At 38.6% G+C, this 115981-nt stretch overlaps 2 protein-coding genes and 1 non-coding gene across 3 annotated transcripts; 1 reads left to right on the plus strand and 2 right to left on the minus strand.

Annotated features, from left to right (window-relative positions):
• Positions 1-481: 481 nt before the first annotated feature.
• LOC101612713 (protein LEG1 homolog) lies at positions 482-32015 on the plus strand. Its single transcript, XM_004651343.2, has 6 exons — positions 482-779; positions 2131-2217; positions 3889-4073; positions 5903-6003; positions 23207-23447; positions 32001-32015. The coding sequence occupies exons 1-6, from the start codon at positions 482-484 to the stop codon at positions 32013-32015; spliced, it is 927 nt and encodes a 308-aa protein (XP_004651400.2).
• Positions 18603-18794, minus strand: LOC123463657. The gene has a single exon (XR_006639060.1). It is a non-coding gene; the product is annotated as a U2 spliceosomal RNA (small nuclear RNA).
• A 12706-nt stretch (positions 32016-44721) lies between the features above and the next one.
• Positions 44722-54617, minus strand: CUNH6orf58 (chromosome unknown C6orf58 homolog). Its single transcript, XM_004651222.2, has 6 exons — positions 54320-54617; positions 53086-53172; positions 51515-51699; positions 50342-50442; positions 46059-46297; positions 44722-44822 (listed from the first exon to the last, which is right to left on the minus strand). Exons 1-6 carry the CDS (start codon positions 54615-54617, stop codon positions 44722-44724), a joined length of 1011 nt encoding a protein of 336 aa, XP_004651279.1.
• Positions 54618-115981: the final 61364 nt, after the last annotated feature.

Genomic DNA, 115981 nt, shown 5'->3' on the forward strand with positions numbered 1-115981 from the left:
ACATAAAGCCAGATGCACAAAGTGATGCATGCATCTGGAGTTTCTTTGCAAGTGGCAAGAGGTTCTGGAGATTGTTATTCTCTCTCCCTCTCTTTCCCTTTATCTCTCTCTCCTTGGTAATAAATAAAAATATTTTGCAGAGATTTTTGTGAGAAGGAAGCAGTAGAATAACACTGGTAATATACTTCTACTCATAATGTAGGCAAGAAAACTTCTAGGAGGCTTTTTTTGTTGATTAGTGCCTTCATGTGGTATAACAAGTCAAACCTTTCATTCAGGTTGTGACACACTATGTTATAGTGAAATTGTAGCAAAATTCAATTATATCACGTGTTAGCTAACATACCAATTTCCTCTACACCTCCACCTTTTCCAAGAAAAAGAGTGCAAAGAGGTGAGAAGGTGTGAAGCAAGAAAGGATCATGACTTCCTCCTCCATTCTCCAATAAAAACGTCCACAGCCCCAGTTCTCATTAGCACCATGGCTCTCCTTCCCTCCTGGGCCTGGGTACTGGCTAGCTGCCTTTCTGCTGCAGCAGGAGCTTCTGATCTCTCTGGCCTGTATCCTCCGCTCTGGGAGGAGAGTCCCGGGCAGTTCAGTGACTACATTGTCGAGAATGGGAAGTACATTATTGACCCCTGGATATTCACTGAGAGAATGGGGGCATATAGAATCCTACTGAACCAGACAGCCCCATATTTTGAAAAGTATGCTCCAGAAAATGAACTAAATATCTTGTGGGGTTTACCTCTACAGCATGGCTGGCAATACAGGTCAGGTAAGATAGCATTTTTTTAAAAATTATTTATTTATTTACTTATTTATTTATTTGAGAACAACAGACACAGAGAGAAAGACAGATAGAGAGAGAGAGAGAGAGAGAGAATTGGCGCACCAGGGCTTCCAGCCTCTGCAAACGAACTCCAGATGCGTGCGCCCCCTTGTGCATCTGGCTAACGTGGGACCTGGGGAACTGAGCCTCGAACCGGGGTCCTTAGGCTTCACAGGCAAGCGCTTAACTGCTAAGCCATCTCTCCAGCCCAAGATAGCATTTTATGTGAACAATCTATCAGTATAATCATGAAGAATGTGGTAAGTAGAAATCTATGTTCCATACATATTTTTGAAAATTGATTTTATTTCTTTCTGTTTTCCTTTATAACTATAACTTAAAATCCATTTTTTCCTCTTCCATAAAAACCTCCCTTTTTCTGTGTCTACTAGAAACTTCAGTGGGGCATAGGCACAGTCACCAACCACAAATAACATCATTTCTAAACTACTGAACATTTTATAGGTATATACTAAACTCCTTCTGAGTGTAGGCATGCATTTTTATGCAATTGAATAGACATAAAAGTCAAGGATATATGCATTAAAAACAGAAGGTGGTGCCACCTTAGGCTAAAGCTCTTGATTGTCCATTTCAAGGCAAGATTATGGCCACGGACTCTGTCTGAAAACACTTGCTTCCTTTTAGAGTGGATACATAAAAGGTATATTTGGGTAAAAAAAATATTTATGTAGCAATCTTTCTTTCTAGTTTGTAGAAGTTCATGGGAAGTAATTGTACTATTGGCCACTCTACACTGATAGCACTGAATAGTAATTTTATTTTTCAAATATGTTTTAATGTTTGTCTAGTCATTAGTAACAACATGTTCTCATAATGCAGTTAATATCATGATTCTCATACTGAGGATGAGGAAGCAAGCCACACATAGTTCCTTAGAGAATGGTGGTTCAAAGATTTGGTTTGACTCTAGACCACATCTTTAATTCTGTGTAAATGCTACTTCTGTCATTTTAGCTAAAATGTAAGCAAATGCCTGAATAGAGTGAATACTTGGAAAAAAAAAACAAAACAAACAAAGAAACAAAAAGTTAAGACTTCCAAAATCTCAAATTGAGTTATGTTTAAAAACAACAACAACAACATATCCAAAAACAAACAAACAAAAAAGTTGGTTGAAATATGTGGTGGGTGAAACAAGTGGTAGAAAATATAAACATATAATTCAGAAATACATGTTTGTACAAGTACGAATGAAATGTGTTAAGCTAAGTGGTGATAATACCAGTTTCAAAACCTGCATAACAAATCAACCTGTGTATTCTTTGTCCTCCAGGAAGATTAGCTGATCCAACCACAGGGACAGGGTGTGGTCATGAAAATGGAGACAACCTATGCATTTCTGTGGACAGTTGGTGGGCTGGTAGGTTCACTTAAACAGGTGACAAAAACTGATACTATCCTTCCCTCAGAGAAAGCACTCAACCTAAATCTTAGGAACAGAGACAAAACTAAAACTGCATTCATCATAATTCATAAAAACAGAATTCATCATAATGTTTCTAATTCATAAAAACAGAATTCATCATAATGTTTCTAAAGGCCTTTATGTTGAATTATAGGATTTAACATTCACAAATGCATAATGGTTTTTAAGACATGTTCAGCTTTGCACAAGGATTGAAAGATAGAACTACAAATGAACATTGGCCCTGAGGGACACTGACAGGTAGATTTCAGGTCCCAAGACATGGAGGACTCTTCTAATGAGAATGAAATGCAAGAGCCCAAGAATATAATGTTTCCAGGCTGGAAAAATGGCTTAGTGATTAAGGTGCATGTCTGCAAAGCTTAAGGACTCCTATATTCGACTCTCCAAACCCCACATAAACCAGATACACAAAGTGACGCAAGTGTGTAAGGTTGCACATGTGCACAAGGGGGTGCAAGCATCTGGAGTTTGGTTGCGGAGGCTGGAGGCCTTGGCATGCCAACTCTCTCTCTCTCTCTCTCTGTCTCTCTTTCATAATAAAGCCTGAGCTTACCTGAAGAACAAAAAAAAGAAAATAATGTTTTCTTTGTGCTCATAAGAAATTTGCTCAATATTAAGACTTGTAAAGAAGTACAAGAATAATATTTCCTACATTTCATTTTATCAATGTGTAATTTAAAGCTTCAAAACAGACACAATACTAAAAGAACCACAAGTCATTTTCAATCCATGCATTTTTGTCATAATGTCAATTTATGCATTTTCTTAGAAAAATCAGCCAATAATTAAAAGCAAGGTCACATTCAATTTCACTTATTTGACTTGAAACAAGTTCTACACATCCCTATATTCCTCTCAGAACCTCACAAACATATTTTCCTACAGAACTAGAAGTTAAACTTTGTTTTTCTTATTGGCTTAGTAGTTTGCAGTATGAGCCTGCTACATTGAACTTTAGGCTGCATTCACAATGTGTGCATGTGGCACAAAATACTTCCGATCACAAATGTCCACAGAGAATCAGTACAAGCCTAATAGCCAACTAAAAGGAAATATCTGTTGACATAGGTTATCTATACATAGAATGTTATGAAGAAACTCTTATTTGATTCAGTCCAAGTAGTTATTGATCTAATGATTGATATAAATCATCAAATATTTTGCTTTAATGATATAGGATAGGACAAAGACATAGTGGTACAAAGTACCACTAAAATGTAGAAAATAGCAAGTATCAATTTTCTAAAGCTGCATGCATTCATATTACAATATTGTAGAGAAACATAATTCACAAATATAGTCTATGAGAGATTTTCCATTCTCATTTGATGCTTTCAAAACTGTATATTATTTAGTCACATTTTATTTAAAGTATTATAATCAATTAATTTAACAAATATCTGTGCTTACAAGGCAATTAAAGAAGCAAATTAAAGATATATATATATATATATATATATATATATATATATATATATATACACACACACACATAAATTTTTAGTTACTAAGTTTTATCATATTTCTGAATCTAGAATTTTTTCTTAATTATCTAATAGTATGTCACTGGTTGTGATGATAATAATCCTGTTATTCTTACAGATATAAATTATTTTCTGAGTGTATTACCTTTCCTTGCTGCAATTGATTCTGGAATAATGGGGATCTCATCAGAGCAAGTCACGCTTTTGCCACCATCCAAGGATGACATGAGGTTTTGTTATAATGTTTCTGGCTGCTTTTCAAAATTTCCTGATATAATGCAGAAATGGACCACCTTCTTTCAGGTTCTTTCTTTATATTTTATAAGGCACACACTTAAAACATAAAAAATTTCTGTTGTATATGTCTTTTTTATTTACTTTTTAAAAAATATTTTGTTCATTTATTTATTTAAGAGCAACAGACAGAGAGAGAGAGAGAGAGGCAGACAGAGAGAGAGAGAATGGGCATGCCAGGGCCTACAGCCACTGCAAATGAACTCCAGATGCGTGTGCCCCCTTGTGCATCTAACAATGGGTCCTGGGGAATCGAGCCTCAAACCGGGGTACTTAGGCTTCACAGGCAAGTGCTTAACAGCTAAGCCATCTCTCCAGCCCCTGTCGTATATTTCTGACCAATATTTTTTGTGCATTGTACAAAATTTTAACACAAAATGTAATTTGCTGTGTATGAATATTAATAGTATTAATGCTAATAGTATTGATATTAATAGTATGTTGCAACAGTACATTACATGCTGCCACCAAAAACCTGTAGTACAAAATTTATCCTCTTATGTTGTGTTTTTGGTTTTTTGAGGCAGGGTCTTTCTCTAGCCAAAGATGTCCTAGAATTCATTATGTAGTCTCAGGCTGGCCTTGAACTCACATTGATCTTCCTACCTCTGCCTTCCAAGGACTAGGATTAAAGACATTTGCCAGCACAAATAGATAAAAAAATTATCCATTTTTATCAACAAAAGTAAAATATACCACAGTGGCAAGTATAAAAAGTATTTTCCTGCCTGTGAACCAGTAAGTAGTATGGTTAAATAGAACTTTTGGTCCTCTGTGATGTCTTAGACCTATGATTACAGAAATCACTTTTTACCGATCAACTTACTTCAACTAAATTAATGAATGATCACACGTGGGTACATATGAATAATTATATATTGTTCTTTTTTAATTTTTATTTTTTATTGACAACTTTTAAACTTACAGACAATAAACCATGATATTTCCCTCTCCTCCCCCATTTTCCCCTTCACAATTCTGCTCTCCATCATATCCCCTCCCTCTCTCCATTAGTCTCTCTTTCAATTTGATGTTATCATCTTTTTCTCCTATCATGAGGGTCTTGTGTAGGTATTGCTAATCACTGTGAGGTCATGGATATCGAGGCCAATTTCTGTCTGGGCTGTTGCATTGTAAGGAGTCGTACCCTTCCTTTCAGCCCGCTATTTCGCCTTGGAGGGTGTATAGAAATGCTTCACTGCTGAACACTCCTCCATCCCTTCTTCTCAGCACTATGTTGCCTTTTGGATTATCCCAGTGGCCATTGCCATCTGAAAAGAGAAGCTTCTCTAACCAGAAGTGAGAGTAGCATTAATATATGAATATGAACATTAAATATAGTGCTTTCAGGGCAGTTTATGAACAATTACATATGTTCTGAACTAAGCAATCAATGGGCAAATCAAACACATTGTTTAAGGACAGACATAGACTAAGGATAATGATGAAAGGATATATTAGCTAGTTCTTTTGGTTGTTGATTACTTTAGACATAATTCAATTCAACATTCAAACAATATTCTTACTCTTGAGATATTATGGGAATGTTAATAATGCTTATAGAAAAATAATGACAAAGACTGAGTAGTTTAAAATATAGACTCATCAAAGATATTTGAATTTCATTTGTCCTGGAGAAATGAGCTTTATTACAAGTAATGCATGCTCACCCTTCACAAAGTACTTGGCATGAAGGTATTGTGCATATTATTAGTTCTTAGAAATTCAAATCTCCTTCCATGTAGAATATTGCTCAGTTATATCTCTGGATAAGGTTGAACTGGAAGCAAAAGAATTGAAAGAGTTGTTTAAACAATGATTTCCCCTCTTTGCTTTAGTACATACAGTTACCATCCAGCACCTTTTATGAATCCCTGGAGTACTTATGGGAGGCACATTCTTCATCCCTGAAAAACTCTTACAAAAATTTTGAAGATAGGTAAGAATGTATTCAGTATCATCCCTAATAAGCTGTTTTATTTTGACATTTATTCTTCTTTGTCTTCATATATTTTTAAATCAATATTTAATAAGTCTAATCATATGGATATTGTAAGGAGGTATAATTCTCTTAATAATTTATGATGAGGGTCAAAATATGAGAAAAATATTGCATTACAAAGAAAACAATATTAAATATTGCTAATTGCAAAAAGAATATAAATATGTGAGTAGTTTTTATGAATTTTTTCACAGATGTATGATATAGTAGCAGTATATTATACTTGAGAAAATATCACCTAATTCAGAGTTTGCATATAAGAGAGCTTAGAAGATTTATTAAGCCAGCACACTTTCTTTGGCATGTGCCAAGTGCAAATGCAAAAACAATTTGGGTTTAGAAGTTTGACACTACTCAATGGGTCAAACCAAACCCTGAGTATGATTTAGGGAGAATTCTGAGTAGAATAAAAACTAGAATCAAAGAAAGGAGGGCTGCTTGGTACTACATAAGTAAGTAGTTTTGGATACCTGTCTGAGTGAAATGTATTCTACTCACTGTTGTTTCTCCTATAGATATCATCAGCCAGGAGTGTCCAACCTGTACCCCACAAGCTAGGAAAGCACATGTACTCTTATGTTGTGGTGACATTGCAACATAACACTGTCGTTACAGCGAATGACACAATGAAGTTACGAACAAAAATCACAAAAAATTTCTAATGTTTCAATAAGGTCTACATTTACATTGTTAGGCCCCAGTGGCTGGTAGGCTGTGGGACTGGATACCCTGGAAGAGGTGGGCAGTGTCTTGTTAGCTGACTCAGGCCATTTTTCTTGCCTGTTGTGGCCTCAACAAAGGGGTACCAAATTGGGAAGTTACAGACTTTCCTCCCTTGTTAGTGTCTATAATGACTGTCAAAGCTGCAACGATCACAACAGGTACCCCTTAATTCCTCTTCCTATGCTGGAGCAGGGAAATGTGGATAAGATGGTTCAACAAAGGTTTGAGTAATAGTAAATTATTGTTACAAATTAACTTTTTTTTCCTTTTAGAGATTTTCCAACTTGTATCAAAAAAAAAAAAAAAAAGTAATTCAATGAGCTGGGTGTTGTGGCACATGCCTTTAATCCCAGCAGCTGGGAGGCAGAGGTAAGAGGATTGCCATGAGGTTGAGGCCACCCTGAGACACAGTGAATTCCAGGTCAGCCTGTGCTAGAGTGGGACCCTACCTCAAAAAAGAAAAAAAAAGAAATGAAATCTGTAGATGTGGCTTAATGACAGAACACTAGTTTAGGCATGTGTGTGAGTGGTCTTCAGTTTCATCACCAACACCCCAAAATAAATAACTTTTGGGACTTTACGTATTATACCAACACCCAAAAATAAACAATTTTCACGGCTTTATGGACTTGTGCCTTCCATATAGTGGGAGATCTCTGTATTTTCTTCTCTTTCCTTCTCTTAATCCAATAAATTATCTCAAAAACTTTAAAAAGTAATAATTTTAGACATTACTGTTATTTTAAGGTATATGTCCTATCTTTTATGGGTCTAGATATTATTTTTCAAGAGTGTTTGCTTCATTTTGCTTTGCGTTGTTTGAGACAGGATCTTGTTATATAGACCAGGCTGGCTTTGAACTTCCTGTCCTCCTGTTTGGCACCTCTGCTCTCAAATACACACAATGTGGTTTCAACGTATCAGATTATTGAAAAATTATTCCAAAATCCCATAACCTAAACTTTTTACTGTTTTCCACCCTTTGATTCCCTCCCCGCCCTCCCATCCATCTTATTGTCTAGTCCATGAGGTGCTTGCTGGGTATGTAAGGCATCTTGGGCAGATTCAGGTTAGGTGTTGCAGATGAGTGAGACTATGTGTCTATTTTTTTTCTGTGATTGGGTAAGTTTGCTGAGAATGATCTGTTCCAGGTTCAACCATTTTTCCTCAAATTTCTTTATGTCGTTTTTTCTTACTGCTGTATAGAATTCCATTGTGTAGATATACTAAGCTTTTTCAAAATACTTTTATTTATTTATGAGGAGAGAGAGAGAGAGAGAGAGAGAGAGAGAGAGAGAGAGAGAGAGGGAGAGAAGGGGCATGTCTGGGCCTCTTGCTGCTGCAAACACTCCTGATGCATGCATCAGTGTGCATCTGGCTTTACATGGGCACTGGGAATTGAACCCAAGTAACAGATCTTGCAAGAAAGTGCTTGTAACCCCTTTCTGATTTACAGAAATCTTTGTTTCTGTTTATTTGTTGTTATTGGGTATTTTTAGTGCTGGGGATTCAACCCCAAATCATGTAGCTAGGGAGAAGCTCTACTGTTGAGCTAAGTCCCCAGTCCTTTTTATGTGTCCTTTGTTTATTTTTTGTTGAGCTTTTTAAAAAAAAAAAAAACAAAATGATTCTTTAGTTTTACATTTTATATCTTTTTACATGCTAATGATTTTTTTAAAAAAATCAAATAATTTTGTTATCTTCTCTCCCTTCAAAAGACAAAAACAAACTATATACAAACAGGACACTGCTATAATCACTTGTTATTTGTATATGTGCTATGGTATTTCTTTTTAAAAGTATTTTTATTAATTTGAAAGAGAGAGAATGAGGAAAAGAGTGAGAGAGAGAAAGAGGAGTGTGAGCACACCAGGGCCTCTAGCTGCTGCAAAGAACTCCAGATGCAGGGGCCTGTTGGGCATCTGGCTTTACATGGGTACTGGGACAAGCAAGTACATTTAACCCTGTTACAGTATTTCTATATCATGTACATACTGTTCACTTAATTTTTGTTGTCTGAGTTTTGGGTTTTGGTCCTTTGTTGAGACAGGTTCTCATTCTAGTCTAGGCTGACATTGAGCGTACTTTCTAGCCCAGCCTAGCCTAGAATGCACAAGGATCTTCCTATATCAGCCCCCACATGCTAGGAGATTGAAGGTATGAGCCACTATGTCTGGTTCATTGAAGTTTTATTTTAGGTATTGACCTGTTAATGGAAAATCAGGGATTAGATTATTTTATCCTTGCTTTGTGTGAGTCTCTTCAAAACAGCATTCCCTGCAGAGTGGTTCAATAATGCTGGTTACACTGATATTCAGAGAATTCTGTGTAAAGTGATTTATAATTTGTCTGAACTCACTATCACATCACAGGACTGGATTACTTTCCCATATTCCCCTTAGAGTTGAATATTTTCTTGGGTGTTTGGGTTCTTAGAAGCCAATGACTGCTTTCAGAATTGGAAAGTCAAGGAACCATCTTCTCCAAGTCACCCAATGCTTCAAGAATTCCATCTATAACCTCATGCTTTGTTGTTGTTGTCATTGTTGTTAATTTATTTGATGTGAGATATAGTCCTGATATGCATCCCAGACTGTCCTTGAAATCATGATCTTACTACTTCAGCCTCCCAGATGCTGGGGTTTCGGGTGTATGCTAGGCTTATAACCTCTAAAGAGGTCTGTTCTGAGGCATTCAGCTTCTCTGATATGCCCAAATGCCAAATATGACCCTATGATCGAGCATCACTCTTGTCCTGGGAATTCTCTCTGCCCCTTTTTCTTGTGATATTCCCCATTTCCATATTCTTTATCATTGTATTTCTTTCCTTAATATTTTATTTATTTATTAAAGGGGGGAGTGTATATATGGGCATGCCAGAGCCTCTAGCCACTGCAAACAAACTCCAGACACATGTGTCACCATGTGCATCTGGTTTATGTTGGTTCTGGGGAATTGAACCTGGGCATCTGGTTTATGTGGATTCTGGGGAACAGAACCTGGGTCCTTAGGCTACACATGCAAGCACCTCAACCACTAAGCCATCTCACCAACTCCATCTTTGTATTTCTTGATGTGTACCATGTATTTGAATATCCAACTATCCAACTAGTTTTTCATATACTAGGGCACAACCTCTAGTAGATTCTAAACAAGTATTTGATTGGGACAGGTACTATGAATTAAGTAGTTACAAAACTATTTTAAACTTGCAACTGTAATGATTTGACTCCTGTGGTGATTTGAATCAGGTATTCCCCATAAACTCATTTGTTCTGAATGCTTGGTCCCCAGTTGATGGCAATTTTGGATGTGGAGCCTTGCTGGAGGGTGTATGTTGTTGGGAGCAGGCTTAGGGATGTCATAGCCAGCTCCTCCTTGCCAGAGTTCAGTTCACTCTCCTGCTCTTGTTTTCCACCTGCTGTGACAGAAGTGATGTGAAGCCTTTGCTCATGTCATACTTTCCCCTGCTATCACGAAGCTCCTTGAGACTGTCAGCTAAAAGAGAAACTTTCCTCCCATTGACTGCCTTTGATTGGGTGCTTTGAGTTCTTTGAACATCCTTGATATTAATCCTCTATCAGACATATAGGTGCCAAAGATATTTACCCAATTTCTAGGCTGCTTCTTTGCTCTATTCACAGTGTCCTTTGCTGTACAAAACCTTATTTTATTTTATTTTATTTTATTTTATTTTATTTTATTTTATTTTATTTTATTGAGGCAAGACCAACAGACTGGCCTTTTTTTTTGACATGTGCAAAGGGGGGGGGGGGAGAATTGGTGTGCCAGGGCCTCAAGCCACTGTAATCAAACTTCAGATGGATGTGTACCACTTTGTGTGCATGTGTGACCTTATACACTTGCATCATCTTGAGCATCTGGCTTACATGGACTCTGAAGAGTCAAACATGGATCTTTAGGCTTCATAGGCAAGCACCTTAACTGCTAAGCCATCTCTCCAGTCCTACAAAACCATTTTAATTTCATAAAGTCCCATTGGCTGATGAGTGGTCTTATTTCCTGAGTGACTGTTCTTCTATTCAGAAAGTCCTCAAAAGCAGGGTATGGTGGCACATACCTTTAATCCTAGCACTTGGGAGGCAGTGGTAGGAGGATTTCTGAGAGTTCAAAGTCACCCTGAGACTACATAGTGAAATTACAGGTCAGCCTGGCCCAGAATAAGACCCTATCTCATAAAAGAAACAGCAACAAAAAGGCACAGAAAGACCTCAACTGTAGAAATATGTCCCCTACATTTTCCTCTAGAAGATTAGAAATTTCAGATCAGAAGTTAAGGTCCTTGATCCAATTTATTCTTGTACATGAAGAGAGATAAGGATTCATTCTTCTACATGTAGATATATAGTTTCTCCTTTTAAAAGGATAGCCTTTTAAAAAGAGGCTATTCTTTTTCCATTGAATATTTTTGGAATTATTTTAAGTACCAACATTTTAATCTGTATCTTCTATTCTGTTTCATTGATCTACATCTCTGGATTAGTGTCAGTACCACGCTGTTTTTGTTACCATGGCTCCATAATATACCAGGTACAGTGATATCACCAGCATTACTTTTGTTCCTCAGGATTACTTTGGCTATCTGAGGTGTTTTGTGTTTCCAAATGAATTTTAGGGTTGTTTTTTCTATTTAACTGAAGAGTGGCATCAGAATTTTGATGGAGATTGCAGTAACCTATAAATTACTTTTGGTAAGTTGACCATTTTCACAATACTGATTCTTCCAATTCACGAACATGGGGTGTCTTCCCATTTCCTAGTGTCTCCTTCATGTCCTCTCTTGAGTGTTTTAAACTATTCAGTGAAGATGTATTTTGCTTCCTTTGTTAGGGTTATTCTAAGAGATCAATAGATAGATAGGTAGATAGATAGATAGATAGATAGATAGATACACACACACACATGTATGTATGTATATATGTGTGTGTGTGTGTGTGTGTGTGTGTGTGTGTGTGTGTGTGTGTGTATGTATATATTGGTTTTTCAAGGTAGGGTTTCATTCTAGTCCAGGCTGACCTGGAATTCACTATGGAGTCTCAGGGTAGACTCGAACTCACAGTAATCCTTATGCCTCTGCCTCCTGAGTACTGGGATTAAAGGCATGTGCCACCATGCCCCACTATTCCAAGATATTTTTGAGGCAATTATAAATGCAAGTGTTTCCCTGATATCATTCTCAGCAGGTTTGCTATTGGTATATAAGAATGCTACTGAATTTTGCGTGTTAATTTTATATTTTGATATTTTGCTGAAAGTGTTGGTCAGCTCTAACAGTTTGCTGGTAGAGTTTTTAGGATCACTTATGTATAATATCATATTGTTTACAAATAAAGATAATCTCAGAAGGAACAAGAAAAGGATAATTTCTTGTTCTTGATTTTAGTGAAAATGTTTTTTTTTCCCCATTTAGTATAATGTTGACTCCATATTTGTCATATATAGCCTTTTTTATGTTGCAATATGTTCTTTCTATTCTCAGTTTCTTCAGGATTTTTATCATGAAGGTGTGTTGGAGTTTGTGAAATGCCTTTTCTTCAGCAATTGATATAATCATGTATTTTTCCCTTAGCTCATTTATATGGTGTATTACATATCCTGATTTGCATATGTTAAACCATTCCTCCATCTCTGGAATAAAATCCACTTGATCAAAGTGAATAGTATTTTTATGTGTTCCTGTATTCTCTTTGTAAATATTTTGTTGGGAATTTTTGCATCTCCGTTCTTTCAGTAGATAGGTTGGTAATTTTCTTTCTTTTTAATTTTTTTGTTATTTTTATTTATTTATTTGAATGTGACAGACAGACAGAGAAAGAGGCAGAGAGAAAGATTGGGAGAGAGAGATAGAGAGAATGGATGCTCCAGGGCCTCCAGCCACTGCAAAGGAACTCCAGACGCATGTGTCCCCTTGTGCATCTGGCTAACATGGGTCCTAGGGAATAAAACCTTTAACCAGGGTCCTTAGGCTTCACAGGCAAGCATTTAACTGCTAAGCCATCTCTCCAGCCTATAATTTTCTTTTTGTTGTTGTTGTTGTTATGTCTTTACTTGGTTTTAGAATCGGAGCAATACTTCTGCATAAAGCTTTTTGGAAGCATTTTTTTCTCTTCCTATTTTATGAATAGTTTTAGAAGCATTAGTGATAGTTCGTCTGAAAGGGCCTGGTAAGATGCACAAACATATCCATCTGGACTAAGACTCTTTTTAGTTGGGAGCTTTTATTATGAATTTGATCTCATTACTTTTCATGGGCCTGTTTAAATGATTTATCTCATGTTGGTTTAATTTTGATAGGTCACATATATCTAGAAATTTATCCCTTTCTTTCAGATTTTCCAATCTGGTGTAGAATATGTATTTATCGTAAGTCCTTAGATTTTATTGAGTTTCATTGGTATCTGTTGTAATATTTCCCTTTTAATCCAATTTTATTATTTTATGTGTTCTTTTAATTAGTTTACTTAAGGTTTAATCAATCTTGTTTATCCTTTTAAAGAACCAATTCTTTGTTTCATTGATTCTTTGTATTGTTTTCTTGGTCTCCATTTCATTAATTTCTGGTCTGATCATTATTTCCACTACTCATTTTTAGTTTGATTTGTTCTTCTTTTTTCAAGGTTATAAGGTATGCCATTATATATTATGACCTCTTCAATTCCTTTATATATGCATTTAAAGTTATAAACTTTCTTCTAAGAACTGCCTTCATTCAGGTTTTGCTATGTAATATTTTCAATGTCATTTGATTCCAGAATTATCTTCATTTCTTTCTTGATTTTTTTCAATGATGCATTCATTATTCAGTAGTGTATTATTTAATGTCCATGAGTTTGTTTATGTTCTATAGTCTTTCTTGCTGCTGATTAATAGTTCTATCCCATTTAAATCAGATAGAGTACATTGAATTATTTCAAGTTTCATGTATTTATTAAGATTTTCTTTGTGCCCTAATATGTAATTTATTTTAAAAAGAGTTCCATGTGCTTCTGTAAAGAATGTGAATTCTGCAGAATTTGGATACAATGTTCTGTAGGTGTCTGTTAGGACCATTTGTTCTGTGATATCATTTAATACTGATGCTTCTTTGTTTATTTTTTGTCAGGATGATGTAGCAGTTGGTGAGTGTGTGAGTGTGGTATTGAAGTCAGCCGAGACTACCATGCTTTGGTTAATCTATGACTTCATATGTAACACTATTTTTAAATAAAATTGGGTGCACCTGTGTTCACTGCATAAACTTAGAATTACAATGTCTTCTTGTTATATTATTCCATGAATCAGTATAAAATTACCTTATTTATCTCTTCTGAATGAAGTTATTTTGAATTCTATCCTGTTGCCCCAATCAGTGGGGAGTTGAACAAGGACATGAGGGGAAATTAACCTTAATGAGAAAAGGCATGGTCTCCTTCTTGTGAAGGAGACCATGCTAGATGTTTGTCAAGGCCTCAGAGTCTTTATTTTTTAAACAGTGGTTATATAGGAGAAGAAAAGTGGTTGGAATAAGCTGGCTGACGTGATTTAGGGCTTTGGAATTGTCAGGAAACCTAGAGGGGATGTAATAGGTGTTCATCTAATCTTGCCTCAATGGCTTCACATCCTGACCATAAACTGGCCTTTTGCAAAAGATAAGATTCTCTAAGCAGTCTTCTGACCGATGTTCCAGAAGTACCTAACAGAAAGCTGGATGGACCAGCTTTCTGAGTAATGAGTCAGCTTATGAGCAGGCCCAGGCAAAATGGAGAGGCTTTTGCTCTATGGCTCCTGACATCTCCTCACTTCTTTTATACAAAAGAGGGGGAGACCCGCTATTCAGCGGTGGGCTGCAATGCCTTTGTTTCTTCATCAGCTACTGACAGCATGGGGGAGTATTCAGCCAAGCGTATGATCCCCTGGTAGTTGAATATTAGGTGAAGAAGTAGAAACTTAACTTGCTATATGGCGGTTTCTGTGAACATGGCCAAGGTTTGATTCATAGCTCCCAACATCTCCTCCCTTCTTTTATACAAAAAGAGGGGGAGGCCCGCTTTTCAGCGGTGAGCATTAACCAACTGGGGGAGTAGGGACCCGACTCCTCCCGTGGGATGTCTTTTTCCCACAATCTTTGGCCCTTGGTACCTTTTGGGGAGGGGAGGCAGGGCCTATGTGGCCGGAGAGCAAGCCACGGCCTTAGTGATAACAGTTATGGTACCAGTCTCCATGCAAGCCAGGTATACCTCTCAGGGAATTCAGAAGTGGTCAGATAAGGACCTTCCCCTGCAGTGCTTTGCCTCACACCCATGTTGGTGCCCATATCAAACTCACTTCATTGTGAGCTGACATGCATAGGTCTGGATCCTCATGCAGCTCCTGTAGGAGGGGTAGCTATTGGCCATGACAAGTAGACTGCAGTGATAGCAGAGGTGTATTGGACAGCAGTATAGTAAATGAGTACATAATGTATGCAGTATAGTAAACGAGTACAGAATGTGAGATCAAGGGAGAGTGACAACTGCAGGTGGTAGGTCTTCAGTTTCAACGCCTTGATCCGCGCCAGCTCCAGTCTGTGATTTTGGACCTATAAAGGCTGTATCTTAATGGCTTCAATCTGTTGACATACAAAAGACATGATTTTATTTATAATAACGGGACCGATTGTGAGTAAGAGGATTAAGATAAGTAGAGGTCCTTCCAGCTTTGTCCTGTTAGGAAAAAAGGGAGATTTTTCTCAGGGAAGTGTTTCTTCCCTGGATATGTGAGATGTCATTGGAGGATCATCAGCCTGTTTTACAAATCTCTCTGGCAGCCATCTCACATTTTCTTTGGTGTCAAACAAGCATACTGCTCCTCAGCCCCAAATGAGTACTGGGTCTGGGCCATTCCATTTTGAGGTTAAAGGATCTTTCCACATGGCTTTGGCGAAGGTATTTTTTGTATTTGTGTGCCAAAAGTGATCAGCAGCTGAATTTCTCTGAGTACCAAGGGTTAAAAAGTTTAGGACAAACAAGGCATGATGAAGGATATTTCTTGGAGAGCCTTTTATGGGATATAAATCCCCTGTTTTTAACTTTTGGAGGGTAAATGGACCCAGAAGAGGGGCCCCTCCTGCCAGAACACCCAGTGGGTGTAAAGTCAGTGGCACAAATGACTAGAAGAGGCTTCTCATAAGAGATAAAAGTAACCCTTTGGCTCAGAATTGCAGCCTCCACTATCTTCAGGGCTTTTAGGGCGGGGGCTGTTAATGAGCAGCCTGAGGCAGGATTTGGGTCTCCTTTTAGGATGTCAGACAAGGGTTTAAGCTCTCCTGCAGTTAGCTTAAGATAAGGCCTGAGCCAATTGATATCTCCTATTAGTTTTTGAAAATCATTTAAAGTTTTTAGGTGATTAGTTCTAAGTTGAATCTTTTGTGAAAGAATTTTTTTTTTAATTTATTTGAGAGTGACAGACACAGAGAGAAGGACAGATAGAGGGGGAGAGAGAGAATGGGCGCGCCAGGGCTTCCAGCCTCTGCAAACGAACTCCAGACGCGTGCGCCCCCTTGTGCATCTGGCTAACGTGGGACCTGGGGAACCGAGCCTTGAACCGGGGTCCTTAGGCTTCACAGGCAAGCGCTTAACCGCTAAGCCATCTCTCCAGCCCTTGTGAAAGAATTTTGTTATGAAAAAGTTCAAAGCCTAAGAATAAGTAAGGGAGTTTTAATTGAATTTTATTAGGATCTATCTGAAGACCAGCTCCAGCAAGGGCCCTAGAAAGCTCTTGAGAGCAAATAAGGAGTTCAGTGGGATCAGGTCCGGCCAGGAGAATGTCATCCATGTAATGAATGATATACAAGGAAGGCCATCTATGTCTAAATGGATCTATAACTTGGTCCACAAATTTTTGACACAGTGTAGGGCTGTTGGCCATCCCTTGGGGCAAGACTTTCCATTGGAATCTTGGCATAGGGCCTCTAAAATTTACCACAGGTAAACTGAATGCAAAATGCTGAAGATCCTCAGGGTGTAAGGGAATTGTGAAAATGCAATCCTTTAGGTCAATAATGATTTTACATTATCCTGCGGGAATTGCCACTGGAGTGGGGAGGTCTGGTTGTAGGGCTTCCATAAGTACCATGGCCTTATTAATGTTTTTAGGGTCCTGGAGCAATCTCCATTTTCCAGACTTTTTCTTTATAACAAAGATAGGAGTATTTCAAGGAGAGATGGTAGGTTTAATATGACCTTCAGCAAGCTGTTCCTGCACTAACATTGTGGCTGCAGCTAATTTTTCAGAAGTTAAGGGCCATTTATACATTTAAGGTATTTTTATTATCTTTGGTTACACATTTCTCTCTGAGTGTTTAAGACCATGCAGATAGCCAAAAGTTAATTAAGGATTAATTTTAGAGGTCAGTAATGGCTCTCCAAAGAGACTTTAGGAACACAGGAGTAGCCCCATAGTTTATTGATGTCTTGCCTGTTAGGATGTGTCAGGATCATACTGGCCAAGTAATTTTCCCTTCTTTGGGAAGTTAGGAGGGCTGATTCTTCCTCAATTGTGACTCTCCTGTTTCAGACTGTACACCACTTTTGTTTGGGTCTCCATATCCTCCCTGCTCAAGAATACAGGTGACTTACCAGGAGGGCAGTGTAGAAGCATCCCATGATCTCCACTGGCCTCATGACATGGGAGCACAGGCCAAAATATTGACACTTTTTACTCTAATGACTTCAGTTGGTTTTGGCTTCTACTTAGGTGATTAACACACTCAGAAAGGAAGTTACACCAGCCTGGATGTATGTACATATAGAGCACATTTAATTACTAAATAGACTTAGTTAAAGAATGGCACAATTGCTTCTAAAATCATTTTGTCCTATCTTTAAAATTTTGTTGTACTGTGGCAGCATAAGCCATATATCTGAGGCATAGGAAGTAGGCACATCTCACATTTTAAATATCTGACATTTATAAATATAGGCAGAACCTGTTACAGTCTTGAAAACAGTACCCAAACTAATTTAACCTAGAAATTATCAGAAAAGAACAAGTAAGACAGTATAAGGTCCTAGCATCTGTGTGAAAACATCTTTGATTAGTTCAGATAAGTGTGTGGGTACAAATTACCCAGAGAACATTGGAAACAGAAACATGGAGCTTGAATTATATATATATATATATATATTTATTTATTTTCCTTCAGATGAGGACCATTGTTTGAGCATTAGGCTGTACCCTAAAGTAGGGAATATGTCTTAAGAGTTAATTTTGTTATAAGCACTGGACTTAACATGTAAAAATGAGACAGTTACTTTACATATAATAGAGTAGAATCTGGTCTTTTCTGAGCCAAATAGTTAACTAAATATTAATATATCCCTTGAAAAAAATTTTGAAAGAAAAAATATTATTTGACAACCAATGATTTTGGCTTAAACTTGATAGCTATTGATTTTATGTACCACAGAAATGTTCATAAACATAAAACAATTTTATGTTTTACTCATGACTGAAATTTGATAAAACTTATGCAAGCTATCCCAACATATTTTAGCCTGAAAATTAGGTTTTTTTTATTGTTGTTTCTTAAAGTTTGTAAACAGTTTAAAAACCTTTAAGTTTAGGCATGGTGTTTAGGTTTAGCCTGAAAATTTCTTTTTTATTTTTTACATCCGCACACCTTTATTTACATACTTTAACATTCTGATCTAAGTACCACTCAAAAGGTATTTTTAACAAGTAATCATTGAAAAATTCCTTCCCAGCTCCTTCAATCAATTCATCTCACTCCATCATTAATTATCTTTCTTTCTTTTTCTTTTTTTATTCCTCCAAGGGGGGGCACCATTCCTAGAGGTACTGCAATACCAGGTCAATGTGTGGAGTGGATGGAGCAAGCTCCTATTCCAACTCTGAGCTCCAAAAATCTATTTAATATATTGTCCTCAGATAGAGGATGTGTCATTATATTAAACTGATAAGAACAGATACTACGCTTGATCTTAGCCAAAAGGCCAATAAGCGATTAATTATCTTTCTTATAAGGCTATTAAAAATTACACCAAATTGATTAATCCTATTACTAACAAGAAAGTATACTTCATATAATTTTATATCATTAATACCAATAGTACACTTGGAAATTATTTTATTAGAAATAACTAAGGCAAATTGTGTTGTTATCTTGAGGCAGGCTGGCTTAGAATTCAGATCAGTTGCCTCCTCCTTTTAAGTAACAGGACATTACAATCTTTTTTTTTTATATCTGATAAATTATAAGTTACCTCTTTAGAGGAAGTTTTGTTGTTTTTAATAATCCTCTATGTAAGGTGAAGTTGAACAAATATCTGGCAAATTCACTCCTGCAAAAGACATTTAACTTTTCCTTTTTAATTTCTATGGTTAGGTCTTTGATTTCCTTGAAATTGTTCTCTAGAAGAGAAAGGGATGTCACCTGCATCATCTCATCTCTTTAGTTACAAACAGTCATAAACACAACACAACTAGCAAGCACAATGAGCACACATAAACACACACACACACACACACACACACACACACACACACATAAAAAGAACATATTCTCCTGATAAAATTAAAAGTTTGCTTAAAGAACTTGAAGCAATCTCAATTTCTTGTGTGTTTAAAATATCTTTTACTATGACAATTAGCTCCTTTTTACTCTTTGATAAATCTTTTTTTAACCAGTGTTCCTTTTGCCTTGAGAGAAATTTTAAGCCCTTCAACAATTTATGCTTACTTAGGGTTTGTCCCATGATAGAAAAGGCAAGAGGAGAAACGACAAGACCAGAGGGCAATGTTCCCAGTTGGAGAACTGGCACGGGGGATTCCCCAATGGGCTTGATGTGAGCCTATCCACAATTTTAAGAACTGGCAGCTGCTCTAAGAGCATTTACTGGCTGTTGTGTAACCAGGTTGGTTGGTAGGAAGAGAGGCTAGATAGAAGGTCTTTGCCAATGCCTGAATGGGCTGCTGGGATTTTCACAGGGTGCTAGGGTCCTTAAGCCAATGCCAGAGGGTAGCCCTGGCCAAGAGGCTTCAGTTGCCCTGTCGCTATGTTTCAATTCCACACGATGGCGCCAACCGAAAGTAAAAGGAGGAAAAGAAGTGAAAAAAGAAATCCCGCAGTTCTTGTGTCCTGCAAATCTGACTAAATAGTCTTTACTTAAATAATTTGCCTAAAATTCGTTGCTTACCTTAACAGATCAGTATCACAGGCGGATTTTCTGCATCGATCACGGTGCAGGTCTGTATTCCAGGCACAGACTGCCTGCAGTAACCTCTATGCGGGCCTCCACTCACCCACCGGTGGGTGTCCAATGGCTGGGACGGCCATCCACTTGAACGAAGTTCAGGTCTTTCTTTGTACCTCGTGCCCCGTGTTCAGATGCCACTTGCCTCGGCCAGTGGGGAGTTGAACAAGGACACGAGGAGAATTTAACCTGAATGAGAAAAGGTAAACAGACACAAAAAGGAGACCATGCTAGATGTTTGTCAAGGCCTCAAAGTCTTTATATTTTACACAGTGGTTATATAGGGGAAGAAAAAGTGGGGGAATAAGGTGGCTGACATGATTTAGGTCTTTGGAATTGTCAGGAAACCTAGAGGGGATATAATTAGGTATTCATCTAATCTTGCCTCAATGGCTTAACACTCTGACTGTACCAGGCTTCACATCCTGACCATAAACTGGCCTTTTGCAAAAGATAAGATTCTGTAAGCAGTCTGCTGACCAATGTTCCAGAAGTACCTAACAGAAAGCTGGATGGACCAGCTTTCTGAGTAATGAGTCAGCTTATGAGCAGGCCCAGGCAAAATGGAGAGGTTTTTGCTCTATGGCTCCCAACACCTGTGAGATATTAGAACAGCAACACCAACTTATTTTTTGGTCCCATTTGCTTGAAATACCATTTGCCACCATTCCCATATGGTAGTGTTAGATGTCCCCTATAAACTCCTGTGTTCTGAATGCTTAATCTCCACCTGATGGCAAGTTTGGTAGGTATAGCCTTGCCTGAGGAGGTGGGTTTTTGGGGACAGCAAGCTTTTAGGTGTTACAACCAGCTCCCCCTTGCCAGAACTTGCCCTACTCTCCTGCTGCAATATTACATCTACTATGGCAGAGGTGATGACCAGCCTCTGCTCATGCCATGTTTCCCCTGCCATCATGGAACTTCCCCTAAAGACTTTAAGCCAAAGCAAAGTTACTCTCATCAGCTGCTTTTGGTTGGGTGCTTTATGCCAGCAATGAGAAGGTAACTGCAACAGGTAGCATCTATCTTTTATGAAAGATGAATTTCTTGGAAGCAACAACTGAAAGGATCCTAGCTTTTAATCCATTCTGTTAGTCTTTGTCTCTTAATTTGGCATGAGGCCATTAATTTTCAGAGTTATTATTGAGAGTTGTTTATTAATTTCCTTAATTTTGTAATGCATGATTTTTTTGCATTAATTTTTATCCCACATGATAGCATGGTATAGTCTTTGCTATGGCCCCAGATATATGTTCTTCTTTCTCTTCAATCTAAAGTACTTGTTCAAGTATTTTCTGTAGTGTTGCCTTAGTGGTCATGTATTACTTTAGCATGTTTTTATCATGGAAAGTTCTTTCTCCTTCAATTAGATGATTGATTTGAAAGATATAACCATCTGGGTTTACATTGTTGTATTTTTAAGAACTTGAAATATTCAGCCCAAGTTCATTTGGATTTTAACCTTCCTGTTGAGAAATCTGTTGTTATTCTGATGTTTTTGCCTTTATAGGTGATTAGGTGTTTCTCTTCTTACTTTCATTATATTTTCTTTGGTTTGTAGCTTATTATTTGCTTAATCATAGCATGATAAAGAGAGCTTCTTTTCTGGTCTTATCTGTTTCATGACCTAAAAGCCTTCTATCTATATTGGCATTTCCCTGACTTTGGGAGATGTTCTTTTATGATTTGTTGAAAATACTATGCTTTAAATTAAAATTCTTTTTTTTCTATTCTAGAATTCTCAAATTTCATTTTTTCATAGTGTCCCAAATGTCTTAAACTTCCTGTTCATATATTCTTGTAGCTTATCTTTCTCCTTCTTGGAATGTTCCAAATCCTCCACCTGTCTTTAAGCTCTGATCTGTTTTATGAAGTTTTCAATTTGACTTAGCATGTTTTTATTTTATGTAATTCAGATTGGTTTTTCTTCAGGGTTTCTATTTCCTTATTCATGTGTCGCATCTACTTCCTTATTTTGTTTAGCTGCTTTCAAATGTTCTCTTGGGATTCTTTTGGGAATTTGTTTTCCTCTTTGACTCCTCAGATTTCTTCCTTGATTTCTTTGAACATTCTCAGAATTTTTGAATTCTTCATCTGAAATTTCATATAATTTGTCTCCTGGAGGTGATTGCTGTGGGATTGATTTGTGTGTGTGTGTGTGTGTGTGTGTGTGTGTGTGTGTGTGTGTATGTGTGTGTGTTTCTCATATTACTGTGCTGAAATTTTTGCATCTCAGATGATCTCACTGTTTGGATTTTTTGTTTTATTAGCTGCAAAGCTGCTTCCTTTTTTGGCTTGTCTCAGCAGGATAGATCAGTCAGAAATTTGAATCAGCTAGTCTAGATTCTGGGTTGGAGAGTGGCAAAGAGATCCCTTGGCTTCCCACAAGCTTGAGTGGTATTCCAGGTGATGAAGCATAAGGGAAGGGAGGCAGTGGAACCTTGTCTGGAGCTATCCTGGAGCTTCTTGGCTAGACTGATGTTCTCTCCCTCAACTTCTCTTAGGCTCGCAGGGCTGGAGTGTAAATTAGGAGAGCCTTTTCCCAGCAGTATCCATAGCTACTACTGGCAGGGTGAGAAGTGTTTGCAGGCTGGATCCACATCCTAGATCCTTGTTGATTGCCAGTAGTTTACTTCAGCCTCTCTGAGTCATCTAACCTGCACTAATCATTTCATATAGATCTTGACTTTTGCAGAAAACAGGCAAAGGGAGTGTATTCTGTGTTACTTTGCTTCCCCCTTCCTGGTGAATTTCCTATTCTGCTTTATAAGCAACTTTCTCAAATAAAAGAAAAATCCAATTACTTTAAAAATTAGACAATAAAATCACATATTTATTGCACTAAGCTACTCAATGTTTTGGAAATTGACATTTGGTATTTATGTCTCCATTATCAAGAGCATTATCTAAACAAGAGCTTACCTCCAGTTATTCTATGGTCTTCATATATAATGTGCCAATTCAAAAACAAATGAAAAATAGACTGTAACAGAAGAGATGATAATTTCCACTTTTAAAATTTACATTAGCTATCTTCATAAATAAATAAGAATGAATCCATCCCATCAGAAAACTTATTTTCTAAATAGTAAAATTATGAGTAATTTTCTTAGTAAGAGATGATAATTTCATCATCACTGAATATTTTTGCATCTATCTTTTAGATATGCCTATTATTCGAAACAAGAAGCGGATTTTGAGAGACATTTGATTGTTGCTGTGGAGGGTATAGCTGCAGTCCGCCTGCCCCCAACCTTGATTATCATACATAACGCACAGAAGCACCTTCCACCGCGAGTCCTTGTGGCTACTGACATACCTCCTCTCATCGCTGATTTTACTTTGCCTCAGAACTTAGTTCTGGTGATTCTCAATTTTATTATTGGTTGGGTGGAAACTCTTCAGGTAAGAATTTTCTCCATGTGGTGCTCAGGAGCACACCAGGACTTGGTTATTCAAGCCTTGTCCTTTATCTAATAACTGCTCTCATATTCAAATAGAAATTTTTAATGAATAAAAATAAATAAATACTATGTGGAACAGACAACAGAGGGACAAAATAAATCAGCAGTAATATATCATCATACCATATACTTCAAAATAACACTTATGATTTCATATGTATATCCTTTGCATTTCTTTAACAACAACACTCTCGACATATGGAAGGACAAGTAAGCAACAATGAGTATGTCACAATCATTGCTTTCATCTACATCCATATGGTATTTGGACTGCACATATTTATTAAAACATGCTTTTATTCATACACTCCCATTTACCCCTTACTTTGCTAATCAGAACCTTTCTCTTCTTCACTTAAAAGAAAACAAAGGAATTTCAAAAGAATCCTTGTCACAACTAATGAACTTACTAGCAGTCATATTTAACCAAGTTGTTTATGAAAAGAGAGAGAATATGGTTTTCCAGGGCTTTTTTACTGCTGTTAATGAATTCTAGATGCATGTACCATTTTCTATATTTGGCTTTACTGGAGAACTGAACCAGGCCAGCATGCTTTGCAAACAACCTTTAATCACTGAGCCATCTCCCCAGCTCCTTATCCAAATTCTTTGATTCAAGACATTTTTTTGCATACTCATTTAAAATGCTATTTCCTAGGAAGATGCAGAAAAGATTCTATAAATACAAGTTGTAAAATTTTCATCACAACCCCATTGTCCATATATGAACTAAATTGCTGATCTGAACTGAAAACATTATTATACTACTGGTGTTTCTCAAAGGAAAAATGTTTTATAATTAAAGGTATAACTGAGGCAAGCCAAGCATGAATGAATTTCATGCATATTAAAAACAACAGCAACAGAGCTGGAGAGATGGCTTAGTGGTTAAGGTATTTGCCTATAAAGCAAAAGGACCCAGATTTCATTCCCCAGGACCACATAAGACAAATGCACATGGTGGTACATGTGTATGGAGTACTCAGGTACTCATGCTGAAGGCCCTGGCATGCCCATTCCCTCTATCTACCTACTTCTATCTCTCTCTCAGTAAATAAAATAAGTACAAAAAAAAAAATCAACAAAAACTGTCACGTTATTTGCTGTAACAAAAGAATTCAAACATGTTAGGAACTCAGTACAACTGATTCCTCTACTTGCTGAGGCCATGGTGGGAGTGTAACACCATCAGTCCACACACAGCTTTGTTTCACATAACATATCACAGACCATATCTCCTTTTGGGTATGGATAGATAAACTTAGAGGTTTAATATGTTTCAGAAATTTTCCAGAAAATTATTTGATTCAACTCAGTTAGTTTAATAGACATGCAATGTTCATTTTGAATTTATCATAATTAATGCTATTATCTTAGCAATTGTATTAGCAATAATAAAATAATTTCATTCCATGTAAGCTTATCTTGCATACTTCATGATTTCTCTGCTCTATTCATAAAAAAAAAGAATTAAATAAGGGCTGGGAAATGGCTCAACAATTAAAGTGCTCATTGGCAAAGCCTGATGGTCTGGGTTCATTTCCCCAGTATCCATTTAGAGTCAGATGCACAAAGTGGCACATGAATGTGGAGTTTGTGTACAGAAGCAAGACTTTCTGGTGCGCCCATGTGCACTCTTGCACTCCCTCTCTCTCTCTTTCTCTGTCTCTCCCTCCCTCCCTCCATGCAAATAAACACATAAGATATTTTCAATATATACATATTTTTTAGATGGTTAGATAAGTTTATTCTCAGTGTGGCATTCTCTGATCCCAATTAATACCATGTCTGCAATGTTCAAATAATAGTTCTTACAAATTGAACACAACAGAGAAGGATGTAGCATACCCACATCCAAACATACTGATTTCTACTGTTTGCTTAAAATCATTTCATCCACCCATACTTAACAATGCCCCTTTAAATAATATGACTATTTGTCATAATGCAAGGATTATAATTAACCAACTCATAGTCATGCTTTTCAATTGTCTCCATAATTCTTTTTGTAACTGATTTTTTAAACTAGTAGTTAAATAATATTTACCTGTTGGCAGGTGTTTCTCTCTCTTTCTCTTTCTGTATATATGTATTTATGCATATGTGTGTGTGTGTGTGTGTGTGTGTGCGTGTGAGCATGTGTGTGCTACAGTACACACCTCATTTGGAGCAGGGTCTCTCATCATTCACTGCTGTCTGTATTCACTGTTCCACAAGCTTCAAAGAGATTCTCCTGTCTCTGCCTTCCTTCTCACAGCAAGTATGCTGGGATTACAGACAGTAAGGCTACAGCATCTGGCTGTACAAGGGTTCTAGGGATCTGAACTCAGGTACTCACTCTGTGTGGCAAGTGCTTTATCTACTTAACTATCTCCCTAGCCACCAGTAAGTATTCCCTTAGGTCCCTTTTTGTAAACTGAATTTCTTCTCTGCCACTGGTTTGAAGACTGTTTCAGGTGATGTCTAATATTTTGTGCCAATTTGGACCACAATACTCAGATATTTGGTAAAACTTTATATATCGTGTTCATTTTTTATTTTTACACAATATTTTATTCATTTTTCGGATGAAACGTTTAAGCTTGTGAACTTTGAATAAAGCAGATTGACTTCTCTAATATGAGTTGACTTCTAATCATCTAATCTGTTGAAGGTCTGGGAAACATTCTCTGCCATGATCATAAGGGAGTTCCATCAGCAAGTGGCCTTCAGACTTCCTTAGCAGCATAAGTTCCTCCTTTGTTTCCTGTCCATTGTCCAACCTAATTGTTTAGACTTGCTTGCCTCCAAGTGTGTGAGCCAATTTCTACTATAAATCAATATGTGTACATATCCCTTGGCTTTTCTTTCTCTATAGGACTGTAATGTACCTTACAATCTGGATTTGTCCATTTGCTTCTTTGTGTGTTTTTCCCTGAGCATCCCTCCACCTTATTTCCAGCAGATGGAAGCAAGCTCTATAGCTATACTGCCCAAGATAGTAGGGGTACAGCACATGTTGCTGTTTAAATTCAAATGGACTAAAATTCATTAAAGCTAAGAGTTTAGTTCTTCAGTAGCATTTTCCATACTGTATGTGTTGAGTAGGTGCACCTATGCCATTGCTATGCTATTGGTGAATGTGGATACGTGGTTTCCATCACCACAGAGCTGCTGGATATTGCTTTCTCAGGGGTGTATTCAGACCCAACATTTCAGTGAGATTGACTGATAGTATAGTGCATGATTGACATTTACAATTTGTTTCTTCCTCTCCTGTCTTTCTTTTTTTAATATATATTTTTATTAACAACTTCTATTCTTATATATTACAAACCATGGTATTTCCCTCCCCTCCCCTGCTTTGCCCTTCATAACTCTGCTCTCTGTCATATACCCTCTCTCTCCATTAGGCTCTTTTTAAATTTGATATCATCATCTTTTTCTCCTATTATGAGGGTCTTGTGTAGACATTGCTATTCACTGCGAGGTCTTGGATATCGAGGCCAATTTCTGTCCCGACAGTTGTATGTAAGGAGTGGTACCCTTCCTTTGGCTCTTACATTCTTTCTGCTACCTCTTCTACAATGGACCCTGAGCCTTGTACAGTGTGAGATCTTTCTCAGCACTATGTTGCCTTTTGGGTCATCCCAGTGGTCATTGCCATCTGAAAAGAGAAGCTTCTCTAACCAGAAGTGAGAGAAATATTAATATATGAACATGAACATTAAGTATAGTGCTTTCAGGGCAATTTGGTGAGAGTAATATATGCATTTATCCAGACAAGAGCAGGCTTTATACCCCTAAGGCTCATGACCTCCCATGCCATAGGGTTCTGATTAGGTTTCCAGTATCAGGCATGTATTCCCTCCCATAGAGCAGGCCTTCAGTCCAATTAGAGAGCAGTTGGTTTCCCCCAAAGCACACATGCTACTATTGCACTCATTCAGTCATTTGGCCTGTCTGGACAAACTTGAGGCTTCCAGTGTCCACTGTTTTCACTGTTGATGACTTCTGTCTCCCAAAAGGCTGCATACAGTGCAGCTTTTTCCAGCTTTTTGTTGGCTGGGCTACAGGGAAAAGATTTTCTGTTCAGCACCAGTTTGATTTCTCAGGGACTTTGCTGCTCAGGCATGTGAAGTCTTCAGCAATAGGTCTTATCATCTCTTTCTCATGGGTAACCAAGGGCCTTGGCAATAGACTATAATGTTTTGAAGGCAACAGGGACCTCCCTGGCCAACAACTCACTGGAAGGTAACTCATCCCTGTCATTGAAAATTTTCTAGTAAGCATCTATGGTTTCTGGATGAGCCATTGTTCAAGAAAGTAGATGTTCATATGTCAGAATATCTTGAATTTAGATTGACCCTCCCCTTCCACCCTTCTTTTATACAATATCTTTCCCTGACCTCACTTAGGCCATTCTTCTCCCTGTAATCTGTTCTTCTACTTACATATATACAATACCATCCCCTTAAGATCTTCCTTCTCTTCCCTTCCTTATAGCATTTTCCTAGCTTATGGGCCACTGCTACCAATTTTTGGTTACAGCTCATACACAAGTCTATACATTTGTAGCTAGGATCCACATATAAGAGAGAACATGTGACGTTTGGCTTTCTGGGCCTGGGTTACCTCACTCAGTAATATCCTTTTCAGGTTCATCCATTTCCCAGCAAAATTAATAATTTCGTTTGTCTTTACTGATAAATAGAGCTTCATTGTGTAAATATATTTTAAAGGATGAAATAAAATTTGATGTATCAAATGTTGCAAAATGATAATAATGATAGTAACTTTTTTGATGTATGTGATGTTTTTAATATTAATTAGTAGAGAAAATTAAGCTTTGCAGAAGTAATTAGATATACTAATTTTGTATTTTTTCTAATCTTATATCTTTTCAGCATTTTTGACTGCTTGGGAGAATGCAATAAGCTCAAGTAGTATAAGAAACCTATTTGAGATTATACTTTCTACAATTTTCAAATACCTGGATGTCTACTTCAAGTGATTACTGAATCAAAACGAACAATTCTAACCTATTGACAAACAGTAATTTCCAAAATGTAGTGTGACAATAACCATGTAGTTTTATGGTTTCTAGTATTTTTGATGGTTCATCATTTAGTTGATATTTTCTCATGTACTCAACACTGAACTCAAATTAGTACTATGATGACTTTTGATTCTTTTGAATCCATCAATGCTTACATCTTAATATCTAAAAGTATTGCACTATGCTATGAAAAATCACAAGAAATCAATAAAATGATGTTAAACTATATGGCTTTTTGATGTTATTGCACCTAACTTCATTTCATGAAATTTAGAGTAATATATCCAACTGATATATAATGAAAACCTGGGACATTTTGAAATAAAATGTTGACATTAATTTACATATTTAGAATTCACAAAACCAAACTGGCAAATCTAAACCCTTCTGTACCCTGAAGACACACCTGAGATCCTTTCATTTGTTCTTCTCCCCAGTATAGCCACATTGCATAAATCTCCTTTCTCTGCTTTTAGCAATAACTTGTCTTTTCAATTGGCATATTGGAGATGGCTGAGCCTAGTTAGGTGAGATGCTGCATTCCTGATGTTGATGTGAAAATCTTTGGCATAAATTTTAGCAAGCTAGCTAGAAAAAGAAAAGACATTTTCTGGGTGTTGGCACCAGCTAAAGTTGACCCTATATGGAGAAGAAAGAGTAAATGGTCTCATGCAGCTACTACACTTGTTTACATTTACCTTTCCTTTAGAGTGGACACTGGCTGCTTTCTACTCCTATTCAGTGCAGCAGGGGAATACATGGATTTTATAGGCCCTGCAGTCTGCCTTTGGAAAGTTCTTTTTGACTCATGCACTTTAGGTTCTGCTGTTCCTTTTCTCAGCAGAAAGGCTTTTTTGGACTATTTGAGTTCTCTTATTTTATGTTATTTTTATTGTTAATTTGATAGAGATAGAATGAGAGAGAGTGAGTGAATGGGCATGCCAGGGCCTGGCCACAGTAAATGAACTCCAGATGCATGGGCCACCTTGTGCATCTGGCTTATGTGGGTACTGGGGAATTGAACCTCTATCCTTGAGCTTCACAGGCAAGAGTCTTAACGACTAAGCCATCTCTTCAGCCCTTGAGTTCGTTATTTTATTTTTTTATTTATTTTTATTTTCACAATTTTTATTAACATTTTCCATAATTACAAAAAATATCCCATGGTAATACCTCCCACGCCCCGCACTATCCCCTTTGAAGTTCCATTCTTCATCATATTACCCCCCCATCTCAATCATTGTATTTACATATATATAATACCAACCTATTAAGTACCCTCCTCCCTTCCTTTCTCTTCCCTTTATGTCTCCTTTTTAACTTACTGGCCTCTGCTACCAAGAATTTCCCTCTCACTCAGAAGCCCAGTCATCTGTAGCTAGGATCCACAATGAGAGAGAATATGTGGCACTTGGCTTTCTGGGCCTGGGTTACCTCACATAGTATAATCCTTTCCAAGTCCATCCATTTTTCAGAAAATTTCATAACTTCATTTTTCTTTACCGTCGAGTAGAACTCCATTGTATAAATGTGCCACATCTTCATTATCCACTCATGAGTTGAGGGACATCTAGGCTGCTTCTATTTCCCAGCTATTATAAATTGAGCAGCAATAAACATGGTTAAGCAAATACTTCTAAGGAAATGAGATGAGTCCTTTGGATATATGCCTAGGAGTGCTATATCTGGATAATATGGAAGATCAATCTTTAGCTGTTTTAGGAACCTCCACACTGATTTCCACAATGGCTGGACCAGATTGCATTCCCACCAGCAGTGTAGAAGGGTTCCTCTTTTTCCACATCCCCACCAGCATTTATGATCATTTGTTTTCATGATGGTTACCAATCTGACAGGAGTGAGATGGACTCTCAATGTAGTTTTAATGTGCATTTCCCTGATGACTAGTGATGTAGAACATCTTTTTAGATGCTTATATGCCATTCGTATTTCTTCCTTTGAGAATGCTCTATTTAGCTCCATAGCCCATTTTTGGATTGACTTGTTTGATTCCTTATTATTTAACTTTTTGAGTTCTTTGTATATCCTAGATATTAATCCTCTGTCAGATGTATACCTGGTGAAGATTTTTTTCCCATTCTGTAGGTTGCCTCTTTGCTTTTCTCACTGTGTCCTTTGCAGTGCAAAATCTTTGTAATTTCATGAGGTCCCAGTGATTAATCTGTGGTTTTATTGCCTGAGTAATTGGGGTTGTATTCAGAAAGTCATTGCCAAGACCAATATGTTGAATGGTTTCCCCTACTTTTTTCTCTAGCAGTTTTAGAGTTTCAGGTCTGATGTTAAGGTCTTTAATTCATTTATACTTAATTCTTGTGCATGGAGAGAGAGAAGACTCTATTTTCATCCTTCTACAAATATATATCCAGTTTTCCCAACACCATTTGCTGAAGAGGCTGTCTTTTCTCCTATGAGTATTTTTGGCACTTTTATCGAATATCAGGTGGCTATTGCTACCTGGACTTACACCTGGATCCTCTATTTTGTTCCACTGATCTACATGTCTGTTTTTGTGCCAGTACCGTGCTGTTTTTGTGACTATGGCTCTGTAGTACAGGTTAACATCAGGTATGGTGATACCACCAGCCTTACTTTTGTTGCTCAATATTATTTTAGATATTCTAGGTTTGTTGTGATTCCAAATGAATTTTTGGATTGTTTTTTCTATTTCCGTGAAGAATGCCTTTGTACTTTTGATTGGGATTGCATTAAATGTGTAGATTGCTTCTGTTAAGATTGTCATTTTCACAATACTGATTCTTCCAATCCAGGAGCAAAGGATGTTATCTTTTGGGATGATTTTGTTCTCAGTTATGCTGCTCTCCTGCTTGGGTATCTCTTTAGTGTGCTGTGGGTTCAAGTAGTCATGGCTAGGTTGCTGGACCACTGCTCTGTTTGCTGGAGCTGTGCACTAGTGGTAGTGGAGGGGAGGCTGCCGATGCTGCTCTAGTTCTCTGGCTGGTCCAAGTATTCTTCTACCTTGGGATCTGCTCCTCTGTTGTTCACTGCCATTCTCCCTTCATGTTTCTTGAGTTTGTGGAGAGCTCTGATGTGATTGGAAAATCCCCTCACCTGGCTTTTCCTTCAGGTCAAGCTGAGCCTGGCAGCTGGCTAGCATGCTGCCGCTGTGGTTTTGTGGACCTGCCGGAGGCTCTTCTAACTGCCTGTGTGGGCTTTGTTTGCTCTGGATCTCTCCTTCTTCCCTATTGCCATTTCAATTTCCTATAGACCTCACTTTTTAGTAAAAGGGTGTATTTTGCTAGTTTTTTTGTTTTGTTTTGTTTTGTTTTGCTTCTATACTCCCCCCCACCCCAGACTGCTTTGGTGTGGTACTTATGCCACCATCTTAACCAGAAGTCCTCATTTTTATTTTGAAATAAGAGCCAGAAAATATGACTCAGTAGGTTAGAACTAATTATGTTGTTCTCTTTTTAACAGGTCTACACAGGTTAACAGAACTAATAAAAATCAAAGCCTACTTTTAGATCTCTTACATTTAGGAGATAATGATGTTGACCATAAATATATGTTTATATAATGTGATATAAAATTATAAATCACATATAACATAACGAACTACTCAAGGAACTACATTTAGACAAAATTAAATGTCAGGTCTGATCAAATGTCAATTTTGTTATTTTCTTCAATATAAATGGTACCAAAATTATATAATAAGGATGCCATAAATTTTACTATCATAATTGTTTATGGTCTACATATAATACATATGATATAAAATAAAGTACTTACAGGATAGTTGCATGCAGTTTAAAGAACAATCTTGAGCTTATAAAATAATTTTAAAGTATGTATGCCAAGGTACCCAAAATTATAATTGGGGGTTGTGAAGATGGTTCAGTGGTTAAAGGTATATGCCTGCCAGCTTGAGTTCAATTCCCTGTTCACCCATGTAAAGTGAGCAGATATTCATTTGCAGAAGCAACAGACCCTAGTGTGCTCATACAGACACATAACACAAACACTACACACACACACAAATGGAATTTAAATGTATTTAAATTCATTCTGAGTTGCTAATGTTCTCATTTTATAAACATCAATTAACATTTTATTATAATATGAGTTTATATTACATACAAATTTTAGTGTATTTCATCTTGGCATTTCTGTATCACTCTTAGCCGATATCCACACTTCTAATTATCCTTTCTTACTCTTGCATCCCCTCAACTACTGGTTCCCTTGTGATTCCTAAGTAGATCCTATACTACTTTAAAGTCACTGTTTTCTTTAATTCTAGCTCCCATTTAAAAGATAAAATTCCAGAGTGTGAAGGATCACATCTTTTATTTTTAATGTTTTTTATTAATTAGTTTGGTATTAAGCAAATACAGTCAGTTTAGTACCATTATTAGGCTCATCCATGACCTACCTCCTCCCCTTTGGCCCCTCCTTGTTATGGTAGATGGGTCATGTATTGTGGAGTTAGCCCACAGTTATTGGTACGCTAACTGTTTCTGATATCATGACCCAACATGTGGCTCTGACATTCTTTCTGCCCCCTCTTCCACAAAATTTCCCTGAGCCATGCTGGGTTCATTTTTGGTCTGCTTCAGTGATGAGGTGTTGGGGGCCTTTGAGGCTCTGCCTCTCTGATTTGGTAGGGGTTGATTTTTCACTGTGTTGGTCTCCTTCCACCTTGTGTTGGTATCTGATTCATGAGGAAAATAGCACCCTTGCTTGTTTTGCCAATTGTGCTTAGTTTCAGCCAGGGCCCTTTTCAGGTATGATGGGGTGGCTCTCTCCTTAGGATCTACATCTATCTGAAAAAGAGAAGCAGATTCTCCAATGGAGAGTAAGTTAGCACCAGGACAAATGAGATAACCCTTACTTTTTTTAATAGAGATTTTAATAGGTGTAGGCCCTCTTGTAGCCCATGATTGATAGTAGCTTGATATTGGATAGTGGGATAATGTTTGGATATGGTTCTGACTTGTTTCCCAGCTCCAGCTATGGGTCCCATACCACTGAGGGGCTCAGTTTGCCATATCAAGAGCAGTTGGTTCCCCACCATGGCTGTGTGCCACTATTGCACTTGTGTGGGCATCACAACAGGTTATTTGCTGCTAAGTAGGTTAGACCATAAGTTGCTTAGACAGATATTGGTCATTTTCCCCCATTCACCCATGTAGCACCTTCAAGCACTAGACACGCTGACTGTCTAGGGACTGACTCTCTTCTAGCTTCCAGCCATGCCATTCCATTTTTACATGTCAACTGCATATGCTGTCTTCAGCAGTAGGTTCTTACCACTAACCTTTGGTGGGTCATCAAGTATTCTGACAGAAATCTGTCATTCTTTTAGGAAACCTTGTAGGTCTCTCTGATCAAAAGCTCATTGTGAATGATAGCCCCATGCTGGTACTGGGAGTTACAGGTCAGTGCGTACTAAGAAAATGAAGAAGAAGATAACTAATATACAAGAATTAGAGAGAAGAGAGAGAAAGAGAGAGGGAGAGGGAGGGAGGGAGGGAAGATGTAGAAGATTAAGGTTAGCCTTGATCCTACCCTCTCCAGCGTCTTGTGGTTTAGATATTCCCTGTAAGGGCCTGGTGAAGGTTTGGCCATTTGGTCTGCCTTTTAGGAAGTAGAATTTTATGATACCATTACCATTTGGGTCTAGACTTGTGTTTCCCACCCCTGTGATGCCCTCCCCTCACTCCACATCCATCCTAGTTTCTAGTCCACGAGACACTTGCTGGATATGTAAGGTATCTTGTGTATATTCAGGTTAGATGTTGTAGATGAGTGAGACTATGTGGCGATTTTTTTTTATGACTGGGTAAATTCACTGAGAATGATCTGTTCCATGTTCAACCATTTTTCCTCAAATTTCATTGTGTCATTTTTTTCTTACTGCTGTATAGAATTCCATTGTGCAGATATACCACATCTTAGTTATCCATTCTTCTAGTGATGGACATCTGGGTTGATTCCAGCTCTTGGCTATTACAAATTGAGCTGCTACAAACATGGTTAAGCAAATCTCTCTGGACTGTGGTTTGAAGGTTATAGGGTAAATGCCCAGTAAGGGAATACCTGGGTCTGTTGGTATCTGTATAGTCAGCTTTTTCAGGAGTCTCCATATTGCTTTCCAAAGTGGTTGTACCATCTTACATTCCCACCCACAGTGGATGAATGTTCCTACTTCTCCACATCCTCACCAGGATTTATTTTCATTTGATTTTTTGATGTTTGCTATCCTTATTGAGGTAGGGTGGAATCTCATAGTTGTTTTAATTTGCATTTCTCTGATGAGTAGGGATGATGAACATTTTCTTATGTGCGTGTTTGCCATTTGTGTTTCTTCCTCTGTGAACTGCCTGTTAAGTTCTCTGCCCCATTTTGTGAGTGGGGTGTTTGACTCTTTACTGTTTAGATTTTTGAGTTCTTTGTAGATTCTAGAGATTAGGCCTCTGTCAGTTGGATAACCCGCAAATATTTTCTCCCATTCTGTGGGTAATCTATTGGCTTTGCTTCTTGTGTGCTTGTCTGTAAAGAAACTCTTCAGCTTCATGTGATCCCATTGGTTGAGTGACTGTTTCAGATTGTGAGCTACTGGGGTTTTGTTCAGGAAGTCTTTTTCCATTCCTATATCATGGAAAGTACTTCCTAAATTTTCTTCCATTAGTATTTGAGTTTCTAGTCTTATGTTGAGGTCTTTGATCCATTTGGATTTGAGTGTAGTGTATGGGGAAATGTGTGGACCAAGTTTCAGTTTCCTGCATGTGGTTATCCAGTTTGTCCAGTGCCATTTGTTGAAGATGCTGTCTTTTTTCCAGCCTATATTTTTCGGGCCTTTGTTGAATATCAAGTAGCTATAGTTGCTTGACCCAAAGTCCGGGTCCTCAAGTCTATTCCATTGGTCTATACTCCTGTTTTTATGCCAGTACCGTGCTGTTTTTATTACTATGACTTTGTAATATAGCTTTAGATCAGGTATGGTGGCAGCTTTAAAGCAGAGAATAAACCTGGAGAAATAAAAAAAAAAGAAAGTTAAAAGATGAGTTAGATAGTATTACTAAGAAGCCTTCTGAAATTGTCCACATATCTTCATTTTGTCCTACTCAGCCTGTTTTTAATTGCTCCCCCTTAGAAAAGGTGATACAAATAGCCATCAAAGAAGGTGATTAGGAAGTGTGAGCTTTCCCATTAGCTTATCCAGTAACTGAATTTCAACAGGGTGATCAAATAATGAGGCAATATACTTCCTCTAATTTTAAAGACATAAAAGAATTAAAAACAGCTTGTGCACAATATGGACCTATGTCACCATATACTATGTCAATTATACAGCAGGGCAGGGAAAATTCTAACAGCAGATGATTGGAAATCTCTAGGCAAAGCTTGTTTATCAGGAGGATTTGTTCTTTTTGTTTGTGTGGTGTGTGTGTGTGTGTGTGTGTGTGTTTGTGTGTGTTCGTTATGCTTGCTAGCTATGTCATGTTTATGACTATTTGTAACTAAAGAGATGAGAGGGACACAGGTTTTAATAGCCTTATAAGAAAGATGGTTAATGATGGAGTGAGATGTATTGATTGAAGGAACTGGGAAGAAATTTTTCAATGTTGGGATATAGAGTGCTTATTAAAAATGCCTTTTGAGTGGTACTTAGATCAGAATGTTAAAGTATGTAAATAAAGGTGTGTGGATGTAAAAAAAAAGAAGAAGAAGAAGACATTTTCAGGCTAAACCTAAACACCATGCCTAAAGTTAGAGGTTTTTAAACTGTTTACAAACTCTTAAAAAAACAAACAAATGAATTTTCATACTAAAATATGTTGGGATAGCTTGCTTAAGCTTTATCAAATTTAAGTCATGGTTAAAACATAAAATTGTTTTATGTTAATAAAAATTTCTGTGGTACATGAAATCAATAGCTATCAAGTTAAAGCCAAAATCATTGGTTGTCAAATAATGTTTTTTCTTTCAAAAAGACTTATCAAGGGTTATATTAATATTTAGCTAGCTGTTTTGGCTCAGAAAAGACCAGATTCTACTTTATTGTATGTAAAGTAACTGTCTCAATTTTGGTATCTTAAGTCCAGTGCTTATAACAAAATTAACTCCTAAGATATATTCCCTACTTTAGGGTACAGCCTAATGCTCAAACAATGGTCCTCATCTGAAAAAAAAAAAAAATTCAAGCTCCATGGTTCTGTTTCCAATGTTCTCTGGGTTATTTGTGCCCCCATAGGTATCTCAATTAATCAAAGATGTTTCACACAGGCGCTAAGACCTTACACTGTCTTACTTGTCTTTTTCTGATAATTTCTAGGTTAAATTAGATAAGTTTGTAAATCAACTGGTACTGTTTTCAAGACTGGTAACAGGTTCTGCCTATATTTATAAATATTATATATTTAAAATATGAGATGTGCTTATTTTCTATACCTCATATATAAGGCTTATGCTGCCATAGTACAACTAAAATTTTGAAGATGTGACAAAATGATTTTAGAAGCCCTTGTGCCATTCTTTAACTAAGTCTATTTCAGTAATTAAATGTGCTCTATATGTACATACATCCAAGCTGGTGTAACTTCCTTTCTAAGTGTGTTAATAACCTATGTAGAAGCCAAAGCCAATTGGAATCATTGGAGTAAAAATGTCAATATTTTGGCCTATTCTCCCATGCCATGAGGCCACTGGAGATGATGGGACACTTCTACACTGGCCCCCTGGTAAGTCACCAGTCTTCCTGAGCAGGGAGGATATGGAGACCCAAACAAAACTGGTGAACAATATGAAACAGAAGAGTCACAATTGAGGAGCAATCAGTCTCCTGACTTCCCAAAGAAGGGAAAACTACTTGCCCAGTATGGCCCTGACTCATCCTAACAGGCAAAAGACACCAGTAAGCTATGGGGCTACTCCTGTGTCCCTAAAGTCTCTTTGGAGAGCCATTAATGACCTCCAAAATTAATCCTTAATTGACTTTTGGCTATCTGCATGGTCTTAAACACTCAGAGAGAAATGTATAACCAAAGATTAAAACATACCTTAAATATATGAATGGCCTATTAAGTAACACAAGAGCTTTTCAAGAGGGGAAACAAATAAGCATTAAGACATTTTTTGCCCATAGTTCTAATTCTATAATAAATAAAAACAAGTATAGATGTTCAAAGGGTTATTTTCAAATCTAAAATATGTAAATAAGTTCTGAGACAAAAAAATATTTGTACAGCCTTTAATGGCACCCAATAGCTTTTTATTATCAAGATTAAATGTTGTGTATATGTTTCTGATAACTCTGCTAACATCTCATCTGTTTTACAAGCTATGTTGAATACTACTGTGCCATTTAATGAACAGTTCTGAAAGAAAATCTCAGGCAGCTCATCGTCAGATGGTCCTGAGACAATCCAAGCCTGTCTACCTAGATTCTCTTGACCTCCAAAAAAACCAATTTGCTGTGTGCTTACTTCTCATTAACCCCTTATTTTTATTCTTTCTCCCCAATGTTTTCTTTCAAGACTATCTTCCTACACTCTGGGGTCCATTAAAATAGTTTCCCTCTCTGGAAGAGACTCTAACTGCAACAAGTTCCCACTTTGTGTCCCATTTAGCAGGAAATAGTAAATGATCTGATGTCTTTGAGCCAGTCCCCTAAAGCAGTTAGAGTGTCTTCTCATGACAGGGAGAAATAAGAGGGGATTAGATCTACTCTTCCTACAACAAGAAGGACTATGCCAAGCCCTGGGAGAGCAATGTTTCTTTTATATCAACAATTTGGGTATCATTAGAAATAGCTTAGCTGTGGTCCAGGATATACACATGCAGGATTTAAGTACTTTTGTTCTTCTTTTAATATTAAGCATGTTACTGGAATTCCTTATAACCCCCAAAGGCAAGGTATCATTTAAAGAGCAAATGGAACATTAAAAATCTGGTTACAAAAAACTAAAAAGGGGAAATGACATAGGGACCCATAACAAAATGGTTAAATCATACTTTATTTATTTAAAATTTTTTACTTTTGGATGCAAAAGGGTTTTCTGCTGCTGACCATTTTTGGCATGCACAAACCAAGACTAATTATGCTAAAGTAATGTGGAAATATCCATTGACTAACAAATGCAGTGGACCCTACCCTGTATTAATATGGGGACGAGGATCTGTTTGTATTTTTTCATAGAAAGAAAATGGAGCCAGATGGTGCCAGAACATTTGGTCTGGTATGCAGGTCACCAGGCCACAAAATCAAACAAGAGGACAGTGCTGATCCTGATGATATAGTGTCATCTATATTTTGCTTACAGTAAAGTTTACTGGACTGTCCTCAGGACTGTGGTGGTCAGACAATGGACATCAGCAAACTTACATATGGAAGATGGCTGCTGCTATGGGAGGTATCAGGTTTACATCTGACAGCAATAATTCAAATAGTCTTCCAAAGGAAACTGTTATGGCCTGTGTTACACCACCTTATACCCTGATGTTAAGAAATATAAATATTACTTGGTATCATGGGTCTGAAGGAATGTTTAATGTTATCTGTGATAATTGTAGTCTGTCCAGTTGTATTTCTCATGATTCTGAAACTGTAATGATTGTCAAACAACCTGAATTTGTTATGATTCCTGTTAATCTTTCAAAGCCTTGGTATTCTGACAAGGGTATTCAAATTCTAGAGGATGTTAAAAATAGTTTAAGTAGACAAAAGAGAATTGTCAGTTTAATTATTGCTGAGATTTTTGCATTATTACATTATAAGCTTCTATTACTACTGCTGCTGTTGCTCTTACACAAGAAGTTCATACTGCACACTTTGTCAATAATCTAGCTAAGAACATTTCTGTTGCTTTGGGAACTCAAGTAGCCATAGACAAGAAGTTAGAAGAAAAAATAGATGCTTTGTTTTATGTAGTAACGTAGTTAGGAGAGCAAATTCAAGGAATGAAGATTAGAGCTCGATTGGAATGCCATGCAGATTACCAGTGGATCTGCATCACCTCTAAAATTTAAAATGCTAGTTATGAAGATTGGGTAAAGGCCAAAATTCCCTTGGAAGGAATTTGGCACCATGATAACGTTTCATTAGATTTGGTTAGTTTACATTCAGAAATTCTAGCCATACAGAAGAGTCATCTTTATTTTGACACCCCTAAGGCTGCTAATGATTTACTTACTGCAATTAAGTCTGTGTTGCCTGGTTGGGATTCTCTAAGTTCCTGGATAGGCAGCTTTGCAGCTGTGGGAGTTTGCCTTCTGCTTCTCTTGTGCCTACTGCCTATTTTCTTCAAGTGTCTGATGAAGTCTAGTAGATGTTCACGCAGAGGTCTGAGCTATGGACTATAGAACACATCCTTGGCTCCTTTAGACTTTATCCTAACTCTCCCTGAATTTTGTCTGGCTGGTAGCCAGAGACAGGTAAGATCGGGGGAGGAGGCATCCAACCTAAGACAGGGCATGTACTGAAGGATAATACATTTGTCCAATGATGGGTAAGGATGTTCTTCTGCTTCTGAAAACCTAAGACAGGCACAGTTGCTTCTTTTAATAAATAAAGAAGGGGAGATGTTGGGAACTGCAGCTGCTCTTTGACCTCTTGACACAGAGGCAATTAACGTGAGGTAGGCACCAGGCACAGAGGCCTTATAGTACGACTTAAATGAAGCAGGCACCAGACACAGAGACATTACTTATTGTATGGCCCTGGTGAAGCTGACTTTAGGCATGTAAGCATTGTCAAGAAACTTTTTTATTCTGTATATAAGCTTGTGTCTGCCTGAATAAACCTGAGCCTTGATCAGAACTTGTCTTGGCTCCATTCCTTGTGTTATTGTCTCAGATACATTCCCACTCCCTCCTTCAGGGTCTGTTTTGACTCTTGTGCTGCAGGCTGGCACAATCCCAAGGTCATTGCCATCTGAAAAGAGAAGATTCTGTAACCAAAAGTGAGAGTAGCATTAATATATGGGTATGAAAATTAAGAGAAATGCTTAATGGGCAGTTTAGTGAACATAGAATATACATTTAGCCAGACACCAGCAGATGTTACACTGCTAGGGCTCATGACTACTTCTGTTGTAGGTTTTCACTATCAGAGATGTATTCCCTTCCATGGAGTGGGCCTCCAGTCCAATTAGAGAGTGGTTGGTTTTCCCCATAACAGACATGCCACTAGTGCACCTGTTGGCTCATTTGGCCTGGCTGGCCAAATTTAAGTCTTGCAGGCTTGCAGTGTCCACTATTGACTATCTCTACTGGTGATTTCTGTTTGTCCCATTGAACTGAATGCAGCATAGCTTTTTCCAGCTTTCTGTCAGCTGGTCTACATGCAGGAGGTTTTAATCTTAGCTACAGCAGGATTTTTCAGTAACCTTGCAGCCCAAGTATGTGCAATCTTCAGCAATATGGTCTAACCATCTATTCCTGGTGAGAAGCCAAGAGACTAAGCAATGGCTGGTAATGTTTTGAGGGCTGTTACATATATGGCCAACAACTCACTGGAAGATATCCCATCCCTGGCAATGAAAATTTTCTAATAATAATCTATAGCTCCTGGGAGTTCCATTGTCCAAAACAGTAGGTTTCCATATGACTTATTTATATCCTCTTAGATTTTGATTAGCCCTCCCTCCACCTTTCCTTTACTCAGTCTCTTACTCTGACATCACTTAGGCCTTTTCACCCATTAATCTATTCTTCTACTTACATATATATAATACCATGCTATAAAACCTCCCTCCCTCCCTATCTATTCCCATTATATTCTCTTTCTAGCTTACTAGCCCCTGCTACTCAGTTTTATTCCTACTCACATAGAAGTCCAATCATTTGTAGCTAGGATCCACATATGAGAGAGAACATGTGATGTTTGGCTTTCTGGGCCTGGGTTACCTCTCTAAATATAATCCTTTCCAGATCCACCCATTTTCCTCCAATTTTAATAAATTAATTTTTCCCTACCACTGAACAGAACTCCATTGTATAAATATGGCACATATTCATTATCCACTCATCAGTTGAGGGACATCTAGGCTGGTTCATTTCCCAGCTATTGTAAATAGAGTGGCAATAAACATGATTGAGCAAGTATCTCTAAGGTAGTGAGAAGAGTCCTTAGGATATATGCCTAGGAGTGGTATAGCTGGCTCATTTGGTAAACCTATTTTCAGGTATGTCAGGAACCTTCACACTGATTTGTACAATGGCTGGACCAGACTGCATTCCTGCCAACAGTGTAGAAGGATTCCTCTTTTTCTGTGCCCTAGCCAGAATTTATTGTTATTTGTTTTCATGATAATAGCCATTCTGACATGAGTGAGATGGAATCTCAATGTAGTTTTAATTTGTATTTCCCTGATGGCTGGGAATGTAGAACATTTTGTATATGTTTATGTGCCATCTGCATTTCTTCTTTTGAGAACTCTTTATTGTGTTCCACTGCCCATTTTTAATTGGGTTGTTTGATTTCTTATTATTTAGTTTTATGAGTTCTTTGTATATCCTAGATATTAGTTCTCTGTCAGATGTAAAGCTGGCAAATACTATCTCCCATTCTGTAGATTGCCTCTTTGCACTCCCCCCACAAAGGCTCCAAAAGGCAACAATAGTCAACACCAAAATACAGCTTATTTGAGAAGGGTAAAGCCAACAAAGAATATTTAGTTCAAATTTAATACATAACTTTTCCCAACATGGAAAGAGAGATAAGCACTTCCAGTGCAGGCTTATGTATCTGCCTTTACATAATTAGGCCCTGCTACCTTTGGGGATGGCTTCCAATCTCACCAATGCTGAGTGCCCACCTTGATCCTTCTTGGTACTGGGGGTGAATGAGTTTTCTGGATGTTCATGGCCCTGATGGTTGGGAGATGAGAGACTTTGCAGAGTACCTGGAGTCGGACTAGAGCTGATCAGCTTGTCCTGTTTGGATTCTCCTTCAGCAGCTGCTCAGCTTGTCTCTGCTGTCTTCCCTTTCAGGTTTCTTGACTTTGCAAAGAGTCTGATGTGAGTGGAAAATCACCTCACTTTGTTTCTGTTCCTGCTTCTCTGTACCATTGGGTGGGCGGGCCCATGGATCAGGGCTGCTGGAGCCTTGGTGAGATTCTGGCTAGTTAATTCCTTTCTGGATGACCTTAGGCTCTCCTGCTTTTCTGCTGTGGTTGATAATAACTTATATACCTTCACTTTTCAGTAGAAGAATGTATTTTGCTGTGCTTCTGTTTATTTCCCTACCTAGGCTGCTTTGGTGTGGCTAGTATGCTGCCATCTTACCTGCAAGTCTGGATTACATCAAAAATTAATTTTTTAAACCTGTCCTATAAAAGGAAGGGTGGAATTTTTGTCTGAAGCTTCTATCTTTTTGATATTTTTATTTATTTTCAAGGAGAGAGAATGGGCATTGTAGGACTTCTTGCTGATGCAAGTGAACTACACATGCATGCACTACTTGGTTCATCTGGCTTTATGTTACCATTGGGGAATCAAACCCAGGCCATCAGGATTTTCAATCAAGCACCTTAACTTCTAAGCTATCTCTTCAGTCCTGAAGTTCTGTATTGAAGGGGTTAAGGAGTAGGCTCAGTCTCAAAGAAACAGTGCAGATGAGCCATAGATAGTATGCTGTATTCTTCTGCCTCCATATGTATGCACAAAGTGTAGAGACATCTTCACACACACATACACACGTACACACACACACACACACACACACACACACACACACCACTATACACAACACTAAATAAGTAATAAATAAATGAATTATGAAACTCCTTCACAGGTTCATGAATGTGTGTACTAGTCTCTAGCTGGTGGTACCATATTGAGAGGTCTTGGGGATTGGCTACCTGAGCTGGCTCAATAGAGGCAGGCCTTTGTGGGTTCTAGCCTTACCCTGCTTCTGATCACATACTCTCTGCTTCCTGGTCAGTCCTCAGTCACTTACTTTCTGCTACATAGCTGCTCTTCAAATGGGTTTGTATACAGATTGTAGAGCATCACAAAGCTGTAAGATAAAGAAAGAATCCATGTAAACCAGCTGACAGAAAGCTGTAAGAAGCCATGCTGCATGCCATTCAATGGGAGAAAGAGAAATAACCAGTAAAGGTACTCAACAGTGGACACTGCAAGCAAATGAACCAATGGGTGCAATAGTGGCATGTCTGTCATGGTGGAAACCAGCTGCCCTTTAATTGGACTGAAGGCCCACTCCATGGGAGGGAATACATCCCTGATACTGAAAACTTAAAACAGAGGTAGTCATGAGCCCTAGGGGGTAACATCTGCTGATGTCTGGCTAAATGTATATACTATGCTTATAAAACTGCCCAGTAAGCACTTCTCTTAATGTTTATACCCTTTTATTAATGCTACTCTCACTTTTGGCAGAGAATCTTCTCTTTTCAGATGGCAGTGACCTTGGGATGACTCAGAAGGTATTAAGGTTACTGGAAAGAAGTGACTGGAATACTCAGTACTGCAATATCTCTATTACACCTTCCAAGGCTCAGGGTCTATTGCAGAAGAGGTGGTGGAAAGACTGTAAGAGCCAAAGGAAGGGTAGGACTCCTTACAACATGCTACCCCCAGAAACAAAATGGCCTGGATATTCATGATGTCACCATGCCTGACACTACCTACACAAGACCATCATAATAGGAGGAAAATAGAATGACATCAAAATAAAAGAGAGATTGATTGAGATGCTGAGGGGATATGATGGAGAATGGAGTTTCAAAGGGGAAAGTGGGGGAGGAAGGGTATTACCATGGAATATATTTTATGGTCATGGAAGTTGTTAATAAAAATTTGAAACTAAAATAAAAAGATAAAGCAAGAAGCCCTTTGAAATCACAGCTTTGGCTAGTGCATTCTCTCTTAAGATCAACACAGAAAAAAAAGAGGGGCAGCCGTGACAAACTTGACTGTAAAATATTCTTTATGAACTTCAATCAACAATGGGAACTCTAAAACAACTTCAGCAAAAATTCAGAGAAAAAGTGACAAATTAGGTCATTCTATGTAAGCCAAAAGAAATTTTTCCCACAAGCTGATCTTGGTTGGGTGATTTCTGCCAGCAATGCGAGCCTGACTAAAACACTCTATAATTGTAATCATATAAAACTATTTGTCACAAACAGGTGTTCACTTTCAATGTACTAGTCAGTCAGATAAGTTTCTAAGTAGACAGTGCCACATAGTTTTCTAGTAGCTGTAGAAAAAATTTCCTTGCAGCTTCTGTCTTCATGGAAATTTTCCATGCAGCCAACGATAATGATCCTAAAAGAATGCAAAAATTTTAGATGGAATCTCCTGCAAACACATTTTAGTTCCAGTTTGCAATCATTATTGACCAAATTAATTTTATTTCCTTTCTACAAATTAGTGGTAAAGTCATCAGATTGCAAATAAAGGTAAAGCAAGGCATGTTGTGGATGCATTTTTGGTAATATCATTTCACAATATAACCTACCAATGTTGTCAAATTACTTATGAATTTAGTGGTAGATTATACATTATGAAAGAAATATATGCATGGAATGTTTCTGTTGTATTGTTGGTAATAGGTTATAACAACCAATTTCCATGATGATAAATTCATGAAATAAAATAATATGCATATATTAAGCAAAAATGATGAATGCATCTATATTTTGGAATCAAACTCCAAAATACTGTACACAGACAGGAGTCTTGGTCTACTGGTCTACTGCTCATTGTGTGAAGCTAAGCTGCCTGCTGACTGACAGATGCACTCCAGCTGTGGTGCTTTGAGAAGAGCATTCTTTTGCACTAGGACTCTTAACCTGTGGGTGGATCTGATACCTTAAACAATACAAAGGTATCCTATACATTTCAACACAATTTATTCATGCTATTCATTTCTTTCACATACATCTTTGATTATCAGAAAATTTCTCTTTACAAAAGACAAGTAGTATAACTGTGGTTTTAGTTTAATTGAAAAGTTCACAACAGGAGTGTAAAATGGGAATGACAGAGTAATCTTCAAACTTTTAATGAATCTCATGGGTCACTCTGCTGGGAAATTAGCATTTGACATGACAGAGCAAAGGTCTTCTTCATAGACTAGTGGTATTGAGTGAAAAGAATTTAGATGTATCTAATTGACAGTAATTTCACGATTCATGGTAGGTTTTATTTTGAAACTCATTATTTTCTGTAAACTTATGAGTGAAGTAAAAAAGTTAAAATGACACAAGAGCAAAACAAGTCATATACTTGGGGGTTTTGACTTGATATTTTGTACTGTATTTGACATTTCACTTGCCAAGTTTTAGTATGGAATCCAGATGAAGGGAAAGACTGTAAGTGTGAAAACCATGATTGCTCAAGGATCCTGGCCATCTATTAACAAGAGTGATCATTGTTAGCCCAATAGAAAAAGACTCATAGACTTTTGACCATATGTTGTGATAACTATATCTCTAATTAGCTTATCTTCTATTTAACCATGTCTTAACTTTTTAAAAACTATTCTCTTAAAGTTCTTACCTGTAAGTCGATCTGTGTCACCAAGGGAAGAGAGTGCCACCAGGACGCTGTTCTGGAGTGGGGTGAAGTCAGCGATGAAAGGGGCTTTGTCAGTGCTCAGCAGCATTCGTGATGCCAGGCCTTTCTGCAAACTGTGCGATCGAGTCAGGGTTGTAGGAAGTTGGGCTGCAGCTAAGTAATTGACAGCAACAGCCCAATTCTTCTCAAAATCTGCTTCTGGGTTAACATAATAGGCATATCTAAAAGACAAGTTGACAAAATATAAAATTCTGATTAACTAACTCAGAACTTCAAGATCACTCTCTGAAGAAAGCATCTGGTATCAAGTAAAATGGATACTTTATTTAAATAATAACTTTAATAATGCTATGAATTTCATTCATCTTTCAGGAGTTAATGTAGACTAACTACTAGAAGGATCATCCCATCTGCATCTGTTTTTAATACTTTATTTTCCACTTTATGTCTTTTACCTAGGCAAGTTTTACTTAAAACTGTATGGAAAATGGATATAAGAACATGTTTAATACCCTCTGGCTATATAATGATAAGTACCAGCAGGGTGTGGTTAAACATGGCTGTATGTAATCCCAGTTTAAGATGTGGAGGCAGGAGAATCAACAGTTCTAGGTAATCCTCAGTTACATAGAAATTTGAGACCATCCTGTACTATATGAGAAACTGAGAGAGAGAGAAAGAAAAAAACAAAAGAAAGGAAAGAAGTACAAAAGAAGGAAGGAGAGAAGAGGAAGATAAAGAAAATAGCATGGGAATGCACAAATCATCAGCAACACATGATGATAGCTATGGTCAGTGTGGAGATCAGGTCTTGCCCTGCCTTGCCCATATATGCCACAGTATATAAAATATATATATAATTCAGGCTGTTCTGACACTATGTTTCATATCAGTAAGTCATTCCATTTTGAGTGCAAATGCTGAGATAAAATGATTCTGCTTCTTATTAGTGCAAGTAAACAATTACCACCAGTCTAGCACAAACCACAAGGCACAGACTATAAGTCACTTATTTATAAAAATTAATATTGCCACCTATGAGCTGATTAAATTAAGAACACATGGGCAAGTTAAAATAATACCAGAAATGTCAGTCCCCTTAGCTTACTAAACACACCAGACCAAATACTGATATAAACCTCATACTTGGAACATATAAAGGAGGGGTATCTCATATGGAAACACAGTGATCCACATTGGCCCATTATCATTCACATTCATTATGGAATTAACAAGTAACAAAGTCTTGACTGCCACTGAGGCTTTGGCTTAACAGATTCCCTGCTTGAGTGGTCCATTTAAGTACCAGAGTGTATCTGCCCCCCACCTGGACTCAACTTGAATCCCCTTTTGCAGTCTTCCAGCAGCTCAGTTGGGTTCCTTATCTAACCACATACAAGCAATGACTCTACCTCTCTATGGGCATATAACTAAATATATATGTGATCTGAGAATTAACATTTATAATTGAGAGAATGGGATTGTCCATAATCATAATGTTTAAGCAAAATTAACATACTTGACTTATAGCCAACAAAATTTACATAATGCATGGAGTCCTGGAGAGAGTGAGATGAAACACAACCTCAAATTTCTCCTGTTTCTCTTCTCTGGCTTCTTCTTTTTTCTTTTCCCTTGGTGCTGGCCTGTAATTCCCTGTACCAAGATGTGGCCTACTTCTACAATGAGCTGTTGATCAGAGAGACCTACTAGATCTCCCAAAACAAACAAGAGAGTCTTCTATCATAACACTTGATTACCCACCAGAGGTTACTGCAAAAGACATCAAATGCTGTTGGCACGGACCATGGAGAGACCTAGTTGGAATCTAGAGATGAGCCAGTCCCCAGAAAATTAGAACATCTCATGCTGGAAGGCACTACATGAGCTACGTGGGGAAAATGGCCAACATCTGTCCAAGCAACTCAAAGTCTAAGTGAATCAGAAGCAAACAACTTGACATGATGTTCACATAAGTGCAATAGTGGCACACAGCCGTGGTGGGTAGCCAACTGCTCTTGGATTGGCTAACATATCTGTTCAGTGGAAAGGAAACCATATCTGGAACTCGGAAACAAATCAGAATCATATCCAGATAATGACTCTACTTTCCATTGTCAAGCTCCAACTAACCTTAGAGTATAAGAGTATCTAAACCCTTTTAATTCTCTCTAAATTAATTATCCCATTTAACTGGCACTGATTTCACTCTCCATTAAAGAATCTGCTTCTCTTTTTCAGATGGGAAGTGGACCTAAGTAGATAAATGACCCAGCACACTCCACCTGGCCCCAGGTGAAACCACAGAGGAATTGCAGAAATGAGCAAGAGTGCTGCTTTCTTAGTGAATCTGATATAAGCACGAGGGTGATGGAGAAAGATACTGAAGACACTCAACACCCACCAAACCAGAGATCCAGATGCTCCTAAGTGCCCATCACTGTAGTAACCTTAAAATGCTCCGAGCATGGCTCAGGGAAATTTGCAGAAGAGGGGGCAGAAAGGTTGGGCAATTTGCACAGAGACATTGCCTCTCCCCACTCCCCACAATGCAGATCCACAATCCGCATGGGGTTGACCTGCATCCCCAATGAGGAAGGCCTCTTCAGAATAGGGGCAGGGAGAAGGTAAAGGATGGTACCAACATGTGATGTTTACATACAAAATATGTCCATATCTAATAAAAAAATAATAAAATAAATTCTGACATGTGGAAAGACAAAAATGAATCCATCTGTGTTTCTGACATAGCATATTCACAACAGTCTGAATAGCGCTGTCTTCTTTATTCTCTTGGGGGGAGGAGGCCAACTCCATTTGACTTTTTAATTAGCATGGAAAATTATATGAAATATATTTAAAATTTAAAAATAAAAAATCACAACATAATTCTATTTAAAGTAAAACAATACAGAGAAATAAAGATCTCTATGAAGTTCTAGAAGTTAAAATAGCAGAACCTGCTAGCCAAACCTAAGTACTACCTACCCTGCAACCACAGGAGTTCTTGCACTCAACAGAGCAGAAGAGAGGCCCTGCTTGACTCACTGGCCAGGTGACATGTGGACATGTGGGTGTGGAGAAGAAATTAAGGCTTTTTTTATTTCCTTTCAGTAATTGCATCTGTGACTTATCTCTACTCAAAACTGAAAGATTCCTCTTTAAAGAAAATGAGCCCATAGTTCATTTCTGACACATTTTTTTTGTTTCATTATACATTGCAAACGTCAAGTATATTTATATGCTCAATACAACCTCTAAGATGTCTTTTGCAAGCCTCATGAGTTAGAGGGAGTACTACCTACCAAGAGGACAGGCTCACCTGTGTTTTCTTATGTTGTCACAGACAGCAATTGAGCTTCCACTGTTGTATATGGCTGCACATACACAGTACATCACAAGAAACTGGTCAGGGATAAATCCCCTTCAGTGCCCTGTTTCATAACCCATTGTTGAGGCCTCATCAATAGAGAGGAGGATTCATTTGCCCTGAGGGACAATCCAGTGGGTGAGAAAAACAAGACAGGGTGGGAGCACTGAAACACCCATGCCAGATTCTGCATAGGCACTTCCACAATGGCAACGAACACTCTTTTCTTTGTTTTTGTTTTGAGCTCTACCCGCGCTTTTGGCTGCCTTGGGGGCTGCCTCCCTCTGGGTGGTTGACTTCACCTCCACTTCTGAATCCAAATCCTCCTTACATCTGCACTTCTAGATGCTGCATGCAGTACGTGGAGTGACAGTACCACCTTTGGAACTGCCTTGCTTGCTATTGCTGATATCTTTTTCACATGTGCCACTGAATTATCTATGATTAAAGTAATAAAAATCAATCCCTATTTGTGTTCCATTTTTGTCTTCTACAAGAAAGCGAATGCATTCCATGACATTTGTTTTTTAATGTAATTCTTTGTTAATACTTTTAGCCCTTCATAACATATACTCTAAGCTTTGTCATAGTAAAATATTTACCCCAATGATAATTTATTTATTAAGATTAAAAATTGCTGTTACTTAGAGCCGGGTGTGGTGGCACACACCTTTAATCCCAGCACTTGGGAGGCAGAGGTAGGTGGGTCGCCATGAGTTTGAGGCCACCCTGGGACTACACAGTGAATTTCAGTTCTGCCTGACTAGAGCGAGATCCTACCTTGAGAAACCAAATAAAGAAAAATTTCTAGAAGTTGAGAAGAAAATAAAAACCAGTATTAGTATGACAACATTATTTAGCATGTTAGAGGGAGAAGTGCTTGGACCATTCTTACCTATCTTCAAAGATGGTGACAGGGTATTTCAAAGATGAAGTATGTGCAACCCATAGGTGATTCAGGAGACCATCAAAGTCACTAGAAGGTGACTGCATGTACTAAAGCAAGAAAAGAAACCTTCATGTGAACCACTGTGATGATTCTTCAAATCCAACCTGGTGCAGAAACACAGTTGAGCATGTTCTGCATGAAGTGATAATTTTATTTCTCAGAATATAAGTAAGACCTTGGTATCTACTACTTATTGGAGGGCAAAAAATATAAACTTTTCAAAAAATGTATTTATTTGCAAGCAGAGACATGCAGACAGAGAGAAAAGAGAGAAAGTATGGCTATGCCAAGGCCTCAAACCACTGCAAACTGATTACAGAGGCATGTACCACATTGTGCATCTGGCTTTACATGGGTACTGGAGAATCAAACATGGATAGTTAGACTTTGCAGGCAAGTGCCTTAATAGCTGGACAATCTCTCCAGCCCAAGAACTTTTAATATAGTGTATTCAATTAGAAGAAATGAACTTCAAGTACTTTCAAAGATCCATATAGTATACTAGTAAAGAGTGTTGCTATTTTTCCAACAACAATATTCAAATTCCTACAAAGTCTTAAGAAAAAAGTTTTTAATGTTATATTTAAGTATACCTAAAATAATGAATTAACAAGCTAATAAACTAGCAAATATATCTTTAAATCTCTTAGTTTTAATCTATATCAGAGCTTGACCAATTTATTTTATTTTGATCATTACTTAGGTGAGAACAACATATAACTGTATCTTTCTACCAATATATAATCACATATTAATTCAGTTACAAAAATGTATCTTGTATAAAATCAATTCTATAATTAAATCTCCTTTAGGACTTCACAATTCTATCTAAGATTCAATTAATCATACTTGCTCTATAACAAATATCATTTAAACTCATTTGTGGTATAATTTACTTATAGTGAGAATAGATGGATTTTGTGTTTATAACATAGTGGGGGTTTCCATGGCATGCAATGTACTTCTGTAACACATCTTATTAAAATATCTGCTATATATTTTCATGTTAAGGAAAATTTCACAATGCACAAAAATAATTGCTTGAAAAGTATATTAATTAATAAAAGAATTCTCTAGCCATATTTTAAAAGTGTGAACTGCAAATCTTAAAGAAAGAACCTGAAAGAAGGCAGTCCATTTCTCCATTATGTCAGGGAAGGTTGACCAGCAGCCAGCAACATCATAACAAAACTTCGTCTGGTCTTTAGGTGGGGGCAAAAGTGTGATTTGCTCTGACGAGATCCCCATTATGCCAGAATCAACCGCAGCAAGGAAAGGCAGCATACTCAGAAAATAATTTATATCTGTAAAAGCAAAAAAGATAATTATCATAACCTGTGACAGATGTAGGGATACATCTTAAAGGACACTTTAGTAATTAAGGAAATTTCTCAGATTCAGAAATATAAATTTTCAATTGAAAATACTGAACAGAATCTACCTATGGGTCATATATAACTTTAGTATGTTTCTTTTAATGGCTATCTAATCTTGAATATATTTTTAAACTACTTGATTATATTTTTGAATAAAATCTTATTGTTATAAATTAGATAGTTATCCTATTTCAAAACACTAAAAAAATGAGGAAAGGTGTTACCTTATCCACAGAATGATACAAAACCTCTCACTGAAGCTGCATTGTGAATTGTATTATTTTTTTAAAAAATGGAAATGAGTATTTTGATTTCATCTATATTAGTTTAATGTTTATACATATTCACTAAATCCCTGTCCTAACCTATGTCTCTAAAGTAAATATTTCAATGACTTCTGTCAGCAGATAATTAGAGGAATAAATAATTTGACTCATGATCAAATCATACTTTGTATATACAGATAGCCTACTCCAGCAGGTTGAGAAATTTCAATGGCTATTAAGCTTATTTTGATTCCTAGCGGAAATTGGTGATGGAAAAATATTTTGGACCATAGACATGCATTTGTGAATACACCTCTCAGCTCTAGCCCAGAAGGTTGACCCTTCAATTTCTAATCAGACAATTATATTTCTGAATGGTTTGCAGGTCTTGTTTTTGAGAGAAATGACTCAGGATGGTCTGAGGAAAACACACAAGGGTCCATACTATTTATGAGTCAGTCTGAGAAAGTGAAGTTTCATGTGACTTTGTTTGTAATTATTGGTAAATTACTCTAAGAAATTCATTAATGAACCCACAAAACTAAAGAACTAGAAAATACTCTTTAGTTATTTGAGCATTGCCTGACTGGAGCCTTAGTTTACAGATGGTAACATGAGGTGCAGTATTACTCTGACATATTGTGGAGGTTCCATATCTAATGCACTTCATCCAAGCAAAACACAGGACATTGTTTTTTTAGTCTCATTTCCGTGCAAAGGTTACATGTCTCTTTCAGAACCTGTCATTTAACTGTCACTGCTAGTCCCTCAGAGGCCATATCCGCTGCGGTTCCTAGAATCAGTACTGTGAAAAACAGTAAGTCATAAAAGAACCCTTAGAGACATTGTGACTGTTATATCATAGAATTTGACATAAAGGCCACTGGTGCATGGTGTAGTAGATTCATTTTGAAAATGGAACAGTGCTGCCTGTTTTGTCCCTGCCTCTAAGATTTAGTTCAAATGCTTTCTGAGTGGTAAGGATTGTACCTGTTTTGCTCCTTAAGAGAATTTACCAGCCACTCTTTTGCTCCTTAAGAGAACTTACCAGCCCACCAACTGTCCACAGAGATGCACAGGTGGTCTCTAGATTCATAGCCACAGTCTGTCCTTCCAGTGGGATCAACTAATCTTCCTGAAAGATAAACAATGCGCTGATTAGATCTATTTATTATTATGGACATTTAATCTACTTAGAAGTCACTAAACTACATATTTTTATTCATAGGTGAACTAATTATATCAATAGCTTGTATTTCCAATTCCTATCATTCTTTACTGTTCATTTCTTATAACAACCAACTCCTTTTCATTTCATCACATCATTTTTTTTCCTTTGTGATATAGGTTGTATATAGCTTTTATATAATTATTCACATTTTTATTGTGCTTTTTACCTTCTGATGCAAATTGTGGAAGCAACACACAGAAAATGACATGGTCCACATTCAAACCAAGTCTTTGTTCTATTTTTCAGTAGCTTGGAAGTTCTAGATAACCACTTGTGCCTCAGTTTTGTTTTGTGTAATGTGAGTTAATAATATTCAATACATCATAAGATTACTGTTTAAGGTGAGAAAAAAATTATCAAATGTTTTATGTAATGACTATATATTATATAATCATCAACAATAATCCTTCCCTTCAAAACTGAATTTCTTTCATATTTTCCTTGCTTTCTGGGTACCAAGTGTATGTTGGGAAACAGGCACCAATTTTTCTCATGAGCTTCTTTGGTCAGTCAAAAGAAATAATGTCTGTTAATTTAAGAATATTATACTCTAAAACATATCTGTTCTATATATTTTTGAAAGTTCTTTATTTCCAAGATAAAGGAATAGCTTGCAGAGAAAATCTTTAGCAAAGTGATTCTCACTTATAATTTCATGTCTATAATCAGGCAATTGCAGTTAAGATGCCCAAGAAGGTCTAATTTCTCCTCACTTCTGCTTATAGTATGCATCCTGTATGTTCACCTCAGTGCTTAAAAGGAGAATGTAGTTAATACTGGTTTAGAAATCATTGTTTAAATACTCAATATGCTAGACACAAGAGGACATTTGAGGTCAATACCTATGTCTACACCTCACTGAAGTTTTTAGAAAAAACAACTAATCCATATGAGAAAAAAGTTTGCAGGCAAGAAAAACAATTATTATGAGAAAAAAGTGAAGAAAAAAGAAAGTTGTTTCAAATATATGGGGAACACAAAGAATTTCATTTTCAAAAATAACTCAGGGTAATATTGCTAGAGCATAAGAATGAACTAAGAGCTTTCTTACCAGAACTGTATTGCCAGCCATGCTGTAGAGGTAAACCCCACAAGATATTTTGTTCATTTTCTGGAGCATATTTTTCAAAATATGGGGCTGTCTGGTTCAGTAGGATTCTATATGCCCCCATTCTCTCAGTGAATATCCAGGGGTCAATAATGTACTTCCCATTCTCCACCCTGTAGTCACTGAACTGCCCGGGACTCTCCTCCCAGAGCGGAGGATACAGGCCAGAGAGATCAGAAGCTCCTGCTGCAGCAGAAAGGCAGCCAGCCAGTACCCAGGCCCAGGAGGGAAGGAGAGCCATGGTGCTAATGTTGCGAACTGGGGCTGTGGACGTTTTATTGGAGAATGGAGGAGGAAGTCATGATCCTTTTCTTGCCTCACACCTTCTCACATCTTTGCACTTTTTTTTGGAAAAGGTGGAGGTGTAGAGGAAATTGGCATATTGCTTAACATTCAAGATAAATGAGATTTGCCAGCTTTTGATTGTCAACCCATGGTGTTAGAACCTGAACATGAATAGAAGCTGGTTATCATATAGTGGATGAAGCTGCTTATTAGCAAAAACATCTTCCAGAACTTTTCCAGGTTACATTCTGATCATAAAATATATTACCAATGGCATTAGAATATTTCCCTTTCATAAAGACACTTTAATATCACGGAATATACTGATAAACTTAGAAATGGAAATACCCAAAGTTATAATGATTTGTAAAAATATACTATAAGATAACTGATCCAGTTATGATACAAGTTTCTGCTTCATGTAAAAATCTTAAACTATATCCAATTAACCCAGTCAAGTAGACAAAGTCACTTCATTAAAAAAATTCAAAATTCTGAAAATTATTTTTTTAAGTTTTTTATCATTTATTTATTAGTTATTAGATACAGAGGGAGAGAGAAAGAGAGAGAGAGAGAGAGAGAGAAAGAGAGAGAGAGAATGGGCACACCAGGGCCTCTAGCCACTGCAAATGGACTCCAAACATATGTGCCATGATGTGCATCTCACTAACATGGGACCTGGAGAATTTAACCTGGGTCTTTAGGCTTCTCAGGCAAGCACCTTAACTGCTAAGCCATCTCTCCAGCCTGGAAATTACCTTTTAATATCTACTCTCAGTTAATGTCAGTAAAAGAATTTTGAATTGGGCTGGAGAGAGAGTTTAGCAGTTAAAGTGCTTACCCGTGAAACCTAAGAACTCATGTTTGAATCTCCAGATCCCACTTAAGCCAGACAAACAGGAACACAAGCATACTAGAGTTCATCTATAACAGCTGAAAGGCTCTGGTGCTCCCATTCTGTTCCTGCCCCCCTTCTTTCTCTCTTAAAATAATAAAAATAATCTTGAATTGTGTTTGAGAACATCAGTTTCTGGCATCCCTTCCACACAGAGATAGGTAACTGATTACTGAGCACTAAGACATAAACAGAAATGATGTCCCCAGTCTCCTGGAGTTTGTTCTTATGGGTAACAACCACTTTCTCTTCCATATAGTGATCTGTATTATGTACTCAATGGCTTAAATTCAATCTTGACCTCTCAGCATATTGCACTTTTTTTGGGGATTACAGAATGAAAAACTGGGAATTGCCTAAGCCCCAGATGTTTAAGCCTTGAACTATCTCTAAATTCCTATATCAGGAATAAATGTCATTGCATTACATCCATATAAAAAAATTAAGGACACCAATAATACTGTAGCTAGGGCTGTTGCCTCATGGTATACCCACTTTCCTAATGTGTGAGGCCTATTATATGATTCCCAATATTTCAAAAACAAACAAATGAGAAAACTAAGGGCAGTAAGATAGTTAAGTGGTTAAGTGGTATTTGCCTGCAATGCCTGCCAGTCCAGAGTTCAATTCTGTAGTACCTACAAAAGGCAGATGTGCAAACTAGAATATGCACCTGGAGTTCACTTGCAGTGGTAAGAGAGCCTGGAGACTTCATAAACTCTCTCTCTCTCTAAAAAAATAAATAATTTTTAAGAGAATACTAAGGAAATTGAATAAAGTCACCTCATGTCCTTAAACTATGAACATTCTCAATTCATTAAATTGTAATATAAGTAATGAAAAGAAAAAAATGATAACAAGACTTTAAGTTTTCTCATATTTTGTTCTTCAATTATAGCAAAGAAATATGAAAGCAACAAATATTTAGAATATATAAAGAACTAAATAAACTGACCAAGAAATCAGAAAACCCAATAAATAAAGGGACTAATGACATGAATAGGTAGTTCACAAAAAAAAAAAATACAAATAGTCAATAAACAGGGAAAAAAAATGTTCATTCTCGCTAGCTGCATTAGTAACTTTACTTGTTTACAAAATAGCTGACAAAAGCAACTTGAAGGAAGGAGGAAAGAGTCCATCATAGCAAGCCATGCATAGAGACAGGAGACTGGAGTAGCTTGCCACAGTCAATTTGGAGCAGGAAAGAGCAATGAATGCTCATGCTCAGCTCACTTTCTCCTTTTTATTCACATGGGACCTTAACCCAAGATTGGTGCCCCTACAGTTTGGGTGGTCTTCTACCTCAATTAACCTAATCTAGAAACTTTGTCTTAGACATAGCCAGAGATTTGTCTGCTAGGTGATTCTAGTTCCTGTTAAGTTGATAGTCAATATTAACCATCACACTAGCCATCAAGGAATTCAATTAAAATGACATTGAGATTCTATCTTCTCTAGATAGAGTAAGTCTTTAAGAAAACAGAAAATTCTGGCATGGATGTGCTAGTGGGAATATAAACCAATCCAGTCTCTATGGAAATCAATATGGAGTTTTCTCAGAAAACTAGAAACAGTTCTATCATATGACTTGACTATACTGATTCTGTGTCAATATATCACAGAATACCCTCATAGCAATATTTATTGCAGCACTAGTCATAATAGCTAAGTTATTAAACCAACCTAGGTGTCTAACAGCAAAAGAGTGAAAGATGTGCCTGGAGATAGCATATTAAGCAAATTAAGTCAGTTATATAATGACAAATATTGTAAATTTTCTCTTAGTTGTGTTTCCTATATTTTACAGCTACATAAAATTATATATTCATATATTAAATGAAAGTAGGATTGAAATTGTCTGAGGAAATAAATTACTAAGGGGGGAGGCAAGAAAGAGGAAGGTAGGCTGGGGAGATGGCTTAGCGGTTAAGCGCTTGCCTGTGAAGCCTAAGGACCCCGGTTTGAGGCTCGGTTCCCCAGGTCCCACGTTAGCCAGATGCACAAGGGGGCGCACGCGTCTGGAGTTCGTTTGCAGTGGCTGGAAGCCCTGGTGCGCCCATTCTCTCTCTCTCCCTCTATCTGTCTTTCTGTGTCTGTCGCTCTCAAATAAATAAATAAAAAAAAAATTAAAAAAAAAAAAAAGAAAGAGGAAGGTGAGGGAATGGGGTAAGAAGAAATATTGTTCAATATATAGTACTTACTTGTTTGAAAATATATAAAAAATATAAAATCTAAATTCTTAAAGGTATACATAATAATGGAGTATCATTTTATCTTTATGATGTATAATGTTTAAATTATATATAAAACATATCTGTCTCTTTGCTTATCTAATTTTTCATGTATGGAAACAAGGTGGCAAATACAAAATATTCCAACAAACAGAAGGACAAACTAATAGGAAGGTATGACTGGGAATTTCAAGACACTCAAGATACTATGAAGAGATCAAACATAAGGATTCAGGGTATAGAAGAAGGAGAAGAATTTCAATCTTACGGCATAGTAAGTATTTTCAGTAAAATCTAGATGAAAATTTCCCCCAAATAGGGAAAGAAAGACCAATAAAGGTACAGAAGGCATTTGTTTAGAACACCAAACAGACATGACCAGAAAATAACATCTCCTCACCATATTATAATTAAAGTACTAATCACTCAGACTAAAGAAAAAATATTTAAGCAGTAAGAGCAAAGCATCTAGTCACCTATAAAGGCAAGCCCATCAGGATAGCAGCACTCAATACAAACTTTAAATGCTAATTTCTTAAAGACAACTGCCAACCCAGACTACTATATCCAGAAAAGCTATCTGTCATACATGAAGGAGAAACAAGAATTTTCCATGATAGAAACGCGCTATAGGAATGCACAACCACTAATACATTTCTATAAAAATAGTTTAAGGGGGCTGGAGAGATAGCTTAATAGGTAAGGTGTTTGCCCACAAAGACAAAGAACCTTGGTTCAATTCCCCAGGACCCACATAAGCCAGATGTACAAGGTAGTACCTTCGTCTGGAGCTTGTTTGCAGTGGCTGGAGGCCCTGGCATGCCCATTCTCTCTCTCTCTCTCTCTCTCTCTCTCAATCTCTCTCTCCCTCCCTCTTTCTCTCTAGCTTTATGAAATATAATTTTTTTAATTTTAAAAATTAAAAAAAAAAATAGTTGAAGGGATACTTCAGTCTGAAGAGAAGGGAAAGCACAGACATGAGACCACAGAGAATAAACCATGCTGGGATCCACATATGAGAGAAAATAGAATGTTTGTCTTTCTATACCTGGGTTATCTCTCTTAATATAATATTAACCCAGCTATAGTAAGGTGCCTTTTCTTATTGGTCATATTGTATTGTATTTTTAGTGTCATTCATGATTCTATTATTTTTTCTTCTTTATGTTTTTCTAACAAACATGTGAAATAAATTATTGTTTACCTATAGGTAATTTGATTGTTAGAATTTCTCTGTAAGTTGATATTTTTATATATAATTTTATTTGACTTCTAATTTAGTCATAATTTAAGATTATCATCTGTATATTTTTAATTTGTTGAGGATTTCTTTATGCCTAGGAAATCTTCAAGTTTTGCAGGCTTTATGTATGTGTACTTAAGAAATGAGCATTACCTACTTACAAGGTACATATTTTGTGTATTTCTATTAGACAACATATGTTAATTATATTTCTTGTAAGTTTTGTATTCTTTCTTTTTGTTGTTTGCTTGCACTGTCAATAATCAAGCCAGTTTTACTAACATATGCCATCATGATAATTATATGGAGTTAGTTTGATAGGACTGCAAACATCAAGAGTTGTAACTGCTGTCATTAGCCCTGGGTAATCCTGGTTTTTATTGTCCCAGTTCCTAGCAACTATAATTAGAATAGTCCATCTGAGTAGTATCTGTAGCCTGGAGCTAGGGATATCCCTGCTTCTTTTATATTACCTTAAGATAAACCAAGTACATTTGAGTTTGGAATAGATCCTAAACAGAATATACCTCACTCCTTGTGATCCAAATTTACTTTCCTACTTAATCTTACTGTTTCTCTTTGCCATGCTTCTGATAGGAAGTCCCAAATAAATTGCCCCTTGTGATATTCTTTTTTTTTAATTTTTTGTTCATTTTTATTTATTTATTTGTGACAGAGAGAGAGAAAGAGAGAGAGAGAGAGAGAGAGAGAGAGAGAGAGAGAGAGAGAGAGGTGGGGGATGGGAGGGAGAATGGGCTTGCCACGGCTTCCAGCCACTGCAAACAAACTCCAGATGCATGCACCCCCTTGTGCATCTGGCTAACGTGGGTCCTGGGGAGTTGAGCCTCAAACTGGGGTCCTTAGGCTTCACAGGCAAGCACTTAGCCACTAAGCCATTTCTCTAGCCCCCCTTGTGATATTCTAAATCTAATTTCTTCTTCTCCTCCTCCTTCTTTATTAATCTCAAGGTATTTTCGGGTTATATACTGGTACCATGTTATTCTAGAACAATAGTGGTTTAAAGTTTTGCTTCATATGTCTTTTGGCTATTTGATGAGATATACATATAATTCATGATACAAGATAAATAGACAGTGTTACTAGTGTTTATCATGTAAATGTGTTGAAACATAATGAATCCTATAAATATATAGTAGCTGACATATGGCAGACATAATTTTTGTTAAAGAGAATATTTTATATAATATTACTATATATTTATAAGTATTTTTATTAATCTTACAAGGTTCATAAGCTAATAGCCCAGCCCTAAAGAGATCCTCCCAAACCTGTCACACATGGCTAGTCTCCACAGCTCTCTGAAATGATGGTGAAATATTCCTGTTTGCATCTCTCAAACCTCTAAAGCCATTACTATGGTTCTGCCACCTGCTTGGGATGAAGCCTGGCCCTTTTGGACCTTAGCTATCATCTCTGTACACCTTCTATGTTGGCCTTGGGGAAGCATTTCACTACGTGGTTGTGGCTGAGCAGTGAACCCCCTCACTGTAGGCTTTCTGCCTTCAAGTGAATTTGCATTTTTCACAATAAGGAGCTTCCAGTGTATGGGGCCTTGATCTCAGGATACCTTCCCTAATGTCCCCATATAGCACAGGAGGTTTTTCTTCAATGATGCTGATCTCTTTAACAATTACATCTATTTTCTCAGGACCAGCCTGAATGTTATCCTGCATTGAGATTTCCTCTGATAGACAAATTAGCCTATCACCTTTAAGTACATCATCATTCAATTTCTCAGGAATCAGAAGAATGTGGCCAGTTTCTCTAACAGCATATAACATGCTACCTGGTTCCTGATAGAGCCCTTGTTCTCATTTGAAACCTCACCTGCCAGGCCTCCACTGTCTGCATCTATCAGCATTTGTGTCTTCCAAGTCCTCACTAGAATGGCTCATTAAACTCTGTTTTCAGTATTCAAGGGATACTACACCCTGTGTCCCAAACTTTTCCATACCAGTTTCAAAGACCTACAGATAATATGGTCATGTTTATCACAGAATGGTCCTGCTGCTTGGCACCAATTTTCTGTATTAATTACCTTTCTTATTGGAAAATAATGGAACAAAAATAAGGTTAAGAAAGGAAGGATTTGTTTTGGCTCATACTTTAACATTACAGAGGGAAGACAGAAGGATCATGCAGCAGCTGGTCACACTTCAACCAGATTCAGGAAGTAGAGAGATGAGTGCTGGTGCTCAGCCAGTATCGCCTTTTACGAGTCTGCAATCCCAGGCCCTGCAATGTTAAGGCGGACCTTCCCATCTCAGGAAACATAACCAAGATAATCTTACATTAGCAGAACCTGAGGCTAGCCTAATGCAGATAAACCCTCACAGGTGATTCTAGGTTAAGCTGGCAATAGAATTCCTCTCAATAAGGAAGAATTTTACATGGTAGTTTTGTCTTAAAGTAAAATACATTCCACAATGGAAATAGAAAGAAAACCCAAACTAGAAATCTTAAGCAGAAGGTTCAAATAAGTAAAAAAGAGAGAAAGAAAGAAGTTTGTGAAATATGAAACAAAGATGATATGCATGTGGTTAATTTTATTATAATTAAAGGTTATTAAACATTTTCCTAATGTCAGATTTTTTTCAGGAACTTACTTCATCAGTAAATCTGCTCTAGGCAAAAGGGCAATGGGACCTCAGATACACCAAGTTAATTCTAATTAACTTTTAAATGTGATTCCTGCTATTCTTGACCACAGAAATAAAGGAGAAATAAATAAAATAAATAAATAAATAAAAGAGATTTCCAAAAGGCCTAGGGGAAACAAATAGACACAAAAACAAGCCCATCTGATAGTCTCAACTCCAAGAATCTTTCCCTAGGTAGAAAATAACCTGCTTCCTCACAGAAACCCAAGGTGGATTCTCAAGGGGCAAAGGCTGCCACAGGGTGCCAGAACTGCCCTCAGTGGGGTTCTAAGAAACCCAGCTGTGCCAGCTCTGCAAAGAAGGAAACCACTGTGAAGGGCAGTGCCCCACTCTCTGAAGGGCAGTTGGGCCTCTGGTTCCAGTGATGGCCGTCCTTGACACTGATGTTACCTGTGACTCCCTGTGAAACCTCCGCTCGAGGGACTACAGATAGCTATCACATAACTCCTAATGTCACAGGTAAAAACGTTAATATTCTTTCCAATATCTGGGCTTTGTTCCCTGCTTTAATCAGTAACCCAGGACCCCTTACCAGATAAACATGTGTGCTAACAAATTTTGATGAAAAGCTCTAAAGAGAAAAAGGTTATAGTCAGCTCCAACCTTAGGAATTGTCCTATATGTGGCCTAAGGATAAGATATAGCGTCAAGAGTCCTCACCTCAAAGCAGGGTTGCACGCCTAGATACATATACTTTACCAGGTACTCTATAACAGGTGTAAATCAAGAATGTTTGTAAGCTCCAGCCATGTAGGTAAATAATTTCAAGCCCCTGTCTTTCCTTACCATAATATGAAGCTTAGTGGACACATTCTGGGGGAAGATTAACGATTACATTTTACTCAAACGCTTCCCTGTTAAAGGACATAAACACATTTTGCTGCTTGCTGATACTTTTTCAGGGCTGAAAGAGGACTGCCCCATCTAGATTTTAAAATCTTGAGAAATTTTTCTCTGGACTAAAGCTTTTTCCTTCTAAGTCTCCATAGCCCCCAAAACATCTTACAGCTGAAAACTGTTAAGGTTTAAACATTTGCCTCAAAACGGAAAAGACATCTAACTTCTTCAAGGCAAGGATATTTGCAAATCTATCAGTAGTTCAGACTTTGCATCATGTCTCTGTTTTCTTCATTATTTTTCTTTTGGCAGTATTAGTATACCGCATAAGCTGTAGAGGTGCCGCCCAGCGTCAGCACCGTGGTGGTTCTGTAGAGTACACCACCCCTTCCCCCGCCCTGCAAGCGCACCGGAGGTCGCGCGTCCTCCGAGGCCCAGTCACCTCCCTGGCCTCAAGTGGCACTATTTTTTTTTTTTTCCTCTTACCAAGACAGACTTGGAATGCAAAGCAGCTTCTCCTTGAAGTTTAGTTCATCTATGCTGGTAACTTAGAAGAGAAAGAGCCAGAACTTGGCTTCTTCAAATTAACTAGCCCCTTCCATTTTCCGCAGCTCTTCCTACCCAGGGGCCTTTCACACTTCCCCGCTGCTGGTTCTGAGCAGGAAGGGAGGCGGCTGCGCTGCTCGGCTGCTGACTGCCCCGCGTCCCCAGTGAGACCGCTACACACTTGGCACTGTCCGCTAAAGATTTCCCAGAACCTTTGCCTGTACACTAGTTCATCTCACTCCCCTGGGTGTACTATCGATTTCATTCTCTTTTTGTTTGGTTTTGCTGTGTTTCTGTTCTTAGATATATATCTATATAAGCCAGTATGGCCTGGAACATCCAATCTACCTGCCTCTCCATAGCCACAGTTGGCTTTGCTTAATTATCTCCTTAATAAACTCGATGATTGGAGTTTCTGGAACCAAAGATGTGAACATTTTTAAGGATTTTTGGCATGGTCGTTAAATTACTGTATAAAAATTTATAATTTTATCACATTGTTAATATGTACATTTTTCCATTTTAGTCCAAAACTGAAGTGATTGTTTCTAATATTTTCTCTACTTAATAAGGAAATACATACATATTTACATATTTTTATGTGTAATGTATGTATTTCTGTAAATTATGTGTCACAATTATATATTAAAATTATAAATTACACATTACAATTTATATACCCACATATATTTGTACATAATATATCATAGCTCCATTTTGTCTAGTTTCTTTTTTAATTTTTTTATTTTTACTTATTTATTTGAGAGCGACAGACGGACAGAGAGAAAGAGGCAGAGAGAGAGAGAGAGGGAGAGAGAGAGAGAGAATGGGTGCGCCAGGGCTTCCAGCCACTGCAAACGAACTCCAGATGCATGTGCCCCCTTGTGCATCTGGCTAACGTGGGTCCTGGGGAATTGAACCTCGAATGGGGGTCCTGAGGCTTCACAGGCAAGTGCTTAACCACTAAGCCATCTCTCTAGCTCTTGTCTAGTTTTTATGGGAATGTTTATATCTTGTTATGGCAGTGTACAAAATAGAAACTAGTAAAATATTCTTAATAATGTTTTTAGCATATCTCTGCTTCTTTGGATTGGTTTCTATAAACTATCAAGTAAACACTCATCATAAAATTCAGCAAGCCTAAGACAATAATCTTTGCCTTAGCTTCACAAAAACTAATTAAAAAAAAACCCCTCTCTTCATCCTTTCAGACATCTGTTCATGCTCTGAAAACAGTATATAAATTCATAATTTTAACAATTATATTAAGGTGCTTGATTAAAAAAACATGTATAAATGAGCACATTTGGAAATATTTTCTTCTTGAGTACAGAATTTAGCATAGGTTTTTTAATCTCTTGCTTAAATTTAATGCAATTTTACCCTACACCATCACATTATATGACCTCCTACACCTGAGGGGAAAACATAATACCTTTTCTTCACCTATTTCAAGGGTCACAGATGACACCTCTGTAATGCAAAGCAGGGTAACAAGAGAAGCACTTCATATAATGGCTTGAGCATGAAATGTTTCCTATAGACACATGTTACACATGGTCCCTATCTAATGATGCTCCTTTGTAGATTGTCAAAACTTCAAGAGGTGGGTGGGGCCTAGTTGGAAGAAGTAGATCACTGAGGGCTTAAGCCTGACCCCTTCTCTCTCTCTCTCACCTTCCTATGCACCATTAGTCGAGTGGAATTCTATTCCACGTGCTTCCACTGCCATGTTATTCTGTGTCATCATAGAACCAGATTCAGTGGAGCCAAGAACTGTACACTGAAATCTCTGACCATGTTAACCCAATAAATCTTTCACTTTACAATATGCTATTAGATATATGACACAGCTATATTAAAGAAACTCATGAGCCAGACATGGTGGCACACACCTTTAATCCCAGCACTTGGGAGGCAGAGGTAGGAGGATCACCATGAGTTCGAGGCCACCCTGAGACTACATGGTGAATCCAGGTCAGCCTGGGCTAGAGTGAAACCCTACCTAGAAAAACCAAAAAGAAAAAAGAAAGAAAAAGAAACTCATGCAGCTCACGTATTTAAACAAACTTTATGTGACATAAGAACTTTCCGAAATAACAGAAGCAAAGATTCAAGGTCAATAAACAATGGATAGTCAAGTTGAAATGTGACTGGACAAAAAGACATATGAACTGGGGAGAAATTTACCAAAGCCTGTTGGTTCAGGTTTTTCTTGATCACTCTGTGTGGCATTCTTTTCTTCAGGAGTAGTGCAAGACCCCGTATGAGTGAGTAAGGGCCTCTTGATACTTTCAAGTGAAGTCCACAAGCCCCCGTGAAGAAAGACAGAGCAGTTTCAGCATGTTGTAAGCCAGACAACAGGACTTCATTGTATTTTGCCTTGGCTTGTCATTGTCTTACAGGAAATTCCTGCACGGTCTATGGTAGTGTTCTGGTTCTCATAGCTGGATCTGCCTAAAATATCATGTCACAATTGAACTCTATTACATAAAGAACAGCAAATGTTTTCTTTGCTAATGCCACAAGGATAGGATGATGAGTTCCCAGGATATTTAAAGGCCAAGATACAATTTTCTTATCTTTCACTTACTATCACAACACTATATTCTTTGTGTGTGTGTGTGTCTACAGTGCCCTGATTTTCAGTAGCTCTTATTAGCTCTACTTTCTTTATTACTTTTAGCATTTGGGGCACTTCTCTAGGCTGGACCTACATTTGAAACTCTTATTTTGAAATCTATGTTTCATACTCCATATTATTTTGACATATTTAATTTAAAGAGTGGATGATATGAAAAAGTAGCTATGCTGATCATGTTGGAGAGAAAATTATTTGCAAGGTGTAAAACCACAATACAAATATAGCATACTACTATGCAACATACATAAAAATGAAATCTACTTTTCATGCTTCTCTATTGTGATAGTGAGTTTAGGTAGTCTCCAACTGCTTCCCAAGCTCAGTAAAGCCAGAATACTGTATGAGTATCTGCAGGAAAGTTTCATATTTGCTTGTGGTCATGTAACTTCTACAAAACTTATTTTTATAATTGCCATTACTACTCAAAGTGAAAGGATCATATCATTCCTTAAACATGAATAACATTGATACCTAAGTGTGACAGAGGTTTGGATATGCACACAGTATCAATTTAGGAGTGATTATTTTTAACTGTATATAAAAGTAATAAAATATTCCACTCATTCTGATTACACAAGATCTCCAAATATTCTCTAAAATATTCTCACTGTATCTGCATGTTGAGCTGACTTCAGCAGCAGTTAGGTATATACTTCCCACATTGGTTATTTTATGCTTAAAGCCTACGAATATAAAAAAAAAAAAGTCTATGGTATAAGACCTACACAGGCTAAGATGATCAGCTCCAAAATTATTTTAATTTTGCCAAATTTGCATATGTAATTCACTAAAAGTTTATTTCATAGAGAAATAAGGTGCTAGCATTGTTTGGAATTAGCCTCTTCCTGCTCAAAGGAAATCGGATGGCCAGCATTTCTCACTTTTTTGATCTCTGGATAGTCAGTGATTCTGTCAGAGTAGCAGGCAGACCTTCTCCTCTGAGCCAACCACTATTTGACCTTTAGTAATTATACAGTTTCAGAATATGGCTGATTTACCATGAAGTACTCTGTGTTGCACACAATTTTTGGTTCAAATGTATTCAGCAGGAAGCAAGGGCATTCTCTCAGACTTACCCTTTAACCTCTCCCCCGCATGTCATGTTGTTTAGAAGGGCATCTAATGAGATGTCCCTAGAACTTGCTGTCACTTTTCTTAATGCCCTTGAGAGGGCTACCTCCTGTTCCTCTATGTTCACATTAGTTATTTCAAAGTTTCAAGACTTGTATTAACGACCTTGATCTATTTTGAGTTGATCTGGTATAAGGTGAACACAGGCATTTAGTTTTAGTCTTTTACATGCACACGTGTAGTTTTCCCAGCACCATATTCTGAAGAGGCTGTCCTTTCTCTAGCATCAACTCTGGCACTTTTGTTCTATTGTAATCTGTGTGTCTTTTTTATGCCTACACAATGCTACCTTTGTTACCATTTCTCTGTAATATATTTTGAAATCAAGCATTTTGTTGCTCCAGCATTGTTCATTTTCCAAAAGGTTGCTTGGCTATTTGGGTCTTCCATACGAATTTTAACAAGTATTTTATTTATTTATTCAAGAGACAAATAAAAAGGCAGACAGAGAGAGAGAGAGAGGGAGGGAGGGAGGGAGGGAGGGAGGGAGAGAGAGAAAGCGTACACTAGGGCCTCCAGCCACTGCAAATGAATTCCAGATGTATGTGTCAGCCTGGGCATGTGGCCTTCATGGGTACTGGGGAATTGAACCTAAGTCCTTAAGCTTTGCAGGCAAGTGCCTTAACCACTAAGCTATCTCCCCAGCCTCTCCATATGAATCTTAATATTGATTTTTCATGTTCTGTGAAGAACTCATTGATATTTTGATAGGAATTGCACTGAATCTGTAGATTTCTGTTAATACTATAATCATTTTAACAATACTTATTCTTGCTGTCCATAAAATTGGAGGACTTCTCCACTTTCTAATGTTTTGATTTCTTTCTTGAGTACTTTATAATTTTCACTGTGGATGTCTTAAATCTCTCTTTTGTTTGGTTGGTTTTTGTTCATTTCTTTTTCCTTTTGAAGCTGTTATAAATCAAACACTGATATTTTTCTCAGCAAGTTCACTACTGTATATAGAAAAGCTACTGCTGGTACTATGGGGATAGCGAAGTTGGGTTCAGATCCCCAGAATCCATGCTTCTGAAAAGAAAATCCAGAAGCTATACCAGGCATATATATTTCCAGTATGCTGAGAGAGTAGAGACAGACAGAAAAATTATGCAGAAGTTCAGAGCAAATAGAACAAAGTGGTGATCAATGAGAGACCCTGCCTCAAACAAGATGAAAGGGCAGGACTGACACCCAAAATTAGTTTTCTGACATCCATTAGCAAGGCTCATGCACATGCACACACACACACACGCACACACCAAAAGGAAAAAAAAAAAAGAATGAGACAGAAGAAAGGAGTTAAGGGAGAAGAGGGAAATGCTATTGCAACTTTGCTAAAGATGCTGTTGTTGGATTGGGTAGCAGGATAACAATGACTTCTTAGAAAGGATTTATAAAGTTTTCTTCCCTTCCTACTTTATGGATTAGTCTCAAGAGCATAAGTGTTAGTTCTTTAAATTTCACTAGAGGTCAATACTGAATCAATACAATCCTGTACCGTCTGTTGTTGGGAGATGTTTTTATTACTACTTCAGTCTTATTTCTTATACTTGAATTAGATTTGTTTTATCCTCTTAGTACAATTTTGGTAGGTAATATGGTCTAGAAATTTGTCCACTTTATCTAAATGCTCCAATTTATTGGCATATAGTTTTTCAAAATATTTCATAATGTTCCTGTGGATTTCATTTGTATCTGTTGTAGTATAAGTAGCTTTCTCTAACAGTATTCTTTGGGTTTTGCATCTCTCCTTTGGGGTGGCATTGCTGGAGTTTCTTGATTTCGCCTGTCACTTCAAAGTGCCTCCTCTTTGTTTCACTGGTCCTTCCAGCTTCAACTGCCTCTCCTTCTACTCTGATATTTATTATTTCTTTCCTTCTGTTCATTATATGTTTGTTTTCCTTTTGCTTTTATATGATTTTAAAATATGCTATTGGGTTTTTGTTTGATGCCTTTGTATAACTATTCAAATCCATAAATCTTCCTCTTAAAACTATATGCTGAATGTGCAGTTTTCATAAATGGCAATCAAACATGTATGTTTCTTCTTATTATCTTAAGAAGGTTCTAGATGGTGGTGTTGGGCCTCTAGCCACTGCAAACAAACTCTAGACACATGTACCACCTTGTTCACCTGGCTTTATGTAAGTACTGGATAATAGAACCCAGGTCCTTAGGCTTTGCAGACAAGAACTTTAACCACTGAGCAATCTATCCAGTCCTGGCATGGAATTCTTCTAATCACATGGCACCCAACCTGGTTATACAAAGCAGGGCACATTCCCAGGAGGAAATGCTATATTCAGATGTTGCCCCCATGTGGTGAAGCAGAGCAGACAAGGTAAAAGGCAAAGTGGAAAACCAAAGAGGCTAACTAGGGAGTTGCAGGTTTCTAGGAAGATTTTCATTTTAGGCTTACTACATTTTATCATCAAAACAATTCATGATGGGCTGGAGAGATGGCTTGGTGACTAAAGCACTTGCCTGCAAAGCCAAAGGGCCCAGGTTTATTCTCCAGACCCAAGTAAGTAAGATACACAAAGTGGCACTTGTATCTGAAGTTTGCAGTGGCTGGAGGCCCTGGTGCGCCCATTCTCTCTCTGCCTTTTTATTTCTTGCTTGCTTGCTTTCTTTCTCTCTGTCTCAACTAAGTAAATCAAAATATTTTATACAAGCACTTCATGATGATTTACAAATGCTAAAACCTACCTATGGAAAAAGTGCTCAACATAGTTCTAGGCTCATGCTGTTGGTGTGGGGTGGTGGCAGTTGGGGGCAGAAAGGAATCCAATGATTTCAAAACAGGATACTGAAATGTGATGATCTCACTCTGATTTGTTTCCTCGTTGATGCAACTAATACTCATTTAGGCCAATGGCCCCAAAGATAAAAAAAACAAAACCAAAAATGTTTGATAAAATGTTGGTAGATAGTGTGTAGGGTATGGTGACACACGCCTTTAATCCCAGCACTCAGGAGGCAGAGGTAGGAGAATCACTGTGAGTTTGAGGCCACCCTGAGACTACATAGTGAATTCCAGATCAGCCTGGGCCAGAGTGAGACCCTATCTCAAAAAACAAACAATAAAAAAAGTGTTGGTCGATATTCTTCTCAGTTTTCATATGCATACTTAAATTTCTTTTATCAAAATGGAATTTTAACATGGGTTGCAACTTACATTGTTTCATATATAATTTAATTATATATATTATTTAGAGATAGTAACAAATTTCTTGAACTGTTTCTTCAAAACCATGTGTTTGCACAGCTTCTGTCCTCCCTCCCTCCCTCCCTCCCTCCCACCCTCCCTCCCTCCCTCTTTCCTTCCTTCTTTCTTTCTTTCTTTCTTTCTTTCTTTCTTTCTTTCTTTCTTTCTTTCTTTCTTTCTGTCTTTGCTTATAATTTCCAGCTCCATTCTATCTGAACTTGTTTCACTATTTTTGAATAATTTTTGGAATTACTAAGATTTGCTTTATGGTTTAAAATATATATATTGGGGAATTTCCGTGTAGTGATGAAAAGAATGTGGGTTTTGCTACTGCTAAGTGGAATATTCTGCAGATGTTAAGTCTATTTCCTTTACACTGTAGTTTAACTCTGATGTTTCTTGGTGAAGTATTTGTCTGGATGATTTAATGGATCATCTATTGTGTTACCGGAGTATGAAAGTCACCTATTGTTATTGTATTCGGGCTGATGTGTGCTTTTATGTCATGAAGTGTGTGATGTGTGTTCTGATTTTCAGCCTCTGCCTAGTTACAATAACTACATCTTCTTGGTGGACTTTTCTTTTATTGGCATGCTGTGATTGCCCTTTTCTCTTCTAATATTTGCCAACAATTCTGTTTTATTGGACAGGAATAAAGCTGCATCTGAATGCATTCAGATTCCATTTGACTGATATAGCATTTTCCATTCAAGACCTAACAAATGACTTTGTGTTTACAACTGACTAGGTATATATATCTCTTACTGCCCCATGGCGGGGGCGGGGGGTATTCAAAACAGAGTCTCAAGTAGCCAGTCTGGTCTCAGAGTCACTAGAGGATAAAGATAGCCTTGAATTCCTAATCCTCCTGCCTCCGCATTCTTGCAGCAGGGATTGCAGGTATGTGCTGTCCAGCAGTTTTAAGTCTTTTTTGTTTATTCTCACTGTATTGGAGAGGGTCTTTTGTGGTCATGTGTGTTCAGGGTTGTAACTGTGTCCTGTACTAAGATGTCTATACCTTCCCTATGATTGGGGACATTTTCTGCTATTTTGCTGAATAGGCTTTCTACACTTTTGTTTATATTCCTTTGTCTATTTTGATTATTCATGCATTTGATTTCCTAGTAGTGCCCTATAGATTCCACATGCCCTATTCATTCTTGTATATTTATGAATGTGATAATTTATCTACCTTGTCTTCAAGTTGACATACAAGAGTCATCTGGATAAGGGTAAAATTTTCAACTCAGTGTTAGACTTCTTGAAGATTTCATTTCCAAAATTCTTTTGCGGTTCTTTACAAGAATCTCTACAATTATTGAACTGATCTTTCATATCCTGCATCTTCCACTGTAATTCAAGCAGCTCTCAATTTGTCTCCATTTGAATTCCTTGACTATTGCTACAGTCAGCTTCTCATTGTTGTAACAAAACACGTGACCAGTTTCTGAGAGGAAAGGGTTTATTTCAAGCTTATAGTTTCAAGGGGGAAGTTTCATCACAGCAGAAAGGGAACAGCAAACATGAGCTGGTTCTGAACTCACAGTAGGCCTAGACTCCTCTGCACCAAGGCTTGTCCCCAGTAATACACCTCCTCCAGCATCACTTCCCAAAGACTCCACCAGCTGGGACCAAGTAGGAAGCTTTATCAAAAATACCTGAGGCTATGGGGAACATTACATTCAGTACCACACTGTTTTTACATTCTTTCTCCAGTATTCTATCCAGTTCAATATTTCAATAATTCTGAAATTGCATAGGCATCTTCTTGCTTTTCTTTCCTTTTTTTTTGGGGGGGGGGGGTGTTCGAAGTAGGGTCTCACTCTGGCCCAGGCTGACCTGGAATTCACTATGTAGTCTCAGGGTGGCTTTGAACTCATGGTGATCCTCCTACCTCTGCCTCCCGAGTACTGGGATTAAAGACGTGCACCACCATGCTCGGCCTTGTTGCTTTTCTTGATATTTCTTTCATTTCTATGTTGGTACTTGCGCATTTGTGAGCATGTGTTTATGTGAGGGTCTACTTTGGCTACCTGCTCTTAAAGCATGAATATTGTTGAGCTTAATTTCAAATGGACTTAATTGTATCTACTCCTAGTGGCTTCTTTGGGCTGATTAGTGAGTTTTAGCACTATAGCCTGTGATAAAATGTAGTAAGCCTAAAATGAAAAACACAGGCCTGGGGGGACCATTTTCTCTGTATGTCTTGCAGAAGTAAGTTCCCCTTTATAGATTGATGAGATATACTGTACAGTGTATACAAGCTGCATCCTCTGTGGTTACTCTTCTTGCCTTCTCAGGATGTGCATTTTGAAGGGGGTAGGAATAACCTATGCTCAAGTTCTCACAGATGCTATAATTTGTCTCCACTGTTGCTAAGAGATAGTGCAAGAACTTGCTACAATCTGTGTCTATCTAACTCATGCAATGTTAAGGGCTGCGGAATGTAACTTATTGCTATAGTACTTGACTATCATGTACAAGGCTCTGGGTTCTATCCCAACAATACTAAAATAAGTAAATATATAAAACTCCTATTTTTGGTGATATCAACTTTTGAAAATTCTTTATGGAAAAATCTTAAGCCGGGTGTGGTATAGCATGCCTTTAATCCCAGAACTCGGGACACAAAGGTAGGAGGATCTCTATAGGTTCAAGGCCACCCTGAGACTACATAGTGAATTCCAGGTTAACCTGAGCTAGAGTGATAGCCTACCTCGAAGAAAAGAAAATTCCTGTAATAATTGATAATAAGTTCACCTGCATTTTGTGTTTTTCTACTTAATCACCTTTTCCCTGCATAATAGAAAGTCAATTTACATAGCATGGTCTGCATATTCAATTTTTCTTTGTATTATGGCACAGTATTTCTTATCTAGCTTTACTTTTCTACAAATATTACTAAACTTTTGATGATTTGTATCTTAATGAGTCAATATGAATTGAATATGTAAATAGTTTCTTGCAGAGTTAAGGTGGTCAAAAATAAAGAATATTATTTTTAAGATACAAAGCAAATTAAAATAATTTCTTTTATAAGGATACTGGTGATTATAGTTCAGTTTCCTAAAGTAATGTTATCCTGTTTATCTTAGCATTCTACAGGGTAATAAATCATGTGCAACTTAAGCTATAGTATTATTTTAGTCTATTATAAAATGTATATAGACTTTATTTTTCAATTTGGATACCACTTACCAAAACTTCTTAAAGCCTTTTAGTTCTGTTTGTAAATCTTTCTTGATATGGCTTGAATTCCTTCATTTTTATATTATAAATATATCCCCTAACTTGATTCATTACTTTTTTAATTTATAGAATAAACATTAGCTGAAACGATTTCCTCAATGAATTAACATACTTTAAAAAAAAAAAAAACAGAATAAACTGGGTGTGGTAGCATGTCTTTAATCCCAGCACTCTGGAGGCAGAGGTGGGAGAATCATTGTCAATTCAAGGCCACCCTGAGACTACATAGTGAGTTCCAGGTCAGTTTGGGCTAGAGCAAGACAGTACCTCAAATAATAATAATAATAATGAGAATAATGTTTTCTCTAAAAATCATTCGGTTTCTCTTTTTGTACAAAAAAAAGTGAGTCATTATAAACCAATCAGAACAGAAGTTAAAGTTAGAATAAGTGTACTTGCTAGAAATGTGCATTCCTCTCCCAATCGTTCACTCTTTTGGATCAGGATAGCCTTGTTTAATGTAGAAACAAGAGGAAAATGGAGAAAATATGGTAAAGGTGATACATAAAAAACTAACAGAGCAACTATTTAATTTATGTTTAGCCAATATTTTGGCAATGACCATCACTGAATAAAGCTAGGAATAAGATAGAGTCAAATAAATGACATAGACGACCACACTATTAATTGTATAACACATGGACATACTGTCAATATGATATCAAGCCAGTGCTAATTATAGTGACTTCTCTGAGAGAGTTTGCATCAGGTTTCTGTAAAAGGATTATTTTCCATCCCTTCCATTGCTGATTTTACAGAGTCAGTATGTATAATCCATACTGGTTGGATGGGAAGTCATGTATTCAGTTATTCATCTCTATTCATAAGGAGTCACCAATATCATCAATTACCTTTGATGATTAATGCAATGTGATGGTACTCACTTGGTGTGGTTCAGCCACAGAGAGCTGCCAGTTGACTTCTGTGCTTCTTTGCCATGCTCTTCTCATTGTGCTGAATGTTCTACATGGGGTTTTTGTTTATTGTTTGTTGTTTCATTTTGAGAGAGAGTGTGTAAGAGAGAGAAAGAGAGGGGAGAACTAGGCACTTGTCTTGCTTCCTAGCTCATTTCCCATGTTCTTCTTATAGTCATGGAATCAGCCATTTCTGTGAAGGGCACTTTTTCTTTCTTCAGAGAATGAGATTATTAACCATGATCTCAGCAGTAGATGAGCCCTGTCTTTACTAGATTTATTATTAGTGTCATTTCTTCTAGGATCTCTCAGCTGAAAGAACATGGAAATATATGTGCATATATTCACCCATGTTTCTACAGATATTTCCTTCACTATCCATCTGTACCTATTTTAAGCTAAATACAAGCTTATAGTGACGTTGTTAATTCCAATTTATCCTAACACAGACCATTCTAGCCTCCACCTTTGTTTGTAACCTCCCACTTCAAAGAAGAAGAAGAAGAAGGAGGAGGAGGAGGAGGAAGAAAGAAAACCCCCATGATTCACAATTCATTTACTGACTTATTCAATTCTTGTGCATCATGATTTCTCTGAACAGTGCTGTCAACTACAGTACAGTGGTTGCACACCATTCTTCGTCACCATTTTGACAAACATTTTAATGTTGTTTATGTTTTGTTTGATTCACATTTTATTCACTTATATGGTTTTGAAAATAATGTCAGCATCAAGAAATAATTTAGAAGTATTTCCCCTGTCACTTTTAGAAGATATGAAGGACAACTGTTATCTCATTGTGGATTTTTGGATAGAATTCACCTGTGAAACTTAAGCCTCTCACTTTCTTTTAGAAAGGATTTAATTACTGATGTTATTTCTCTCTTACATATGGGGTGATAGTGTTATTTTTTCTTTGAGTTTCATTAGTCCATGTCTCTCAAAAATAGCTTATTTTGTCTAATTATCAAGCTTAGGGATTAAATTTTCATGCTAAAGTAGGAAACACCATGAATAACTCTTCCTTCTTTATCCTGTGAGTGTTAACGAAACCAAAGGCCACCTTTTCACTTGTGATATGGTAATTCATGTCTTCTTTCTGGAGATTTATCCACTTTACTCATGTTTTTATCAAATAATCAGCTTTTGGTTTTGTTCATTTACTATCTTCATCTTTGAGTCAATATGCTTTTTTATGTTTTGCTATAAAGCAAATTTACAATGAATTTGTGACAAAAAAAAGTGTGTTTTCAGAGTACAATGCAGATTACACTAGAAATATTTTTTAAATTATTTATTTATTTATTTGAGAGCGACAGACACAGAGAGAAAGACAGATAGAGGGAGAGGGAGAGAATGGGCACGCCAGGGCTTCCAGCCTCTGCAAACGAACTCCAGACGCGTGTGCCCCCTTGTGCATCTGGCTAACGTGGGACCTGGGGAACTGAGCCTCGAACCGGGGTCCTTAGGCTTCACAGGCAAGCGCTTAACCGCTAAGCCATCTCTCCAGCCCTACACTAGAAATATTAACAGAGGGTTAACTTGGAAAATTCTCAGATATTTAGAGAGTAAAAAGCACATTTAGGAATAAGACCAGGGTCAGGAAGTCTCTAGATGAAATTTCGAATGATACAAAAATGAAAATACAGCTCAGAAGCATTCATGATTTAGGATAAAAATGGTGCTTCAAGGGAGAATCATAACTTCCAATGCTCATATTAGGGAAGTGGTTAGGAAGTACTGGAGAGACCAGGCCATCCCCAGTGATCATCATCAGAGGCACAGTGAGTTTCACAGCAGCTTCCATAAACATGAACCTTTGCTATTTCTCACTTTCTGCCCTTTCTGGCTTCCAGATCACCCAGCTCTTGTCATCATCATGCAGAATAGATGGAGGAAGATGGTTCTGTGACCCACTGCCACCATCCTCTGAATCCAGAAATTCAGAAACATGGCCTACACTGTGATTCTTACCCCCACACATTTGAGTGTTATAAATAAAATCCCTTCCCTTTAAATATGAGTTGCTATTTTTGCTTTAAGCCACTAGGTGGAGATAAATTACATGGAGAGAAAGAAACAAAGGCCATCTAGGTATGTTGGAAGTACTTAATTTTCTAGTAATCTGAAGTTAATCAGCTTGCCTCACCATCTCTCCCAACCAACATTGGGCCAAGACAGTTATAAACACACAGGGAGGCAATGACAAGATGGGTGAGGGTTCCAAACTTTAGAATAGGAAGTGTTATTAAATATAATGTGATGTACAATGCCCCTTGTACTTTCTTGAAAACAGGTTCAACTCAGAGACAATAATTTACTCAAAATCACATATTGGGTTAGAACAGAGGCAGGCCTAGGACATATTGCTTTTTTTTTTTTTCCATCTGACACTTAATTTGTAGGCGTAGTGCCCTATGTAAATGGGCAGTCAGAGCAATTTGGAGATCATTGTGGTCATCTAGAAGATGAAATACTTTCAATACACAGGCAAATCTTTCCCCTACAGTGGCTGCACCCATAAACATATCCACCATCAGGAGGCAACCAGCTTCATTTGTAAAAAAAAAAATCAGTCAGTCTAGGAAGTTACCTCTAAGGAACATTGAAGATTATGTGCTTTCTAATGTTGCAGAATCATGATAATGCTGTAACTGCAGCTTGATAGCCACATAGCTACTGAGGAAGGAGATTATATAGACTTTTAAAAATTGTAATACCAAGGAAAAATACTCAGTAGCAGAAGCCAGTAAGGTAAAAAAGAGATACAAAGGGAAGAGAACGGAAGGGAGGAGGGTACTGAATAGGGTGGTATTGTATATATGTAAGTAGAAGAATAGATTAACAGGGGTGAAAAGGCCCCAAAGTGAGGTCTGGGGAAGAGATTGAGTAAAGGAAAGGTGGAGGGAGGGCAAATCAAAATCTAAGAGGATATTAATAAATCATATGGAATCCTCTGGTTTTGGACAATGTAACACTCAGGAGCTGTAGATCATTGCTAGAAAATTTTCAGTGCCAGGGATGGGATACCTTCCAGTGAGTTGTTGGCCAGGGAGGTCCCTGATGCCTGCAAAACCTTATAGGCCATTGCAGAGGCCCTTGGTTTCCCACCAGGAATAGATGGTAAGACCCTATTGCTGAAGACTTGGGCTGCAAGGCCACTGAGAAATCCTGCTGGAACTGAGCTGATAACCTCCTCCATGTAGACCAGCTGACAGAAAGCTGGAAGAAGCCATTCTACATGCAGTTCAATGGGAGAAAGAGATACAGCCAGTAAAGATACTCAACAGTGGACACTGCAAGCCTTATAATTGGCCTGCCAGCCCAAATGAGCCAATGGGTGCAATAGTGGCACATCTGTTATGGGCGAAACCAACTGCTCTCTAATTGGATTGGAGGCCTGCTCCATGGGAGGGAATACATCCCTGATACTGAAAACATAAAACAGGGGTAGTCATGAGCCCTAGGGGTGTAACATTTGCTGATGTCTGGATAAATGTATATACTATGCTTATCAAACTGCCCAGTAAGCACTTCTCTTTTTTTTTTTTAATTTTTTTTTGGTTACTTTTATTTATTTGAGAGTGACAGACAGAGTGAGAAAGAGGCAGATAGAGAGAGAGAGAGAGAGAGAGAATGGGCACGCCAGGGCTTCAGCCCTGCAAACGAATTCCAGATGGGTGCACCCCCTTGTGCATCTGGCTAACGTGGGTTCTGGGGAATTGAGCCTAGAACCGTGGTCCTTTGGCGTCACAGGCAAGTGCTTAACTGCTAAGCCATCTCTCCAGCCCAGCACTTCTCTTAATATTCATACCTTTATATTAATGCCACTCTCACTTTGGGTGGAGAATCTTCTCTTTTCAGATGGCAGCCACCTTGGGACGAATCAGAAGGTATCATGGTGCTAGAAAGAAGTGACTAGAGTACTGAGTAACATCTCAATCACACCTTCCAAGGCTCAGGGTCTAATGCGGAAGAGGTGGTGGAAAGAATATAAGAGCCAAAGGAAGGATAGGACTCCTTAGAACATGCCCCCCACCAGACATAAAATGGCCTGGATATCCATAACCTCATAGTGGCTGGCACTACCTACACAAGACCATCATAAGAGGAGGAAAAGTTCATGACATCAAAACAAAAAACAGACTGATTGAGATGGGGGGAATATGATGGAGAATGGAATTTCAAAGGGGAAAATGGGGGGAAGAAGGGTATTGCCATGGGATACTTTTTATAATCATGGAAAATGTTAATAAAAATTGAGAAAAGTAAAAAATAAATAAAAAATAAAAATTGTAATACCAGCCAGGAGTGGTGGAGCACACCTTTAATCCCAGCACTCAGGAAGCAGAGGTAGGAGGATTGCCATGAGCTCAAGGCCACCCTGAGATACAGAGTAAATTCCAGGTCAGCCTGGACTACAGTGAGATCCTACCTCGAACTCCCCCCCCCCCGCAAAAAAAATTAATACCTTAGTAATACAATGATTTCACTATGGGGAATCAATAGAAATGCTCAAGATGTTCAGAACAGAGACATATCAAACCAGGTGGTCATTTCCTGAAAATACTGATAGTATCACATCCTTAATACAGTTTCAATAATGACTTAGTATGAACCAGCATGGAGAAAACAAAAATGAATGATTTAGAAGTGGCTTGAGAGATTAGCGAACTTTGTCCTTGAAAATCTGGGAACTGTGTTATAGAAACCAAGAACTATTTAAGTGTGTGTGTGTGTGTGTGTGTGTGTGTGTGTGTGTATTCAGAGACATAGGGGGATGGAAGGCATGCCAGGATCTTTAAGCACTGCAAATGAACTCCAGATGCATGAGCCACCTTGTGCATCTGGCTTACATGGGTCCTAGGGAATAAAACCTAGGTCCTTTGGCTTTGTAGGCAAGCACCTTAACTGCTAAGCCATATGTCCAGACCCTAAGAACTACTTAAGTGACAAAACTTGTCCAAGTGATCGTTGATTACTCAGTATCACCCCATTCAGCACTCGGGGCACATTACTGAAGTGGTGGTGGATGGGAAGAATTTAAGAGCCAGAGGATGGAGAGGAGTGCTGTAGAATGTTATCTTCCAGATGAGACATGGCTGTTACATTCATTCATGAGTTCACAGTGGTTGTGGTTAGCCACATAAGACCTGCACAATATTGGGCTCATCAATATTCTATCATTGATGGTGGAGGCAGGCATGAGGCATCCATCCCTTCTTGAAGAGTTATTGACAACTAAAGGTTTCTGGGGGTGAGGTAAACATTTTCTCCAGTGGTGAAACCATTGATGAGTTGCTTATGCTCTGGTAAAAATAACCCTTCCTCACCTATGCCCATGCAGACAACCCTAAATTAAAATCAGAGCATGCACACACACACACACACATACACACACACACACACACACACACACACACAAGATATCAAATTAGAACAGGGACTAGCTGAGAAAAGAGGTTCAGTCAAAAGGGCAGGGGGAAAAGAGAAGGTAATAGGAGGGAATTATTATCAGAATACACTGTACACATGCATAGAATGTTAAAAAGTAAGTGCACAAACTGGGCATGGTGGCACATGCCTTAAAGCTGAGGTAGGAGAGTTTCCATGATTTTGAGGCCAGATTACGTCTACATAGTGAATTCGAGGTTAGCATGGGATAGTGTGAGACACTACCTGGCACAAAAAGTACATAAAATCCCAATATTTGAGAAAAAGAATTATTTGAGTGAGATAGAAAAATATTAGAAGTATTCTTAGCAAAAGGTGATGACAGACTAAGTTAAGGTCAGGGACAAAATCTTTAACTGAAAATTTATGGAAGGATTAAAGTCTACATATAAAGTATTTGAAAAAATAAGATATAGGTAAAATTGGGGTGCACTTGTATAGATTGAAAGAATCATTCAAATTTAAGTTTTGAACCAAGGCTAAAATCAAATAAAAAGCAAATTTGAAAAAACAGAAAAGTTTACAGACAAAACATTCCTTTGATATGAGAAACTAATTTAGCTAGAGCAAGGATTCAAAATTGCTCTACTGTCCTTATCGTGCACAGGAGTAAATCTCCTCCTATGCAAAATAAAACTCCAGGCATAAGCTGTGTGGGAGAGAAATTGTATCCCTCCTCTCTTAGCCTCCTGAGATTCCCATGGAACAGAACACAAGCCTGCCCAAACTGTAAGTCAAATGATGATAGTATTTCACTATGAAAGACAGGAAACGTAGTGCCACAAAACATAGACTATAGTAGTAAATCACTGGAGAAACAAGGCATTAATATGCATAAGTCTATGGTCATTCCACTGGAAAAAGACTCCATTCAGAGAAAATAAGAGGATTTTTTTTCCTACTTAGTAGCCTGTAATCTAAAATTCAATACTTTTTTTGTTTGTTTGTTTGTTTTTCGAGGTAGGGTCTCACTCTAGCTCAGGCTGACCTGGAATTCACTCTGCATTTTCAGGGTGGCCTCAAACTCACGGAGATCCTCCCAAGTGCTGGGATTAAAGGCATGCGCCACCATGCCCAACTAAAATTCAACACTTTTTCCTAGGATTGTTCTTTTGCAACATAAAAAAAAAAAATAGGACTAAAAGAAAAAAAATTACAGGATAATTTGAAAAATAACAAGTATGATTTCAGAACATGTGCTTAGTTTCTTTTGGAGGGGTAATGAATTCATATTCATATTTTCAACATGAGGAGGAGGAGGAAAAAGAAGAACATTTTAAAGAGGTGTTGAAAATATGTAATTGAAGAAAAAGTCAACAATTCACAAATAACTTGAGGTTGAGAGAAATTTATCAAATTGTGTCACCAAAAACAAAATCCAATTATGAATTGAAATATCTTTATCAAAACCAAACAAAAAACCTCACTGTCAATAGGAAGAAAACCTTTTGAAAATAAGGCATGTAAACTCAGTGATCCAGAATTAGATCAATGTCCTTAATGTTGGGACCTTCCCAATTGGAGTGCATGCAAAATTTGGTCATCTCCATACATAAGCAGACCTGTTTGAGGAAGCTGCACTATATGAGTATTTAGATACATGCTTTCCAGCTTCAGGACAAATATGCTACTTCTATGGTTTCCGTAAAAGCACTTGGGCCAGGGGCCATCAAAGCAGAAGAGTACAGATTTGTTATTTAAATAAAACAGTGTTGGTGTTTTACGAAGTCACACAGATCAAAGTATACCAGCTGTCAGAACAAATCTACTTCTAAAGGACATCAGTGGGAATTGTGATTCAGGAATGTCTAGATATATGCTTTTACACTTATTCTCAGATCTTTCTCTTCCCCAGTGGAATAGATTCATGAAATTTAGGGCTAGCAGCAGACTGGTACAAGCCAGTAGTAGTCCTGTGTGGCAGTGCATTATAGCTCAAGAAAGCATATTGGAAATATACTTTTCTAATTTTCTTTTCTATGACATGCATTGGATAAAACAGAGGAGATGAGTGGGGCACGGTCAACAGGGCTACAAGCAGAGATACATACCCTAGTATTGTGCACTAACTAGAGAGAGAAAAAATCCTGTAGTCCTATAACAGTCTTTCTGCATCATACTCGCTAGGGGCCCACAAGAATATATAGTACAATAATTTGACTTAGGTTCAAATTGTCTCCTCCAAACCACATCTATCTTACAAGTGCTAGCATAACAGGATAATTTTGCTGCCAGATATAACTCATACCCAAACAGTCAAGGTGGTTTCAGACTTCCACCTATGTTCTTATTCCTACCCATCCTGGCCACTGCCCTGTTGGTTGACAGACAGCAAGAAAATGTTTTTCTCAGGCATCTATTTTAAGGCCAGCCTGGACTACAGAGTGAGCTCCAGGTCAAACCAGGCTAGAGCTAGACTCTGCCTCAAAAAATGTGCTCTCTTGTATGCAAGATACATGCTACAATACTGCCGTGGTAAATCACACCTTTATTAAGGGCATGGCTGCATTGCATTAAAATGTTCTGTAGGAGGCTGGGGAGATGGTTCAGTGGCTAAAGCACTCGCTGAGCAACTATGAGTGCATGAGCTCAGATCCCCAAACTATCTTCACATTAAAAAAACAACAACAACAAACAAACAAACAAAACAGACCTAGAGTGTAGGTGCGGATTCCAGTGTATGTAGTTGGCTCCAGGGGCTTGCCACGCTGACCTCTGCAAGGAGCAAGTTCATTGCCAGGCGTCTGAGCGGGTCCTCCTACAGCCCTTTCCTCCAGATTGAAACGCTTCCTCGTGGAGGGAGGAGAAAGGCCCATGAGACTCATACAGTTACTCAGGAGTTTCTGAAAGCGTGTGAAACTTATAAGATTCACAAGGCCCTCCCCAAAATAAGTAAATAGTTGCTGGGGCGCGGGGGGGGGGGCACACTCCAACCTGACAAGCTGCCTGCAAGTGATGCAGTGAGCTCCAAGATGCAGCTTCCCTGAGTCACTTGGGCCATGGTGAGCATCTCCGTGACGCAGCTGTCTCTGAGTCACCGTGCCCTCACCCCCCCCCCAAACCTATTGGTTCCCCAAGCTGGATTTTGGTGTAATCATGTCTGTGGTCTGCCATTTGTGCTCTATCTAGGGTGTCTGTATCGCCCCAGATAAAGTTTCACAACATCTTGTCACTTGACTAAGCTGTAGTTCATTCTGAAGATCACCTATTGATTTCTCAGAGCAAAGGGTTGCATGCCACATGATTTATTGAAAACCTTCACACCAGTTAATCTTATACTGTCTAAGAGTAGATACCTATTTCTGCAAGTAAAGTTCTACAAAAAATTTTAAAACTAAATCCCATTATAATGCCAGCAGAAATATGCTGACTTTTAAAATAGTATTAAGTGGAATGATCTTTGTTGGGCCTATAAAACATATAAATAATGTTTTTGCAAATACATTTTAATTCTATGCTGCCTGTTAAGAGATTTCACCTGAAGATTTCTCATTCACTAAAGTGCTTCCCTCACAAGCATGAAAGTTCAGTGCCAAGAACCCACAGAAAAATGTCCAATGTGGTAGCATGCTCTTATAATCCCAGCAGTATGAAAGTGGAGACCGGAGGATCCTGTGGCTCATTGGCCAGCCAGCCTAGCCTAACTGCTTCATTCTAGGCTAAGTAGAGCCCCTATCTCAATAAATGAATGAATGAATGAATAAAGTGGACATTTGCTGGGGAATGACAATGACACCTTTGGCTGTCTTTACGTGTGCACATGCAATCCAGCACACCCATGAACATGAGCACATAAGCATGAAAGTAAATAAACACAACAGCGTCTAGAGAATTAAAATGTCTTCATATCTGTAGAATGAATATATGTGCACATAAAGCTGAAACCCTCTAAATGATCACTAGATGGGGCTGTATGACTGATCCAGCATGATAGGCTCCCGTTTGGTTTGCTGTTCTCTGCTTCACGTTTTTGCAAATGGTTTCTTAATCACAATCACAAATCACATGTTTCCCAGCACAACCGATATTTATGAACTCTTACTGACATTAATCAGGTAACATTGCACTAAGCGCATGACATGGTGCACGTTCCGTAGCCTCCCCATCTGTTTGCTCATGTGTGCATCAAACAGGACACTTTGTTCTAGTGCAACACTCATACAGTAAGAGCTTGTTCTTGTTGGAATACGCCAAGGATAAGTTTCTGACTTATAATAGGACATGATTCAAAATGCTCCCTTGGTTTTACAAACCGAACTTGGGAAAACATAGATAGTGCCTCGCTAGATGTGTAAGCAAGGTCTGAAATGTGGTTCGGGGAGAAGCAAAGCTGTGAGTTGTTTTGAGAACAGGAAGTTGTAAAGCAGAGAACAGCAGAGACAAGAAGCTGATATGCAGTGTCCTGGCTGTGTTCAGGTCCCTGGGTCTAGATATTTATGAAGTTCATAACAGCCCTGCCCTTCCGGGAGTCCACTATCATTACTTCTTTAATCACATTGGACACACAGCGCCCTTCCAATTGACACCTGTTTTGCCCCTACCAGTCTGATCTAGATTTAAGTGACTGTAGGTAAATTGATTTTCATTAATACTAGTGGCTTAGGAGTAATTTAAGTACCTACCCAGTGATTTGTTAATGCCCAACATATTTAATAATACCAATGGAGGGGAAGGCAAAAGAAGACTAAGTTCAAAGTTTGTGGCTCCTTAGGATTATCGAGGGCTTACTTCTCAGAATGGCAAGCACATAACAGATGTGTATTTTCTCTTTAAACCATCAGACCAATCCTCAAGTCATTAAGATTCAAGATGACTCAGTCCTCTGAGGTAGTCTAATACAGAAGACTTCTATAATTTGGGATGGTAGGGGAGTAATATAACTTTATTCTATTAATTTATTAAATGCCTAATTTAATACCTATGGTCTAATGTGGTAAAAATATTTTATGAAGCGGGGAATGTCTCAGGAATGCAAGACTTCTTAAAGTTAATGGCAAAATACATTATGTGCTATAGTCTAGTACAGAACCTTAATATAGTAAGCCAGCTTATACCTCCTCTCTCCCTCTCTCTCCCTCTTTCTCTTTCTCACTCCTCTCTTTCACTTATTTCCATCTATTTTTACTTGCTATTCCCTTTTCTAGATAAAAAATAACTGTGTCTTTGAAGCTAGAAGAGAGTAAGCTCCTAAGACAGTGCCTCAGCTGGAGAGGTTGGGCCGGTGATAACCTGGGGACTCATTTATTCATTTGATGAGTCGTTTGGACTCAGCAGGAATATATCCTGAACAAATTTGGAGCTGGACTGAAACTCTCTTCTGTAGAGTAGCATGCAGATCAAATTACAGCAGCTTGTGAAAGAGCAAAATTAAAAACAGAAGTATAAAGAGGGTTTTAAAAAGATAAATCTTTTATGGTTGTGAACATGCTTTTGTACCTATCCTCTTTTATGCCATTGCATCAAGGAATATGTGGCTTCAGTGATTTTCAAATGTTCCTCTCTTCAATGGACTATAGTGACAGTGGTGAGAATTATGACAAAGTGATTTTTCATTTTTACTTATAAGAGAAGAGTGGCTTCTTACCAAGGCCTCTTACCACTGCAAAAAAAAAAAAAAAAAAAAAAAAAAAAAAAAAAAAAAAAAACAAAAAAACAGGCACATGTGTCACATTGTGCATCTGGCTGTGCATGAGCACTTGGGAATCACACCAAGGTCAGCAGGCTTTGTAAGCAAGCACCTTTAACTGCTGAGCCATCACTTCAGCCTAAGAAAGGGATTTTCTATTAGGGATTTATTTTACATATTGAACTGACAAGATTTCTTGACTGACAGAGATGGTATATAAGGGGAAAAAGAAGAGCCAAAAAAGGGGAGATGGATTTTTCTCTTACTGAAATAGGAGAACCACAGAAGATACCTAGCCACTCATTCACAGGAAGACACTATAAATTTCAGCTTAGCCTCCTTCTTGTACTCATGATATGTCTTTAGACTTCTTTGCTTAAATTTGTCTTCCTACCATAATGTTCTCTCTTACTTAAAAATACTTAAAAACCACTGACAATTTGCAAAGGTGTGCACTAGAAACTAAGAAATATATCAGAATTTATAATGTGGCTTTATAGACCTTAATTACCTATCTGGGGGAAAATAATGAGACATCTTTGCTATATAGCAACATAATTCAAATATGTAAAGCTTTATGGAAAGATAACTTCTTATGCACAAAGAACAGTCGGTAGGTATGAAGGTACTATATGGATGTACCTATGAACAAAACACAGCCGCCCTTGAGAAACCTCTAACAAATGCTGAGTTCAATGAGTGAAGCCCACAGCCCATGGTTGGAATATACAAGCTTCTCAAGAAAACATTCAGAGGAAAGAACAATGAAACATCAGATCTGAAGTGGAAAGAGATCATTGTCAGCTGGCTAGAAATAAATAAATGAGTCAAGCATGCTGTTATCTTGAGGCCTGCTTGAGCTCTATGATTCCATAGTGTTCTTCCTAGCTAAAAAATTCTCCAGAGTGTTTCCTTATCAATTACACACAATCAGCATCATCACTTGGGAGTGTGTTTGCTACTAAGTGTACATCAGTTAGAATGTGAATTTGAAAACGTCTCAGGTAATATTATAAAATCATTACAAAATATTCTTTAATATCACAAGGTGTCTTACATTACTAGTAAGAAATGGCAAATGAGAGACTAGGGAGATGTCTGAGTTGTAAAGACCTAATTTTGAATCCCCTGCACCCACAGAAAAGCCAGGTGTGGGGTCAAGTGCCTGGAATTCCAGCACTGGAGAGGCAGAGACAAGATAGATGCCGAGCTCCAGCTTTAGTGAGAGTCCTTGTCTCAAAAACTAAGCTGGAGGGCTGGAGAGATGGCTTAGCAGTTAAGTGCTTGCCTGTGAAGCCTAAGGACCCCGGTTCAAGGCTTGATTCCCCAGGACCCACATTAACCAGATGCACAAGGTGTCTGGAGTTCGTTTGTAGTGGCTAGAAGCCCTGGCACGCCCACTCTCCTCTCTCTGTCTCTCTCTCTCTCTCTGTCTCTCTGCCTCTTTCTCCCTCTGTCTGTCGCTCTCAAATAAATAAATAAAAATTAAAAAAATTTTAAAAAGTAAGCTGGAGTGCTGGAAAGATTGCTTAGTGGTTAAGGCACTTGCCTGCAAAGCCACAGGACCCAGGTTTAATTCCCAGGACTCAAGTAAGCTAGATGCATAGGGTAGCACATGCATCTGGAGTTCATTTGCAGTGCCTAGAGGCCCATTTTTTTTCTCTCTCTCTCTCTGCTCTGCTCTTTCTCACTCCCTTAGATAAATAAATAAATAAAAATATTTTTGTTTTATTTTCAAGTAAAATAAGGCATTTAAATATTTGCATCTCTAATGCTCACTTTGTATTTTCCAAATAATGGGGAGCTTCCCCCAGTTATCAATATATCTTTACTATCCAGAGAAAGATGAATCAGATTGTCAGGTCTATGGAAAACAAACCTTAGATTCTCCTTTCATCTTTACACATCTGTCCATTCACTCATTCATCCCAGCACCTGGGAGACTGAGGTAGGAGAATGAATGTGCCCAATTAGTTGGCCTTGGAACTTCTGGGGAATTCTCCTGCCTCAGCCTCCTATCTCACTTTAAAAATGCTGTAATTGCAGACATGAACCACCATGTCCTGTTTTACATGGATTCTGAGGATCCAACTCAGGTCCTCATGCTTGCACGACAAGCACTTTATCAACTGATCCATCTTCCCAGAACTAGAATGTGTGTGTGTGTGTGTGTGTGTGTGTGTGTACGTGTGTGGCATACAAAGATAGGAACCAACTAAGCATTCAGTTGAGGGCTTTGAGCCAGGCAATGGAGCTACTTCATGTATAGTGCATAGTTTAAATGGATCATAAATTGAAAGATGTAAAGATTCTATCAGGTGTTGCATAATAACTCACTTTCTTCTAGATTTTTGATTGAAAGCAATACCAAAGATTCACTTCCTATGCTTCTTCGGGGGAAGTGAGCATTATACTTGAGATGCAAACCAGAAAACCTGTTTGTTCCATTCTACAGCTTACAAGTCATGTTCCTGTGTAACTCAAACTTCAGCAATTTGCTCAGTCATACAGAAAACAGATAACTAAACTGTGCCTATAAGTTATCGCTTGAATGCTATAGGATGCACCACCCCAGAAAGTTGCATGCTAGTTTTTTCTTCATATTTCAGAGGGTGTTTATGTGCATGCATGCATGTATTTTTTTAATATTTTATTTTTATTTACTTATTTATTACAGAGAGAGAGAGAATGGTTATGCCAGGGCCTCTAGCCACTATAAAAAAAACTCCAGATGCATGTGCCACCCAGTACATCTGGCTTACTTGGGTTCTGGGGAATTGAACCTGGATCCTTAGGCTTTGCAGCGAAGCACCTTAAACACTAAGCCAATGCCCCAGCCCACATGTGTATATTTTTCACAGTATATTCTTACTGTTATTATGTCTCAGGCCATCAGTGATATTTGCAAACTAAAGGTTTTCTGTTAAAAATGCAGAAGTTGGCAAAATGCTGACATTTCACTTTGAGGCAAGAGCTATCTAGCTATCTAGTGATATTTGAACTCACCATAATACAATAATTTATGTATCATTTTTATAATTCTTTATAATGATAAAAGAAAGAAAAAAGCCTAAAATAGATAGGAAAGGAAAAACATCATCCAACGAAAGGAAATGTAAAATACAAAAAAGATGCAGTTTCAATTGAAACATTTTGAAATGTAGATTTGCACACAAAACCAAAATAAGAGTGAAACAGGGGCTGCTGGGGAGATGCCTTAACAGTTAAAAGAGCTTGAAGCCTGCCTTGGGTTAAATACCCCACCCAACAACACAAAGCTGGACAGACATTGATTTGCAGTAGCAAGAGACCCTAACAAGTGTACAAGGTATGTGCACATGCATATACATAAATAAATACATTATTTTAAAAAAGAGTACAACATGGTCAAAAAATCCCCAAAGTTTAAAAAATCCTAAAACATTAGTAAGAACTATTTTTAAAAAACAAAATCAATGGATAATGTTCTACAAAAATACTCTAATATAAAGATAATTTTCCTAAATAAATGAACAAATGCAAATGATCAGAACAGAATTTCCACAAAACTTGACCAATTATTTCAAAGATTCACTGAAACAACAAGAAATTTTTTAAAAAATTTTATTTATTTATTTGAGAGCGACAGACACAGAGAGAAAGACAGATAGAGGGAGAGAGAGAGAGAGAATGGGCGTGCCAGGGCTTCCAGCCTCTGCAAACGAACTCCAGACGTGTGCGCCCCCTTGTGCATCTGGCTAATGTGGGACCTGGGGAACCGAGCCTCAAACCAGGGTCCTTAGGCTTCACAGGCAAGCGGTTAACGGCTAAGCCATCTCTCCAGCCCAAGAAAATTTTTAATAAATCAGAACAGGTATGGACTAACATGTTGTAAAATTTATGTAATTATTTATTGTAATTAAGTTGTTATAACTAGTGACCCAGGAAGCCTAAGTGCACAGGGACAGATTGATGAACAGAGCACATAATGCAGAAGACTGCATGCATATCCATACCAGAATTTGTAGTATTAAAAAATTCACATCACATTTCAGAGTCTTTCTTTTGGAGCCAGAGACCTGGTACAAATCTAATTCTGACACTGACTGGATGAATTAGTTTGGCAGAATAACTTCGTCTCACTTAAACTAAATGCCTACATGTGTCATATGGGGATAATAAAGCAACAATTAAAATATTAATTTTCATTGTGATATTCTTTGCAAAGGCAAAGCCTAACAGCTGTAAGTATAATAATGAAAAATATGTCTGCATATGAATCTAAATTTTTTTCTGCAATCCATAAAGCTAGATAGCAGAAAACAGTATGAAAAAATATTGATGACTGGAATACAGTAAAACATATTATCTAGAATAGAATAAATTTCTAAGACTCAATAAGAAAAATTGAATGTGGCAGAAAAATGAAAGAGATAAAGCAGCATTTCTGGGCCCTCCATGGTGGAGCACACCTGCAACCCCAGCACATGAAAAGTGGCATTCAAAATTATTCTCAGCTACAGGGAGAGTTTGAGGCCAGCTTGTGCTACATGAAAGTCTGTCTCAAACAAGCAGGAAGAAATAGATATTTCCTAAGCTAACAAGAGCTTGGTGTACTGGTATATTATTGCCAGCATCCAAGATATGGAAACAAGAGGATCATGAGTGTGAGATCAGCTTGGGATGCATAGCAAGATCCTGTCTCCAAATAAGTGAGAATAGGCTGGGCTCAGTGACATACACCTTTACTCCCAGCACTCAGGATGCTGAGGCAGGAGGATCACTGTGAGTTCAACACCCCCCCCCCCCCGAGATTACAGAGTGAATTTCAGGTTAGCCTGAGCTAGAGCAAGACCCTACCTCGAAAAACAAAACAAATTTTTTTTTAAAATTTAATTTATTAGTTTTCTTTTCAGTAAATACAGGCAGTTTGGTACCATTATTTAGGCTCATCTGTGATCTACCCCCTCCCATTAGACCCTCCTTATTATTGAAAATGGGTCGTGCATTGTGGAGTTAGCCCCCAGTTATTAGTATGATAAATGTCTCTGAAAATCATGACCCAACATGTAACTCTGACATTCTTTCCGCCCCCTCTTCCGCAAGATTTCCCTGAGCCATGTTGGGTTCATTTTTGGTCTGCTTCAGTGCTGAGGTGTTGGGGGCCTCTGAGGCTCTGGCTCTCTGATTTGGTAGGAGTTGATTTTTCTCTGAATTGATCTCCTTCCCCTTTGTGCTGGTATCCAGTTCACAGGAAAACATCACCCTTGCTTATTTCGCCAGTTGTCCTTAGTTTCAGTTGGGCCCCTTCTGAGGTATGTTGGGGCAGCTCTCTTCTTAGGATCTGCATCTATCTGGAAAAGAGAAGCAGATTCTCCAACGGAGAGTGAGTTAGCACCCAGAAAATTGAGATAACACTTACTTTTTTGATAGACAGTTTGATAGGTGTAGGCCCTCTTATACCCCGTGATTGATGGTAGCTTGATATTGTAGAGTGGGCTTGTGTTTGGGTATGGTTCTGACTTGTTTCCCAGCTCCAGCTAAGGGTCTAGTACCACTGAGTGGATCAGTTAGCCAAATCAAGAGCAATTGATTCCTCACCATGGCTGTGTACCACTATTGCACTTGTATGGGTATCACATCCGGTTAATTGTTGCTACTTAGGTTAAACAATGTGTTGCTTGGACAGATCTTGGTCACTTCCCCCAGTCGCCTATGTAGCGCCTTCTGGCACTAGACACGCTGACTGTCTGGGGACTGACTCTCTCCTGGCTTCCAGCCATGTCATTCCATTTTACGTGTCAGCTGTGTATGGAGTCTTCAGCAATAGGGTCTTACCACTGGCCTTTGGTGGGTCATCAATTACTCTGACAGAAGTCTGTCATTGTTTTGGGAAACCTTGTAGGTTTCTTTGATCAAAAGCTCATTGTGGATTGTAGGCCCAAGCTGGAAGTGGGGGTTACAGGTCAGTGTGCACTAAGAAATTGAGGAAAAAGATAACTAATATACAAGAGTTAGAGAGAAGAGAGATAGAGGGGAGAGGGGGAGAGGGAGGGAGGGAAGATGTAGGAGATTTAGGTCAGTCTTGATCCTACCCTCTCCAGTGTCTTGTGGTTCAGGTGTTTCCTGTAAGGGACTAGTGAAGGTTCAGTCATTTGGTCTGTCTTTTAGGAAGTAGAATTTTCCCAAAACAAATTTTAAAAAGTGAAAATAAACAAAAATAACTAAGAGTTTGAGATGTACCTTAGCATAAGGCAGTTGCTTAACATTTCCAAAGCCTAGTATCAGTAATAATTAGGGAAATATATATCAAAAAAATTGTATGTAGTTTTGGCCATAGACTGTACTGTTTGGAGAAGCCTCCTCCCTTTGTGTAACTCTCATAGTGCTGAAATGAGCTACATAGGCTTCTGGAAAAGTCTTCAACAGTCTTAACCAGTGCCAGCATCACTCTGCATGATACACAACCAATGAGCTAAACAGGATGTGCTCTTATCCTCTGGCGCAGTAGTGGCAGGACTGCTCTTAGAGTAGCCAACTGCTCCCTGATGGGATTTGAGGTCCACTCAATTCATGCCTGGTGCTGAAAACCCAGTCTAAAGCCTATGGCTGAGAATGTCATAAACTCCAGAAGGGAAGCTACTACTGTTGTTTGGTTAAGTGGTATATTGTGCCCACCAAATAAACACCCATTTTATGTCCATAGACTAGTGCTGCTGTCACCTTTAGAGAACCTTCTTTATGCAGTTGATGGTGGCTAGTGGGAAGAATCAATATTCAATAAAGGGGTTAGAGAGATTGTTCAGTGTACTTCCTACAAGCATGAGGGCCTTAAGGGATCTGAGACAACTGGACTTTAAATCTCCATAACTCATGTGAACAGCTAGGCACGGTCATGCACATTTGTAAGCCCAGTCCCAGAGACTAGAGACTCATTTGGGCTTGTGAAAAGCAAGGTTCAGAATCAAAAAGAGACTCCATTGAAAGCAAAAATTAGGCAGGTGAGTGATGATGAAAGACCCTGACATTCTTATTTAGAAGCCACAGGCCAGCCCATAATAACTACAAGTGAACACATGTGCATAAACCACACACCATACCATATGTGCATCAACACATACTTGCGCATGAATCACAGACACCATACCATATATACTACATAGACATACACACTAATAAAACAAAAAAGTTCCAAGACTTATCAAAGTGCAGAAAGTGAGTGACTATTGAGTGCTCAGTGCTAAATGAAACTATATCACCCCCTCAAAAACTCTAGGAACATTGTAGAAGAGGTGAAAAAAGGATGCAAGAGCCAGAGGATGGGAGAAGTGCTTTGAAATGCTATGTTATAGACATGAAGTGGCCATGACATCCATAATCTCACAGTAGCCATTCTTATGTTGTTACTTGTACAAAAGCTGCACAATATTGGGCCCATTGATATGTCATTATGGATAATGGAGCAGGGTAAAGATAAAGGACACCAAAAGAGAAGAGATGGAAGAGGGACCAGTTGAAAGAAGGGCTTCAAAGGGAGATGGGGGAGAGAAGGCAAAGTATGGTAACAGGACAGGATTATGATCAAAACACATTGTGTACATGTATGAAAATTATTGGCAAACAAGTTTAAAATTTTACATATATATTTTAAACTTGCTTTATTGACAATTATAATATCTACTTTTGACAAAAAGGAAAAATAGATCCTTGCATATACTACTAATAGCAAAGTGAATTACTAATGATATCTTAGAAAGTCAAGGGGGAAAATGATTGCCTGCTGTAGTGAATATGCATAACCCAGCATTCAGAATATGAGGCAAAATAGCAAGTTCAGGCCAAGACTGTGCTACAAAAAAAATCCTCTCTCTGCTTCTCTCTCTCTATTTCTATTTCTCCATCTCCCTCCAAAAATGGAAGTAGAAAGTAAAAGAAAATTTTTTTTATAAATTTCAAAAATCATATGCTTCCATGAAGGATTCCTTTCTGAATATATATTCCACAAGGAAAAAAAATGAGGATGACAAAAGTATGTGCACAAACTTTTCATGAGTTATAATGTGTAATAAAAGCTTATAAATAATAAAAACCTGTTAAATACATTGGGTTATTTATTATATGATATATTAATACACAATTAATGAATGGGACTACATAATTCATAGGAAAAGATAATCATATTTTTAAGTTAATACCAATCAGGTTGTACTCATATGCTCTGTCCTCTACCCCATCCCCATTCCGCTAAGGAACCTCCTTAGTGGGATTATTGGTATTCACTGTGTGGTAATGAATGCACCAGTCAGTTTAGGGGAAGCAGGACAATGCCTAGGAATACATCTTTCCACCCTGTAATTTCAATTTTTTCCACAACCTCTTATGAAATGTCCCCTGAGCCTTGAAGGGCATGTTATAAGCCTTCTTTAGTGTTGAACTCACAGCAGCCCCTGATTTTCTGCTTTGGTGAGTGTTTGGTCAGTGTCTACTATCATCTCCCTGGAAGAGATGCTCAAGCTGGTGGGCACAGCAGCACTCATATTTAATCTGCCATGCCCTCTGTAATGTGTCCTGGACCCTGGAAGGTGTGATAGAAATGACCCTTCTCATAGTAGGCAGTTGGCTTCCTTTTCTTATACTTATGGGTCCATGGGTCTTCTCAGTATTTGTTGCCATCTGTAAAAAGCAGATTCTCTGGCCAAAAGTGAGAGCATCATGTATTAAAGGGGATAAATGTACACATTTAGAAGACTTTTGATGGGCATAATCTATTTAGCAAAAGACCAGTGGAAGTTTCCATCTAGGGTCTATGACCTTCCAAGCCAAAGGCTGCTGACTTGGTTCTCAGTACCAGATATGAATTCCCTCCCATGGAGTGGACCTCTTATCCACCAAAGAGTAGTTGACTACCTCCACAGCCTGTGTGCCACTACTACACCTTGACTGGCTGATTCTGGGCTTGCAGAAATCACTGATTTTTTCATACTGTTGTGAACATTATCCCCCAGCAGCTCACATAGCACTTTTTGGCACTAAGAAAACTAGCCAGCAGGGAGTTGGTTTCATTCTCAGTTCCAACATGATTTTTCGTCATCCTGGGAAAACAGCCTGTGGTGTCTTCAGCAATATGGTCTTGCCATTTAGATCTGGTGGGTAAATGAGTGATTTTCCAGTGCTCTGCATTGTTCTGAAAGACCCTATGGGCCTCCCTGACCCAACAGTTCACTGTGGGAGGTAACCCAATCCTGGTAGTAGGATTTACCAACAACAGCCTATGGTTTCAGGGTTTTCTCCATCTCTGTATGGTGTTTCTGTCTAAGTTACCCCCCCCCCACACACACACATTAAGAGAGTTGTATCTTTTAATTAGATAATCAAGAGGAAGGTTTCTATGGTACTGATTAGTGTTATCATTAGTTTTGTGTATCTCTTCTCTCCCTGCCCTCCCTTGCCCCAGTCTACCTACCTCTACCTGGACCATTCCACCTGCTGTATCTGTTCATCCACTTGCCTGTCAAGTATCCATCCTCTCATCCCTCCCCACTTCTCTCTCCAAACATCATTCTAGCTTCCTTACCAGTACTACTGATGCTTGCTACAACTTATAATCAAATCAAACTGAAGGAGAATAAGAAAAAGCTAGTTTTTTAACAGAGATTTCAATTAGGGGTTGAGGTTAACAGAGACCCAGGAGGTACCACCTTACCTGCCATCTTGTCGGGGCACAAGAACCAAGCTCTTGGCAGAAGTGGAACTCTGGGTCTGATGGAGACTGATCTACAGTGACGCCTGCTGCCCAGTCTTAGTGCCCTACCTGGGTTTGCTGACCCAAATGGGCTGACCATCAGGTCCAACCTCCAAATTAATTTACTTGCCAATTAGGTCTGCCCCTATCATGTCTAAATTTGATGCTATAAATGCTGTGACCTTTCAACCCCTCCCCCTCATTCCTCTCTCTCTCTCTCTCTCTCTCTCTCTCTCTCTCTCTCTTTGGTTTTTCAAGGTAGGGTCTCACTCTAGCCAAGGCTGACCTGGAATTCACTATGTAGGCTCAGAGTGGCCTCAAGCTTACGATGATCCACCTACCTCTGCCTCCCTAGTGCTGGGATTAGAGCCCCTCATCTCTTGACACAACACTCAGTGTGTGTGTGTGTGTGTGTGAGAGAGAGAGAGAGAGAGAGAGAGAGAGAGAGAGAGAGAGAGAGAGAGAGACAGGGATAGAGAATGTCTCCAGCTCCTACCCTATGATGCTAGGACATAGATGAGCCTGGCCTCTACCTCCACACTGGGTGGGAAAGCATAGCATTGGTTCTTAATCTAAACTTTTCTGCTTGCCTCTGCTTTATAGGTTGGGGTAACTTCTCACTTTGATCACTACATGATTTTCCTCTGGTTTCTGAATCTACCACATGGGTGATCTCACCAACTTTAGACTTGTTACTCTACACCCAGGGTAACTATGAGTGGAACCCTCTTCATTATTCATTTCTCTGAATTTCTTGCTCTCTGCTTTGGTATTTTCCCTCTTCAGGAAAGCACATGTCAGATGCTATGTGTATTCTTTCTAAGTCTCTCTACATATAGATCTAAGTTCTATCCTCCACTTGCTTATGGCACCCCAGTCTTTTTCTAAAGATCCCAGTTTCTCTTAAAGGAACCTTATAAATGATACAGTGTTTCCACACGAGAGTGTTTCCTAATTCCACATGTTTAGCCTCCCTTCCTAGACCCCATTCTCCCTTAACTACCCCCCAATTTGTGATTTTGCCCTAAATAATCATAACAATTCATAATTTATCCTTCTTGACTCCATCTTTATTAATTTTTATAAAGGTAGGACACAATCCAAAACTTGGGGTTTCTTTATTCTGGAGGACTCCTCCTGAACCCCAAAAGCCTGAATAAAACTGTGCCATGTTAGTATCCACACATGAAAGAGAAATTATAGTAACATTATAGTATAATGACATTTTATTTTTAAATCTGTGTATTTAAACACAAATTCATTAGAAATGCACTCAAGCACACATACTAAATTCAATAAACTCTTACCAATCATCACTTATTTGGAAAATGAAAGACAAGGGGACGTGAAAATGGACCTTAATTTTTAAGTACAAATATTTATGTACTTAAAATATTTTATAATCATATACATAGATATTATTTATATAGTTAAAATAAATAAACGATTCAGAGTAAACATTCTAATAATTCTGGGTTGTCAGGCTGCTGTTCTGATTTCTGGAGCTGGGCACCGGCTTTTTCTGTGGGGCAAACTGAGCCTGGCAACTGTGGCCCTGCAGATCAGCACCCCCGCTGCTGGAACTGCTGCTGCTAAAGCTACTGCTACTGGGTTCACCACTGCTGCTGCCTCTGCTGCTGCTGCTGTAGCTGCCACTGCTGGAGCCACTGCTGCTGCTGAAGCTGCTGCTGCCACTGAAGATGCTGCTGCTGGATCTGCCGCTGCTGCCGCTACTGGATCTGCTGTAGCTGGGGCCGCTGTTACCAGTGCCGGAGCCGCTGTGTTGCTGCCGACTTTGCTCTTGCTTGGGTCCCACTGTCGGCTCAAGCTGGTGTGGCCAGGTCCAGGGACCGGTGCTCTGTTCACTGGAGCTGGGCACAGGCAGTGGGGGAGGGGAGGGAGCCGTAGCTGCTCTAGTTCTCTCGCTGTTCCACATGTTCTTCTACCTTGTGATCTGCTCCTTCGTTATTCACTGCCACTCTCCCTTCACGTTTCTTGAGTTGCGGAGAGCACCGGTGTGACTGGAAGCTCCCCTCACCTGGCTTTTCCTATGGCTTGAGCCGAGCCTGGTGGCTTTCTGGTGCACCACGGTTAGCAGACCTGCCGGGGCCGCTTTTGCCGGCCTGTGCAGGCTCTGGATGCTCTGGATCTCTTCTACATCTCTGCTGCTGCTTTAATTCCTATACACATCACTTTTTAGTAAAAGTGTGTATTTTGCTGAGTTTTTTTGGTCTTTTTTCCCCCTAGGCTGCTTTGGTGTGGTACCTATGCCACCATCTTAACCAGAAGTCCCGACATTCTAATAATTCTATAAGGCTCTTTAGCAGTGCATTATACACTATTTTGCTACTCTAAGACTGTCCAGCTTCAGTGATATCTCTAGATCCCCCCGAAATAAATTCAGTTTCCCCCTACTGATCGCCTTGATGCAGAAAAAATGTCACTCCATTTTGCACTTTAAGTCCCATATGATTATGTAGTTTAATCCTTTTCTTGAATGCATGTAGTTAAGATGCTTTACAACTGCTCTGAAATAGTCTTGCTACTTTTAAGATTATGACATATTTATAAAAGACTATTATAACCTCCTATGAACCTTCAACCCACCTCCTTTTCCACTGGACTTTGATTTATGAGAATGTGGTCCTTAAAGCCAGAACAACAATCATGTTGAAACAAATTAGGGAACCCACTTCCTCCTGAGGTGCTGGGTAACTACCAAGATTTATTAAAACACTGTTAAACATTGTTTTGTATTTTTTTTTTTTTTATTGCAGGATCACATTCTAACCTGGGCTGACCTGAAACTTACTCTGTAGCCTGCCCTATAAGGTTTGAGGGGGGACACAGCCATGAATTTAGGGAAGACTAACCTCTGGACCTTTCCCATCCAGAAATGGGCAAACTGCTTCTAGGAATGGAGCCTGAGAAACAGAACTAACTCCTATCCAGGAGTGGACTAGCTGCCTCTGGCAGCAGCTTCAGGAAAAAAGGTGAAGGGAAGTTTAGTTTAAGCCATTAGTAAATCTGCTGTATCCGCTGTCAACATTGCCCTGATCTTACTGAGGGAGTGGCTTTCCCTGCATACAAGTAATTGTTCACATTTTTTTTATTAGCAGCTTCCATGATGGTAAACAATATCCCATAGTAATGGCTTCCCTCCCCCCACTTTCCCCTGTGAAACTCCATTCTCCACATATACCCTCCCCATCTCAATCAGTCTCTCTTTTATTTTGATGTCATGATCTTTTCCTCCTACTATGATGGTCTTGTGTAGGTAGTGTCAGGCATTGTGAGGTTATGGATATCCATGCCATTTTGTGTCTGGAGGAGCACATTGTAAGGAATCCTACCCTTCTTTGGCTCTTACATTCTTTTCACCACCCCTTCCACAATGGACCCTGAGCCTTGGAAGGTGTGACAGAGATATTGCAGTGCTGAGCACTCCTCTGTCACTTCTTCTTCACATCATGATGCCTTCTGAGTCATCCCAAGGTCTCCGCCATCTGAAAAGAGAAGATTCTCTACCAAAAGTGAAAGTACCATTAATATATGGGTATGAACATTAAGAGAAGTGCTTACTGGGCAGTTTGATGACAATAGTATATACATTTAGCCAGACAGCAATAGGCATTACACCCTAGGGCTCATGACTACCCCTGTTTTAGATTTTCAGTATCAGGGATGTATTCCCTACCATGGAGCAGGCCTAAGTATAATTAGAGGGCAGTTGGTTTCCACTATGATAGACTTGCCACTATGGCACCCATTTGCTCAGTAGGCCTGGTTGGCAAAATATAAGGCTTGCAGTGTCCACTGTTGAATATCTTCACTGGTGATTTCTCTCTTCTCATGGAACTGCATACAAAATGGCTTCTTCCAGCTTTCTGTCAGCTGGTCTACATGGAGAAGGTTATCAGCTCAGTTCCAACAGGATTTCTCATTGGCCTTGCAGCCCAAACATGTGGAGTCTTCAGTAATAGAGTCTTACCATCTATTCCTGGTGGGAAACCAAGGGCCTTGGCAATGGCCTGTAATGTTTTGGGGGAATCAGTGATCTCCCTGGCCAACAACTCACTGGAAGTATCCCATCTCTGGCACTGAAAATGTTCTAGTAACAATCTATGGCTCCTGAGTGTTCCATTGTCCAAAAAAGTAGGTTTCTAAGATTTACTTATATCCTTTTAGACTTTTTTCTTTTTTTGGTTTTTCGAGGTAGGGTCTCACTCTAGCCCAGGCTGACCTGGAATTCACTATGGAGTCTCAGGGTGGCTTCAAACTCACAGCAATCCTCCTACCTCTGCATCCCGAGTGCTGGGATTAAAGGCGTGCTCCACCACGCCCAGCTCCTCTTAGATTTTGATTAGCCCTCTCTCTACCTTTTCTTTACTCAATCTCTTCCCCTGACCTCACTTAGGCCTTTCACCCCCTATAATCCATTCTTCTACTTACATATATACAATACCATCCTATTAAGTACCCCCTCCCTTCCTTTGTATTTCCTTAATATCTCTTTTCTAGCTTACTGGCCTTTGATACTGAGATTTCTTCCTACTCACACAGAAGTCCAGTCATCTGTACCTAGGATCCACATATGAGAGAGAACATGTGACATTTGACTTTCTGGGCTTGAGTTACCTCACTTAGTATAATCCTTTCCAGATCCATCCGTTTTCCTGAAAAATTCATAACTTCATTTTTCTTTACCACTGAGTAGAACTCCAGTGTATAAAGGTGCCATATCTTCATTAACTACTCATTAGTTGAGGGACATCTAGGCTGGTTCCATTTCCCAGCTATTGTGAATTGAGCAGCAATAAACATGGTTGAGCAAGTATCTTTAAGGTAATGAGATGAGTCCTTAGGATATATGCCTCGGAGTGCTATAACTGAGTCAACTGGTAGATCTATTTTTAGATATCTTAGGAACCTCCACACTGATTTCCACAATGGCTGGACCAGATTGCATTCCCACCAACAATGTAGAAGGGTTTCTCTTTTTCCACACCCTTGCCAGCATTTATGGTCATTTGTTTTGATGATGGTAGCCAATCTGAAAGGAGTGAGATGGAATCTATATGTAGTTTTAATCTGCATGTCCTTGATGACTAGGGATGTTGAACATTTTTTTAGATGCTTATATGCCATCCATATTTCCTCTTTTGAGAACTCTGTTTAGTTCCATAGCCCATTTTTAATTGGCTTGTTTGATTTCTTATTATTTAATTTTTTGAGTTCTTTGTAAATCTTAGATATTAAGCCTTTATCAGATATATAGCTGGCAAACATATTTCCCATTCTGTAGGTTGCCTCCTTGCTTTATTCACAGTAATTCTTTGTAATTATTTGTAGTACAAAATCTTTGTAATTTCTTGAGATCCTAGCAGTTAATCTGTAGTTTTATTGCCTGAGCAATTGAGGTTATATTCATAAAGTCGTTGCCAAGACCAATATGTTGAAGTGTTTCCTCTACATTTTCCTCTAGTAGTTTCAGAGTTTCAGGTCTGATGTGAAGGTCTTTAATCCATCTGGACTTAAGTCTTGTGCATGGAGAGAGAGAAGAATCTATTTTCATCCTTCTATGGATACATATCCAGTTTTCCCAGCACCATTTACTGAAGAGGCTATCTTTTCTCCAATGAGTATTTTTGGCATTTTTTTTTTTTTTTGTCAAATACTGGCTATAGCTACCCAGACTTATACCTGGTCCTCTATTCTGTTCCATTGATCTACATGTCTGCTTTTGTGCCAGTACCATGCTATTTTTGTTACTATGGCTCTGTAGTATAGGTTAAAATCAGGCATGGTAATACCACCAGCCTTACGTTGTTGCTCATTATTGTTACAGATATTCAAGATTTTCTGTGCTTCCAAATTAATTTTTGGATTTTTTTCCTATTTCCGTACTGAATGCCATTGGAAATGTGATGGGTATTGCATTAAATGTGTAGATTGCTTTTGGTAAGACTGCCATTTTCACGATATTGAGTCTGCCAATATAGGAGCAAGGGATATCTTTCTATTTCCTTATTTTTCTATATTCTGGAAAAGTTTAAGAGGCAATGGTGTTAGTTCTTCCCTGAAGTCTGATAAAATTTACCAGTGAATCCATCTGGGCCGGACTCTTTTTAGTTGGGAGATTTTTGATAAGTGCTTGGATCTCCACTCTTGTTATAGGTCTATTTAAGCAATTAATCTCATCTTGATTTAATTTATGTAGGTCATATAAATCAAGGAAACCATATATTTCTTTCAGAATGGGTGTGCCAGGGGCTCCAGCCACTGCAAATGAACTCCAGATGTGTGTGCCTCTTTGTGCATCTGGCTAACATGAGTCCTGGGGAATCAAGCCTCGAATTGGGGTCGTTAGGCTTCACAGGCAAGTACTTAACTGCTAAGCCATCTCCCAGCCCCTAGTCTTCTAGTTTAGATATTCTGTCCTCTCCTTTATCCATTCTACTGGTGAGATTTTCTACAGTTTTTTTTATTTCATTGACTGTGTTCTTCATTGCTAGTAATTCTGACTGGGTTTTCTTCATTATTTCTATTCCTTATTTATGTCTTGTATTGACCTCTTTATTTCATTAAATTAGTTTCCTGTGTCTTCCTTGATTCCTTTGATTTCATCTTTCATTCCTTTGATTTCCTCTTTGACTTCTTTGAACATATTTATAATAATTCTTTTGAAATATTTCTCAGCCATTTCCTCTAACTCATTTTCACTGGAGGTCATTTCTGGTGCATTAATACTTTTTGGTGGATTTATATTGTCTTGACTTTTGGCGTTTCATGTGTTATAATGTACATATTTTTGTATCTTGGATTAATTTAATACTTGGGTTTTCTAGTAAACTGCAGTATTATTAGATGTATCAATCAATCTAATGTTATATGTCTTCAGGGTAGGAGCTTAAGGTGCTAGGTGTGGCTCTTATGACTCTCAGATTATCTACAAAAGTGGCCCTTGATTTTGGGTTTGACTGCTATGAGACTATTCAAGTAGGCTGAATGGAACAAAATACAGGCAGATTTTAAAATACAACTAAACAATGTACACATTCCATGTAAAACAGCACAGAGTATTTATGCAGGAGTAGGTATTATGACAACCAGATCCTCTAACAAAGTCATAGTCCCTTAGGATGTGTGTTGCCCCACACTCATAATCCTGTCAACTGGGAGGCTAAGATTTCTGGTCTTTTGAGGGCTCCAAGTCAGCTTGTGACCAAGTGAGACCCTTTCCCAACAAACGACAAAAGAGGAAACAAAGCCAGTATAAATCAGGAAGCAAAAAATAACAAGCCCAAAATATAGCTCATTTAAGAATGGCAAATCTGACCATCCATCAGATTTAACATATAATTTGTCCTGATATGGAAGGTGCAATTAGCACTCCCAACGCAAGCCTATATACCAGGCTTATTTGGCAGGTACTGACCTGGTGTAATCCCAGTTACCTTTTGGGATGATTTTGGTCTCAGTTATGCTGCACTCTTGCTTGGGTCCCTCTTTGGTATGCTGTGGGTTCAAGTAGGCTGGCTGGGTCACTGCTCTGGTCAGTAGTGCTTGGTGATGTGAGCTCCTTTCCTCAGGTCTCTGGTGCTTGCTGACACTTGCACTGGCAGTGGGTAGGTGAGGCTGTGGATGGTGGCTCTAGTTCTCCCACCGGTCCATGTGATCCTTTACCTCATGATCTGTTCCTCTGTTGTTCGATGCAGTCCTCCCTTTATGTTTCTTGAGTTTGTGAGGAGCTCCCGTGTGTGAGTGTGTGTGTGTGTGTGTGTGTGTGTGTGTGTGTGTAAAACCCCCCTCACCTGGCTTTTCCTGTGGCTCAGGTCAAGCCTTGCTGCTGTGGCCCCATGGACCTGGTGCCACCACACTGGAGCCATTTCTGCCTACCTATGTGGGCTCTAGATTCTCTGGATCTCTCCTATTTCTCTGCTGCCATTGGTAATTTCTTATGCACCTCACTTTTTAGTAAAAGAGTGTATTTTGCTGTTTTTTTTTAAAATTGTTGTTATTTTATTTATTTTAGAGCGACAGACAGAGAGAAAGAGACAGAGATAGAGAGAATGGGCGCACCAGGACCTCCAGCCTCTGCAAATGAACTCCAGACATGTGTGCCCTCTTGTGCATCTGGCTAACGTGGGTCCTGGGGAATCGAGCCTCGAACCGGGGTTCTTAGGCTTCACAGGCAATCATTTAACCGCTAAGCCATCTCTCCAGCCCATATTTTGCTATTTTTTTATTTTTGTTTTTGTCTGTGTGTGTGTTTGTTTTGGCTTTTTGTCCCCTAGGCTGCTTTGGCTTGGTTCCTATGCTGCTGTCTTAATCAGAAGAAGCCTTGTTCACATTTTTATTGACCACCCCCAAACTAGTGATATGTGAAGAGTATTATGTCGTATTTTGACTTTGGATCATCCTTGAACATTTGTTAAAGGAAGGATTTAGGGGTCTAGCCTGCTGGACTTTAATGATTCAGAACACACATGCACTCTGACCACAAATGCAGTAAGTCACATTAAGCCCACTTGTTGTCTTCAATGGATCTGTGGGCCGTTAGTTACTGACCTCATTGTCTTCAATGCTATAGTCAACTCTTTTTATGCATGTATGCTTGCTATGAGTTGAGTCCAACCAGGCCACTGAGGAAATTGGGCAAAAAGCATAGCTTAGATTAGTCAGCATCTATAAACATTATTTGTTCACACCAAAGTACACCAAGACAGAGGAAACATGGTCATATTGCTATAAGCAAGTGGATTACATAGCTGTAAAACTAACTTTAAGGCAAGTTACAAGTAACGAATTCCTTATCCACAGCAATAATCTCATAAAAGTTACTTGTCAAGTCCATAAGAAGTATTCCCACAGTTCCTTTCCACATTTCATCTCCATCTTTTATTCTCATAGTTCATACCCAAAGTAGCCCAAACTGATCTCAAGCTGTCTGTGATCCTCCTACCTTAGCCTCCTGAGTGCTAGGAAGTAAAGTGCTAGCTTTAAGTATTGTTAAAGCATGGTTAGTGGTAAATATGACCTTCTTGTAAGCACTTCCTCTAATGTGTCTTTTTCCTATAAATAAGCACAGATTGGGAAAATGGGGAGATTTGACACATTGGCAACTGAGAGTTTCTTCTCTGGTCCAGTGGCTATTTCAAGTAAGACTGTCAGTCAAGCAGAAAGCCACTACAAGGCTATTTGCCACACTTCTTGGAACAGAAAATCACCTTGCTTGCTAGCAGAAAAGGAGCTGTTAGGATTAGTGCAAAGGGACAATGCCATGATTGGTATGAAGACAATCCTTAACTTGCATGAAGGTCTGCTGTGAATGCTATGAACACCCCTTTTACTGGCCATACAGGCAGGCTATTCAGCTCACTTTGTGAGCCAGCATGGAGATGCCCCCATGTGATGCCCTGGGAGCCCCACCCCTTGCAATATAGGTCCAACTAAAGGCTTCTCTCTGGTGGGTTTTTGTTGCCTATTTTGTTTTTGTTCTTGATAATTAGTAGAGTGAGCTGTGGTGGTAACATGAAGAATGGAGTCCCCTGGCGGCAGAACAGTAAAGTGACATTGGTGGTGGGCATGGCAGTGGAGCAGCTGGAGCCATGGAGGAGAAATAGAGGAAGTGTAGGAGCAGCAGTGGCACCATACATCAGAGGCAGTGACAGCAGCAATAGTGTGACAAGTGTGAGTGGCCAGGACAGAAACAACATGAAATAGCAAAAAGAGAAGGAAAACTAGAGAGTTTAGAGCCAAGGACAGAAGGCTGTAAAAAGCCAGCTAAGAGAAAATGTGAGCCCTTCTCACTGAGAGAGTTCCAGAGAGCAATTATGAAATTTGCAGAGAAATGGATGGAACTGGAAAGGATTGTACTTAGTGAGGTAACCCAGATGCAGAAAGCCAAGGGTTGCATCTTTTCTCTCATATGTGGATCCTAGCTACAGATGTTTGGACTTGTATGTTAGTTGGAATAAAACTCAGTAGCAGAGGTCAGTAAAATACAAAGGGACTATAAGGGAGGGAAGAGAGGAGAGGACGTAAGGGGATTGTATTGAATCTTTGTAAGTAGAAGAACCGATTACTGGGAGTGGAAAGGCCTACATGAGGTCAAGGGAAGATTGAGTAAAGAAAAGGTGGAGGGAGGGTTAATCATAATCTAAGAAGGGGACTGGAGAGATTGCTTAGTGCTTAAGGCACTTGCCTTCAAAGCCTAAAGCCCCATTTTCGATTCTCCAGTACCCATGTAAGCCATATGCATATGGTGGCATGTGCATCTGGAGTTCATTTGCAGTGGCTGGGGGCCCTGGAGCATATCTTCTCTCTTTCTTTCTCTCTGGCTCTAATAAGTAAATAAAGAAAACAACTTTTTAAAAATCTAAGAGGGTATGAATAAGTTATATGGAAACCAACTTTTTTGAACAATGGCATACCCAAAAGCCTTAGGTTGTTACTAGAAAACTTTCAGTGCCAGGGATGGGAGACCTTTCATTGGTTTTTTTGGCCAGAGAGATCCCTGATGCCATCAAAACATTACAGTCCATTATCAAGACCCTTGGTTTCCCACCAGGGATAGATGGTAATACTCTATTGCTGAAGACTCCACATTCTTGGACTAAAAAGTCACTGATAAATCAAGCTGGAGCTGAGCTGAAAATTTCCTCCATGTAGACCAGGTGACAGTATGCTGGAGAAAGCTATGCTACATGCAGCTCCACAAGAGAGAGAGAGAGAGAAGCCATCAGTAGTAAACAACAATAGACACAGCAAGCCTTAAATTTGGCCAGCCAGGCCAAATGAGCCAATGGGTGCAATAGTGGTATGTCTGTTATGGGGAAAACCAACCTCTCTCTAATTGGACTGAAGGCCTGTTCCACAGAAGAGAATATGCCTTATACTGAAAACTTATGACAGGGCAAGTAATGAGCCCTAAGGGTGTAATGACTGCTAGCGTCTGGCTAGATGCATATATTATGCTCAACAAACTGCCCAGTAAGCACTTTACTTAATGTTCATACCCATATATTAATACAACTCTCACTTTTGGTTAGAGAAGCTTCTCTTTTCAGATAGCAGTGACCTCTGGGATGACTCAAAAGGCACCATAGTATTAGAAAGAAGTGACAGAGGCATGCTTAATACTGAAATATCTCTATCACACCTTCCAAGGCTCAGGGTCCATTGCAAAAAAGGTAACAGGAAGAATGTAAGAGTTAAAGGAAGGGTAGGACTCCTTACGATGAGCTCTTCCAGACACAAAATGGCCTAGATACCTATTACCTTGCCATGCCTGGAACTACCTACACACAAGACCATCATAATAGGAGGAAAAGATGACATCAAAATAAAAGCAAAACTGATTGAGAGGGAGAGAGGATAGGATGGAGTGCTGAGTTATGAAAGGCACAGTGAAGCCGGGAGGGAATTATGGTTTATTGTCTATAACTATGGAAGATGTCAACAAAATAAATGAAAAATAAGCCAGCTAAGAGAAACTTCAAGCCCTGATTACTGAGAAAGTTCCAGAGAGCATCCACCCTTACAAACCAAGAGTCTAAGGCATCACTAGTCTGGAAGCTGTATTTAACACTAGCTGCTGAAATCCTGGGCTATGGAATCCTCACCTTGTAGGACAAACAAGAGCTTTACACTAGAGGGCGCCAACGGAAGCTGCTCAGGGCTCTCTGCTGCTGCCACCACTGGTGACTACCAGAAGCCAAAGTGTCAGACTGGCCTGATGACACAGCATTTGGAGACCTTGGTAGGTGTAGGCAGAAAGATAATGGGGGGGGGGGGCGGTGAGTTAGGTGTCCCTCAATGCATTCATGACCTCACAGCCACTGTCGTTATCTGTACAAGACTGCATAATATGGGGCCCATCAGGAGGTTACTGTGGATGCCAGAGAACCACCACAACAAAGCAGACATCAATTTAGAAGGAACAGCAGGGGAACAGTGGAGGTGCAAAGGAGGGGAATGGAGGGAGGAGAGGGACCAAGGAGGATAGTCGGAGGGGACTTTAATAGTTTTTAATTTTATATAAAAACAGGAAAAAACAAAAAATATTAAGACAGGTGAAACTTTAATCTTTGGGCTATGAAAGTAATCATTCTTGGCACCCATAAATTTGTATATATTAGTTCTTTATATACAATTCTGTCCTGGAGATAATGAGCACCATAGATATTTTATCTTAAGATATTTACCATCTAAATGGGTAATTATAATACAATCTGAGATAAACTATATGTATCTATCAGTGTGGCATTGACTTTATAGAGGATCAAGAATGGCAAAATTTGGTTTAATTTCAGTAATATTAATAAACTATTAATAGTAAAAATTACAGCTAAAATTTACTGACAGCTTATAATGCAAGGTGCCCTGTGGGTATCATTTATCATTAGTAATGATCACTATTTGATACTCTGTGGTAAGAACTACATTTAACATTTCATAATAATACATGTTAGATGTATAAGTCCATAAGTGAATGAATGTGTTGTTTAAAAATGTGAGACTTGGAAAATCTAACTAATTGACTTAAGTTCTTATTTTGCAAAAGTTTAAAATTTAAGCTGACCTTTAAATATGCAGAGATCGGGCTGGAGAAATGGCTTAGCGGTTAAGCACTCGCCTATGAAGCCTATGGACCCCGGTTCGAGGCTCGGTTCCCCAGGTCCCACGTTAGACAGATGCACAAGGGGGCGCACGCGTCTGGAGTTCGTTTGCAGTGGCTGGAAACCCTGGCGCGCCCATTCTCTCGCTCTCCCTCTATCTGTCTTTCTCTCTGTGTCTGTTGCTCTCAAATAAATAAATAAAAAATGAACAAAAAGTAGAGGGAACCTGCTTTTTTTTTTTTAATTAAAATACTTTATTTATTTGCAAGGGGCGGAGGGAGAATGAATGAGCCTGCCAGGACCTGTGGCTATTGCAAACAAATTCCAGACACAGGCTTCATCTTTGTTCATCTGGCTTTACATGGATGCTGGGGTATAAAATTCAGGTCGTCAGGCTTTGCAAGCAAGTGCCTTTAACTCCTGAGCCATCTCTCCAGCCCATGATCCTGTATGTTTATGGATAAAAGAAGCAAAGGTCTCTCTCTCTCTCTCTCTCTCTCTCTCTCTCTGTGTGTGTGTGTCTCCTTACCTTCCCATGCTTAAATTTATATTTTAAACTTTTTTAAAAACAACATTTTTATTTATTTATTAAAGATAGTTGAGGGAGTAGGGGAGAGAGTGAGAGAGAGATAATGAACATGCCAGAGTCTCCAGCCACTGCAAACGAACTCCAGATGCATTTGCCACCATGTGCATCTGGCTTACGTGGGATCTGGAGACCCGAACTTGGGTTCTTAGGCTTCACAGGCAAGTGCTTTAACTGCTAACCCAGCAGCCCTAAACTTTTTAAAATAAACTCCAACTTCAGGTCATATTATCTTGTCCTGAAATTCTTTTCTGTAGCTAAATCACACTCTAGGCTTCACTGGAGTAGAGGTCACGGTAAAGCTCTCCAGTTGGATTCTCTCTGAAGCATTGCTACCCAAGGGAACTCACTCTTTGGTTTCAAAGATTAAGATGATGGGCTGGGGATATAGCTCAGTTAATAAAGAGCTTCCCACAAAAGTGTCAGGACTAGAGTTCAGATCTCCAACAACCATATAAATGCCAGGCAAGCACAGCAGCCCTCCTGTAATCCCTGTGCTCAGTGAGTAGAGACAGGCTCCTCAGGGCAAACTGGTAGCTAGACTTGTTAAGGCAGTGAGCTCCATCTTCATGTGACAGACCCTGCCTCGGTAAATAAGGTGGAAGATACCCAATCTCAACCTTTGTCTCCAAAACACATACACACACAAATGCACACCTACCTGAACACATGTGTATCCACATGTATATGAATACTCATACACCATACACATATACACATACCAAACAAATTAATATGGTGAGGAAACCATCCTACAAAACAAGATGTCCCTTGGTAGTTTCACAGCATCACAAGAGGAAGCCTGTGCAACTGTTGAAGTAGACCTGCCAGTCTGGCCAGTGTGTCCTTCAGTATTCTTAGGTTCACAGACCCAAATTAAAGTTTTGCCAGATCCTGCCTTAAGGTTTCAAGACTTGCTTGCATGATGATTCTCATCCATCTGGTCGTGGTAAACTGTCCTTCCATTCCTGGTGTTAACTTTTGGAATAGGTACAACCTACCCTAAACTACCGCATGCTTTCCTGTTTAGGTAGTTTGTCGCCATCAGATAATGACTCTCTGGGCAGGCAAGGTCTATATCCCTATTCAGCACTAAATAGCTTAACTTAAGCTATCATTAACCCTTAAAACTAAGGATCAAAATCTCAGAGACAGAGCAGTGCATGGTGGCACACACCCTTAATCCCAGTGCTCAGGAAGCAGAGGTAGGAGGATTGCTGTGATGACATAATGAATTCCAGATCAGCTTGAGCTAGAATGAGACCTTACCTCAAAAAGCAAAATAGAAAAAAAACTCAGAAAAGGAAACTGAGGCAGGATAGAAAGACCAGCAAGATCAAGGGGCTATGGGAAGGGAAGGGAAAGGAGTCCGTCACCCTTGGGATCTGGTTTGTGTCTTTTGCTGGGTGACTGTCCAGAATGTTAGCTCATTTAACAATGAGGACTACAAAAACCATGGTGAAGATAATCACTGCATGGGGCGAAGGCTCTTTTTTGAGAGATATTTCACAAAACAGTGTTAAAACAATCAGTGAACTATGCTTAAGGCTAAAATGTATACCTTTGAGTTGAACACTTTTTTTCTCATATGCAAACCTCTGCATTTCTGATGGACTCTCACTAATACTATTGTGAACCATGTTTATACTAAAAACCTATGTTTTGACTTTATTGTGGCCTATGTAAAGAATTATTTTGACCTTTTAAAATATTTTTAATCTTACCTATTTGTAAAATTAAACAATGTACTCACAAACTACCTCATACCCAGTGCAGTGGTTCATACTTGTAATATCACCACTTGGGAGGCTGAAGCAAGAGCAACTCTGAAAGTTCAAGCGAGCCCAAGCAACATAGTGAGTCCCAGGATAGCCTGAGCTAGAGGCTGAGACCCTGTTTCCAAAAGCAAACGAATGGCCGGGCGTGGTGGTGCACACCTTTAAATCCAGCACTCGGGGAAGCAGAGCTGGGAGGATCGCCGTGAGTTCGAGGCCACCCTGAGACTACATAGTTAATTCCAGGTCAGCCTAGACCAGAGAGAGACCCTACCTCAGAAACCAACTCCAGATGTGTGTGCCACTTTGTGCATCTGGCTTTATGTTGGTTGACAGTGGTAGGAGGCCGTGGCATGCACACTCGTTCCCCGCATTCTATCTCTGTCATCACTGCCACCTGCTTGCAAATAAGTAATTTTTTAAATCCCTCCCACCCTTAGCTTCAGGTGTGATGGATACTTGTTCCTCAGCTGGTGGAAATTTTAGGAAAGTTTCAGAGGCATTGGGAAGTGGAACCTTGCTGGAAGGGGTAGGTTATTGGGCACAGATGTTGAAGTTAATTAGTCCAACCCACTGGGGGTTCAGAGATAGCTTATTTGGTCTACTTCCATCTACATAATGTGACAAGATGTGATGTGCTGGCACCTGGCAACCTTCTCTGTTAAGCCCACCAAGATATAACTTCCCCTGAAAACTAAGCTGAAATAAACCCTTTCCTCCCATAAGCTGCTTCTGGTAGTGGTAGTGGAAAACATGGCAGAGCAGGCAACTGGTGTGTCATATTTCCACAGGAAGCAGTAAGGAAATCGGAGTGAGCCAGCTCCCCACACCAAGTAGCACTGAATCTCAAGACCAATCCTTAGCAACACCTCCAGGGCTCCATCTCCCAAAGACTCCACCATTTGGGGTCTAAGGAGGCTTAATCATAAATACTTAAGGTAATGAAGGACATTTTATATGCAAACCACCACAGGAATCATGCTGGCTTTGAGCTTTCAGCAATACTGCTAGTCCCCTTAAGACTGTGATTCTAGGTGTGAGCCACCAAGCCTATCTTTCAAACCTATGAGAAGCATTTGTCTAAACAGAATTGTGTATCTGGATTTTGATAGTAATTGTAAAGGAAATAATGTCAAACCAGTAGGTACAAAATATTATGAAAGAATGCCTGAGGAGCAGTGCTTTGGCCACTTTGAAAAGTAGGCCAAAAGTATTCAGTGAACAAAATACAGCTTATTCAACAAATAGTACTGCTGAAACTAGATATCCACTTGCAGAAGAATTAAATTAGATCCATATCTCTCCCCTTGTATACTGATATACAAATATGGAGTCAAAATGGATCAAAGACCTCAACCTAAAACCAGAAACACAGAAAGTACTAGATGAAAAATAAAATAAAATAAAATAAAATAAAAGAATTAAATCCAGGATATAGGCATAGGCAAGAACTTTCTGAATGGGATTCCAATAGCACAAGAGTTACCCCCAAGAATCAACAAATGGAACCACATGAAGTTAAAAAATTTCTGCAAAGCAGAAGAAACTATCACCATCAGGCAGCCTACAGGAAAATCTTTTCCACCAATAGTACAGACGGGGGGCTGGAAAGATGACTTAGTGGTTACCGCTTGCCTGTGAAGCCTAAGGACCCCGGTTCAAGGCTCAATTCCCCTGCAGTGGCTGGAAGCTCTGGTGTGCCCACTCTCTCTCTCTCTCTCCTCCTCCTCCTCTTTGTCACTCTTAAATAAATAAATATAATAAAAATATAGACAGGGGGTAATAAGCAGAGTTTATAGAGAACTATAAAAGTTAAATGCCAAAAAATAAAATTGCAAATCACCAAATGGGTTAATGAACTGAACAGTTCACAAAAGAAAAAGCACTAATGCCCAACAAATCCTAAGAAAATGGTCAACCTCCCTAGCCATCAGGGAAATGCAAATCAAAACACCTCTGAGACACCATCTTATACAGGAAGAGTCACTAACATCAAGAAAATAGACAGCTAATGCTGGGATAATGAAGCGGGAAGAACCCCATCCATTGTTGGTGGGAGTAAAAACAGGTACAACTATTATGGAAATAAGTGTAGAGATTTCTCAAAAAGTTAGAAATCAGCCTCCCATACAGCAGCCGGTGACACCACTCCTGGTTATATACTCTAAGGACTCCACACTCTACTACAGAGATACCTGCACATCCATGTTTATTGCAGCTATATTTATAAAATGCTAAGAATGTGAAACAACCTAGGTATCCAGCAACAGATGAGAGGTAAATGAAAATGTGGTACATGTACATAATGGAATTCTACTTGGCAGTACAAAAAAATGAAATTATGAAATTTGGAGGAAAATGAATGGGTCTGAAAAGAATCATGTTAAGTGATATGACTCAAACATAGAAAGAACAAAATCGCCTATTCTCTTTGATATGGAGGCCTTAGCTTGCAATACCTATATGCATGTGTATATGGGGTGGGGGGGAAATGTGTATAAAACCCAAACACATAGATCTGTAACCAAAATGAATCTAAAGAGATGAACTGGAATGGGGGAGGGATGAGCAAAATGATACTGTGACATGTAAACAGAAGGAAGAAAATTACAGGGAGCAGGGAATCGGGAAAGAGGAGGAGGGAGGAGAAGAAGGGATGACAGTCAACAAAAAGTGAATTTGAAAATGACATAATAAAAAAAATGCTGCAGAAAAGAGTGGCTGTGGCTATTGCACCATGGTAGAGTTCTGGGCACAAGGTCCTGGCTATGATGTACTTCCACCTCTGCCTACCCCCTCAAATAAAGAAACTGAGAGGGCAAAATGGATCCAGAAGCCAAAGAAAAAATGATAATTAAGAAAGTAGTGTTTAGTGAGAAAGTAAACCATCATGTGATGGTTTCATTAGAATAAACATAGATATAGGCTATGTTGTTTATTTTTCTAAAGGACAAGTAGAAGTAGGAGTGAGACAATTTCATAGGCAATTTGAGGAGCATTGCTACTTTCAGATATAGATAGTCTATGCATAAGGGAAGAGACTAAATAGGCATATTAATATAAATCAACCTGAGATCTATTGATTATAAACTGATATATATATGGAATTCACTATGTAGTCTCAGGGTGGCCTTGAACTCACAGTGACCCTCCTACCTCTGCCTCCCTAGTGCTGGGCTTAAAGTTGTGCGCCACCATGCCCAGCTAAGTTGTGATATTTTTAAAGAAAGGTACTTGAGGCAACTCAGAAACATATGTCATGGAGTAAAGACCCAAGTTCAAGTTACAGTTGGGAAACTGAAGTAGAGCAAGTCACTGAGCATCTCTGAAACTCAGGTATTCCTAAGGAAGATAGCTCACTTCAGAGCTATGGATTATGCAAAGTGAAAACACCTGACCAACTGTAAAACTAGACAGTATGAAAATACTCATGTCTGGTTAATGTCATGACAATTGAGGAGTGGGATTTTAAACTATGAGGTTAAGAGTTTCAAATTTGAGACTTTAGCTTTCTTTTCTTGATTTAAGATCCATTATCTCGCTTTGCTATAGAATAGGTGATTCATTATTACAATCAGACAATAAAAACTCAGCTAGCATGGCTGCTTCTGAAACAACAAAAATAATGCCAAAGCTTTTGCAGATTCTGGAGAAATCTGGATACTCATCCGTAGTGTTTTCTTAATAGAGGAAGTATAGTTTTAACAAGCAAATAAGGAAATAACTCAAACAAATTCCTAATTAAAAAATTCGTTTTGTGGATGTGGGAGGCTCTGAGTTCAATTCCCCAACACCCACATAAAGCCCGATGCACAAGGTGGTGCATGTATCTGGAGTTCATTTGCAGTGGCAAGGATCTCTGGCATTCCTTCATTTTTATTTCTCTCTCTCTCTCTCTCTGAATTAATAAAATATTTTGTAAAGTTTATTTTTTATATCATGTTTACATGAATATAATCATGCTTATATATTTAAATATTGCTTATGCTGATATTTACTATTGTAGTTTTCTATCTGGAAATTATATACCACTAAATTACAAAATGAAACTCTTAAGGACACTGTGGTGGTTTGATTCAGGCATCCCCTGTAAGCATATGTGTTCTGAATGCTAGGCCCCCAGATGGTGACAATTTGGGAATTGGAATCTCCTGGAGGCAGTATATTGCTGGGGACAGGCTTATGGGTGTTATAACCACCTTCCCCTTGCTAGTGTTTTCTCCTGCTGCTGTTGTCCATTTGATGTTGGCCATGAGCTGACGTACACTCTCTGCTCATGCCATTTTTTCCCCCTGCCATCATGGAGCTTCCCCTTGAGTCAGAAAGCCAAAATAAATGCTTTTCTCTCACAAGTTACTCTTGGTCAGGTGCTTTCTGACAGCAATGCAAAGCTGACTGCAGCAGTAAAATTAGTACCAGAAGAGTGGGGCTGCTGCTGCTAGAAACCTGACTGTGGCTTTTGTCATTTGGAACTGCCTTAAGGGATGAATGTGGAAGGATTTGAAACCTTGGCCTAAGAGACACCTTGCAGTGCCATAAGTAGAGTTTGATAGACTATTCTAGTCAGAATTGAAATATCTGAATGCAGTATGGACTGTGACTTTTGGCTTATGAGGGGAAGAAAAAGCTTTGTCCAGACTGAGCCAAAGGTGCTTTGGTGAAAGGCTTACAATTATGCCCATGCCCTGAGAACTTATTCAGGGTTTACATTGTGTGCAAATGGGCTGGTGAGAGCAGATAGATATGGTACAAAATAAGTGAAATCTTTGGGATAAAACTGCTGCCCATTCAGCTGCAATTGTTTGAGAGATTACAACCATTGTGATTGGGCCAGCTGATGTACATTAGGACTGCAGGAAGAATGATGATTCTTTTGAAAGTAGGAGGCCACAACGAAGTTGTCTTGCTCTTCAAAGGTGGCTTTATTGCCCTCCGGATTAAAAAGCTTGGTAGCCCACCTGGTACCATGGAATATAACAATGCAGAAAAGAATGTTACAGCCAACTTCACATTTCTTTCAGAAAATATAAAACAAAGAGCAGCTTGCAGGAAGAAAGGGTTTATTTTGGCTTACAAACTTGAAGGGAAGCTCCATGATGACAGGGGAAAATGATAGCATGGGCAGAGGGTGGACATCACATCCTTACCAACATTAGGTAGACAACAGCAACAGGAGATTGTGCCAAACACTGGCAAGGGGAAGCTGGCTACAACACCCATTAGCCTGTCTCTAATAGTACTTCACCTCCAGGGGGGCTTAAATTCCCAAATTGCCACCAACTGGGGACCTAGCATTCAGAATATATAAGTTTACAGGGAACACCTGAATCAAACCATGTTGCAATGGCCATGGGCAATGTGAAGTAGGTTTGTTGGATTACTGTTACAGTCAGGTTCACATTGCTGGTAGAAATCACCCAACCAAGAGTAGCATGTGGAGAAAAAGTGGTTCATTTTGGCTTATAGGCTCAAGGGAAAGCTTCACAATGGCAAGTGGAAACAATGGCATGAGCAGAGAGTGGACATCACCTCCTGGCCCTCAAAAGGTGGACAATAGCAACAGGAGAGTATGCCAAACAATGGCTTGGGGAAACTGGCTATAACACCCATAAGCCCGCCCCCAACAATATACTCCCTCCAGGAGGAGTTAATATCCAAAGCTACATCAGCTGGGAACCTAGTGTTCAGAATACCTAAATTTATGGGAGACACACAAAGATTTTTCTTTCTGTGCCATATCCCTCTGCTCAAACCAGTTCATTACTACACAAAGCAACCCTGCACAACTTCTCAGGACATGGGCATAAGAGCAAGCTTCTCACATAAACTGCTAACCCAGTCCAAGCAAAGCTCTTTCTCATCCTCATAAGCCAAACCTCACAGTCCATAGTTCTTACTGCATTCAGGTCTTGCAGCTCAGACCAGAATAATCCATCAAGCTGTACTTACAACA

The sequence above is a fragment of the Jaculus jaculus genome, chromosome 9 (genome assembly GCF_020740685.1).
Source record: "Jaculus jaculus isolate mJacJac1 chromosome 9, mJacJac1.mat.Y.cur, whole genome shotgun sequence".
Classification (NCBI taxonomy): domain Eukaryota; kingdom Metazoa; phylum Chordata; class Mammalia; order Rodentia; family Dipodidae; genus Jaculus; species Jaculus jaculus.

What these genes read in the sequence shown, in the direction of transcription:
- LOC101612713 (XM_004651343.2), top strand. Translation starts at nt 482, where the DNA reads ATGGCTCTCCTTCCCTCCTGGGCCTGGGTACTGGCTAGCTGCCTTTCT. An exon ending in TGGCTGGCAATACAGGTCAG is followed by an intron (nt 780 to 2,130) that starts GTAAGATAGCAT and finishes TTTGTCCTCCAG; the next exon opens with GAAGATTAGCTGATCCAACC. An exon ending in TGTGGACAGTTGGTGGGCTG is followed by an intron (nt 2,218 to 3,888) that starts GTAGGTTCACTT and finishes TTATTCTTACAG; the next exon opens with ATATAAATTATTTTCTGAGT.
- CUNH6orf58 (XM_004651222.2), bottom strand. Translation starts at nt 54,617, where the DNA reads ATGGCTCTCCTTCCCTCCTGGGCCTGGGTACTGGCTGGCTGCCTTTCT. An exon ending in GTCACCATCTTTGAAGATAG is followed by an intron (nt 46,298 to 50,341) that starts GTAAGAATGGTC and finishes CTTGTCTTTTAG; the next exon opens with ATATGCCTATTATGTTAACC. An exon ending in TGACACAGATCGACTTACAG is followed by an intron (nt 44,823 to 46,058) that starts GTAAGAACTTTA and finishes GCATTCTTTTAG; the next exon opens with GATCATTATCGTTGGCTGCA.